At 31.4% G+C, this 144,179-nt stretch overlaps 2 protein-coding genes and 1 long non-coding RNA gene across 3 annotated transcripts in view; 1 reads left to right on the top strand and 2 right to left on the bottom strand.

Moving 5' to 3' along the window:
* Window positions 1–63,143: 63,143 nt before the first annotated feature.
* LOC134696533 (uncharacterized) lies at window positions 63,144–107,672 on the bottom strand. The gene is made up of 4 exons (XM_063558374.1): window positions 106,991–107,672; window positions 68,346–68,517; window positions 65,436–65,495; window positions 63,144–63,670 (listed from the first exon to the last, which is right to left on the bottom strand). Exons 1-4 carry the CDS (start codon window positions 107,234–107,236, stop codon window positions 63,237–63,239), a joined length of 912 nt encoding a protein of 303 aa, XP_063414444.1. The 5' UTR covers window positions 107,237–107,672; the 3' UTR covers window positions 63,144–63,236.
* Window positions 107,673–125,155: 17,483 nt separating this feature from the next.
* Window positions 125,156–126,761, bottom strand: LOC134697082 (uncharacterized). Its single transcript, XR_010103066.1, has 3 exons — window positions 126,648–126,761; window positions 125,804–125,866; window positions 125,156–125,197 (listed from the first exon to the last, which is right to left on the bottom strand). It is a non-coding gene; the product is annotated as an uncharacterized LOC134697082 (long non-coding RNA).
* Window positions 126,762–142,907: 16,146 nt separating this feature from the next.
* Window positions 142,908–144,179, top strand: part of LOC134697982 (uncharacterized) — a 21,314-nt gene continuing 20,042 nt past the window's right edge. Inside the window, exon 1 of the mRNA XM_063560268.1 lies at window positions 142,908–143,143. Coding sequence (XP_063416338.1) covers window positions 143,039–143,143 — 105 coding nt within the window. The 5' untranslated portion in view covers window positions 142,908–143,038. The remainder of the gene's footprint in view (window positions 143,144–144,179) is intronic.

Here is a 144,179-nt window from a genome sequence, read left to right as displayed (position 1 = left end):
GACCTGCAGTTATCTTTTGCATTATATTTCCCTTCTTTGGCATACCATCTCATTTTATCGATGTCCTCATCGTAGTAAAACATGTTTAAAGACATTGTATGTTCATATATATAAAGACTAATTAAATGTGTTGGCAAAATGAAAGAAATGTTGATCTGTATTGTATAAATATGCTGAGCTTGCAAGTGAACTGAACTGAACAATGAAGTGAACTAGTACATGTAGTAATCAGGTGAAGACCAAATGTTGTCCAGGTGATTGTACACGATCGTCATTTATAGTGTTTTTTTTTTACATGGATTGACTACTCTTGGTTTTTCTAATCATATCTAATCCCAATTCAAACATATAATTCCTGCTTAAATCATCATTATGAAATATTAAACCACAAATATTTTTGACAATAATGTCTTTAATGAAATGTTTTGCTGTCGATAGCTTTAAAAGTATTAATTGTCGGAACACGTATCAGACATGGCTTATTAGTCTTTCTAAATACTATCAGACAGGCAATAGCACAATCTTGGCATCCATTTTAATTAACTCTATTTATTGTCACTCATCACCATGATCACTAAGATTTGCAATGAAGAAAAAGATGAAATTGAAATTATGTATGGCAAACATGCCGTGACAATACTGCTTATGAAGAGGACAGGAGAGGGATCTGAAATCACTACAAACATGTTCCTTAGTTTTTGCTGTAGACTTGCTAGTTTTGGTGTATTTTATAGCCAGGAGTAGATTACCTTAGCCCTTTTTGGCACACCTTATCGGAAATTTCTGTACTCAATGCTCTTCAACTTTGCAATTGTTTTGACTTTTTTTTATCTGTGTGTCACTGATGATTCTTTGGTAGACGCAACGTGCATCTGGCGTATCAAATAAAATCCTGGTACCTTTGATAAATAATTATACATGTTATAGCGTATAACAAATGGCAAGGGAACCAAAAAAAAACATGATAACGAACAACTAAAAAGCTGTTGTCGGTGTAAAATTGACGATACCATCACAGTAAAAACGACATAAACAACGCTTATTCAACAAAGGTACTTTCGATGTGTTATGTTTAGTCTTATTCCATTTTTAAATCACATGTTTTATGTTTAGTCTGATTTCATTAGTAATTTCATCTTTTTATGTTTAGTTTTACTCAATTTGTAAATGCAATGATTACCTTGACATTAATAGATGCTTAAACATGTGTAAACCAGTAATATTATGTCTTAAATATGTTTATAAGTTTGCTTGTCATGTTTGGGATTTTTGTCAGATTTTCGAAATCCTCTGGTTTTATCCATTTGAACGAATTAAAAAAATTGCCCATGAACCCCACTTTTCTTTTTATAAATCTTTTCCATGTATAATTATTAGCCATTTGTTAATGTCTTATTAAATTTTATTTATATTTTAATAGTTATTGAGAACTTTAACTTTCAATGATAAAGCTATGAAAATTCAAGAGAGAACATTTTTTCGCCAAAATTCCGATGGCTAATATTTCGAAGATGAGCACATTGACCTCTACATTTGTTTTGATTTTGTGATTTCTTAATCAATATATACTTGTTTTATGGAAAGTTATTTATTTTGAAACTGAGCAGCAAACATTCTTAATAGTTATCAAAGGTACCAGGATTATAATTTAGTACGCCAGACGCGCGTTTCGTCTACATAAGACTCATCAGTGACGCTCATATCAAAATAGTTATAACCCGAACAAATACAAAGTTGAAGAGCATTGACAATCGAAAATTCCAAATAAGTTGTGCCAAATACGGCTAAGGTATTAAGTATGTATTCTTTTTCAACCATGGCGTTTATTTTGGACCTCCGGTATCTTTAGCCAAATAGGAGAAATTGTTTTTTTAGTGTTCGTCACTTTTTTTTCTTGGTATACTTGGATATATATTTAAACATTAAGTTATGTGTGAATTTTAACAAATACACTCGATGTTTTATCTGGGTTCATACACATACGTCTATCGATTCGATCGGGGAGGAAATATAGAGTCAAATAAGAACTACTCGAACAGTGTAAGGTGATTAAATAGGTACTATATATATATATATACATGTCAGAGAAAAAAAAAACAATTTGATCAATGCAGAGTAAAACCCTAAATTCAGTAAAATCCGATTTCACTCAGAAAAAAAACCCTGTTAAAACAATAACATATTCGTGCAGGATCTATTAATGGATACGCTAAATGAATCCGTTTTCAATGTTTCATTCATCTTTACGTCATTTGTGTTTACAATATAACAACATTTATGATAAAAAAGATAAAGCATAGGGATATTTTAGTTGACAATATCAATCAGTAAAGATAAACTGAACTCTTCCTTTTCTATTATAGCTGATGACGTTATTCTTGGTAATCTTTGTCGATTTATTGCCTGACGTGTAACTTTAATTTTTGCATTGTCATTATCACATCAATTTATAAGGTTTGTTTTCATTTTGAAGAGATACATATATAGATATTGTATTTAAATTTCAGGCCTAAATGTCGCTTTTTGAGTATGAAATGACAGTATCTTGTAGACACAAGCTTACGGAGAATTATTAAAGGAAAGTTTGTAGCAGCTTAAGTTATGACATTAGTTCTGTTGTTTTTAAGTAAACCTCCTAATAGTTTGGTTCACATCGGATAACATAGACATTTTTAACGGTAATATATCAGAGAAATCGCAAGAATGTTTTACATGTATGGTCTGCAGAAGAGAAAAAAGAGACATACTTTAAAAGTCTATTATCCGCTTTAAGTTGCCCTGACATAACAACATATAAAACTATTCAAACGAGAAAAAAACATTTCGATTTGCAAAAATAAATTTAAAAACGAAATAACGACACCTGCCGAAAACAACTGAATTGCAGGTCATGTCTCCGGTAAGCCAAAACATAAAATAAGATTGTAAGGTTAAACATGATCTCGTTTCCCTTTGTCATCAAGCTTGCATTGGTAAGCAATGAAGTAGTACAACACAACAGTATTCAATAAAGTGAGGACAAATGTTCAGATCTCGTACTTAGTGATTAGAAAAATTGTAAAGACGTTTTCGTCCAATGACATTATCATGTAGGCTTCAAATTTTATTAATGTTTTTATTTTAAAGTTACGAAATGTAATTATTTCGTGTAATCAACGGGATGGGTGGTGTAATAGTACCTCATGCATAAGAATTTGTCATTAAGGCTTTTTTAATGTTTTTTTTTCTAAAGGCTCGGGGCAATGAACACAGCAATATTTAAAATGACCTTAAGAATACAAAAGAGTGGCAGAAAAACAGTCTGGAGGTAAGCAATAAAAACATGAGTTATCTCCAAATTACCCAATGTTTTACAATACAATGTTCATATGTAAGATGAACGTATTATAGCAACACGAACAGTTCAGTTTATTATTTATATAGTAATAACCTTTACAGAGTAAATTCATGTATTGCAATACAAATCACAAATTTTTACAAGTAATAATAAAATTGATTTCATATGAAATATTCAATTATGAAATTGACAATGCTTCATGTGCCCTCTTATTAAATGAAATCAATACTAAATAAATAGTATTAGCACGTGGGTGTCTCGTGCTAATCGCTTTGAAAACGAGAACGCAAAAGTAATTGCTTCTACGTTTGTTTTGCAGACCATTATGTAAAATTATTAGGATTGTGATTTACAAAAGTTATATTGCATCAGCATTTGTTGTATAAATCTGCTGTTAAGAATGATGCATTACACACGAAATACTAGCAAAGTAACGGGAAGGGAATGGATTATTCGTGTTATATGAAACGTATAAAAAGGAAATTTCTTGCTAATTATCGTCGTGTTATGTAGATGAAAATTCCTACATACACATGTATAATTCCTTTGATAACATTGTTTGTGATTGATGATTCAAAATAGGTTTATAGTCGCATCAACGATCGCCTCGCCAATTGTATGTACGGAGGTCCCGTCCCTTTTTGTAAAGGATTTAGTTAATGGAGTTGATAAGCTAAGAGCTTGGTCGATAAATTATATAAAAATCAAATTAAAATATGTTTTTTTTTCCAGCAACAGTCTAGACATAATATGATTTAACGATATAGAAATATCGCAAACGATTTTTATCAATAACACAATTCATACCCAACAATCATATATAATATAAGTTCATAACCTCGATGACCTTGATTAAACCTAACAAAGTCACGTGTTTTTTTATTGGTTTTGCGATTTAATTGATAATTTTTTCGAAGGCGGTAAATAACAACATGTTGACACGATTGGCAAAATATTAAAATGACTACCGTTTTATAGTTCGATCTTTAGTTCATTAACTTTCATCGTCAATTTGATGTCACACGTATGCGTCCTATTGAATATTCTGCATACATAGTATTTCTTTGATATCATAGTATTATATGTTAATGTGTTAAAAAATATGTTTTGTTTTACATTATTTTGAACATGTGACACATTCACCAGTATTTTACCGATTTGTATCGTGAACTGATAACTGTAAAAATTATGCCTTTTAACCCATTAACGAAGGTATTCTTATATATTTATTTTTTAAGCCATTCTTTCTCTCTTCGTTACACATTTTGCTAATAATTCTCGATTATTTATATTTTTAGCACACAATTATTAAGGTGTCATTCTATCTTTTATTCTTTTATCCATATTTCTAAACTTTTGGCGCGTTTTTTTTTTTACAGGAAACCCAATGCAGACCCCATAACTAGTCCACAATTATTTTCAACTCGCTTAACAGGTATTTGAGTGTTGTTTTATTAGTGTTTTCACAGGTGCAATGTTGAAGAGCTTGATTGTTTGACAAAAGAATAATCCTCACCGATTAAAATGTTTCCTTTGCGTACAGAGAGAGAGAGAGAGAGAGAGAGAGAGAGAGAGAGAGAGAGAGAGAGAGAGAGAGAGAGAGAGAGAGAGAGAGAGACATGCATTAATGAAAAGTCTTAAACACATACAGTTAGTGAGAATGATTATTACTATATACTGTACCTGTGTTTCGAGTATTCAGGACTACACTATCGTCGTCAGACCAATTGTACTTACGATCTAATTTTAACCTTTGTTAGAGAGACAGTCTGATAGTAATATTGGATGAAGATTCTATCTAATCGCTTTCTATAAGTGCTTTTTTGACGATAATATTGCATCAATGAAGATATTTCTTATGAGTGGGATCGCGTCACTTGTATTCTTATTATGAAGGCCAAAGATTTCTTGAATACATATCAATCATAACACAAATGTCAGACCGCCATCTAAAAATGCTTATAAGTGACTAAGCGGTATGGGCTTTGCTCATTGTTAAAGGCCGTACAATTAACTATAGTTGTTAATGACTGTGTCATTTTGGTCTCTTGTTGACAGTTGTCTCTTTGGCAAACATACCACATCTTCTTTCTTTATATTATATCATGTATAAGACTTTCTATAAAAAGAAATAATCTTACATTTCTCAGTACATATGTTATATAAGCACTTTCCAATTATTTTTATTTCGTCTAAGAAAAAAACTTATATTTGAAGAAGGCTTTATGTAAAGTGCAAATGCACATTTTGTATACGGATCGATCAATACAAATTAACAGTTTAATTTCTTCTGTACACGAGTAATTTACTTCGGTGTTAATCCTAAAATGCAAATTGTCAATTTGTGTATTAAACAAGAAATAAAAACACTAACAAATGACAAACACCTCCGGAGATACACACACAGTCAGGATTCTAATTAGATGATAAAGAAAATACCGTTCATGTATACTGAATGAAACCCATTTATTCTTAATCAGCTCGATTCGAGGAAAGACCAACTCGTGATGGCGTCCTTAAAATTTACGAAGGGATGATTTCAACTACACCATTTGGAACTCTTGGTTTAATAGCTTCCTTGTGAGCAGCAACCCTCTATCAAGAAAATCATGATAGGAAATGCAAACACGGGAATATCGTATCAATTGGGAGATATATACCCCGTATGCAGGTGCTGCTGGAATGTTGCTACTTAGAAATGGAAAGTTCACAATTGGAAAGCTGAAATCATCTCTTTTGGCGTAAAGTTTTGTTTTTCAACCGACCCTCATTGTCAATTTCTAGATGTAAGTCAAGATATGAGGCCGACTTTACTGTATCTGTAGTATCCTTTATCTCTAGTTCGATGGGATATATGCGGTCCACATAGTCACCAAATTTTGAATTATTTAGTGAAAGAACATCTGAAATATCCTGATGTATTACTTTATCTCAAAAAATGATATCACTCCTCAATTTACTTTTCGTTTGATCCAATATTGCCGTTGTCTTTGTTACTTGGAATATCTTATAGTAAACGTACTACAGGTATAACATCTGTTGGAAGACACCAAGTTCAAATGTATCGTAATTCTTAGCAAAACCAAATGTAGACAACAACAAGTCCAACAGCAACAAACGAATACCAGAATTCTTACTCAAACTTATCTTATTAGTGACCGATAGCAGAATTGAGTGGGTAGGTAAATTTTTCATGAATACTACTTACTCAAAAGTATTACATTGATCTTTCTTAAATAGCGGTATGTTGTTGATATTTCATCTTCACCATATTTGTTGGGTTTCTAGCAGATGCTGTTTGTTGTATTGGGGCGGCTATAATTTGATTGAGTTTAATTTTTAGTTTCGTGAAGTACTTTGCAATTAAGTCTCTTCAGCAAAATTTAATCTTGCCTAATTGAAAAGGCTAATAATAGATTATTGAATTTTATTAACAACACGCAACCGTTGAGATGTAAATTCCAATCAAAATTAATCTTAATAATTAAATGTAACAACAAACATCGAACTATCCATTTTCAATGTACGCTTGATAATTGCTGCTTTGTTAAAACATCCATCAAACTGTTCAAACAACGTGCACCTGATTTCTTGCTAGTTTTAACAATGCACAATTTTATTAACACGTGTTTGTTAGCTGCAAAAATGATTTTTAGGCATGCAAGCTTTGATTTATTGGAAATGACACATTTTCAGCATCAAAGACTTCACGTGAAGTGACTTTTACTGAAACACGGAATGTCTGTATAATCAATGAATCATTGCGCATTATGCTTTTTTTTTATTGTCATATCAATTTCAATCAGAAAACATAGAACGTCAAATCTTCTTCGGATTTAAAATGTCACAGGTGAAAAATGGTACCGGTTATTACTATAAGCTTAAAATGAGCATTGATGTTGTATCTATATAGTTATGTGGGTTCTTTGTAAACAGTGAACTCTTTAAGAATTACGAAAAATAAATCTTGATAAGCGATATTACTCCTCCGGTTACGTTGTGTTTACTCTTTGATGTTCTTCCATTTTAACCAGAGAACTTTTTGAGGTTGAACAAACATAAATCTTCGGTAACAATACAATTTTGACGGTAACGTTTCATCTGTCCTTATGATGCCAATTATAGTAACCAGAGAATTCTTAAATGTATAAATAAAATTCAAGGACAAACGAGATTGTTACATATCACTCGGCCCTTGAGTTTCGTCAATTATAGTGACGTCATGTCTTTGTAACCAGAAGAATATTGTATCAATCAAATCTCGAAAACGGTATTACATCCTCTGCAATGGTTCAGTTATACTTGTATATATGGTGTCATGGTAACTGAATAACTCTTATAGTAAAAGTTTTATAAAATGTCTTGACAAATAATTTTATTCTGCAAATTAATTTTCGTGATCTGTTTAATAAGAACACCTCTAGACAAATGTAAGTGATATGTCCTGGACTATGCATACACAATACAAAAGTGCATTGCCCGTTTGAACTGTTTTTATTGCACGTCAAAATATAAACATTTGGAATTCAAACAATAAACAGTCTTAAAATGTACATAGTTAGTACATGTATGGGTTCTCCCGTAATCTTTGATCGTTAGGAATCCTGTTTATTTGTGAAATGTTCACTCTGAAATGAAAACGAAAAGGATGTAATGTTACTGTAATTATAACGAGAACATAACTGTTGATTGATTCAGAAAATTATAAAACTAACCTTCCATGGGGATATAAATCAGAAAATTGTATTTATAAAGAACAAAACAGCATGTTTCCATTCGTATTACAATGAATACACAGGGAAAAAGAACAGTTGTATTATTATTTATCTTAATGTCTTTTAAGAATTGGTATAGATATGCTCGTTTCTTCGAGAAGCTCACTTAATTAAAATAACTTAAATAATTGAATGAATATAGAATAATATGTGGTATGATTGCCAAACTTTATATTATTAGTAGCATGGTGGATAAGTGACATCAAATGATATATATGGGGTCAGTAAATACCATATGGAGTGAGAGCGAATTGGGTCATTATCACACCTTGTAACGAATCTATCTTACCGATTATATTCACATGTGGTACAAAATGTATTCAGACTAGCGGTCTATCAAAGTGACTAAGTCTGCAATACTAAATATTATGAACTTACTTCCATTTGTCTATACAAAAACAAATGCCAATACATCTGATTACTGAAAACACCAGAAATATACACTACAGTGACTATAAATTACTAAAACAATACATTTCTGTATAGTCATTCCCCGGTTTGGAGCCTCTAATTCAATGGAAGTCAGTAGTTGCTGTATATTATAATTTTGTTCACGATATTGTTTTGTACATTTCAGGCCGTAAGGTTTATATGTTGTCTTAATTGTTAATTGTTTTCAATTCTCGTGCTTTTGTAGCTGTCTATCTTTGATTATTTTTTTCATTGTTAAAGACAAATTATGACCTATAGTTGTTAACGTATATGTTTTTTTTTATGTCAGCGGCAGGGCTTTGTCCCCTTTGTAATTCTTTCTCCTTTCTTATTTGTTAAACTATTTACTAATAAAATTTCAAGGTGTAATTCTGTAATAAAGCGTGCGTACTAGTAACAAACGATATAGCCCGACAAAAATAAAGGCTGCATAAAGAAGAAAAAAAAAGTTTAAAAGTAAAACGGTCTACGATGAGATAAAGGATTGTACTTCTCAGTGTCATACCGACGGTAATCAAATGCGAATTTATAATATAATGGTCTCATTACATTTAATTCTTAATCAAATAGTTTCTATCTTTGTTATGAAACTTAAATGACATTGTAAATTGAATTGTGCTTTCTTGTCTATGTGAATGGCGTGAAATACCTTTTGATTAATAGCCGTCAGGGGAGTGTTCATTCTTATGAATATTCATTGTCTCGGGAGATAACAATTATCCAATTGAAAGCCTTTCTTTCAAATTTCAAATTTGCTGTAAAATTCGTTCATGTGATTATATTAAATATGTACATATCTTAGACCCACAGATTCAAAACATGATTATATAAATTCCACAGGGGAGTTGGGTAGTAATTCTACGACGCATAGATATTTAATTTTATTTAACTTAATTTCACAAAGCCAGATTATGATTGGCTTATATGAGGTAGATACTTTACGCTATCCCATGGTAAAGACTCTGTTACCCTTCATGGAAACGCTTGATCAAGGGTGCGGTTTTGTTATGTACAAATAGTTTGTTACTTTGAATATGAAAATATAACGAACACAGAACTTTTAGTTTAATAAATTAAATAAAATATACCTTAGAGGGTGATACAACAGATTGTTACCGTTCCAAAAGACATTGTCAACCTTGGTTCACGGGTTACAAATCTGCCCTATCACTCTCTCCTATATGTGTTATTTCTGTAATAATATATATGAATACTAATTATATAAAAAAAACACACCAAAGAATAAACTATAATTTGCTAAGTTTGCTGATTTTTATATGACTTATAATTATTACAGAAACTAAGGTTTAAACTCCCTATGGTACAGTTGACCTTAGATAGATTTGCCCTTTTTCGTGAAGCTGTTCAACTGGTTCGGTTCTTGTACATCTCTTAACAATATTCAGTTTTTAACGTTCGTGATGAATATCATAGAATTTATAACGGGTTGTCTTCTGATTTGTTTAATAATTTATGGTCTAACTTGGCCTCTGCATCTTTGAACCGGAAAACATCATTGTGCCTGCTTGAAATTAAAAAAAATTCCGTCTTTGTTCTTATAAAAATTAACCAGCCCGTTAAAAAAAGTACTAGTAAATAAGTTTTACCATTTAGCACATGTATCGTTGCAGTCACAAAGAGATTAACCCTATTAGAGTTTTCGTCACTTTGATGAAGTAGAATGTATGTCCAACAAAGGCACAAAAGACAGCGTGTAACGTCATCTAAAACCAAAAAGACTAACGAAAAAATATTGTTGTCAATAAACGGTAGTCAATGAGAAACGTGGTATTATAATAATTGATTTAATAATTTAAAAAATAACACGGCCTGACGCTACAAAAATAAGTGATTTTTTTTAACAGCTTAAACACAATTCTGACATAAATACCAACTAAAAAATTACAAACTGATTATAATAACAAAAACCTATAAACCTACTAAAACCCCGGATGTAATTCGCTTGTTGACATACACAAGACATGGAACAGACACAAAAACATGCAGCGGAATTAAATTAGTTTTAACCAATCTTTTAATAACACGGCCGTTTACTTCATTATTTTGTCATGGTGAGTAGTATTTATATTAATTGCAATCTGTCCCCAATTCCTGTTACTATGCTTTTGACCAAAAAATTTGAAAGACAGCTTTGATTGGGGAAGAAAAGGTATTAACAAGTCGCCAGCAAAATTATATGCGGAAACAAACAGATTTTTTATCTTTTTTTTATCTACATGTGTCTAGTTGTTAACCCATCACATCAACAAGAGAAGATGTAAGGTTTGCATTTAATTCTCTTTCGAACTGTTATCAGAGGAAAACAGCCGACTTTACTTTAACTTATTATACTTAAATGAAGATTACCATATGATGTGTTATAAAGTCTAACTAAAATTGTTTTGACATAAACAAAAAGAAAAAAAAGACAAAGATAAAAGATCCATAGATTGGTGGTCTTGGGCTTTTGTTTGCTTTTTGGTCGGATTGTTGTATGTAAATAGATATAGGAAGATGTGGTATGAGTGCCAATGAGTCAACTCTCAACCCAAGTAACTATTCATAAAAGTAAACCATTATAGATCAAGGAACGGCCTTCAAGACGGAGCCTTTGTTCACACCGAACAGCAAGCTACAAAGGGCCCAACACATTACTAGTAAGTGTAAAACCATTCAACATGTTCAAACGGGATTCCCTGTGTTCATTCTGTTTTTTTTTATATGATCCTTATGTAATGTTACGTCAAAACGTGATAAAACTCCGAATACTCTGCTTTGGGTACACCATCGACCAAACGTAAAATACATAAAACGTTTACTAAGTATTTCATATTAAGGAAACAATTTGTAATGCTAGATGTATTAGAAGTGTAGGCAGACTATTATACTTTTCTAAGAGTGTTTGTTGATGATTTATATTGAACTCTATGTGTCTTTTGGATTAACTAATGTGTCTGGATTCTGTCTCCTATAATGGTTATCCTCCTTTATGTAATATGTTTATAACCATCAATAATGGTTAATATGAACTGACTAGGTTCTAGACATATTACAGACATATGAAACTAGTTTCTTGTAACTATTAAGTTATCAACGTGATTGAACATATGCATACATGTGTACTAAATTAAGTCCTGTGTGACGTTTTTGTCGACAAATGATATTTCATTAAGTGATTATTGTTGATCGCAAGCTAATTGATTTTCGAGTAAGTAGCTTCAGTTTACCGTATATATATTTTTTTCCTATGCTTTCCCAATTGTTAATTACATTTTCCATTTACATTTTTACTTTCTCGCACTTGTGCTATATGGTAGCCGAATTACAAACGAGTAGTCTTGTAGTTAAGATCACTGCATATGGGAAAATGTCGGCGAATTCAAGAATTAGAAGAAAATTATTCCATAGCAGTTCATTTTTGAAGATGTTGATAATAAAAAGATTTTTTTTAATCAGAAAGCTTAAATAACACGTGTTTTATTGTAAAACTGGCCCAGGAAATTTTATTTTAGGTCGAATAAGACAAAAGTTTTATATTTACCTGTGTGTGTTATTTTTTAAGGCTATTTTGTCCAATGTTATAGTCGTCTTTCTGATATTGTTTTACATCTCCCTCCTTTTGTTTTATTAATATTTTGTCTATTGTGTGGCATAGATCAAATGTTCGTTCAGTGTATTTTTACATCTTCATGTTTTTTCTTGTTGCAAATATGCTATTTTGATTGAGTTCAGCTATTTCAATTAATATAGTACAGTGTGTCTTTCTATATTGTAATATATCACCGCTACTTCAGATTGAGGTGAAAGTTTACCTCTGTCAAAACGTTTAAACCCGAAGCATACCTTAAGGCAGGAACCTGTTGTTAAATGGTTGTCATTTGTTAGTATGGTTCGTAAATGGTTCTCGTTCCCTTTATAACCTGCTGTTCGGCGTGAGCCAAGGCTCCGAGTTGCCGGTCGTACTTTGACCTATATTGGTTTACTTCTTTGGTAATCTTAGAAAAAGGGTTGTTTAACTGAAACTCATATAAACTCACACATCTTCTTATATCTTTATACATATTTATACAAATTTTTGAGGAAGGAAGAGCAGACACATTTATCAAAGAGGGACGAAAGATACCAGATCAAGTGTTACATAAAAGTTAAATTGATGAAGTATCCATGCAAGATCTATTGATGGCTTGCTGAATTAATCTGTTTTCTACGTTTCTTTGATTTTTACGTCATTTATTTTACATTAATACAGAATTTGTGATGAAAAGAATAAAGCATTGTTTCTCAAGATATATTTTATGTGACAATATTTAACAGCTAGTAACGCCAACTAAATAAATATTTCTTTTTTGATTATTAAACTGATGACGCTATTCTTGGCAATCTCGTGGATCTATTGTCTGATATATTACTTTTCCTTATGCATTGCCATTATGATACCAATTTATGAGAAAAGATTATAATTTTAAAGAAACATTTTATTCCATATTCACGCCTGAATGTCGCTTGAGAAAGAAAAACAACACCATGTAGGCACAAGACTGACGGATTTAAATTTATTAAAGTCAGTACCCGTCGTCATGTTCGTATTATGACCTTAGTTCTGTTGTTTTAAACTGATATTTGTGTTAAAATCGGATATTTTTTTTTAAAGGTAATATACAAGGGATATTGCAAACGGACTTTGGTATGTTTTGTTTTCATTGTATCTACTTCGTTTGAACTTTGATGGATTGTTGTCTCATTGGCAATCATACCACATCTCTTTTATTTTTTTAATTTACATGACATTTGTATAGTATTCAGAGAAGAACAAAACACATACCCTATAGTCAGCTATTTTCCCCGACATCCTTAAGCTTGCAGTGGTCAGTAGTATATTAACACAACATAATAACAACTAATAAACGTTGATATAAACAGTCGCATCTCTAAATCTTGTATATCTTACAATGCAATGTGTACCGTTTCGTAAAAATCCTGGGTTTTTTAAGGGGTTTATGAACAATGACATTACCATACATGCTCTAACTTTAATGCTTTAATTTTATAGTTTTGAAAATGAAACTATCTCGTCGGGGTAGGTGGTGTGGTAGTATCTTTATGTATACAACTTTGTCATTAATGGTTATTGCTTTTTTCAAGTTTTTTTTGCAAAGGTTCTGGGTAATAAAAACAACAATATAGGAAATGGCATTACACAAATGTCTACTTTCCATTTAATACAACAAAAGACTGGGAGAAATACAGCTTGGGGGAAGCAATAAACACATTTTTTTATCTTAAATTAACCACTAACTTAGAACCAAATATACGTATGTAACTTTTCAATACATGCATGACAGATGGATATATATTAGCAACACGAAACGCTAAGTTTTTACAGTTATAACCTTTACATACTAATTGCATGTATTGCAATAAAAATCGCATTTAATTAAAAATAATAATAAAAACGATTTCATAGTTAACATTATCAGCACGAGGGTGTCTCGCTTAATTTGCCTTGAAATAAAAACACAAATTAACTGCGGAAACGTTCATTTGCAGACCATTATATAAAACAACAGTAATTGTGATGTATATAACATATATAGTGAATCAGCAATCGGTGTATTACGCTGCTTTTAAGATGGCTACATAACACTCGAAGGCCTACCAATGTAAAAATCGTCAAATGATTGCTGGATTCATCATCTGGATGCCAATATTTTTTGTTCATCATCCTGATAATGCAGTCATCAAAATCCTCGATTTCCGAATCGTTTTTACCGTTAAATGTTTTCAGAGTCCCCAGTGAGTTCAAAGTCAACGGAAAGGGAATGGATTATTCGTATTTCTTGCCAATTGTCGTCTTTTTCGTTTATGAAAATTCCTACAAATAATTCCTTTTATAGTATTGTTTTAGCGTTTATCAACGAATATATGGCAACTGACGGCATAATAATGTAATTAAAATAAAATGAGAGCACTGTTACCATACCTCCTTTGTTGTTTTCTTTACAAATATGTTGACGCTCTTTCGCTGTTAATTTATCATATATAAGTTGTCAGTCTCATTTTCGCCTCGCCAATTTTATGTACGCAAGTTCCATCTTATTTTGTACAGTTGGTAAGCTAGGAGCTTGGTCGATAAATAATGTTAAAATCAAATTAAAATATGGTTTTATCTAGCAATGTTAATTAACAGTTGAGACGTATTAGGATTTAAAGCTGTACAAATATCGCAAATGATTTTACCAATAGCAAAATGCATACCTAAGATTCATATATAATATAAGTTCATAACCTCGATGATATAAGTGACACCTTAAGAAGCTGCGTGTTTTGTTTATTGGTTTTGCGTTTTAATTGATTTTTCGAAGGCAATACATAATAACATGTTGACACGATTGACAAAATAGTATACAGTTTGATTGTTTGATCTTTAGTTCATTTACTTTCATCGTCTATTTGATGTCACACGTATGTTTTCTATTGAATATTCTGCACACCTGGCATTCCTTGTATTTGATAGTAATAAATGTTAATGTATTAAATTATACATTTTATACGATATTTTTGAACATGTGACACGTAAACCAGTATTATACCGTTTGTATCGTGAACTGAAATTCGCAAAATATATGCCCTTTATCCCATTTACCCCTTTATCTATTTTTTAGCCATTCGTTCCTTCTTCGTTTAAAATTTTGTCAATTATTATCTACCATTTATTTTGTAGCACCTCATTATTACAAATGAATTATTATATCCATTTTGTTTATATCCATTTTTTTTTTATCTAACGGCGCTTTTTTATCTTTATTATAAACCTACTCCAGACCTCATAAGCAGTCCTAAATCATCGCTTTGATTTCCCACTCTTTTTAGCCGTTAATGAAGTTGTATTTAAAGTTGTGTTTTTTTTATTAATGCAAGGCCTAAAAATCAGGATGTGAACATGATTGTTTCACAGTACAATAGACCTGACGATTCCAATTATTTGTTTGTCTCATGTGCGTAAATTTCGTATATTTCAAGTTACGTGATGTGTGCGTATTTCAATCATCTTTCGCTTTCATTGGAGTCATTCATTCAAACAAATGCATGTACTAAAAAATATGAGAGAGAGAGAGAGAGATTACTACTTATTACTTGATACATTAGTGGGCAAAGCCGTATACTTTTTACTTGTATACTGTACTTTTATTTCGACTATTAATGAATATCGTCGTCAGAACAAATGTACTAACGATATAATTTTCAAAGAGACAGTCTGATAGGAAAAATTGATGAAGATTCTATCAAGTGGTAGGGATTGCAAAAATTGTATTCTTATTATGAAGGGTATAAAGGTGAAAGATTTCTTAGATAATTATCATTAAGAACAGAAATGTCAGACTGCTATCTCAAGATGCTTAAAAGACTTTCTATATTTCTCAGTATATAGGTTTTATTTGCGCTTTTTTTTCGACTAAGAAAAAGCTATATTTGAAGTTGAGATCGCTCTATATATGTATATTAAGGTTAATTAGACATATTGTACGCGGATTATTCAGGATCAATACAAATTAACAGTTTTCCTCTTTACCTATATTAAGTCACTTCGATGTAAACCTTTTAATGTAAATATTTTTTTCAACTTGAATGAAACAATGAAGAATAAAATTCCGACAAACAAACACACACAATTTGAATCCTATAGTATTTCAAAATAATGACATAAGCACTGAATGGATAAAATCGAAAATAGACATGGGGAATGAGTAAATGAGACAACCACCCGACCAAAGAGAAAAAAACAGTAAAAGGTCACCAATAAACACAGCGAGAAAATCCCGAACTCAGAGGCTTGATTCAGCTGGCCCCTAAGCAAAACTGTGTACTAGTTCAAGGATAATGGATATCAGATTGAACTCTAAATATATAAATGAACTTAAAAATCAAAAACGTTACAAGACTATAACAAAGGCCAGAGGCTTCTGAATAGGCACAGACGAAAAAATACTGCGGGGTAAAACTTGTTTTGTGAGATCTCATCTCTCCGAATATACATTTAGTAAATGTAGAAAAAAAACAAACACAGCAATACGCACAGTGAAACTAAGCTTACCAGAAGTCCGATTCCGATGTCAGAATAGGTACCAAAAGACTTAACAAAATGACAATGATACATACATTAAAAAAAAATACTAGTAGTTGCTGACATGTCAGCTCCAGGTTTCAATAACAATGATTAAAAGATTATGTCGTCAAAATATATATAATATCAGGCACACTCCCTACCGTTAAGGGTTTAGTATCATACCATGATAAAACATGTAGGAAAAACACTATTTTGGTAATTTGTAAAGAATATTACCATAAAAGATTAGATGTGAAATTCCTGAACATATAAGATGTCTGTATGTTGATTTATTTTTACGAATGATGAACGCCCATGTACCGTTGATAAGATTTAATAAATGTTTTGACTAGTTTGTGTTATCGAAAACCGTGTTGTAATAATTTTTAATGAAACATAGCTATTTTAAATCAGTTCGACTTTATTCATGTTGAATCAATTCACGGGGGACAACAATCGCTGTGGCGGCACAAAAAAATGCTAAGAAAATAAGTGCTTATTGCTAATCAAAACATCTTATGTGATCTTTACTTACATGTCTCAGCACATGCGGTGCAATTCTTTAATAAAAGACTAATGTCTCTTGTAATAGCAAATACAACATTAAATTCAAACTTTGCATTTCAAAATTTGCATTTTACTATTAAACTTTATACTTTATATTTCAACTTGCTGCCATTCTCGTCTTTTAAGTACATCTTGTCAAAATGACTCCAGATCTAAAATTAAAATCAATTTTGCTTCCAGAGATATAATTGCTTTTGAGTTACGAAAAACAATGACGTCAATTCAACAAATTTCAAAAATTATCTTTGCATGACCTTACAATAAAATACCAGTTACCCAATTTATTTTGATTAAGACTTATTTAAAAACATTAAACATCCAAATTTTGTAAAAACATATATCATACTATAAAGCAACATAGCATTTCTACTTCTACATGTCTAGCATGAAGTCGTTGAACTAAAACATACGCAACATTATCTATTTATTCATAGCAAAAACATCGAACTTATATTTCTGACTGTAAGAAAAATATAACATCGGCAAAATAAAATCACTGCTTTAACTTATCAAAGGAGATGTGAAGGATACAAGAGATACAAGAGACTCATAAGTCGACTTTTACTGACTGGAGTTTCCCACAACCTGATAACTTCCAACATGCTGAAGAACAGGAGGATTGTATGGAGCTTAAACAGGGATATAATTATGAATGGAACGATTCACAATGCAGTTTACAAATAGGCTATATATGTGAAAGTGAAAAGGTAAATATTCAAGACCCAGCTCACAAGTGATTAATTAATTCATTATTGGTGTTTGTTAACTGTCCCGTCACATATTATGTAAGCATATTGAGGGTGAGAACAATTTAACATTCAACCAAAAAGGTACACTGGCAATGACGTGGCAAAAAAAAAGAAAACTACGAAAAGAAAAACAATAGTATACAAAACTCAACATTAAAAACTTCAGTAACACGGAACCCATTAAAAAATTTATCTCGAACGAAACAACATAGCAATTGCATAACGGCCAACCATCCGCCTATGTTTCGTTTATTTTAATATATCCGATGTCTTTGTTACTGTAAATATCTTACAGTACGAGTACTATACAAACTGTTAAAAAACAAATACGGTTCAAACGTATCGTGATTCTAAGCAAAGTCAAATTAAGATACTACCTAGCCAAACAGCAACAAAAGTCATAATAAAACTTAATTCATTGGTGATCAATAGCAGAATTGAGTTGTCGTCAAATATTATAATGATTACTGCTTCCTCGGAGTTCAGTGTTTTTGTGCTTTTACTTTTTTCTTGAAAGTGTTACATTGATTGCGACATATATATGTTAGACTCAGATCGACGTCCAGTCTTTTATCGACGTCCGTTCCTCAAATCGACGTCCAAATTTGACGTCACATTCTCAAAGCGACGTCCAATTGTTTGATTCTCCAATCGACGTCCAATGTGCCGTCATGTATTTCCAAAACGACGTCCGATTGCTTTAAGTCTTCTCTAAACGATGTCCAATATCAATTAATAATAAAATAATAAATTGCTGCACTTATACTTATACATGTACGTGGATATTGATAAATAGCATGTGATTATTCGTTAATCAGAACATAACGACAAAGAAAACCAAACGACAAATATATAGGGCAACACTCAGTCTTCAACATTGGACAAAATAAAGAAGTGATGCCATCTGTTTTGAGAGTACTGGGGTATTATAAATTGAACTCTGTGAGATATTTTTCAACACATTCATAAGTTTTACACCTGGAGTGAAACATATACAAAATGAATTGGCATTATGTTTTATGTTGTGCTGTTACACCGTTGTTCCAGGTAAGGGATAAGCGCTCAAAAACATTTTAAACCCAGCCAACTATTTTATGTGCCTGAAGTCGAGTGGTTATCATTGGTTTATGTCTGGCATATTTGTTTTTCAGAATTCTTTTGTCATAAGTTAGTTTTTAGTTCCAATTGTTTTACATGTTAAATGTTGTGGCCTTTATTTGCCGTCTTTATCATTGTTGAAAGACGTACGGTTACTTATAGATATAGGAAGATGTGGTATGAGTGCCAATGAGACAACTCTCCATCCAAGTCACAGTTTATAAAATCTAAACCTTTATAGGTCAAAATACGGTCTTAAACACGGAGCCTTGGCTTACACAGAATTGCAAGCTATAAAGATAAAGGGCTATATAATAGCTATACATACACTTCATTTGCTCTCTGGAGTACAGTTGTTCGATCAGCAATCACACCACATCTCATTGTTTTTTATATGCTTTTAAATTACATAAACATCACAACATGTAAACATCGATAAAACACTTAAAACAATATTTATTAATATATTTTATTTGTCACATATACTATGTTTAGTTTATATTGACCTAAAACTGTCTTTACGACTCTCTCGGACAATCCAAGTTTCAGTTCTGTTATAACCTTTTTTTGGCAGTTTTGTTTATTTGTTTAATATGTATTTCCGTATAATACGGCATGTTGACACAAAATGTCTCGGTGTTTGGATCTTTCAATAGGTTTATTAAATCGGACGTCGATTAGAGAAGCTAAAAATTGGACGTTGGTTAGAGGAGACAAACATTGGACGTCGATTAGAGGGGGATACCATTGGCCGTCGATTTGGAATCTTATTTTATTGTGACGTCAGCTTTGGACGTCGATTGAAGAACGGACGTCGATCAGAGACCGGACGATGATCTGAGTCTTACATATATATTATGCATTATCAATTGTATTGATACTTCATGTAAACCATACTTGTTGGGTTTCTAGCAGACGCTGAATATACAATTGAGGCGGCTACATTTATTTGAGAGTATTTGGTTATTTCTTGAAGTACTTTGCAATTAAGTCTCCTGGAAAAATTCAATTATGCCTAATTGAAAAGGCTGATACTAGATTATTGAAGTTCATAAACAACACGCAACTGTTGAAATGCACATTTCAGTCAACGTCAAGCTTTATAATTAATTGTTACAACAAACATCGAACTATTCATTTTCAATTTACGCTTCATAAATGTTGTATTATTAAAAGATCTGCCAAACTGTTGAAGCAGTGTGTGCATGATTCTTCTCTAGTGTTAACAATGCACAATTTTATTAACATTTGTTTGTAAGCTGCAAAAATTGTTTTGTGCATGCAAGCTTTGATTTTTTGAAAATGACATTTTTTCAGCATCAAAGACTTCACGTGAAGTGACCTTTACTGAAACATATAATATCTTGTCAATCAATGAATCATTGCGCATTATGTTTTTTTTTATTGTCATATCAATTGCAATCAGAAAATAGAGATGATCAAATCTCCTTCGGATTTAAAATGTCACAGGTAAAAAATGGAATCGGTTATTACTATAAGCTTATCTATAGTAACGTAGGTTCATTGTAAATAGAGAACTCTTTAAGAAGTACGAAAAATATATCTTGGTACGACATATTACTCCGTCCGTAACGTTGATTTTACTCTTTGATGTTTTTTAATTTTAACCAGAAAACTCTTTGAGGTTTTACAAAAATAAATCTTCGCAAACAATACAATTCTGACGGTAACGTTTCATCTGTCCTTATAATGCCAATTATAGTAACCAGAGAATTCTTAGAAGTATAAAAAAATTAAATGACAAACGATATTGTCACATATTACTCCATCATTGAGTTTCTTCAATCCTAGTGATGTCATGTCTTTGTAACCAGAAGAATATTGTATCAATCAAATCTTGAAAACGATATTACTTCCTCTGCAATGGTTCAGTTATACTTGTATATATGGAGTTTTGGTAACTGAATAACTCTTTTAGTAAAAGTTTTATAAAATGTCTTGACAAACAATTTCATTCTGCACATTGATGTTTGTGACCTGTATAATAAGAACACCTCTAGACAAATATAATTGATATGTCCCAGACTATACATACATAATACAAAAGTGCCTTGCCCCCGTTTGCACAGTACTGTTTTCATTGCACGACCAAATATAAAAATGTCTGAAGCATTTGGAATTCAAACAGTAAACAATCTAAAAATGTACAATGTTGTCTCATGGGCAATCATACCACATTTTTTTTTTTACATTTGTGTGTTTTATGAATTCATTTCAATCTTTCATCATTTTCTACGTGATGAAACCTTTCATATGTTTCCTCAATACCGTGTTAATTATATAAACGGACGTACCATCTTTTTTGTTTTGAACTGGAAGTATCTCTTACTGACCAAATATGTTTAAGGACACCTTATATTAAACATATAGAGTTAACATATTTTTCTAATAATATCCTTATAATTCTATATAAAGTTAGAAAATAACAGATATAGACAGCAAACCAGTTATACAAAAATCAGAATATATATAGGCACAACATCTTAAATATATTAGATGCCACCGCACAAGCATCGATAGCTGTCAAAAGATGATAAATTGAAAGTAATTTGAACTCTCATCTTCAAATTGTCCAAAATATCTACATGTAGTTGTTTTCTCGCCGAAGGAACGAACCCTCGGCTGACTTTTTAAAATCCAACGTCCTATTTTTTTTACTTTGAGATGAAAAAAACAATCAAGAACAATCTATTCCTTAACAGCTTTTGATTAAATTACACAAAACAAGCACATGTGTAATAGAAATATTTAATAACATTTGTTTTTGAATTGTTAGATATAAATTCTTATTTTATGCAAATAATGTTGTCATATTTAAGTTTTTATTTTTGTTATTTCATACTAGTTTCATACATGAAGGTGAAAGAAGTAAACATTAAACTGTTATAATGAAAAGAACAATATGTTCGTATGTTGCAGTTCCGTGGTTCTGTTGTTCCGTTGTTTTGCTCTTATGGTTGATATTTTCAATCTGTTTTTATTTGCACTTAAGTTGTTAATGCATATTGAACAGCGGTAAACTATATAAACATTTTGAGCATTATCATTATAGACAAGATTAAGCGACTGAGCGATCGAGTTTTAAAATCAAAGCATTAAATGACATGTATTTTTTTACAGCTCATTACATTGTATAAATAAAATCAGAAGATGTCAACGACAACCACTTAATAAAAGACTATGAACAGGCACATACAGGACGTACACATGTTTGTTGAAAACGCATTAACTCATCGGATCGACACAAAGCAGAAAACCAGCTTGGGAAAAATATCAGTTAATTGTATGGTCTATGGTGATACATATTAGCTCTAGAGCGATGCTTTAAGAACTAAAACACGAAATAAAGCTCATTAATTGTGCTTCATATTTAATGTAGGTATTTTCCCGACGAACAGATATTGAAGGCATTATTGAAGTGATGATTATAAAATGGTACCTGTTATGTTTTTTCGTACATGTACATATATGAACATGTTGCTTGCACGATATCTTGTAAAACAAACTATATGGTACGAACTAAAATCTTTTGATCACGAAAACAACAAAAATACACACTTATTTTCAATCGAATTATCTTGCTAGTACTATAACACAGCTATCCTAGGTTTGGAAGGGGGTACCTTTACCACTCATCCCATTTCTAAATTTGTCAGTGTTATGTCTTGAGCCTGTAGTTCAGTGGTTGTAGGTAGTTGCTGTATATTATTTTGTTTTTTTCCTTCATTGTTTTTACATATCCGGCTGTTATGTTTTTCTTGTCGATTGAATTGTTTTACTTCGGGACTTTTATAGCTGTCTTTGTGTAATGTATCTTTTTCATTGTTGAAGGCTGTACAATGACCTATTATTTGATAACTTCTATGTTATTTTGTGTCCGGCAGAGATTTGTCTCCTTGGCAATCCTAGCCTCTTCTTTTTAATATCATAGCTATCAATCAATCGAAATCCACGATACTTATGCAAGATCAATTGATGAATAAAGCGTACTTGCACGTAACAGAATGTATTGACTGACAAGATAAAGCAAAAAAAGCAAGTAAAACGTTCTTTGAGAAGATAAAAAGATTTAATCTCTCAGTGTTATATCGACGATAATCAAGTTCGAATTTATCATATAATGGTTTCAGTTCATTTAATTCTAAATAAAATAGTTTCTATCTCTGTAATGAAATCTGCATGACATTGTCAATGGGATCTTGCTTTCTTGTCTATATGAATGACGAATAACACCTTTTGATTAACAGTTGACAAGGGAGTCTTCATTCTCATGAATCTTAATTGTCTTAAGAGATAACGTTTCAAATTTTCTATAAAATTCTTTTATACGATTATTTTGATATGTACATGTCTTATACCAGTAGCTTCAAAACACAATTATATACATTTAACGCACGGGAGTTGAATAGTTACTTTATAACATATAGACAATTCATTTAATTATGAATAATGTCAAAATACCACATTTTGATTGGCTAATATGAGGCAGATAATTGACGCTATCCCATGGTAGAAAATATACTGCCCTTCACGGAGACGCTTTATCGAGTGGTGCTTTATTACTACACATTGTTGTTATGTACGAGACTTTATGGTTTATTACTTTGAATTTAAAAAAAAATAGACAGTAAAACAGAATATTCACTACACAATCTTAAACAAAATATACCTGAGAGGGAGATAAGCAGATTCTTATTCTTCGAAAAGACATTGTCAACCTCGGTTTCGCCACAGTTGACAATGTTAGTCGTGATTAAAGTCTGCTCAAACGTCATGTGAATGCTTACAGAAATTACTAAGTTTTCAACTCCCTAATGCACAGCTACCATTGATAGATTTGGCCCTGTATTCATTTAACTTTTCAACTATTTTGCATTTATACATACTTGACCTTCATACATTCAATTTACAGCGTCCCTGAAGAAGGTAAATAGAGAAAAGCGCTTCAGACACATGACATTTATAATGTTTTATTTTTTTATTTTCAAAATATTTTATATTTATTGTGCCTGATTGACATTTGTTAAGCGTCTTTACATTTATTTCTACCAAAAACTGCCAAAAGAAATGTGTTGATCGTACATTTAATACATCTATCGAAGCAGTCATAAGCAAGGATAATACGAAATTATCCCTATTGAAATATTCGTCGCTTTGCTGAAGTAGATTGTATGCCCAACAAACACACAAAAGACAGCAAGTAACGTCCTCTAAAACCAAAAAGACTAACGAATGAATATTCTAATCAACATACTGTAGTCAACAAGAAGCGTGGTGTCTAATATAATAATTGATTTAAAATTCATAAAATAAGACAGTTAGACTGTCCGACTCTATAAAATTACCGGGCTATTTACAGCAGATACCAAACACGTTCTGACATAAATACCAACTAAAATATTACAAATACATTAGAACCAACATATAAACTATAAGATAAGTTTTACTGTATATTCTCCCTGGATATCAGTTATAATTGTATGTAACAGGGATACTTGATGGAATGCTGTACATTAAGTAATTTGTTAAAACAGCAAAGAGTGCAATAAAGAATTTATGAATGTTAAAAAAAAACAAAAAAAAAAAACATATAAACTTAATAAAACCTCTGATGTTATTCGGTTACTGACATTATAAAGACATTGAACAGACACATAAACATGCAACGGGATAAAATTAGTGTTAATCAATCGTTTAATACTTGTTACGGATATTTACTTCATTATTTTGTTCTAGTATGTTATCCGTAGATTGATTTCAATTTGTCCACAAATACTTTCACTATGATTTTGACAAAATATTTTGGAAAACAGCTATGATTCGCGAAGAAAAATACATATAATTCCCTAGCGCATTTTTTCGCGCACACAATTTTGTTTTCTTTCTCAGGAAAATGTTTTGCTACTTTATTTACATTTGTCCAGAAGCAAAGCCATAAACTCATCAGAAAAAATATCCTTACGCAATATTACGCCAAACCGTGACAAAACACCGAATAATCTGCTCCGGGTACATTCTCGTCGAGGTCGAGGTCAAATACATATGCTGTTTACAAACTATTTCATTTAAAAGAAAATACATGTAAGACAGGATCTAATACAAGTGTATGAAGACTGTGTATTCTTAGAACTTACAGTGTTTGCTGATGGTTTATACTAACCTCTAGGTGTCTATTGGATTGAATAATGTGTCTGCCTGCTGTCGACTTTAACAGTTATCTTCATCTGTGTAATATGTTTATATTCATCAACAATAGGTTATATACACTAACGAGGTTATAGATTTGTTAAAGACATATAAAACGAGTTATAATTAAGGTGAAAATCGTGATTGAACTAATGCATGCATATACGTCCTGATCATCGTTTTTATTTTACATTTATTTCAAATTTTACCGCACCGTTTTATTTTTTGATCGGAAGGTTATTCAAATGCGAGTATATTTCCGCAGTTTACCGACTTGGGCCTTTGATAAACAATCAACACAGATCCCGTGGAGCACGCAAAAAATAAATTATTTGATACATTTTTTTATATAATTTTCCATGCGTTTCAAATTGTTAATTAAAGTTTACCTTAACATGTTTTCTTCTCTCAAAATTGCGCTTTGTGGTAGACTTGTTAATTTCAAACGAGTAACCTTGTTGTTTAGATCACTGCTTTTTTGAAAAGTACTATGCAAGGAAAATCGCAAATTAAAGGACTATGGTATAGGTTTTTCTCATTTGATCTGCTTCATCTGAATTTTGTTGGATAGTTTTCCCATTGTCATTCATACAATGTATAATATCTCTTCATTTTTAGATTTATATGTATGATATTCAGGGAAGAGTGAAATACACACCCTATATTCAGTTACAAATTGACCCGGCATGACAAAATATGTAACTATTTAAACAAGAAAACAAACACGTGTTGCAAAAGGTTAAGTTAATCTCAGTAATGACATAATCGAATTTGGTACTGCATATGTTAGATTCGTCTATAAAAGGTCCATATAATCCAAAGTGTTTCGAGCCAAATTATGTACTCACTTATTCTAGTGAAATATTACACATATAAAGACTCAGACTATACGTCTCTTCTCTTGGTAAGACCATTGTTCTTGGAAGACAACACAGGAAATTTTATGAAGCAGTCACATTATATTTATAAATGCTATGTCTATAAAACTTTTGACCGCTGGAAATACTAAGGATATGTTTTACTATAGGAATATGTTACACTAACTGCTGTTGCAAAATCAGCAGAAAATTCTCACCACCAATGGTTTCAAACTTTACTTTATTTGGCATTTCATATCCTGTAAATAGTTTGATTTGAGCAAGGATTAGATTTTTTTTTAACAAAACGTGTGTCTGGCGTACAATATTATATGCAAGATATCTCTAATGAGCATTATGAGAACACAAAATATAATACAAATTTATATATTTCTGTATACATGGTATATGAGTAACCAAAAGTTGAAAACATATCAAAGTCTTTAGCAAGTGCAAATAGTAAATATAGCTAAATTGGGGTTTTGGTCAAATGCATGATTTATATTGTGATTTTTACACAAAAAATAAGTAAATAGTGTTTTTGTTTAGAATTAGGATAGCTTGTTGTATAACATAACACAAGTAGAGGAGGAATTAAGGTAAAAAAAAACGTGTTATCAAAATGTCACCAGGTTTAACTAAATACGGTCAGCTTTTGAGTTGTTCTTTATTAAACTTAGAATTGCTTATTGATTATTGTCAGATTAGGTGAATGTCTTTTAAACAGGAGTCACAGGAGCAGGACCGGGTCAAAGTTTATGGTTTCTCTGTTATGCATACATTACTCACTATTCTATACATGCATAATCCACACTATGTCACAAAAGGGAATACGACACAATCGGTAAAATTAAAATTTGAAAACAATTTTAACCATTAAAGAGGTACACAATTATGAAGTATGCCAGATATATCTATCAATCGCCGGTACGCACAATTGCCATCTACATTTGGATAATATCTGACAGATTGAATAAATGCTTGTTTTGCTGACTCTTTGTCTTCCATTAACTGAAATGTTATACCCAAAATATTGTAGGAAACGCCATACATAATGTCCTTTGATATCAAATAGTTTTCTTCTATAGTCGTTTGTAAATGCAGAATTGATTCCTGACATTTTATACGATTGTTAAGATGATAATGACAAAGAAAGCAGAGAAAATGAGCATATACTACTGATGGAATACGGAATTTTGACAATACTACGTCAATTTCTAACTAATCTGGTTTTGACATGCAATTTGGATAAAGCATCACAAAATCTACAAGTAGCATTTTCCAAAGATGAACAAAATTCATTTTCTTATACATATGGGTATCTAAAAAGATATGATCGAAATATGAAATCTTCATATGTGGATACATTTTTTCCGGTGAACACTTTAACAAAGAATACCGTATAATTTCCAGGCAACTTTGAATTGCTTTGTTTTATAGAATAACGAAGCTAACTGGAGTCATCCAGATACAGAATCGTGATATAAACCATGAAGCAATGTACTTACACAAGTTTTGTACTGTTTGTTAATCGATTTGTTGTCGTATATATCCTTTATTTTTAATGTCTCTGATGACATCCTTGACATATAGTACAGATACAAGTTTTTGATTTTTGAACTGTTTCTGGGCAATATCATGTGTATTCCGTTTCCCCACAAATCTTCTGAAGCATTAAAATGACAAGCTATACGCTGCACGATTGAAGTTAGTAATTTTTCTGTACTAAAACTATGCACATAATTTTTTTTCTGTTGGAGAAGTTGAAAGTGAAATGCTAAGTGGGTATTTGGTATGGGATATGGAAATACAATTTCCAACCATGACTGTAAATAACATGCAGCCTATTTAAGAGTACTTCTCGTACATTTCCTTTCATCTTATCTTCAAACAAATTATATTCAGAAATGAAATAATAGGGACAAACTGAGTATTCAACACAATAAATAAGTCTCCTGAAATATCTCATAAAGCACGATATCAAATTTTCTGGTCTCCAGTTTATTCTTTGATAGTTTCAGAGTTGGTACATATCAAAACGTTGAAACCTGCTTCAATTTTTAGCATCTGTTCTAAGTCAGGAACCTGATAGTCAGTGGTTGTCGACGTTTGTTTATAAAGATTAAACCGTTGGTTTTCCTGTTTGAACTGTTTTACACTTGTTAATTTTGGGGGCGTTTATAGCTTGCTGTTTGGTATGAGACAAGGCTCCGTGTCGAAGACCGTACTGTCATCTATAATGATTAACTTACAAATTATGAGTTGTCTCATTGGCACTCATACCCCACATCTTTGTTTATATTTACATCCCATTATAAGGAAAAAAGTCCGACATAAAGTCTGTTGATTGCACTGTTGAAGAAAAAAATCAGATTCAATTAAGAAAACATAAACAATTTGATAATACTGCTAATCATTCATTACTTGTATATGTAGCTATATGTAGATTAGGGATGTGAAAATAATCTTCTTTCTTTCTAATTATGTCTATCATTCGATGTCTGCTTGTTGTCAGTTGATGTTACTTATAGAAGCAAATCCTAAATGGTATCATTTTTAAAGACGTCATTGTTAAGAATATAGCGATTTATCAGTGATATATTGAAAAATCAGATGTATTAGCATTGATAGTTTCTAAATTTACTTTTAGTATAATGGAGTGGAAAATATAAGTATTTTCTGTGTGGCTTTAATTTGAAATGCTCAGTCATTATGTTGATGTTTTACATTTCACTCTATTCGTGAGCATGGTGCATTGCAAGATTTCTGAAGTCAAATAGGAACAAATATATAAACACGGACAAAAATTACATGTTTTAGCAAGTATTCATCTTTTTTTTCTTTAATGTAAAAACCATGGTAATAAATGAAACTATTTAATTTCAGTTAAAGAAACAAAACCGTATTGTGAACTCTTTCAGTTTTACGGACTATGATTTTTTTTTTTAAATGTGGCCTATACCAAGTAGAAACAAAACCGTATTGACACAGCAATAAAATTCACGACAGGAACACGACAGGAACTCTCGAAGGAACTTCGTTAGATCTAAATTTACAATTACCCTTTTGATGGTTTTTGTATGTCTTTTTGTCACTTTTCGTTCTCGACGCTCGACATGAACTTTGTTGTCCTTAACATTATTGTTAAATAAGCAACTGGGTATTCTCACTTTCAAAAAATCTTTATCTAAACAATTGAAAGTATTGAAAGTACTATTTGAGTTATGCATCATAGTCTTAATCTCTTTTTATCTAAAGAACACGAATGTCAAGCACTGGAGAGGATAACTACTCGGAGACAGGTTACTTGAAATGACTTTAAATTAACCCTACAGGTTGCTTGACATGACTTTAAATTAACACTACAGGTTATTTGAAATAATTTAGAATTATCACTGCAGGTTGCTTGAAATGACTTAAAATTAACACTACAGGTTACTTGAAATGACTTAAAATTAACACTGAGCTACCACCTTATTCATTGTTACAGTAGCATATGTTATTTTCGTTTATACGGATATGCTATATGTGGTGATGACAAAGATAATGAAAAAGAAAAGAAGCTGGTATAATGTTTTAATTGAACATCAATGTTTAGAATTTCATACATAAGTAAAGATCAAAAATAGATATTTAACTTTACAAGCTTGATCTATAAATTATCACAACAATGCGTATGCATATGGCATTTATATATATTTATATGAGAACAAAAACGTTACAATCTGACAAAAAAAAAGGTTAACAGCGACAGGAAACACAGTCTGTTTAACTTCAGAGTTGTTCCCCTTAGTTAACTGTTCTATATTGGTAGCTAGATCGGTAACTTGAACCTTTCTGCCTTCAATATTTTCAAATGACACTTTTCGGTTACCTTGTTCAGACGTGAAAGGTTAATCAAGCCAAATATGTAGCTTCAGTCATGCTGGTTGACCTAATTTTTTTCATAAATATATTTTGAACAATAATACCCCGGGTTACCCCTTTTCCACATCATTAGAGCATTTTACACATGTAAAACAGCAACAAAATAAAAAGGCCAAACACAACGCAATACCAATTATTGTATGGCATACAATCAAATGATAATATGTGAAATTAAAAACAGTTTTATCGCACCAATTTTTAGGTTCGTGAAGAGGGGAACGGAAGTTTGGTATCCAAATATCGAAAAACCAACAGTTTCCGAAAACAAACCAAATCGACAAGAATATTGTTAAGCCAACATTTGCCATCCTGCTAATCGTAGCCAATTCATTGTCGTCGTGGTAATCCTCATCATCTTCGTCATTCAATAGACGAATCTGACTACACATCATAAGTGTTAGTTTTATTGTTCCAAAACATCCACCAACGAGTAAATAAATTGGTAGCTTTCTTTCCTTTGGACAGTCCTCCAGATATTTTACTCCTACAAGAAGATACGATTGCAATCTTTAATAATGTATTATCTTACCTCCTATACATTTCTAGTAATATGATTGATTTATAGTAACCATGTGGAGACCGTGTATATTTCATATTAGGTTAAAAGACGGGCATATTTCAATACACGGTTAAAGGTGGTGATACGTACCATTATAACAACTATATGTTGAGGAAAAATCTAGAAAGGTTCAGCAACTCTATTTACCCATAATTTGGTTTTAGTATTCGAATCAACTCATATTCTTAATTTCATGCAGTTTCTGATAATTTTGACAGTTAGACATGTATTTGTATGTGTTAATATGCCAAAGAACTGAATGAGATAGTCTCTGCACCTACCGGAAACGAAAAATAAAAATATAACAAAAAACTATCAATATCTTGCAATTGGCGCGTCTTTGTAACTTTGCCTCATGCATTAACATCACCTTTTGAAAGGCTGACATGTAATCATACGTAGAAATTTGTAAGTTGTATGATAAAAAAACAGGATGCAAAAAATATACTTTAACATAAAAGATTTATAGGAAGACATCTTCTTCATAAAGAGAACAAGTCAAAAACCAGAAGATTAAATCAGAACAAGAAAACATGAAAGAGAACATTGAGGCACTTTTTTGGATTTTTTTTAAAATGACAGCGATGGGCAATAAGAACTCTTTTAAAATTTATAGAATAACAAGCCTATAAAACATACGCAGTACTTATACAATGTAAAAATCTGCTTGGAATGAAATACCAAAAAAAATCTGTTTTTGTCTGTAAATAACTCAATCATACATGTACACTGACGAATCATTACAAACACACATATTGCTCTACCCGCTGGCATGGATGCCCTTAGCCCGATTTCCCACCACTATCATGAGTTGAGAACTGGTTTGGCTTTCCAAAGGGTTAAGTTTAAATGCCACTTTGCTAACATCAACTTAATTTGATATATAGTTCACTTGGCGTTCAAATTGAAGTCAGACCTATGCATAATATTTGAATCACCAAACATGCTAAGGGTCATTTGTCAAGCCGAAAAATCGATTTCGTTATTAGAATTCGACAGTTTTATTGTAATGCTTCCAGAATAGCGCGACTGATCAACTAATGAAAGAGTGATTGTCGACCTTAACAAAAAAATACCATATTGAAAACGCGCTTATTAGAAGAACCTTTACCTATGAAAACGCGACTGGTCATCAAAGAAAGGGTGATTTTCGACCCCTACAAAAATTTATCACACTGGAAACGCGCTTATTAGAAGAACCTTTACCTATGAAAATACATTTTATGCGGACAAACTGTGAACACACCATACAGGTTGAACAATTCTCACGTAACTAGATCAAACTTTACTAATGAACGGAAATTCACCATAAAATAAGTGAAGGAAATACCTGTCAAGCGGTTAAATGTGTGTCTAGTCATCTTCCGAGATTTAACATTATTGTGTTGTGATAATTTTTATCACGATTATTAAACAATAGTTTATTTAATAATAGTCTATATCTTATATTTATGTTTAATAATCATGCAGTACCATATGCTCTCAATGATTAAGTTTTTATATACAGGATTATTATCGAACAGATTGTGTTTTCACGAGTATACTGAACATTAGCATGTATAGCATGGTTGAACATCAGACTAATATCTGCGATGATATATTTTGTGTTAGCCAAGTTCTTATTTATTCATCTTTGACAGTCCTAGATTTGTGTCTTGTGCTGTTGTAGAGAATGCCAATGCAAACATGATTATAGATTACAAATTAGACAAAAATATTATGTTTGATTAAATAATAAAACTTTATACCAATAATCATCATAGCGATCGGCATGGACATCAAAACTCCTGTCAACACCGTCACTGGCCCTGCAAATATATGTTGCATATCATTTAATTTCACCTTCATTTGTGTTCGTGTTTGTATGGGGGTCACATGTAATAGTTGCTTTTCCTGTAATGTAACAGTATCTAAATTGCACCTAGTACAAATTTGTACAAAAAAGCAACGGAAGTTTTGAAGGTATATTGTATAAAAGCCATTTACACGTTCATCAACATTGCTTAATATGCATTGTTATTTTGATGGAGAGTTGGATCATTGGCACTCATATCACATCTTCCTATACCTTTATACAATTAAACGCGAAATGAATGGAATTAGTGATCTTTTATCTATATAAACGTCGAACTTTCATAAAAAGTTAAATTAAAAAAAAAAATAGCAAGTGAAATATGGTAAAACATTAATTTCTTACAAAAATGAATAGAACGCATGTATGAGCTATTGTCAAATTATTCTACAAGTGTGGAAAAGTAGTAGCTGAACACATATAGGTACAATTTAGGTACTCTCACGTTAAATAACTGTTTTGTCAGTTTGTTTTTCTATTTGTCAGTCGAATTTTGTTCTGTGGTATAACTTTTTATGAAAACAAAATAAAGCTCTTTGATTATTCGTCACATGCATTAAGGACTTAGAACATCGGGAATTATATGTTCTTGTTGATTCTAATATTTTTCTAAGGTAGTGTAGAGTTTTATTTCTAAAGCACGATAACTGTCATGTTTGCTTGATCGACTTATTGATGGTGTTTAACTACACTTTCGGCAATATAACTGTTAAGATCATAGCAGCCAGTTTTTTATTGATAAATCAGTCGGAAAGAACAAACGACGTTCGGTAGGTCATTGGAAACCCTGGTCAATTATCATTGGATTCGAACGCACCTGTGTTTATCTGCAACATCCGGAGTTCAAACTCACAACTTCAGGGTGGTCAGAGGGATGGTTAATTGGATAATTATGTGTACCAATTGGCCAATGATGTTAGTTTTAAATGAAGTCAGTGCGGTTATAATGTTCCATGTGCATCATTTGTGCTATGTATTGATTGTGTGTTGTCAAAAAGTAAGGCCAATGTAAATATAACTTATAGATATAAAGAAAGTATGATGTTGCCTACATGTGATCTATACTGTGTAAATAAAAAAATGAAACTGTATAACAATAATTGAAATATAATTACACCGTAGAGATCTTAAATTATTGATAAATGGTTCAGACATTTGAAAATATTCCAATCACAACATGAAGAAAAATAAGATATCATTATGTGTCAGTCTTTATTTAGGACTAAATACTAGTCATTATTTGCAAACTGTATTAGATTTTGCAGATACAAACAGCCAGCAGCGTAATATCTTTGTTGTGCTCGTCATAAGAAAATGTGAACTTAAAATCTATTTAGTTTATCTGATGTGCCACTAGGATATTATTAATAATATAATTTTATCATATAAATCAGATCCTCGTGAGTATACATGAAGTATTTGACACTGGACGTTTAATAGACAATCAGACATTGTTATTTATTAAATGAAGAACACATTATCATTTATCTATCTTTATCAGCTGGTACCAAATGGCATCGTTTTATTTACAGAATATATAAATACTCTCGTATACAATGTTGTAGTTATATAAAAAATATAAACGAACATACAACAAGACAATACAACTGTTATATAAAGATATAAAGAAAATGCATATTTCTTCGAAAACCTTAAAGTGTTTTTGATTTTTTTGTTTGTTGAATTTCCTTGAATCAAGCAAATTAGCAGAACGAAATTGATGAATAAAAGACACAAGAATTGGCGTCATGTTGTAGGCGGTCACTGTAAGAAAGTCAATAAAACCCATCTACGTAGCAACATATTGTTGATGATGAACTTTCAAATACTAAATTTTATTATAACACATCAACAATTATTGCGATTAATTTTGAAACAGCAAGCAACCTTTTTCATGTTTAAGTCCGAACAATTTTGATGTCATAAATGTAATTTTGAATGCTATCTTCTTTTCAAAGTTTTGATTGTCATAATAAGAAGGAGTTTAAACTTTACAAAATTGATGCCTCTCCCCTATTTATTAATAGATTAATCGATTAGTGTTCAAATCCTAATTTAGCTATATTGAATATTTTGTAGCATAAGTCTTTATTGGCGAAGGAAGCTGGAGAGAAAAAAAAACCTTTGGCAGGCCAACTGATATTTGTACTGAACCCATACACATTTGTGTTTAGGGGCCAGTTGCAGCACTCCTCTGGGTGCGGGTTTTCTCGATTTATTGAAGACCCATTGGTTGCTCTCTGCTGTTTTATGATCTTTATTCGGGTGTTGTCTCTTTAACACTTTCCCCATTTCAATATCAACCACATTTACTACTAGTAGGATTCGAACTCACAAAATCTGTGTTGACAGACTAGTGATACATTAGTTGGATTATGTGATAAAGGCCCTGTCTCCCTTTTTGGAATCTGTTCTGATACCTGTATTTTCTATTGATACGCTTTGAATTGTGAACAAATCAACAATGACTGAATGCAGAGCAGCAAAACGTAATGTCTTTTTTCATGTAAAAATAATAGTTTTGATTTAACATTGTTAAGGAAATCACGTTGAAAAAGGTGTTAGTGAAGTTTTCGAAATGATATTTTTTTTTCTTTTGGTTTTTCCTGTTTTCCGTGAACCTTTTTATATTTCAATTTCACTTTGCACGAAAATTACATTTATGAATGAATCTTGTTTTTGTAGTAAGGTATTCTGCATTTCGAAAACATCTAAAGATACATTTTCAATATGAAACAGGTCTGATATCAAATTAAACCTATACGTTATGAATGATAACAAACCTGTCATCGATAGTTATCACATTGAATGTGCTAATTATTATGTATACTGTGTATACTTACATGTACCACACACTATTGTGATACCTTTGTTTTGTTAACTATTATGTATATTGTGTATACTTACATGTACCACACACAATTAAAAAGGCACGTTGTATAAAATCACATGTTCCGTCTGCCTTCACCATGGCCTCACACAAATTGCTCATCAGGTTAAAAGAAAAATCAGGTTCTGACGTGTCCTTCCATAAAACAACACTACCATAGTTGGAAGGTTTTTCGCTCACTATACTATGCTGAAATAAAAAAAACAGTTTCTTTCAGCAAATGTAACTAAGGATTGATCACAGATAAACACTGATACAAATGTAAAACCATTTCGTTAAATTATGATATAGTTAAGATAAACAGTTAAGATATACATAAAGTAAACATAAGAAAAATAGTTATTATGATTTATGCTAAAATAATAATTATTATCAGTGCTAAGTTATGGCATATCCTAATATTAAGTTTACATAATTTAATTAAGAATACATGTTATAAATACAGGCAAAACAGAAGTAACACATGTTCAAAACTCGAAAATCAATTTTGAATTTACAAACCAAGGGAGAAAAAAAGCAAAAAGTGATCGCGTGCACTCTCGAGTCTGTCGACCGAGTAATATATTTGTCACTAGAAGTAATACAAACATTCAATCAGTGTGAAATGTTTTTTCAGTGGACGTTATCCAATCAATGATTCAGTGTAAAATATTTGTCACTAAAGTTTGAAACATCAGTCCATCAATCAACGCAATCATGTCAGCAGAGGTGGAATGACCTTCCTTCACAACTTCATATGATTATATAAGCAATTCAAATACAATGCACTGTATAATTACACGGTTTCAATTGACACAATACGTTTTCCGTCAGTAAATCCTAGCTCACATTTCCGTATACTACCTTTGTTTGTCATCATATACGATTTCAACAAATTGTTCAATTTGCTTGTGTTGGTTTGAACATGTTCATGTAGTGACCTGTAAAGGCAGATTTCAACGGAGACAAGTTCGTTTATTTCGACCGTTTCTAGGGGGTCCAAAGTATACGTTGGAGTAACTAGTTCCAGACCTGCCTGCTGATGGAATTGGATACATTTTACCTGTATTTTTCTTTAGTATCTATTAGTCATGTCGTCTTGAAATATTTCTAATCTCTTTAGACATGAGTATTATCTTTATCTGACTAATAATGATTTTTAAGCATCCCTTTGTTTTGTTTTTTACTTCGATTAAGATAAGTATTCAATTTCAAGGTAAATAGTCTCGAGATGTTTCCTTGAACTATTTATTTCGTTTGTTTACTCGGATACAAATGTCCGATATAATGATATGAAGTAATGAACAAAACTGTTACTGATGTAAAATCAATCACTATGAATGCTTCCATAAGAGTCTTAGTAAAAGCTTAAATCTGAAAATTTACGCTACATTGATTCTAAATCCCTCGAATTAGCAAACCAGTTTAAAAAGAACATATGTTATTAACAATTTAGCAAAAGAAATTGATTACATTCTTTTATTGATGAAGGTCGTTCGATGACATTCAGTTATCTTTTGCATTTTATTATCTTTCTTTGGCATACCATATCATTGTAGTAGTAAAACATTTTTCAAGACAATGTATGTGCATATATATATATATAAAGATGAATGTATTATTCGTACGCCAAATAAAAAAAAAGTTTAAGCTGCTTTGTGTATATTTCCGAAGTTGCCAGTGAACTGAACAGTGAAGTGAATTAGTAATCAGCTAAAGACCAAATGTTGTCCAGTTGATTGTACTAAATCGTCATTTATAGTGGCTTTTTCTACATGAATTGACTACTCTTGTTTTTTTTAATCAAACATAAACCCAATTCAAACGTATAATTCCTACTTAAATCATCATTATGAAATATTAAACCACAAATATTTCGACAATAATTTCTATAATGAAATGTTTTGCTATCGACAGCTTTGAAATTATTTATATTCTGAACACGGATCAGACTCTGCTGATTAGTCTTTCTGAATACTGTCGGTTAAAGAAAACTTTGAAATTGAAATTATGTGCAGCAAACACGCCGTGATAATACTGTTCATGAAGAGGACAGGAGGGGGATCTTAAACATTAAAAATATATTTCTTAGGTTGTGCTGTAGTTTTGCTCATTTAAGTATATTTCATACCCAGGAATAGATTACCTTGGCCGTATTTGGCACAACTTTTTGGAATTTTGGGTCCTCAATGCTCTTCAACTTTGTACTTGTTTGGCTTTTTAAATTTTCTTATCTGAGCGTCACTGATGAGTCTTAAGTAGGAGCAACACGCGTCTGGCGTATTACATGATTATCCTGGTACCTTTGATAACTATTTACACCACTGGGTCGATGCAACTGCTGTTGGACGTTTCGTCCCTGATGGTATCATCAGCCCAGTAGTAAGCACCTCGTCGTTGACATGCATATCAATTAATGGTCATTTTTATAAATTTCATGCTTTAAAACTTTTAATTTTTCGAAAAACTAAGGATTTTCATATCCAAGGAAAAGATTACCTTAACCGTATTTGGCACAACATTTTGATATTTTGGGTCCTTAATGCTCTTTGTACTTGTTTGGCTTTTTATCTTTTTTTTTTATCTGAACGTCACTGATGAGTCTTAGGTAGCCGAAACGCGCGTCTGGCGTATTAAATTATACACTTGGTACATGTGATAAATTATTATACATGTTATACCGTGTATCAAAATTGCAAGGGAACACAAAAACACAAGACAATAACGACCAACTAAAAAGTATTTGTCGAAGTTCAATTGACAATACCATCATGGTAAAAACGACATAAACAAAGCTTATTCTACAAAGGTATTTCCGATGTTCAATGTTTAGTCTTATTCCATTTGTTAATCCAATGTTTTGTGTTTAATGTTTAGTCTTATTCCATTGTTATTTCATTTTTTGTGTTTAGTTTTACTCCATTTGTGAGTGTAATGATTACCTCGACATCAATAAATGCTTTAACATGTATAAATCCGTAATAACGTCTAAGTATGTATTATTTTGTAGCCATGGCGTTTATTTTGGACCTTTGAGTCTGAATGTCCCTCTGGTATCTTTAACCCCTCTTTTAAACAAGAGAAATTGTTTTTTAAGTGTTCCTGATCTTGATTTCCTGGCACACATGTTAAAAATTTATTTAAATCATAAGCAATGTGTGACTTTTTAAGAAAACATTCGATGTTTTACCTGGGTTTTTACACATACGTCTCTCTATTCGATCAGGGAGGAAATACATAATCAAATTAGATATTTTCGAACATTGTTCTAGGTACTATATATATATATAGTATATATAAATGTGATAAAAAACTAATGACCAAAGAAAGGTAGAAATATAAATTCAGTAAAATCCGATTTCATTCTTTAAAAAAAATCACTTTTAACAATAATATATTCGTGCAGAATCCATTTATGAATATGCTAAATGAATCCGTTTTAAATGTTTCTTTCAACGTTACGTCATTTTTGGTTTTACATTATTACAATATTTATAATGAAAAGGATAAAGCATAGTGATATTTTAGCTGACAATATCAATCAGTAAAGATATCTAATTAAATTCTTCCTTTTCTATTATAGCGAATGACGTTATTCTTGGTAATCTTTGTTGATTGATTGTCTGACGTTATACTTTAATTTTTGAATTGTCATTATTACATCAATTTATGAGTACAGCTTTTTTTTAATTTTGTATTCAATATTCACGCCTAAATGTCGCTTTTGGAGTACGAAATAACAATATCATGTAGACACAAGGCTTACGGAGTATAATTAATGGAAAGTCGGTAGCAGTTTACGTTATGCCATTAGTTCTGTTGTTTTCAAGTAAACCGCCTGATATTTTGGTTCACATCAGATAACATAGCCATTTTTAACAGTCATATGTCAGAGAAATAGGAAACATGTTTAATATGTATGGTCTTCAGAAGAGAACAAAAACACATACTCTAAAAATAGTTTATTATCCGCTATAAATTGCCCTGACACTACAACATCTAAAACTATTAAATCGATAAAAAACAATTCGTTTTGCAAAAATAATATAACAAAACGAAATAATTATAATGGCAACAGCTTCTAACAACAACTGAATTGCAGGCTCGTGACTTCGGTAAGCCCAAACAATAAAATTGGAAGGTTAAAACATCTCTCTTTTTCTATCATTAAGCTTGCATTGGTAAATAGATAAGCATTACAACACGTCAATATTCCATAAAGTAAGGACACATGGTCACATCTCGTAAATTGTCATATTTTAAAATGCATTGCAGACTTTTTCGTAAAAAGCATTGTTAAAAGTAATTAGAAAAAAAATATATAGACGTGTCTGTGCAATAACAATACCATGTATGCTTCAAATTTAATTGTTTTATTTCATAGTAACTAAATGTAATCATATCGTGTAATCAACAAAGTGGGTGTTGTGGTAGTACCTACATGCATACACATTTGTCATAAATGTTGTTTAAGGGTTTTTTCAAATGCTCGGGGCAATGAACACATTTATATTTGAAATGACATTTATAGAACATGAAATCCCGATAAATTGGAAATGACCTTTACAATACAAAAAATAGACAGAAAAATAGCTTAATGATAAGCAGTAAAAACATGCGTTATCTTAAATTAACCAATATGTTACAATACAATTTTCATAGGTAAGATGAACAAATTAAAGTAACGACAAAAGTTCAGTTTATTATTTATATGGTAATAACCTTTACAGAGTAATTGCATGTAATGCAATAAAAATCGCATTTAATTACAAATAATAATAAAAATGTTTTTATATCAAATATTTAATTGTGAAATTGACAATACTTCATGCACTTGATAATTGGATGATATCGATACTACATAAATATTATTAGCAAGTAGGTGTCTTACGCTAATCGCTTTGACAAAGATAATGCAATATGAACTGCTTCAACGTTCGCTTTGCAGATCCTTTTGAAAAACAATAGTTAAATATTATAATCATTCGTTGTATTACGCTGCAATTAAGATGGCTACATAACACATGAAGGCCTAGAAATGTAAATATCGTCACATAATAACTGGATTCATAATCTGTATGCCAATTAAGAAAATCCCGACTCGATTTTATAGTAAAATCCATTGTTCAGCGGCCTGAGTGAGTCGGAGAGTTAATTGATCACGGGAAGGGAATGAATTAAACATGTCAGACGTGTTATACGTGTTCAACCCACTATTTTTTTTCTTAAAATGTCCTGTGCCAAGTCAGGAAAATGGCCATTGTTATATTGTAGATTCTGTTTGTGTTTTACTTTAATGTTGTGATTCTGTTATGTCGTAGTTATCCCCCTTATATTTGATGCGTTTCTCTCAGTTTTAGTTTGTAACCCGGATTTGTTCTTTTATCTCAATCGATTTATGAATTTCGAACAGCGGTATTCTACCTGCCTTTATTTATATGAATAATATTGACATGCAATTTCTTGCCAATGATTGCCTTTGTCGTTTATGAAAATTCCTACAAAAAATTCCTTGTATGGTATTGGTTTTAATTGATAATTTGAACTTAGTTTAAAGCGTGCATAAATGATCATTTGGCTATGGCGATATTAGAATATAATATACATGTAGATAAAATAAGGGACTGCTGTCATAGCTTCTTTAATTTGTTGTTGCTCTTTCCTTCTTAACTTATCCTAAATAAATTGTCAGTCTCTACCAATTTCGCATCAGTCTCTACCAATTTCGCATCAGTCTCTACCTATTTCGCATGTACGCAAGTCCAGTCCCGTCTTGTAAAGATTTAAGGTAACGGAGTAGATAAGCTAGGAGCTTGGTCGATAAAGTATATAAAAATCAAATTAAAATATGGTTTTGTCAAGCAACAGTCTAGACATAATATGATTTAACGATATAAAAATATCGCAAATGATCTTACCAATAGCAAAATTCATACCCAACATTCATATATAAAATAAGTTTTGCGATTATATTGATTATTATTATCGAAGGCAAAACATAATAACATATTGAAACGATTGATACAATAGTATAGTGACTACAGTTTTAATGTTCGATCTTTAGTTCATCAATTTTCATCGTCTATTTGACGTATGCTTTCTATTTAATATTCCGTACACATGGCATCCCTTTTCGTAAGAAGAAAAAAGTAAAAAATGTTACTGTATATAAACATTATACGTGCTTTTATGATATTTTAAACAAGTGACACGTCCACCTTTGATATACCGATTTGTATCGTGAACTGATAATCGTAAAATATATGCCATTTGACCCCTTCACGAGGGTTTTCTTTATTAACTTTTTAACAATTTATTTCTCCCATCGTTAGCAATTCAGCCGATTGTTCTCGATTGTTTATATTTTTAACACCCCATTATTACAATGGTATCATTCTATCCATTTTTCTATTCTAATGGCGCTTTTTTATTTAGACTGTCAACCCAATCTAGACCCCCTATTCAGTTCTTCATAACGCTTTTATTTTCCACCTCTGAGCAAGTTCTGAAGTGCTTGCATTTCAAGTTTTGTTTTTATAGATGCAATGCCAGATCAATCGAGATGAGGAACCTGATTGTTTGACAAAGGAATAATCGTTGCCGATTCCGTTTTCTCCTTCGCGTATATCTAAAAATTTGAAAACAAGGCAGATTTTTGAGAGAGAGAGAGAGAGAGAGAGAGAGAGAGAGAGAGAGAGAGAGAGAGAGAGGGAGAGAGAGAGAGAGAGAGAAAGAGAGAGAGAGAGAGAGAGAGAGAGAGAGAGAGGGAGAGAGAGAGAGAGAGTAAGAGAGAGAGAGAGAGAAAGAGAGAGATGCGTCATAAAATGTCTCAAACACAGATGTTAGTGGCAATGATTATTATTTGTTACTTGCTACATCAGTGGGAAAATTCGTATTCATTTAGCTTGTAATCTGTACTTCTATTGTGGCTAATGCTGACTTTCTTCGTCAGTTCAATTATACTTACGATCTAATTTAAACATTTTTAAAGAGACAGTATGAAAGTAATATCGGATGAAGATTCTGTTGAATTGGTATCCTATAAGTGATTTATTGACGAAGACGTTGCATCCGTTACTTATGGGTAGGAACGCAACAATTGTATTATAACGGTCAAAGATTTCTCAGATAAATATCATCATGAACAGAAATGTCAAACCGCTATCTCAAAATGCTCATAAGACTTTCTATAAAAATAAATATGCTTACATTTCTCAGTATGTAGGTTTTATTAACTCTTTCCAATTATTTTGACTTTGACTTAGAATACGGTTATTACTATCAGCTTAAAATGAGCAGTGTCGTGTCATCAACACTTGTAATGTGGTTTCCTTGTAAATAAAGAATTCTTGAAGTATACCGAAAATAAAATCTTGTTATGCGACATAACACAGCCGGTAACTTTGGTTTTTCTCATTGATTCTGTTTCATTGTAATCAGAGAACTCTTGAAATTTAACGAAAACAATATCTTGAAAAACGATATTACTCCGCAGGTAACGTTATGTCTACCTCTTGATTCCGTTGCATTGTAACCACAGAACTCTTTGGAGTTCAACTAAAATAAAATATTGGCAAACGATATGACTCTGATGGTAACGATTCGTCAGTCCTTTTGAAGCCGATTCCATGTAACCATCTCGTATACATTCAACCTTGAAACGACATTAATTCCTCCGTAACGTTTCATTTATCCTTGTATATCCGGAGTCTTCGTAAATTGATAACTCTCAGAGCAACATGTTCTATGAAACAATTGTGATGCACAATATTATTCTACGAATCTGTGATGTTTGTGACCTGAATACTACAAAAAAAATAGCTCTAAAGAGGCCCGCTACGAGCTAAACAAGACATAAAGCTAATTAATTGTACTTGATATTGCATGATAGGCAATACTGAATCTCTTTTACCAAAAGATAAGATATTGAAGATATTGAAGTGATAACTAATGAATAATAAGAAAATGGTATCTATTATATTTTTGCTAATACAGATTACATGTTGCTACTTCTATAATATGTTGTAATTGATAAATAAACTTATATGGTACGAACCAAATTCATCTGATAAATACACTAACCCTTTTCAATTGCATTTCTCTAGTTTGTGCTTACTTTTACACAACTGTTCTAGGTTTAGGAGAGGAGGTAAGAATTGGCTAGATAAAACCCACAACATTCTGAATGTGTCAGTCCCAAGTATGGAGCCTGTAAATCGGAGTTGCTGTATATTATATATATTGTTCGTTAATTGTTTTGAACGTATCAGGCTGTAATGTTTTCCTTGTCGATTTAATTGTTTTACTTTTTTTCAATATGGACCTTTTATAGCTGTATATGTATACTGTATTTTTGTCATTGTAGAAGCCGTACAGTGACCTATTGTTTGGTAACTTCTATGTCATTTTGACTCCGGCAGAGATTTGTCTCGTTGCTAATCGTATCTCCTTTTTTTAATTTTAAAGCTATCGACCAATCAAAATTCAAGATATGTATACACGATGTTAACTTGCTGGTATCAGATTGCATTACCTGACAAAAATGATGTTTAAGAAAGGTATTAATTCAAAACGTTAAACGTTCTACGATTCGATGAGATATACAGATTTTAACTATCAATGTCATATCGACGGCAATCAAGTGCGAATTTATAATATAATGGTCTCATTTCAAGTCTTAATCAAATAGTTTCTATCTTTGAAATGAAATTTACATGATATTGTCAATTAGATTTCGCTTTTTTGTCCCTATGAATGGTGTAAGCAACCTTTAGATTAAAAGTCTGAAAAAGAATTTACGATCATAGGAATCTTTGTCGTCTCAGGGGATAAACTTTATTTTATCGAAGGCATTTATTTCAAATTTCAAATTTCCTGTAAAATTCTTTTATATGATTATTTTGATATGTACATGTCATAGACCCTCAGCTTTACAATACAATTATATACATTCAATACGGGAGTTATATAGTTACTTTGCGATACGAAGACAATTTATTAAATACATTTCATGTAAAAATACCAGATTTTTATTAGCTATAATGCAATGTAGATCATTTACGCTATTCCATGATAAATACTATATTACACTTCACTGAGGCGCTCATTTATGTGTTGTCTAATGGTATACCAATTTTGTTCACGGTTTTTAGAATACCAGAAAAACTATTTTACTACATATTGATTTCCGGCGTTATTTAAATTCTTACAGAAACAAAGTTTTCAACTCTCTAAAGCACAGTTACCATTAATAGATTTGAAACTTTTCCATGTCGTTTTTAACTGTCTTTAGCGTTCCATGTGAAGGTAAATCTAGAAAGGCGCTTCGGATTCATAAAATTTATAACGTGTTGTTTTCATTTTCAAATATTGTATGTTCTAATTGTTCTAATCATTTAAAGGACATCGTTATTCTTCCTGCTTGAGATTTTGCGAACGTCTTTTTTTCTATGAACGTAAACCAACCCCGCTAAAAGAAATATATCAATTTTATCATTTAACACATCTGTCGAAGCAGTCATAAGGAGATTAGCCCTATATATTTGTACCTTTGCTGAGGGAGATTGTAGACGCACAAAGGACATCGGGTAACTTCACCTTCAACCAAACAAACAGACTAACGAAAATATAATTATTGGAATCAACCGTAATGTCAGCATACATTATTTAACAGTTAACGTGTATCTATTACTATATCCAATTTAATGTTTTATAAAATAAGGCTGCTCGACATAACAAAATAGAGTGACTATTTTAAACAGATGCCAAACAAGTTCTGAAATAAATACCAACTAAAAAAATACAAACATTAGAAATATCTATAAACATAATAGAAACCCTGATGTAATTCGTTATTGGCATTTACAAGACGTGGAGCAGACACATAAAACATGCAGCGGATTAAATTAGTGTTAATCAATCTTTAATAAAACGGACATTTACTTCTTTATTCAGTCTACAATAACTTTCACTATGCTTTCGACCAAATATGTGGGAAGCCAATTTCGATTCGTGAATACAAATATATACAAGTTGCAAGCACTATTATTCGCGGGGACAAATTGTGTTTCTTGAGGAAAATGTTGTGTTACTTTATTTACATTTGTCTAGTTGCAAAGTCATTAAATCAATGGGAGAAGATGTAAGGTTTCCATTTAATTCTTCTTTAAAACTGTAATCAGAGACATTGTTATAAAGAACGCCATCTGAAGTTCTTTATAATTCCAAGTAAATTGATTTGACATTAAAAAAAAAAAAAAGTAAAGTGACAACAAAAGAACATTGATGGTCTTGTGCTGTTTTCTGCTGTTTTCTGCTCTTTGGTGGGTTTGTAGTTACATAACCCATGTCCATTCTTAATTTTCTAAATGTGATCTTTATTTAATATATATTGTTGGTCGCAGATTTATGGATTTTCGAGTATTTTGTCGAAGTTTACAGGCTGGTACCATTAATTAACAGTGAAAACAGAGCACGAGGAACACATGAAAAATACGCAAATTGATACAGTCGTGATAGTTTTTCAACGCTTTTCTATTTTCCCCTTTACTTCCCTTTAATGAATTGTTGTACTTATTTTTTCCTGTTATAAACATTGATAGAATGTTAAAAATAGAGCAAACACTGGAAGGTATTAATTTGAATCATAAGTAATGAATGTTTTTTTCGCGGGTAAAGTTCATGTTTTACCAGTGGGTTAATGTTTAACCAGGGGGTTTACACACACATAACACACAATTCTTAGTACTAAATGTAGTTTGAGCGTTAGTCGGCCGAGGTGTCGCCAGTGGAGCAGGAATAGCTTAATGTGTTTTCAACTGTAATTGGTCTTTTTGTCATTTTTTCCCATGGTGTACTGTTTATAAACAAAAACAAAGGACATAAATGTCATCATACAGCTCTGCCCCGGGAGGAAGTATATAATCAGATCTACTCTTAACAGCTATAGGTTGATTTTGTAGGCCCTTGATATAGTTATGTATGTTACTTTTCTTTTTGCATTGTCGTTACAATACCAATTCTTGGGTATAGATTATAATTTTAAAGAAACATTTTATTCAATATTCACGCCTAAATATCGCATTTAAAGCAAAAATAGCAGTACCCTGTAGACACAAAGCTAACTGATGCAAATTAATAAAAAAGTTAGTGGCCGTTCGTCATGTTCGTATTATGACATAGGTTCTATTGTTTTCAAGTAAACCGGCAGATATTTTGGTTCAAATTGGTCAATTTAGACATTTAGAAAGGTAACATACAGGGAAATTGCAAATGGACATCGGTACTGGTTTTTCTCATTGTATCTGCTTCTTTGAATTTTGGTGGATACATGTAGTTGTCGTATTGGCATGTATACAACATCTCCTTATTTTCATATTTGGATGTATGGTTTTCAGAATAAAACACACACCTTGTATTCAGCTACAAATTGCCCGACATGACTTAATGTGAAACAAAAAACAAAACGTGTTTTGCCAGAAAAAAGAAGAATTAATATGGGATGTGCTCCGAAATCACATAATCACAATGTTTTGCTAATATATAAACACAATCCTTAATTATTTGGTTTATACAAAATCATCAAATTATAAAAAGTACAGTACTAGACTATCAAATGGTCATGAAATATTTGGTCTGGTAATCACCATAAAAACGGCCAAGGAATCATATAATCAAACACTCATGATGAGGCTCATTATGGCTCGTGCATACATATAGCGTTTCAGAACAACATAAGAAAATTTGATAAACTAAGTAGAAATAATCAAATCTTGTATAGTTTTGTGATATCTAACAATGCATGGTGCACTGTTTCGTTAAAAAAGCCTAGTTAAAATCAATTAGATGTTTTATATAGAAATTTACGTGCAATGACAATACCATATATTCTCCAAATTTAATGCTTTTATTTTATACATGTAGTTTGGAAAATGTAACTATACCGAATGATGAACGGGGTGAGTGGTGTAGTACAATGTAGTGTCTATATGTATACGAATTTGTCATTTATTGTTTCTTTTTTTCAAGTTTTTTTTTAAAAGGTTCGGGCAACACACACAGGAATATAGGAAATGACTTTTTAAAGACCATGAATTCCTATAAAATTGGGAATGACATTGAAAGAACATTAATTCCTATAAAATATATTGGAAATGACTTTAAAGAACATAAAATACCGTAAAATACCACACACGATTGGCAGAAACACGTTGAAGGTACACGTTAAAACGTGCCTTATCTCAAGTTAACCAATATCTTCCAATACAATTGTTACTTAATAAAATATCATCGTTTTATAGCAGTACGAAAATTTAGTTTATTATTGATGTAGTAATAACCCTTACAAAATAATTACATGTATTGCGATAACAATCGTATTAATTACTAATAAAAATACAAATGATTTCACATCAAATATTTAATTATGAAATTAACAATACTTCATGTACTTGATAATTGGATGATATCAATAAAAAATAGATATTATTAGCACGTGGGTGTCGCGCGCTAATCGCTTTGAAAGAGAGAACGCAACATAGACTGCTTAAACGTTTGCTTTGCAGACCATTATGTAAAAGAATAATGATTGTGATTTACAAAAGTTACATAACATCAGCATTTGTTGTATAACTCTGCTGTTAAGATTGCTACATAACCCACAAAGGAGTAGCAAAGTAAACATCGTCTAAAATTTACTGGATTCGTTATCTATATACCTTGATTTTTGTTGGACATCATCCAGAGAGTGCTAATCGAAATCCAGGATTACAGAATCGTTTTTAATTGATATTTTTTCGAAGGCTATAAATAATAACATGTTAACATGATTGACAAAAAGTATAATTCGAACAGTTTTATTGTCCGATATTTAGTCCATTGATTTTTGTATCATCTATTTGATGTCACACGTATGCTCTCTATTGAATATTCCGTAGACATGACATTCCTTTTTTTTGGAATTTATAAATGTAAATGTGTAAAATTATAGAACGTTTTTGAACATGTGACACGTCACCCATTAATATACCGAATTGTATCCTGCACTGATAATCGTCAGAGATAGCCCATTTACCTCCTTTCAAGAAGGTATTTTTTTAAAACCATTCTTTCTTTCTTCGTTAAAACAAATTGCCGATTACTCTCGATATTAATATGTTTAGCACCCCATTATTTTAACAGTAATGAAACAAATGCAGACTTACCAGAGAGAGAGAGAGAGAGAGAGAGAGAGAGAGAGAGAGAGAGAGAGAGAGAGAGAAAGAAAGAAAGAGAGAAAGAGAGAGAGAGAGAGAGAGAGAGAGAGCCATGCATTATGAAAAGTCTAAAACACATAATGCTAGTGGGAATGATTATTACTTATTACTTGATATATTAGTGGACAAGGCCATATTCTGTTATCTTGTATGCTGAACTTTTATTTCGATTATTCAGGACTATTTTCGTCAGAACAATTGTACTTACCATCTTATTTAAACTGTTTTAAAGAGACAGCTGTCTGGTGGGAATATCGGATTAAGATTCTGCTGATTTGATATTCTATAAGTGCTTTTTTGACAATAATACTGCATCCTTAAACATTATTTCATATGAGTAGGATCGCAAAATTGAAGTCTTATTATAAAGGGTATAAAGGTCAAAGATTTTTCAGATAAATATCATTAAGAACAGAAATGTCAGACCGATATATAAAAATGCTTATAAGACTTTCTATAACAAGAAATAAGCCTATATTTCTCAGTTCTATTAGCGCTTTTCAATTATTTTTAGTTCGACTTAGAAAAAACCTTTATTTGAAGAATGATCTATGTAAAGTGCAAATACAAGTCTTGTATACACATTAAAAGTTTATTTTTTTCTTAACCCGAGTAATTTACTTCGGTGTTAACCCTTTAATCCAAATTGTGTATGACACAAGAAATATAAACATTAACAAATGACAAGCACCCCCGGTGATACACACACAGTCCAGATTCTACAGTATTTCAAAAAGCTGTATTAGATGATAAAGAAAATACCGTTCATATATACTGAATGAAACCCAGTTATTTTTAATCAGCTCGATTCTAGGAAAGATGTTAACCTATTCACGGGGAATAAGACTGCTGTGCCGGCAAAAAAATCCCACATACTACGTGGTTACTGCTAATCAAAACGTATGACATTTATTCACATGTTTGTGCTCATTCGTTATAATTATTCGAGAGACAGATGTCTCTGGTGATCACAAACAAAACATTAAATTCAAATTTTGCAACTTAATATTTGCATTTTTCAATAAAATTTTACAATTAATTTATATTTTCAACTTTATAACATGCTCGTCTCCTATGTATATTCAGTTAAATTGAATCCAGATACTAAAAGTTCAAATAAATTTTGCTTTCAGAGATATCCTCGCAATTAAGTTACGAAAAACAATGACTACAATTTTATCAATGATCTTTGCATGACTTGTTTTACAACAAAATACCAATTACTCAATTTGTTTTAATTCAAATCAAGTATTTAAAAACATTAAACATCCAAATTGTATTCAAATATATATCATACCACAATGCAAACTGATTGCATTTCTACTCAATCCGTGTCTTACATAAAATCTTTGCAAGTAATACTAAACAACATAATTTTATTTCATTTTAAAAATATATTGCACATATCGGTTTCACTATTTTCCATCAATGTCAAATCATACAGTTGCACAAATATCAACAGAGAACACAACTGATTTACTTTGTCAACCTTTTTTTTTTAAAAAAAACTGCTTTTTCCTATCAAAGGCAAGGCGAAAGTTACCAAATGGATATTCGAACTTATTGTTGAAAACTAACTTACAATGCCATGGCATTAATTCAACACAACGTAGAAAACTATAAAGTTCAGTAACACGGACCCCATCAAAAAAATATTTTGAAACAGATATTCCATAACGGTCAACCAACTCGTAGTGTTTCAAAGGATGATATCAACATAAGTATCAAGTAGAACTTTTCTATTATTGAATTCGTCTTTTCATTGTAACGAGAAAAATCCTGGTGTATAACTTTATCTTAACAAATGATACAAATCTGCAGTTTACGTTTCGTTTGTTCCTATATAGCCGTTGTCTTTGTTACTGGTAACATCTTATAGTAAATGTACTACAGGTATTACATCTGTTGGAAGACACATAGGTTCAAATGTATCGTAATTCTAAGCAAAATCAAATCTAGACAACAACAGGTTCAACAGCAACAACCGAAAACAAGAAGTCTTCCTCAAACTTATCTTATTAGTGATCGTTAGCAGAAATGAGTGTGTAGTCAACTTTTTCATGAATACTGCGTGCTCAAAAGTGTTACGATGATCTTTCTTAAATAGCGTTATGTTGTTGATATTTCATCTAAACCATATTTGTTGGGTTTCTAGCATACGCTGTTTGTTGTATTGGGGCGGCTTAATTTAATTGAGAGTAATTTTTAGTTTCGTGAAGTACTTTGCAATTTCGTCTCTTTAACAAAATGTAATCTTGCCTAATCTAAAAGGCTAATAATAGATTACTGAATTGTGTTTACAATATGCAACCGTTGAAATGCACATTCCAGTCAACATCAATCTTAATAATTAATTGTTACAACGAACATCGAACTATCCATTTTCAATTTACGTTTGATAATTGCTGCTTTGTTAAAAGATCTATCAAACTGTTCAAACAGCGTGCACCTGTTTTCTCTCTAGGTTTAACATTGCGTAATTTCATTAACATTTGTTTGTTAGCTGCAAAAACCGTTTCGTGCATGCAAGCTTTGATTTATTGGAAATGACACTTTCCTTTCTCAGCATCAAAGACTTCACGTGAAGTGACCTTTAGTGAAACATATAATATCTTGTTAATTAATGAATCGTTGCGTATTATGTTTTTTTATTGTCATATCAATTTCAATCAGAAAACAAAGTAGTCAAATCTTCTTTGAATTTAAAATGTCACAGGTAAAACTTGATATCGGGTATTACTATTACAATAACCTTAAAATGAGCAGTGTCATTCCATCCATATAGGTATGTGGGTTCTTTGTAAATAGAGAACTCTTTAAGAACTACGAAACATAAATCTTGATAAGCGATATTACTCTATTTTAACCAGATAACTCTTTGAAGTTTAACAAAAATAAATTCTGACGGTAACGTTTCATCTGTCCTTATGGTGCCGATTATAGTAACCAGAGAATTCTTAAAAGTAAAAATAAAATTAAATGACAAACGATATTGTTACATATCACTCCACCATTGAGTTTCGTCATTTATACTAGTACATATGGAGACTTGGTAACTGAATAACTCTTAAAGTAAAAGTTTTATAAAATGTCTTGGCAAACAATTTTATTCTGCAAATTGATGTTCGTGATCTGTATAATAAGAACACCTCTAGACAAATGTAATTGATATGTCATGGACTATGCATACATAATACAAAAGTGCATTGCACAGTACTGTTTTCATTGCACGGCCAAATATAAAAATGTCTGAAGCATTTGGAATTCAAACAGTAAACAGTCTAAAAATGTAATTAGTTGGAACATATATTGGTTCTCCCGCAATCTTTGATCGTAGGAAATGCTGTTTATTTGTGAAATTTTCACGTTGAAAAGAAAACGAAAAGGATGTACTGTTACCGTAACTATTACGAAAACAAAGTTGTTGTTGATTAATTCAGAAAATTATAAAACTAAGCTTCCTAGGGGAGATAAATCAGATAATTGAATTCATAAAGAACAGAACAGCATGTTTCCATTCGTATTACAATAAATACACAGGAAAACAGAACTGTTGTATCATTATTTATCTTAACGCCTTTTAAGAATTTACTATTAATATATGTTAATGATAGATTAGAAAACAGGGTACACATATGCTCGTTTCGCCAAGAATCTCACGTAAATACATGTTACTTATATAATTGAATGAATATAGAATAAGATGGGTATGATTGCCATTGAGACACATATCCACCAACGTTCAACTGAAGTGAATATAAACTTGATATTATTAGTAACATGGTGGATACGTGACCTAACACGATATATATGGGGTCAGTAAATTACATATGGAGTGAGAGCGAATTTGGTCACGAGCACACCGTGTAACGAAACTATCTTACCGACTAAATTTACATGTGGTACAAAATGTATTTAGACTAGCGGCCTATCAAAGTGATTAAGTCTTCAATACTTAATATTAAGAACCTACTTCCATTTGTCTATACAAAAACAAATGCCAACAATAACAACTTGTTAGCTTTAAAGCTGTTTTATGAATTTATTTAAATCTTTATTAATTTTCTTCGTGTGTTGAAACCTTTCACATGTTTCCTCAATACCGTGTTAATCATATAAACGGACGTACCATTTTCTTTTTAAATGGAAGTACATTGTATCTCCTTATTAACCCCATATTACAACTAACCCTATATGGTGATTATTTCCACATTTTTGGTACAACGTGTATTAAACTTATAGAGTTACCACGTGTAACCATTCATATCCTTATAAATCTATATTAGGTTAGATAATAACAGATATTGACAGCAAACCAGTTATACCAAAAAACAGTACTATATAAGTACAACACCTTGAATATATAAGCGGTCAGAGAAAAGCATCGATAGCTGTCAAAAGATGATTAATTGAAAGCCCTTTGAACTCTAATCTAGAAATCGTCCAATTGTGTAGTTGTTTCCTCGCCAAAGGAACGAACCCTAGGCTGACTTTTCAAAAGTCAACCTCCTATCTGTTGACTTTTAAAGGAAAACAATTCAAGAACAAATTAATCCTTAATCAGCTTTTGATAAAATCACACAAAACAAGTACACGTGTAACAAAAATATTTTGTAACGTTTGTTTATGAATTGTTAGATATAAGTCATATTTAAATTTTTACTTTTTTTCATTTCATACAAGTTATGAAGGTGAAAGACGTAAACATTGAACTGTTATATATTAGAAAGGAAAAAAATCGTCGTATGTTGCAGTTTCGTGTTTCTATTGGTCCGTTGTTTTGCTCTTATGGCTGATATTTTCTCGCAGTTTTTGTTTGTGCACGGGATGTGTTTGTGCTTAAGCGGTTAATTACTATTGAAAAGCGGTATACTAAATAAACATTTTGAGCATAATCATTATGGGCAAGATCTAGTTTTAAAATCAAAGCATTAAATGACATGTACTTTAAGTGTTCTAGCTCAACATAAACAAAATCAGAAGATGTTGTATGATTGCCAATGACAACCACTTAATAACAGACTATGGACAGGCACATGTTTGCTGATAACGCCTTAACTCATCGGATCGACACAAAGCAGAAAACCATCTAAGAAAACAAAGACTTGACATGACTCAGTCTTGATATACATTCCTAACAACAAAAACACACAGAGTACATATCTGAAAGTCTCGTAGTTATTTACAGTTTGCACATAGTCGAAAACTACTACTAAACAAATCATACATCTAAGACTAAATTATCTCCTACATAAATCCCATCAAATACAACATTTTGTTAATTCTTCTTTTATATATTACCCAGTAAGTCGTACAGCTGTACTGCATCAATGTATGTGTCATTTTTTTCTCTTGTGGATAGTTGTCTCATTGGCAATCATACCACATCTTCTTTTTTATATTTATCAGTCTATGACCAATACAAAACCCCCTTACTCTTTTAACTTATTACATGAAATAATAAAATGTCCAGCCACAGTGTAAGGATCTTAATATTACAGTATTGCATTTTTTTACATGGTGATTAAGGTAATGCCAGCTAATTGTATGGGCTACGGTGATAAATAATAGCTCTAGAGCGGACCGATAAGAACTAAAATACGAAATAAAGCTGATTAATTGTGCTTTATATTGAATGATAGGCAATAATGTATCTGTTTTCCCAAAGAACAGATATTGAAGGCATTTTTGAAGTGATAAATGATGAATTATTATAAAATAGTACCTCTTATGTTTTTGTACCTGTACTTGTACATCTTGTATATGGACATGTTGCTTGCACGAAAACTTATATGGTACGAAACTAAAATCTTTTGATAACGAAAACACCAGAAATACACACTACTTTTCAATCAAATGATCTTACTAGTACTATGACACAACTGTACTAGGTTTGAAAGGGGGTGCTCCAATAAACTACCTTATACGACTCTGTATTTGTCAGTGTTATGTCTTGAGCCTGTTGTTCAGTGGTAGTAGGTAGTTGCTGTATATCATTTTGTTTTTTTCCTTCATTGTTTTGTACATATCAGGCTGTCATGTTTCCTTGTTGATGGAATTGTTTTACTTCGAGACTTTTATAGCTTTCTGTGTGTATGTTATCTTTTCATTGTTGAAGACCGTACAATGACCTATAATTTGGTACCTTCTATGTTATTTTGTGTCCGGCAGAGATTTGTCTCCTTGGGAATCCTATCTTCTTTTTTTAATTTCATAGCTATCGATCCATAAAAATTCACGATACTTATTCAAGATCAAATTATGAATAAAGCGTGCTTGCTCATAACAGAATGTATTGACTGACAAGAATAATGGTTGCATGATAAAGAAAAAAAGTATAAAGTAAAACGTTCTTTGGGGGGATAAAAGATTTTAGCTCGTAGTGTTATATTGACGGTATTCAAGTGCGAATGTATAATATAATGGTTTCATGTCATTTATTTCTAAATCAAATAGTTTCTATCTTTGTAATGAATTCTGCATGACATTGTCAATTGGATTTTCGTTTCTTGTCTATATGAATGACGAGATACACCTTTTGATTAACAGTCGACAAGGGAGTCTTCATTCTCATATATCTTTATTGTCCTAAGAGATAACATTTCAAATTTGCTGTAAAATTCTTTCATACAATTATTTGATATGTACATATCTTATACCAGCAGCTTCAACATACAATTATATACATTCAACGCGAGTTGGATAGTTACTTTATGACATATAGACAATTCACGTAATTATGAATAATGTGAAAATACAACATTTTGATTGGCTAATATGAGGCAGATAATTGACGCTATCCCATGGTAAATAATATACTGCCCTTCACGGAGACGCTTTATCGAGTGGTGCTTTATTACTACACAGTGTTGTTATGTACGAGACTTTATGGTTTATTACTTTGAATTTAAAAAAAAATAGACAGTAAAAACAGAATATTCACTATAAAATCTAAAACAAAATATACCTGAAAGGGAGATAAGCAGATTGGTATTCCTCTAAAAGACATTATCAACCTCGGTTTCGCCACGGTTGACAATGGTTTCTCGGGGTAAAAATCTGCTCTAACGTTATGTGAATGCTTACAGAAATTACAACTCCCTAATTCACAGCTACCATTGATAGATTTGGCCATATTTTCATGTAATTTTTTCCAACTATTTTGCATTTATACATCCTTGACCTTCAGATATTCAGTTTTCAGCGTCCCTGAAGAAGGTAAATAGAGAAAAGCGCTTAAGACACATGAAGTTTATAACGTGTTGTTTTCATTTTTTAAATATTTTATGTTCTAACTGGTTCCCTGATCTTTCAAAGGACACAATTATTTTGCCTCCTGATAGACATTTTTCAATCGTCTTTATTCTTATGAATATTTATTTTTATCCAAAATCGCCAAAAGAAATGTTTTGATCGTATATTTAATACATCTATCGAAGCAGTCATAAGCAAGGATAATACAAAATTATCCCTTTTGAAATATTCGTCGCTTTGCTGAAGTAGGTTTTATGCCCAACAAAAACACAAAAGACAGCAAGTAACGTCCCCTAAAACCAAACAGACTGACGAATGAATATTGTTATCAACATACGGTAGTCAACAAGAAACGTGGAATCTAATATAATAATCAATTTAAAATTTGTAAATAAAGACGGTCCGACTCTATAAAAATGACTGACTATTTATAACAGACACCAAACACGTTCTGACATAAATACCAACTAAGAAGAAAAATACATACAATTCCCTAGTGCAATTTTCGCGGAGACAATTATTTTTCTTTCTCAGTCAAAAATGATGTGCTACTTTATTTACATTTGTCCAGAAGCAAAGCCATAAACTAATCAGAAAAAATATCCTTACGTTATATTACGACAAACCGTGACAAAAACCCGAATAATCTGCTTCGGGTACATTCTCGTCGAGGTCGAGGTCAAATACATATGCCGCTTACAAACTATTTTATTTAAAAGAAAATAACATGTAAGACAGGATATAATACAAGTGAATGAAGACTGTGTATTCTTAGAACTTACAGTGTTTGCTGTTGGTTTATACTAACCTCTAGGTGTCTATTGGATTGAATAATGTGTCTGCCTGCTGTCGACTTTAATAGTTATCTCCATCTATGTAATATGTTTATATTCATCAACAACAGGTTATATACACCAACGAGGTTATAGATTTGTTAAAGACATATACAACGAGTAATAATTAAGGTAAAAATCGTGATTGAACTAATGCATGCATATACGTCCTGATCATCGTCTTTATTTGACATTTATTTCAAATTTTACCGCACCGTTTTATTTTTTGATCGGAAGGTTATTCAAATGCGAGTATATTTCCGCAGTTTACCGGATTGGGCCTTTGGTAAACAACCAACACAGAGCCCGTGGAGCACGCAAAAAATAAATTATTTGATACATTTTTTTATATTATTTTTCATGCGTTTCAAATTGTTAATTAAATTTTACCTTAACATGTTTTCTTTTCTCAAAATTGCGCTTTGTGATAGACTTGTTAATTTCAAACGAGTAACCTTTTTGTTTAGATCACTGCCTTTGCGAAAATATCGGGGAATACGAGAAACGAAGACAATTATTCAATAGCAGTATGAATGATGATTTTTATTATATAACTGATTTTCTCTTACAAGAAAGCTTACGTAAACTTCAAGTATATAAACCATATTCAACTTTTATTTTAATTTGAACTTTCATATAACTTTAAAATCCGGCCAATGCCAGTGATGAGGTATAAATGTTTTCTTTGCTTAATTCCATACCTGGATATCATGATAAAAACAATATAAAGACAAATATGTTCTCGTATTATAAACAAGAAATGTATTAATTTTCTAATAAAAGTAATTCCCTACTACAAAAACATTATATTTACTTGTGAACGTAATTTTATTTAACCCTAGTGTATCAATGGTTATAGTTGTCGTTCTATTATTGTTTTACAGCTGCCTCCTTTTTATTACTTTTTCATTTATATTATAGCATAGATCGAATTTTATCCTAAAGTGTATGTTTAGTTGTTTTGATTTATTGTATGATATACAACCTTCCTTTTTGCATTGTCATTATTATAACATTTGATGAGTATAGATTATAATTTTAAACATTTTTCTTCAATATTCACGCCTAAATGTCGATTTTTAAGAAATAACAGTACCCTGTAGACACAAGCCGACGGATGCAAATCTATACAAAGTCGGTATTTGTTTGTCAAGTTCGTATTATGAAATTAGTCCTGTTGTTTGCAAGTAAACCGGCAGATATTTTGGTTCAAATTGGAATTCTTAGACATTAGAAAAGTACTATGCAAGGAAAATCGCAAACTTAAGGACTATGGTATAGGTTTCTCTCATTTGATCTGCTTCATCTGAACTTTGTTGGATAGTTTTCCCATTGTCATTCATATAATATCTCTTCATTTTTATATTTACATGTATGATATTCAGGGAAGAGTGAAATACACACCCTATATTCAGTTACAAATTGACCCGGCATGACAAAATATGTAACTATTTAAACAAGAAAACAAACACGTTTTGCAAAAGGTTAAATTAATTGATTAAGGGGGTGTCTCAGTAATGACATAATCGAATTTGGTACTGCATATGTTAGATTCGTCTATAAAAGGTCCATTTAATCCAAAGTGTTTCGAGCCAAATTATGTACTCACTTATTCTAGTGAAATATTACACATATAAAGTCTCAGACTATACGTCTCTTCTCTTGGTAAGATCATTGTTCTTTGAAGCCAACACAGGAAATTTAATGAAGCAGTAACATTATATTTATAAATGCTATGTCTATAAAACTTTCAACCGCTGGAAATACTAAGGATATTTTTTACTATAGGAATATGTTACACTAACTGCTGATGCAAAATCAGCAGAAAATTCTCACCACCAATGGTTTCAAACTTTACTTTATTTGGCATTTTATATCCTGTAAATGGTTTGATTTGAGCGCAAGGATTAGATTCTTTGTAAACAAAACGTGTGTCTGGCGTACAATATTATATGCAAGATATCTCAAATGAGCATTATGAGAACACAAAATATAATACAAATTTATATATTTCTGTATACATGGTATATGAGTAAACAAAAGTTGAAAACATATCAAAGTCTTTAGCAAGTGCAAATAGTTAATATAGCTAAATTGGGGTTTTGGTCAAATGCATGATTTATATTGTGATTTTTTTTTAAATAAATAAGTAAATAGTCTTTTTGTTTAGAATTAGGATAGCTTGTTGTATAACATAACACAAGTAGAGGAATTAAGGTAAAAAAAAAACGTGTTATCAAAATGTCACCAGGTTTAACTAAATACGATCAGCTTTTTAGTTATTCTTTATTAAACTTAGAATTGCTGATTGATTATTGTCAGATTAGGTGAAGGTCTTAAACAGGAGTCACAGGAGCAGGACCGGGTCCAAGTCTTTGGTTTCTCTGTTATGCATACATTACTCACTATTCTATACATGCATAATCCACACTATGTCACAAAAGGGAATACGACACAATCGGTAAAATTAAAATTTGAAAACAATTTTAACCATTAAAGAGGTACACAATTATGAAGTATGACAGATATATCTATCAATCGCCGGTACGCACAATTGCCATCTACATTTGGATAATATCTGACAGATTGAATAAATGCTTGTTTTGCTGACTCTTTGTCTTCCATTAACTGAAATGTTATACCCAAAATATTGTAGGAAACGCCATCCATAATGTCCTTTGATATCAAATAGTTTTCTTCTATAGTCGTTTGTAAATGCAGAATTGATTCCTGACATTTTCTATGATCGGTAAGATGATAATGACAAAGAAAGCAGAGAAAATGAGCATATACAACTGATGGAATACGGAATTTTGACAATACTACGTCAATATCTAACTCATCTGGTGTTGACATGCAATTTGGATAAAGCATCACAAAATCTACAAGTAGCATTTTCCAAAGATGAACAACATTTATTTTCTTATATATATGGGTATCTAAAAAAATATGATCGAAATATGACATCTTCATATGTGGATACAGTTTTTCCGGTGAACACTTTAACAAAGAATACCGTATAATTTCCAGGCAACTTTGAATTGCTTTGTTTTATAGAATAACGAAGCTAACTGGAGCCATCCAGATACAGAATCGTGATATAAACCATGAAGCAATGTACTTACACAAGTTTTGTACTGATTATAAATCGATTTGTTGTCGTATATATCCTTTATTTGTAATGTCTCTGATGACATCCTTGACATATAGTACAGATACAAGTTTTTGATTTTTGAACTGTTTCTGGACAATATCATGTGTATTCCGTTTCCCCATAAATCTTCTGAAGCATTAAAATGACAAGCTATACGCTGCACGATTGACGTAACTTAGTAATTTTTCTGTACTAAAACTATGCACATAACTTTTTTTCTGTTGGATAAGTTGAAAGTGAAATGCTAAGTGCTAAATGCTACAGATGAAATACAATGCATTCCCAACCATGACTGTAAATAACATGCAGCTTATTTAAGAGTACTTCTCGAACATTTCCTTTCATCTTATCTTCAAACAAATTATATTCGGAAATGAAATAATGTGGACAAACTGAGTATTCAACACAATAAATAAGTCTCTTGAAATATCTCATAAAGCACGATATCAGATTTTCTGGTCTCCATATTGATGTCGGCAATTCCTCAGATAACCAAAAACAAAATAGATTTCATGAAGTATGAACATAACAAATCTTTACAATATAAGTCAATATCAATCTTGTCTTTTAAAAACATTTTCATTAGGGCATAACATAGAAATTGTGCATGTGTAAATGTATAGATAAGAAATTTTTCACCGACAGAAAACGAAAGTCGCCATTCTATATTTTCAGTTGTTGACCCTTTTGCCCCGATAGGTACAAACAGAACGCCATGTTTCATAACACTGTATCTGACATAAGATCCTGGCCATGAATTATTAGATCGTGTAAGCCATGGCTGTGCTGGTTTTACCCACGATTTACTATGTAAACAGTATGCAAGATCAAACCTTCCCTTTTCGTCGGAAAGACACGGACCACGTACAGATGAATACAAGTCGTCTATGAAGTTTTCTTTAAACAACACATTTGAAAAGTACTTATGACTTTTTATATTTTCACAGAGTTCTAATATACACTTGTCATTGCTATGCAAAAAACGTAACTGTACAAAACCTGGCTGTGTATTTTCAGTTTCCATCAAGAACTGAGCGGTATTTCGATTTATTTGAATGTTTGCTTCTTCAAAAACATCATATTCTTTGAGTGCATTACATCCAAATCACTACCTATCATCTCAAGTCCCTCACCAAAGCTCCCACTTGTAATTATTGTATCATTCTCACCGTTTGATAAATTATCACGGATTGTATTCATTAATCGGATTCTTTCGACGAAGTCTTCATTCCCAACGATGTGTTCACACAAATATCTGCAAAAATCTATTGATAGAATCAGTGTGTTCGATTCTATAAAATAGTCAATGTTATAAGATAAATCGAAATACTGGTTGTTCACTAGTTTGTCTTTTATTTGTATTGAGTTCAACCATTTAAGCTGATATTTTATAGTGTCTCTTTCTTTGTTATGATGTTACACTTTTGTTTCAGGGAAGGGTGAATGTTGGTACATTTCAAAACGTTGAAACTCGCTGCAATTGTTAGCATCTGTCCTAAGTCAGGAACTTGATAGTCAGTGGTTGTCGACGTTTGTTTATAAAGATTAAACCGTTGGTTTTCCTGTTTGAACTGTTTTACACTAGTTAATTTTGAGGGCGTTTATAGCTTGCTGTTTGGTGTGAGACAAGGCTCCGTGTCGAAGACCGTTCTGTCATCTATAATGATTAACTTACAAATTATGAGTTGTCTCATTGGCACTCATACCCCACATCTTTGTTTATATTTACATCCCATTATAAGGAAGAAAGTCCGACATAAAGTCTGTTGATTGCACTGTTGAAGAAAAAAATCAGATTCAATCAAGAAAACATAAACAATTTGATAATACTGCTAATCATTCATTACCTGTATATGTAGTAGATTAGGGATGTGAAAATAATCTTCTTTCTTTCTAATTATGTCTATAATTCGATGTCTGCTTGTTGTCAGTTGCTGTTACTTATAGAAGCAAATCCTGAATGGTATCATTTTCTAAGACGTCATTGTTAAGAATTTAGCAATTTATTAGTGATATATTGAGAAAAAAATCAGATGTATTAGCATATATAGTTTCTAAATTTACTTTTAGTATAATGGAGTGGAAAATATAAGTATTTTCTGTGTGGCTTTAATTTGAAATGCTCAGTCATTATGTTGATGTTTTACATTTCACTCTATTCGTGAGCATGATGCATTGCAAGATTTCTGAAGTCAAATAGGAACAAATATATAAACACGGACAAAAATTACATGTTTTAGCAAGTATTCATCTTTTTTTTCTCTAATGTAAAAACCATGGTAATAAATGAAACTATTTAATTTCAGTTAAAGAAACATAACCGTATTGTGAACTCTTTCAGTTTTACTGACTATGATTTTTTAAATGTGGCATATACCAAGTAGAAACAAAACCGTATTGACACAGCAATAAAATTCACGACACAGGCGCTCTCGAAGGAACTTCGTTAGATCTAAATTTACAATTACCCTTTTGATGGTTTTTATATGTCTTTTAGTCACTTTTCGTTCTCGACGCTCGACATGAACTTTGTTGTCCTTACCATTATTGTTAAATAAGCAACTGGGTATTCTCACTTTAAAAAATTCTTTATCTAAACAATTGAAAGTATTGAAAGTACTATTTGAGTTATGTATCATAGTCTTAATCTCTTTTTATCTAAAGAACACGAATTTCAAGCACTGGAGAGGATAACTACTCGGAGAGAGGTTACTTGAAATGACTTTAAATTAACCCTACAGGTTGCTTGAAATGACTTTAAATTAACACTACAGGTTACTTGAAATGATTAAGAATTAACACTACAGGTTACTTGAAATTATTAAGAATTATCACTACAGGTTGCTTGAAATGACTTAAAATTAACACTACAGGTTACTTGAAATGACTTAAAATTAACACTGAGCTACCACCTTATTCATTGTTACCGTAGCATATGTTATTTTCATTTATACGGATATGCTATATGTGGTGATGACAAAGATAATGAAAAAGAAAAGAAGCTGGTATAATGTTTTAATTGAACATCAATGTTTAGAATTTCATACATAAGTAAAGATCAAAAATAGATATTTAACTTTGCAAGCTTGATCTATAAATTATCACAACAATGCGTATGCATATGGCATTTAATATCATTATATGAGAACAGAAACAATCTGACAAAAAAAAGGTTAACAGTGACAGGAAACACAGTCTGTTTAACTTCAGAGTTGTTCCCCTTAGTTAACTGTTCTATATTGGTAGCTAGATCGGTAACTTGAACCTTTCTGCCTTCAATATTTTCAAAAGAAACTTTTCGGTTACCTTGTTCAGACGTGAAAGGTTAATCAAGCCAAACATGTAGTTTCAGTCATGCTGGTTGACCTAATTTTTTTCATAAATATATTTTGAACAATAATACCCCGGGTTACCCCTTTTCCACATCATTAGAGCATTTTACACATGTAAAACAGCAACAAAACAAAAAGGCCAAACACAACGCAATACCAATTATTGTATGGCATACAATCAAATGATAATATGTGAAATTAAAAACAGTTTTATCGCACCAATTTTTAGGTTCATGAAGAGGGGAACGGAAGTTTGGTATCCAAATATCGAAAAACCAACAGTTTCCGAAAACAAACCAAATCGACAAGAATATTGTTAAGCCAACATTTGCCATCCTGCTAATCGTAGCCAATTCATTGTCGTCGTGGTAATCCTCATCATCTTCGTCATTCAATAGACGAATCTGACTACACATCATAAGTGTTAGTTTTATTGTTCCAAAGCATCCACCAACGAGTAAATAAATTGGTAGCTTTCTTTCCTTTGGACAGTCCTCCAGATATTTTACTCCTACAAGAACATACGATTGCAATCTTTAATAATGTATTATCTTACCTCCTATACATTTCTAGTAATATGATTGATTTAAAGTAACCATGTGGAGACCGTGTATATTTCATATTAGGTTAAAAGACGGGCATCTTTCAATATACGGTTAATGGTGGTGTTACGTACCATTATAAAAACTATATGTTGAGGAAAAATCTAGAAAGGTTCAGCAAATCCATTTACCCATAATTTGGTTTTAGTTTTCGTATCAACTCATATTCTTAATTTCATGCAGTTTCTGATAATTTTGACAGTTAGACATGTAATTGTATGTGTTAATATGCCAAAGAACTGAATGATATAGTCTCTGCGCCTACCGGAAACGAAAAATAAAAATAAAACAAAACACTATCAATATCTTGCAATTGGCGCGTTTTTGTAACTTTGCCTCATGCATTAACATAACCTTTTGAAAGGCTGACATGTAATCATACGTAGAAATTTGTAAGTTGTATGATACAAAAAAGGATGCAAAAAATATACTTTAACATAAAAGATTTATAGGAAGACATCTTCTTCATAAAGAGAACAAGTCAAAAACCAAAAGATTAAATCAGAACAAGAAAACATGAAAGAGAACATTGAGGCACTTTTTTTAATTTTTAAAAAATGACAGCAATGGGCAATAAGAACTCTTGTAAAATCTATAGAATAACAAGCCTATAAAACATACGCAGTACTTATACAATGTAAACATCTGCTTGGAATGAAATACCAAAAAATTCTGTTTTTGTCTGTAAATTACCCAATCATACATGTACACTGACGAATCATTACAAACACACATATTGCTCTACCCGCTGGCATAGATGCCCTTAGCCAGATTTCCCACCACTATCATGAGTTGATAACTGGTTTGGCTTTCCAAAGGATTAAGTTTAAATGCCACTTTGCTAACATCAACTTAATTTGATATATAGTTCACTTGGCGTTCAAATTGAAGTCAGACCTATTCATAATATTTGAATCACCAAACGTGCTAAGGGTCATTTGTCAAACCAAAAAAAAAACAGTTTTATTGTAATGCTTCGAGAATAGCGCGACTGATCAACTAATGAAAGAGTGATTGTCGACCTTAACAAAAAAGTACCATATTAAAAACGCTTAAGAAAAGCGCGACTGGTCAATCAAAGAAGAGTGATTTTCGACCCCTACAAAAATTTATCACACTGGAAACGCGCTTATTAAAAAAACCTTACGTATGAAAATACATTATATGCGGACAAACTGTGAACACACCATACAGGTGGAACAATTCTCACGTAACTAGATCAAACTTTACTAATGAACGGAAATTCACCATAAAATAAGTGAAGGAAATACCTGTCAAGAGGTTAAATGTATGTCTAGTCATCTTCCGAGATTTAATATTATCGTGTTTTCTTATTATTTATCCCGATTTTTAAACAATTGTCTGTATTTAATATTTATGTTCTTTAATCATGCAGTACCATATGCTCTAAATGATATATTTTTTGTTTTCAATATTAAATGTTGCTAAGATTGTGTTTGCGTAAGATGTATCGAAAATTATATATGAGATTATTTGAAAAAGAGACTAGTGTCTGCGCTGATATCTTTCATGTTAGCCAAACTCGTATTTATTCATCTTTGACAGTCCTAGATTTTTGTCGTGTGCTGTTGTAGAGAATGCCAATGCAAACATGATTATAGATTACAAATTAGACAAAAATATTATGTTTGATTAAATAATAAAACTTTATACCAATAATCATCATAGCGATCGGCATGGACATCAAAACTCCTGTCAACACCGTCACTGGCCCTGCAAATATATGTTGCATATCATTTAATTTCACCTTCATTTGTGTTCGTGTTTGTATGGGGATCACATGTAATAGTTGCTTTTCCTGTAATGTAACAGTATCTAAATTGCACCTAGTACAAATTTGTACAAAAAAGCAACGGAAGTTTTGAAGGTATATTGTATAAAAGCCATTTACACGTTCATCAACATTGCTTAATATGCATTGTTATTTCGATGGAGAGTTGGATCATTGACACTCGTATCACATCTTCCTATACCTTTATACAATTAAACGCGAAATGAATGGAATTATCAAGTGATCTTTTATCTATATAAACGTCGAACTTTCATAAAAAGTTAAATTAAAAAAAAATAGCAAGTGAAATATGGTACAATTTAGGTACTCTCACGTTAAATAACTGTTTTGTCAGTTTGTTTTTCTATTTGTCAGTCGAATTTTGTTCTGTGGTATAACTTTTTATGAAAACAAAATGAAGCTCTTTGATTATTCGTCACATGCATTAAGGACTTAGAACATCGGGAATTATATGTTCTTGTTGATTCTAATATTTTTCTAAGGTAGTGTAGAGTTTTATTTCTAAAGCACGATAACTGTCATGTTTGCTTGATCGACTTATTGATGGTGTTTAACTACACTTTCGGCAATATAACTGTTAAGATCATAGCAGCCAGTTTTTTATTGATAAATCAGTCGGAAAGAACAAACGACGTTCGGAAGTTCATTGGAAACCCTGGTCAATTATCATTGGATTCGAACGCACCTGTGTTTATCTGCAACATCCGGAGTTCAAACTCACAACTCCAGGGTGGTCAGACGGATGGTTAATTGGATAATTATGTGTACCAATTGGCCAATGATGTTAGTTTTAAATGAAGTCAGTGCGGTTATAATGTTCCATTTGCATCATTTGTGCTATGTATTGATTGTGTTGTCAAAAAGTAAGGCCAATGTAAATATAACTTATAGATATAAAGATAGTATGATGTTGCCTACATGTGATCTATATTGTGTAAATAAAAAAAATGAAACTGTATTACAATAATTGAAATATAATTACACCGTAGAGATCTTTAATTATTGATAAATGTTCCAGACATTTGAAAATGTCGCAATCACAACATGATGAAAAATATGATATCATTATGTGTCAGTCTTTAGTTAGGACTAAATACTAGTCATTATTTGCAAACTGTCATTAGATTTTGCATATAAAAACAGCCAGCAGCGAAATAACTTTGTTGTGCTCGTCATAAGAAAATGTGAACTTAAAATCGATTTAGTTTATCTGATGTGCCACTAGGATATTATTAATAATATAATTTTATCATATAAATCAGATCCTCGTGAGTATACATGAAGTATTTGACACTGGACGTTTAATAGACAATCAGACATTGTTATTTAGTAAATGAAGAACACATTATCATTTATCTATCTTTATCAGCTGGTACCAAATGCCATCGTTTTATTTACAGAATATATAAATACTCTCGTATACAATGTTGTAGTTATATAAAAAATATAAACGAACAAACAACAAGACAATACAACTGTTATATAAAGATATAAAGAAAATGCATATTTCTTCGAAGACCTAAAAGTGTTTTTGATTTTTTTGTTTGTTGAATTTCCTTGAATCAAGCAAATTAGCAGAACGAAATTGATGAATAAAAGACACAAGAATTGGCGTCATGTTGTAGGCGGTCACTGTAAGAAAGTCAATAAAACCCATCTACGTAGCAACATATTGTTGATGATGAACTTTCAAATACTAAATTTTATTATAACACATCAACAATTATTGCGATTAATTTTGAAACAGCAAGCAACCTTTGTCATGTTTAAGTCCGAACAATTTTGATGTCATAAATGTAATTTTGAATGCTATCTTCTTTTCAAAGTTTTGATTGTCATAATAAGAAGGAGTTTAAACTTTAAAATTGATGCCTCTCCCCTATTTATTAATAGATTAATCGATTAGTGTTCAAATCCTAATTTAGCTATATTGAATATTTTGTAGCATAAGTCTTTATTGGTGAAGGAAGCTGGAGAGAAACAAAATCTTTGGCAGGCCAACTGATATTTGTACTGAACCCATACACATTTGTGTTTATGGGCTAGTTGCAGCACTCCTCTGGGTGCGGGTTTTCTCGATTTATTGAAGACCCATTGGTTGCTCTCTGCTGTTTCATGATCTTTATTCGGGTGTTGTCTCTTTAACACTTTCCCCATTTCAATCTCAACCACATTTACTACTAGTAGGATTCGAACTCACAAAATTTGTGTTGACAGACTAGTGATACATTAGTTGGATTATGTAATAAAGGCCCTGTCTCCCTTTTTGGAATCTGTTCTGATACCTGTATTTTCTATTGATACGCTTTGAATTGTGAACAATGCAACAATGACTGAATGCAGAGCAGCAAAACGTAATGTCTTTTTTCATGTAAAAATAATAATTTGGATTTAACATTGTTAAGGAAATCATGTTGAAAAAGGTGTTAGTGAAGTTTTCGAAATGATATTGTTTTTCTTTTAGTTTTTCCTGTTTTCCGTGAACCTTTTTATATTTCAATTTCACTTTGCACGAAAATTACATTTATGAATGAATCTTGTTTTTGTACTAAGGTATTCTGCATTTCGAAAACATCTGAAGATACATTTTCAATATGAAACAGGTCTGATATCAAATTAAACCTATACGTTATGAATGATAACAAACCTGTCATCGATAGTTATCACATTGAATGTGCTAATTATTATGTATACTGTGTATACTTACATGTACCACACACTATTGTGATACCTTTGTTTTGTTAACTATTATGTATATTGTGTATACTTACATGTACCACACACAATTAAAAAGGCACGTTGTATAAAATCACATGTTCCGTCTGCCTCCACCATGGCCTCACACAAATTGCTCATCAGGTTAAAAGAAAAATCAGGTTCTGACGTGTCCTTCCATAAAACAACACTACCATAGTTGGAAGGTTTTTCGCTCACTATACTATGCTGAAATAAAAAAACCAGTTTCTTTCAGCAAAAGTAACTAAGGATTGAACACAGATAAACACTGATACAAATGTAAAACCATTTCGTTAAATTATGATATAGTTAAGATAAACAGTTAAGATATACATAAAGTAAACATAAGAAAAATAGTTATTATGATTTATGCTAAAATAATAATTATTATCAGTGCTACGTTATGGCATATCCTAATATTAAGTTTACATAATTTAATCAAGAATACATGTTATAAATACAGGCAAAACAGAAGTAACACATGTTCAAAACTCGAAAATCAATTTTGAATTTACAAACCAAGGAAGAAAAAAAGCAAAAAGTGATCGCGTGCACTCTCGAGTCTGTCGACCGAGTAATATATTTGTCACTAGAAGTAAAACAAACATTCAATCAGTGTGAAATGTTTTTTTCAGTGGACGTTATCCAATCAATGATTCAGTGTAAAATATTTGTCACTAAAGTTTGAAACATCAGTCCATCAATCAACGCAATCATGTCAGCAGAGGTGGAATGACCTTCCTTAACAACTTCATATGATTATATAAGCAATTCAAATAGAATGCACTGTATAATTACACGGTTTCAATCGACACAATACGTTTTCCGTCAGTAAATCCTAGCTCACATTTCCGTATACTACCTTTGTTTGTCATCATATACGATTTCAACAAATTGTTCAATTTGCTTGTGTTGGTTTGAACATGTTCATGTAGTGACCTGTATAGGCAGATTTCAACGGAGACAAGTTCGTTTATTTCGACCGTTTCTAGGGGGTCCAAAGTATACGTTGGAGTACCGTATAGCGGGTTATTTTCGAGGGTGTAAAATTTCGCGATTTTCATTGAACAAGGTATACGAAATATTTTGGCGGTTATTATTTTGGCGGATTGAAAACTTTTATTAATACCTTTGTATGCACACCTTTAATTTCGCGGAATTTATTTTGGCGATTTAGTTCTGTCCGCGAAAATAAGCGAAAATTTGCACCCCGCGAAAATAACCCGCTATACGGTAACTAGTTCCAGACCTGCCTGCTGACGGAATTGGATACATTTTACCTGTATTTTTCCTTAGTATCTATTAGTCATGTCGTCTTGAAATATTTCTAATCTCTTAAGACATGAGTATTATCTTTATCTGACCAATGCTTTTAAGCATCCCTTTGTTTTGTTTCTTACTTCGATTAAGATAAGTATTCAATTTCAAGGTAAATAGTCTCGAGATGTTTCCTTGAACTATTTATTTCGTTTGTTTTCTCGGATACAAATGGCCGATATAATGATATGAAGTAATGAACAAAATTGTTACTGATGTAAAATCAATCACTATGAATGCTTCCATAAGAGTCTTAGTAAAAACTTAAATCTGAAAAAATACGCTACATTGATTCTAAATCCCCCGAATTAGCAAACCAATTTAAAAAAAAACATATGTTATTAACAATTTAGCAAAAGAAATTGATTACATTCTTTTATTGATGAAGGTCGTTCGATGACATTCAGTTATCTTTTGCATTTTATTATCTTTCTTTGGCATACCATATCATTGTAGTAGTAAAACATGTTTAAAGACAATGTATGTGAATATATATATAAAGATGAATGTATTATTTGTACGCCAAATAAAAAAAAAGGTTAAGCTGCATTGTATATAGATTCCGAGCTTGCTAGTGAACTGAACAGTGAAGTGAATTAGTAATCAGCTAACGACCAAATGTTGTCAAGTTGATTGTACTAAATCGTCATTAATAGTGGCTTTTTCTACATGAATTAACTACTTTTTTTTAATCAAATATAATCCCAATTCAAACGTATAATTCCTACTTAAATCATCATTATGAAATATTAAACCACAAATATTTCGACAATAATGTCTATAATGAAATGTTTTGCTATAGACAGCTTTGAAATTATTCATATTCGGAACACGGATCAGACTCTGCTGATTAGTCTGTATAAATCCTGTCAGACAGACAATAACGAAATCTTGGCATCCATTTTAATTAACTCTATATACTGTCACTCAATACTAAGATTTACAGTGGTAGTCATTGTAGGTTAAAGAAAACTTTGAAATTGAAATTATGTGCAGCAAACACGCCGTGATAATACTGTTCATGAAGAGGACAGGAGGGGGATCTTAAACATTAAAAATATATTTCTTAGGTTGTGCTGTAGTTTTGCTCATTTTAGTATATTTCATACCCAGGAATAGATTACCTTAGCCGTATTTGGCACAACTTTTTGGAATTTTGGGTCCTCAATGCTCTTCAACTTTGTACTTGTTTGGCTTTTTAACTTTTCTTATCTGAGCGTCACTGGTGAGTCTTAGGTAGGAGCAACACGCGTCTGGCGTATTAAATGATTATCCTGGTACCTTTGATAACTATTTACACCACTGGGTCGATGCAACTGCTGTTGGACGTTTCGTCCCTGATGGTATCATCAGCCCAGTAGTAAGCACCTCGTCGTTGACATGCATATCAATTAATGGTCATTTTTATAAATTTCATGCTTTAAAACTTTTAATTTTTCGAAAAACTAAGGATTTTCATATCCAAGGAAAAGATTACCTTAACCGTATTTGGCACAACATTTTGATATTTTGGGTCCTCAATGCTCTTTGTACTTGTTTGGCTTTTTATCTTTTTTTTATCTGAACGTCACTGATGAGTCTTAGGTAGCCGAAACGCGCGTCTGGCGTATTAAATTATACACTTGGTACATGTGATAAATTATTATACATGTTATACAGTGTATCAAAATTGCAAGGGAACACAAAAACACAAGACAATAACGACCAACTAAAAAGTATTTGTCGAAGTTCAATTGACGATACCATCATGGTAAAAACGACATAAACAAAGCTTATTCAACAAAGGTATTTCCGATGTTCAATGTTTAGTCTTATTCCATTTGTTAATCCAATGTTTTGTGTTTTATGTTTAGTCTTATTCCATTGTTATTTCATTTTTTGTGTTTAGTTTTACTCCATTTGTGAGTGTAATGATTACCTTGACATCAATAAATGCTTTAACATGTATAAATTCGTAATAACGTCTAATTATGTATTATTTTGTAGCCATGGCGTTTATTTTGGACCTTTGAGTATGAATGTCCCTCTGGTATCTTTAACCCCTCTTTTCAACAAGAGAAATTGTTTTTTAAGTGTTCCTGATCTTGATTTCCTGGCACACTTGTTAAAACTTTATTTAAATCATAAGTAATGTGTGACTTTTTAAGAAAACATTCGATGTTTTACCTGGGTTTTTACACATACGTCTCTCTATTCGATCAGGGAGGAAATACATAATCAAATTAGATATTTTCGAACATGGTTCTAGGTACTATATATATATATATAGAATATATAAATGTGATAAAAAAATAATGACCAAAGAAGGGTAGAAATATAAATTGAGTAAAATCCGATTTCATTCTTTAAAAAAAATCACTTTAAACAATAATATATTCGTGCAGAATCCATTTATGAATATGTTAAATGAATCCGTTTTAAATGTTTCTTTCAACTTTACGTCATTTTTGGTTTTTATATTATTAAAATATTTATGATGAAAAAGATAAAGCATAGTGATATTTTAGCTGACAATATTAATCAGTAAAGATATCTAATTAAATTCTTCCTTTTCTATTATAGCGAATGACGTTATTCTTGGTAATCTTTGTTGATTGATTGTCTGACGTTATACTTTAATTTTTGAATTGTCATTATTACATCAATTTATGAGTACAGCTTTTTTTTAATTTTGTATTCAATATTCACGCCTAAATGTCGCTTTTGGAGTACGAAATAACAATATCATGTAGACACAAGGCTTACGGAGTATAATTAATGGAAAGTCGGTAGCAGTTTACGTTATGCCATTAGTTCTGTTGTTTTCAAGTAAACCGCCTGATATTTTGGTTCAAATCAGATAACATAGCCATTTTTAACAGTCATATGTCAGAGAAATCGGAAACATGTTTTACATGTATGGTCTTCAGAAGAGAACAAAAACACATACTCTAAAAATAGTCTATTATCCGCTATAAATTGCCCTGACACTACAACATCTAAAACTATTAAATCGATAAAAACCAATTCGTTTTGCAAAAATAATATAACAAAACGAAATAATTATAATGGCAATAGCTTCTAACAACAACTGAATTGCAGGCTCGTGACTTCGGTAAGCCCAAACAATAAAATTGAAAGGTTAAAACATCTCTCTTTTTTCTATCATTAAGCTTGCATTGGTAAATAGAGAAGCATTACAACACGTCAATATTCCATAAAGTAAGGACACATGGTCACATCTCGTAAATTGTCATATTTTAAAATGCATTGCAGACTTTTTCGTAAAAAGCATTGTTAAAAGTAATTAGAAAAAAATATATAGACGTGTCCGTGCAATAACAATACCATGTATGCTTCAAATTTAATTGTTTTATTTTATAGTAACGAAATGTATTAATATCGTGTAATCAACGAAGTGGGTGTTGTGGTAGTACCTACATGCATACACATTTGTCATAAATGTTGTTTAAGGGTTTTTTCAAATGCTCGGGGCAATGAACACATTTATATTTGAAATGACATTTATAGAACATGAAATCCCGATAAATTGGAAATGACCTTAACAATACAAAAAATAGACAGAAAAATAGCTAAATGATAAGCAGTAAAACATGCGTTATCTTAAATTAACCAATATGTTACAATACAATTTTCATAGGTAAGATGAACAAATTAAGGTAACGACAAAAGTTCAATTTATTATGTATATGGTAATAACCTTTACAGAGTAATTGCATGTAATGCAATAAAAATCGCATTTAATTACAAATAATAATAAAAGTGTTTTTATATCAAATATTTAATTGTGAACTTGACAATACTTCATGCACTTGATAATTGGATGATATCGATACTAAATAAATATTATTAGCATGTAGGTGTCTTACGCTAATCGCTTTGACAAAGAGAACGCAATATGGACTGCTTCAACGTTCGCTTTGCAGATCCTTTTGAAAAACAATAGTTAAATAGCATAATCATTCGTTGTATAACGATGCAATTAAGATGGCTACATAACACATGAAGGCCTAGAAATGTAAATATCGTCACATAATAACTGGATTCATAATCTGTATGCTAATTATGAAAATCCCGACTAGATTTTATAGTAAAATCCATTGTTCAACGGCCTGAGTGAGTTGGAGAGTTAATTGATCACGGGAAGGGAATGAATTAAACATGTTATACGTGTTATACGTGTTCAACCCACCATTTTTTTTCTTAAAATGTCCTGTACCAAGTCAGGAAAATGGTCATTGTTATATTGTAGATTCTGTTTGTGTTTTACTTTAATGTTGTAATTCTGTTGTGTCTTAGTTATCCCCCTTATATTTGATGCGTTTCCCTCAGTTTTAGTTTGTAACCCGGATATGTTCTTTTCTCAATCGATTTATGAATTTCGAACAGCGGTATTCTACTGTTGCCTTAAATTATATGAATAATATTGACATGAAATTTCTTGCCAATGATTGCCTTTGTCGTTGATGAAAATTCCTAAAAATAATTCCTTGTATGGTTTTGGTTTTCATTGATAATTTGAACTTAGTTTAAAGCGTGCATAAACGATCATATGGCTATAGCGATATTAGAATATAATAAAGATAAAATAAGGGACTGCTGTCATAGCTTTTTTAATTTGTTGATGCTATTTCCTTCTTAACCTATCATAAATAAATTGTCAGTCTCTACCAATTTCGCATGTACGCAAGTCCAGTCCCTTCTTGTAAAGATTTAAGGTAACGGAGTAGATAAGCTATGAGCTTGGCCGATAAAGTATATAAAAATCAAATTAAAATATGGTTTTGTCAAACAACAGTCTAGACATAATATGATTTAACGATATAGAAATATCGCAAATGATCTTACCAATAGCAAAATTCATACCAAACATTCATATATAAAATAAGTTCAGAACCTCGATGATATTAATTACACCTGACAAAATTGCGTGTTTTGTATATTAGTTTTGCGATTAAATTGATAATTTTTTCGAAGGCAAAACATAGTACATGTAACATGTTGACACGATTGATAAAATAGTGACTACAGTTTTAATGTTCGATCTTTAGTTCATTAATTTTCATCGTCTATTTGATGTCACACGTATACTTTCTATTTAATATTCCGTACACATGGCATCACTTTTCGAAAGAAGAAAAAAGTAAAAAATGTTACTGTATATAAACATTATACGTCTTTTTATGATATTTTAAACAAGTGACACGTCCACCTTTGATATACCGATTTGTATCGTGAACTGATAATCGTAAAATATATGCCATTTGACCCCCTCACGAGGGTTTTCTTTATTAACTTTTTTACAATTTATTTCTCCCATCGTTAGCAAATATCTTTAACACCCCATTATTACAATGGTATCATTATATCCTTTATTTTCTTTACCCATTTTTCTATTTTTACTAATGGCGTGTTTTTATTTTGACTGTCAACCCATTCCAGATCCCCTAACCAGTTCTTCATAACGCTTTTATTTTCCACCTCTGAGCGAGTTCTGAAGTGCTTGCATTTCAAGTTTTGTTTTTATAGATGCAATGCCAGTTCAATCGAGATGAGGAACCTGACTGTTTGACAAAGGAATAATCATTGCCGATTCCGATTTTTCCTTCGCGTATATCTAAAAATTTGAAAACAAGGGCAGATTTTTGAGAGAGAGAGAGAGAGAGAGAGAGAGAGAGAGAGAGAGAGAGAGAGAGAGATGCGTCATAAAATGTCTCAAACACAGATGTTAGTGGGAATGATTATTATTTGTTATTTGCTACATAAGTGGGGAAATTCGTATTCATTTAGCTTGTAATCTGTAAATTGAACTACAATAAAATATTGGCAAACGAAATGACTCTGATGTTAACGTTTCGTCAGTCCTTTTGAAGCCGATCCATGTAACCATACAATGCTTAGAAGTATGAAAAGAATTAAATTAAAAACGATATATTATTATTAAGAGGAATCTTGTATAAATGCAACCTTGAAAACGACATTAATTCCTCCGTATCCTTGTATAGACGGAGTCTTCGTAAATTGATAACTCTTATAGTAACACGTTCTAAAAAAAAATGTGTGATGCACAATAATATTCTGCGAATCTTTGATGTTTTTGACCTGTATACTACTAAATAATAGCCCTAAAGAAATTAGCTACGACCTAAAAAAAAAAGCTAATTAAGTGTGCTTGATATTGAATGATAGGCATTACTGAATATATTTTACCAAAAGGGGAGATATTGAAGATATTGAATTGATAACGGATAAATAATAAAAAATGGTATTTATTATTTTTTTGCTAATACAAATTACATGCTGCTACTACTATATGTTGTAATTAATAAATAAACTTATATGGTACGAACCAAAATCATATGATAAATACACTAGCCCTTTTAAATTGAATTCTCTAGTTTGTTCTTACTTTTACATAACTTTTTTAGGTTTGGGGGAAGATGGTAGGGATAGGCTCCAGCAAACTAGATAAACCCACAACATTACTGAATGTTTCAGTCCCAAGTATGGAGCCTGTTAATCGGAGTTACTGTATATTAAATATATTTTTCGTTAATTGTTTTAAACATATCAGGCTGAAATGTTTCATTGTTTTTTGGTCGATTGAATTGTTTTAGTTTTGTTCAATATGGGCCTTGTATAGCTGTATATGTATCCTGCATATTTGTCGATGTAGAAGGCCGTACAATGACCTATTGTTTGGTAACTTCTATGTTATTTTGACTCCGGCATAGATTTGTCTCGTTGGCAATCGTATTTCCTTTAATCATTTTTATAGCTATCAACCAATCAAAATCCAAGATAGGTATACACGATGTAAACTTTCTGGTATCAGACTGCATTGCATGACAAAAGTAATGGTTTAGAATTGTATAAATTTAAAAAGTTACACGTTCTACGATTCGATGAGATATACAGAATTTAACTCTCAGTGTCATATTACCGACGGCAATCAAGTGCGATTTTATAATATAATGGTATCATTTCAAGTCTTGATCATGAAGTATCAATCTATCTATCAAATTGTGTCTATCTTTGTAATGAAATTTGCATGATATTGTCCATTGGATTTCGCTAATTGTCCCTATGAATGATGTTTGCAACCTTTTCATTAAAATTCGGCAAACAAAATTTCATTCTTAGGAATCTTCGTCGTCTCAGGAAATAAACTGTATCTAATCGAAAGCATTATTTTCAAATTTCAAATTTCCTGTAAAATTCTTTTATATGATTATTGTGATATGTAACTGTCATAGACCCGCAGCTTTACAATACAATTATATAAATTCAATACGGGAGTTGTATAGTTACTTTACGACACGAAGACAATTTATTTAGTACACTTCATGTACACATGCCTGATTTTTATAAGCTATAATACGAGGTAGATACTTAACGCTATCCCATGATAAATACTATATTACACTTCACGGAGACTCTCAGTATGGTGTTGTTTATGTTATGATATACCATTTTTATTCATTTTATATAGAATACCAGAAAAACTATTTTACTATATATTGATTTCTAGCGTTATTTACATTTTGTTGCATTTATTTACAGAAAGTTTTCGTCTCTCTAAAGCAGATACCATTGATTTATTTGGCACTGTTTCGTGTAGTTTTTCAACTGTTTTTAGCGTTCATTGGGACAATCTAGAAAACAAAGTTATAACGTGTTGTTTTCATTTTCAAAATATTGTATATTCTAACTGGGGTCCTTGAGAGGACAACGTTATTCTTCCTGCTTGACATATTCTGAATGTTTTTTTCCTATGAACTTTATCCAACCCCACTGTAAGAAATATATCAATCTTCTTCTTTGTATATCGTTTGACACATCCATCGAAGCAGTCACAAGGAGTTTAAGCCTATTTTGATATTTGTACCTTTGCTTAGGTAGATTGTAGACGCACGAAGGACCTCGGGTAACAACACCTACAACCAAACAAACAGACTAACTATATCTAATTTAATGATTTATAAAAGCAAAAAGGCTCGTATTTACAAAATGGAGTGACTATTTTTAACAGATACCAAACAAGTTCTGATATAAATACCAACTAAAATATTACAAACAAATTAGAAATATCTATAAAATCCCTGATGTAATTCGGTTACAGGCATTAAAGAGACATGCAGCAGACACATCAAACACGCAGCGGAATTTAATTAGTGTTAATCAATCTTTAATAAAACGCACATTTACTTCCTTATTTAGTCTACAATTACTTTTACTATGTTTTTGACCAACTATGATTGGTAAATAAAAATATATACAAGTTGCAAGCACTACAATTCACGGTGACACATTTTGTTTCTTCAGGATAATGTTGTGTTACTTTATTTACATTTGTCTAGTTGCAAAGCCATTAAGAGAATGGGAGAAGATGTAAGGTTTCCATTTAATTCTTATTCAGAACTGTTATCAGAGACATTGATATAAAGAATGCCATCTGAAGTTTTATAAAATCCTTAGTAAATTCATTTGACATAAGCAAAATAGTTCTGACAAGAAAAAAGAAAAGAAAAGTAAAGTAAAGAGACAACAACAAAACAAACATTAATGGTCTTGTGCTGTTTTCTGCTTATTGGTGGGTTTGTAATTTGTTTAACACATTACCCGTGTCCATCCTCGTTTTTTTCAAATGTGATCTTTATTTAATATTTATTACGTCAAGCCGTGACAAAACCCTGAATAATTTGCTTCATGTACATTATCGACCAAAGGTCAAATACATAAATATTTAGAAAGTAATTTATTTTAAAAAAAAATACATGTAAGACAAGATGTATTACAAGTGTACACAGACTGTGTCTTCTTTGATTTTTTTGTGTTTCTTGATATGTTTTTTTTTTGTTGGATTAACTTGGATGTGTCTGGCTGCTGTCTATTATGGTTATCCTTATTTACGTGAATTGACAATGTTATAGACTTGATAAAGACATACGAAACGAGTTTCTTATAATTAGTAAGATATCTAAACTATTGAACCACTGCATGCATACCTACCAAATTAAAGTCCTGTTCGAAGATTTTGTTTTACATTTGTTACGAATCTAAAACGTATCATCGACAAATAATATATCATTGAATAATAATTGTTGGTCGCAGGCTTATTGATTTTCGAGTATTTTGTCGAAGTGTACCGGCTGATGACATTAATAAACAGTGAAAACAGAGCACGAGCGAACACGTGATTGATGCAGTCCTTATATTTTTGAAACGCGTTCCCAATTGTTAATTGAATTTTCACTTTACTTTGCTTTAATGATTTGTTGCACTTATGTTTTCCTGTTATAAACATTGATATAATGTAAAAAAAAAAAGAAGAGAAAAGAACAAGCAGTGGAAGGTAATCATTTGAATGATAAGTAATGCATGATTTTTCGCAGGTAAAAGTTATGTTTTACCAGGGGGTTTACACACACGTAGCACACAATCCTTAGTACTGAATGTAGTTTGACCGTTAGTAGGGTCGAGATGTCGCCAGTGGAGCAAAAATTGATCAATGTTTTTTTAACTGTTCTTGGTCTTTTTGTAATTTTTGTCCATGGTAATCGCAAACGGTACTGTTTTTTTCTTCATTGGTTCTGCTTCAATTGAACTTTGGTAGATAGTTGTGTCATTGGCTTGCATACCACATCTCCTTATTTTCATATTTGCATGTATGGTTTTCAGAATAAAACACATATCCTGTATTCAGCTACAAATTACCCCGACATGACAAAATGTGAAACACAAAAACGAAAGTCGTTTTGCCGAGAAAAAAAAAATTAATGTTGGGGATGTTCCGAAATCACAAAATCACACTGTTTTGCTAATAGATTCACACAATCCTTAATTATTTGATTTATACAAAATCATCAAATTATCAAAAGTACAGTTCTAGATTATCAAATGATCATGAAATATTTGGTCTGGTTATCACTTTAAAAACGGCCAAGGAATCACATAAGCAAACACTCGTGATGGGGCTCATTATGGCTTGTGCATAGATATAGCGTTTTAGAACAACATAAGAAAAAATGATACACTACATTGTAAGTAGAAACAATCGAATTCCGTATAGTCTTGTGATATCTAACTATACATTGTGCACTGTTTCTTAAAAAAAAGCCTAGTTAAAATCAATTGGATGTTTTATGTAGAAATTTACGTGCAATGACAATTCCATATATTCTCCAAATTTAATGCTTTTCTTATATAGTTTGGAAGATGTAACTATATCGAGTGATCAACAGGGTGGGTGGTGTGGTAGTGTCTTTATGTATTCGCATTTGTCATTTATTGTTTCTGTTTTTGCAAGGTTTTTTAAAAGGTTTGGGGCAATACATACAGCAATATTGTAAAATGACTTTTCAAAGAACAAGAGTTCCTATCAAATTGGGTATCTATACTATTAAACAAGAAGACATTATTATGTGTGTCGCTTCTCTTCCTCCCACAATAAATCAATCATCATGCCTCTGTGTCCTGATATATAGAGACTCTTTTTTTTTACAAAAATTCAGCCTAAAATACTTAACATACTTTCAACCAAGCTCAAAATGTCCGCAATTTCGCTTTTAATTGTAAGTCAAACAGGTTTTAAACTTGCACTAATATTTCATAAGAGTACTCGAGGACAGGACGATAATTATTGTTGAAAGAGACTCTCCAAATATTATAGCAGTGATCGGTTAGAAGAAGAAATTCATAGTTAATAGCAAATACATTTTATTTATAGTAAACGTATGTTCATATAGTATACAGAAACGCGAAAATAAAGGAATTTAAAAGAAAAAAATAACGGACTTTGGAAAAAAGGGAGAGGACTTTAACTGTTTCCAAGTATCTATGAATTTTGATACCTTTTTTAAATTCTCCAGATATGAAATCTGTTACTGAAATTCCCCAGACACAAAATCTCACAAGCTCTAATGCCCACGATTTCGCGGGTGTGTTCTAGTGACACTAAAAGAACATTTATTTCTATAAAATTGGAAATGACTTTTAAAGAACATAAAATACCGTAAAATACCACACAAGATTGGCAGAAACAGGTTGAAGGTTAACATTAAAGGTGTAATACCACCATTGATTTTCCCCTATTAGTCTTTGTTAAATTTGCACTTTTAAAAAAAATCTGTAGAATGTATCTTTGTTTCAAATAAAGAAATACTTGGCATGAGTAAAGTTTTATCCTGTCCAGCTCTATAGGAAAAAAATTCACATAACATTTCATTGCATATAAGAAAATAACCATCACTGGAAGATAACAAATCAAATGTCTCCCCTTATTTTATCTGTGTACAAGGTTTAGTCACCATGTGACCTCAAGATTACAAAATATTCTATAGAAATCCCAAATAAAAAAATAATGGTGCTTTGAAATACCCAAGACATATGTTTATGACACAGAAATCTTTTACTGCAATAAACTGTAGGATTAATTACCTACAACTGTCAAATTCAAGGGAATATTTTTTTTTCGACCTATTTTCGTATACAACCGAATGTGACGTACCATGATTTGGTGGTATTACACCTAAAAACATGCTTTATCTCAAATTAACCAATATCTTCCAATACAATGTATATTTGTTATTCAATAAAACATGAACGTATTATAGCAGTACGAAAAGTAAGGTTTATCATTTAAGTAGTAATAACCTTTACAAAACAACTAGCATGTCTTGCAATAAAAATCGTATCAATTACAAATAAAAATACATATGATTTCACATCAAATATTTAATTGTGAAAAATTTCTGGAGAGTGCTAATCGAAATCCGGGATTACAGACTCGTTTTGATCGTGAAATATGTTCAGAGGCCCCAGTGAGTTGGTGAGTCAGTTAATCACGGGAAGGAAATGTATTATTGGTGTTATATGAAAAGTATTAAAAGGAAATGTCTATAATGTATAATTCCTTTTATAGCGTTGTTTTTTTTTATTAATAATTTTAACTTAGTTTATAGTATGAATCAACGATTTCCGCGTCGCCAATTGTATGTACGCATGTCCCGTCCCTTTTTGTAAAGGATTGGGGCAATATATATATAATTGAGTTGGTAAGCTAGGAGTTTGGTCGATAAATTCTATAAAATCAAATTAAAATATGTTTTTTTCTTCAGCAAACGTCCAGACATTATATGATTTAATGCTATAAATATATATCGCAAATAATTTTACCAATAGCAAAATGCATACCCAACAATCATCTATAATATAAGTTCATAACCTCGATTATATTGATTAAAGCTGACAAAGTCACGTGTTTTGTTTATTGGTTTTGCGATTTAATTAATAAATTGATAAAAAACAACATGTTGTCACGATTGACAAACTAGTAAATTGACTACAGTTTTAGTGTTCGATCCTTTGTTTATTAACTTTCATCGTCTACTTGATGTCACACGTATGCTTCGTATTGAATATTCCGCAGACATAGTATTTCTTTTATTTAATATTATAGTAATCAATGTAAATGTATTAAATTATATGTTTTATTTTTTTATTTTTTGAGAGAGAGAGAGAGAGAGAGAGAGAGAGAGAGAGAGAGAGAGAGAGAGAGAGAGAGAGAGAGAGAGAGGAGAGCCATGCATTCATGAAAAGTCTTAAACACATACAGTTAGTGAGAATTATTATTACTTATTACTTGATACCACAGTGGGCGACACCGTATTCTCTTTACTTGTATACTGTACTTGTATTTCGAGTATTCAGGACTACATTATCTTCGTTTGAACGATTGGACTTACGATCTAGTTTTAACATTTGTTAAAGATACAGGCTGATAGTTATATCGAATGAAGATTCCATCTAATTGATATTTGATAAAAGCTTTTTTGACGATGATATTGCATCCATAGAAAATTTTTCTTATGAGTAGGATCGCAATAATGGTATTCTTATTATAAAGGGTATAAAGGTCAAAGATTTCTCAGATAAATTTCATTAAGAACAGAAATGTCACACCGATATCACATCACATCTTGTATACGGATCGATCAGTACAAATCAACTTCTTCTTTACCCGAGTAATTACTTCAGTGTTAACCCTTTTATGTAGATGATCATATTGTGTATGAAACAGGAAGTAAAAACACTAACAAATGACACCCCCGCGGATACACACACAGTCCAGATTCTACAGTATTTCAAAATACTGTATCAGATGATAAAGACAATACCGTTCATATATACTGAATGGAACCAGTTATTCTTAATCAGCTCGATTCTTGAAAAGATGTGAACTTATTCATGGGGACTACGACCACTGTGTTTGGCAAAACAAATCCTAACTACTATGTGGTTACTGCTTATCAAAACATATTATCATTCACATGTTTGTGCTCATGCGTTATAATTATCAAAGAGACAGGAATCTTTTGTGATCACAAACACAACATCAAATTCATATTTTGCAACTTTAAATTTGAATTTTACAATAAAATTTTACAATTAATTTATATGTTCAACTTTATAACATTATCGTCTCTTAAGTACATTCAGTAAAATTGAATTTAGATAATAAAAATTCAAATAAATTTAGCTTTCAGAGATATCCTTGCAATTGAGTTTTGCCAAACACAGCGGTCGTAGTCCCCATGAATAAGTTCACATCTTTCCTAGAATCGAGCTGATTAAGAATAACTGGTTCCATTCAGTAAAAACAATATCTACAATTTTATCTGTGATCTTTGCATGGCTTGTCCTACAACACAATACCAGTTACTCATTTTTTTTAATTCAAATCAAGTATTTAAACATATTAAACATCCAAATTTTATACAAACATATATCATACTACAATCCAAAATGATAGCATTACTACTCAATCCGTGCCTAACATAACATCTTTGCAAGTAAAACTAAACAACACAATTGTATTTATTTTTTACAAATGCATTGCACACATCGTGTTGACTTTTTTCCATTAATGTGAAATCATACATTTACACAAACATCAAGAAAGAACACTACTGCTTCACTCTGTCAACCTTTTCTTTAAAAAGAACTGCTTTACCCTATCAAATGTCATGGCCAAAAAAAATTAAAAAAAATCAATACATTCAACACAATATAGAAAACTACAGAGTTTAGTAACACGGACCCTGTCAAAACAATATATTGAAACAGATATTCCCTAACGGTCAATCACCTCGTTATACCGTCCGCAGCGGTTTCAAAGGATGATTTAAACTTAAGTATCAAGTACAGTATTTCCTGTTATTGGATTCGTCTTTTCATTGTAACTAGAAAAATTATGGTGTATAACTTTATCTTAACTTATGATATTACTCTGCAGTTTACGTTTCGTTTATTGCAATATAGCCGTTGTCTTCGTCAACAAGTTCAACAGCAACAAACGAAAACCAGAAGTCTTCCTTAAACTTATCTTATTGGTGATCGCTAGCAGTATTAATTGGGTAGTCAATTTTTTTATGAATACTGCATGTACTGCTTGCTCAAAAGAGTTACATTAATCTTTCCTAAATAGCGTTATGTTATTGATATTTCATATATACACCATATTTGTTGGGTTTCTAGCAGAAATTGTTTGTTGTATTTGAGCGGCTACATTTTAATTGAGAGCAATTTTTAGTTTCGTGAAGTACTTTGCAATTAAGTCTCTTCAGCAAAAGTTAATCTTGCCTAATTGAAAAGGCTAATAATAGATTATTGAATTTTATTAACAACACGCAACCGTTGAAATGCACATTCCAGTCAACATCAATCTGAATAATTAATTGTTACAACAAACATCGAACTATCCATTTTCAATATACGCTTCATAACTAATGCTTTGTTAAAAGATCTACCAAACTGTTCAAACAGCGTGCACTTGATTTCTACCTAGTTTTAACAATGCACAATTTTATCAACATTTGTTTGTTAGCTGCAAATTTGTTTTTGTGCGTGCAAGCTTTGATTTATTGGAAATGACACTTCTTCAGCATCAAAGACTTCACGTGAAGTGACCTTTACTGAAAGATATAATATCTTGTCAATCAATGAATCATTGCGCCTTATTTTTTTATTGTCATATCAATTTCAATCAGAAATCATAAAATGTCAAATTTTCTTCAGATTTAAAATGTCACAGGTATAAATTGATATCGGGTATTACTATAAGCTTAAAATGAGCAGTGACGTTTCATCTATATAGTTATGTGGGTTCTTTGTTAATAGAGAACTCTTTAAAAATTACGTAAAATAAATCTTGATAAGCGATATTACTCCGCCTGTAACGTTGTGTTTACTCTTTGATGTTTTTCCATTTTAACCAGAGAAATCATTGAGGTTTAACAAAAAAACAAAAATAATCTTCGCAAACAATACAATTCTGACGGTAACGTTTCATATGTCCTAATGATGCCGTTTATATGTAACCAGATAATTCTTAGAAGTATAAATAACGATATTGTTACATATCACTCCGACTTCGAGTTTGGTCAAACCTAGTGACGTCATGTCTTTTTAACCAAAAGAATAGTGTATCAATCAAATCTTGAAAACTATATTACATCCTCTGAAATGGTTTATTTGAACATGTATATATGGAGTCTTGGTAACTGAATAACTCTTATAGTAAAAGTTTTATAAAGTGCCTTGACAAACAATTTTATTCTGAAAATTGAAGTTCGTGATCTGTATAATAAGAACACCTCTAGACAAATGTAAGTGATATGTCCGGGACTATGCATACATAATACAAAAGTGCATTGCCCGTTTACACAGAACTGTTTCATTGTACGACAAAATATAAGCATTTGGAATCCAAACAGTAAACAGACTAAAAATGTAAATAGTTAGTACATGTATGGGTTCTCCCGAAATCTTTGATCGTAAGGAATGCTGTTTATTTGTGAAATTTTCAATTTGAATTGAAAACGAAAAGGATGTTATGTTGATTGATTCAGAAAATTTTAAAATTTATCTTCATAGGGGAGATAAATCAGATAATTGAATTTATATTATAACAGAACAGTATTTTACCATTCGTATTACAATGAATACACAGGAAAAAAGAACCGTTGTATCATTATTTATCTTAATGCCTTTTAAGAATTTACTATTAATATCTGTTTATGATAGATTAGAAAACAGGGTACACATATGCTCGTTTCGTCGAGAATCTTACTTAAATAACTTAGATAATAGAATGAATATAGAATAAGATGTGGTATGATTGCCAACTAGTGTCAACTGAAGTGAATATGAACTTGATATAATTAGTAACATGGTGGATAAGTGTCTTAACACGATATATATGGGGTCGACACAAAGCAGAAAACCATCTAACAAAAACAAAGACTAGACATGACTCAGTCTTGATGTCCATTCCTAACAACAAAAACACACAGAGTACATATCTGAGAGTCTAGTAGTTATTTACAACTAGTACATAGTCGAAAACTACTACTAAAAAAATCATGCATCTACATGTCAGACTAAAATATCTCCTACATAAATCCCATCAAAGACAATATTTTGTTAACTCTTTTTTTATGTATTACTCAATAAGTCGTACAGCTGTACTTCATCAGTCTATGACCATTACACAACCCCCATATTCTTTTAGCTTTCAAGATGAAACAATAAATTGTCCAGCCTCAGTGCAAGGATCTACATATTACAGTATTGCATTTTTTACAAGATGATTAAGGTAATGGGAAAATGTCAGCTAATTAATTGTATGGTATACTTTGATCAATAATAGCTCTAGAGAGGCCCGTTAAGAACTTAAACAAGAAATAAAGCTGATTAATTATCCTTGATATTGAATGATAGGTTATAATGAATCTGTTTTTCCAGAAGAACATACATGGAAGATATTATTGGAATGATAAATGATGAATTATTCTAAAATGGTACCTTTTATGTTTTTGTACATGTACATGTTTATTAACATGTTGCTTGCACGAAATCTTGTAAAAAAACAATTTGGTATGAATTTAAATAACTTTGATAACGAAACACCAGAACTACACACTACTTTTCAATCGAATTATCGTAATACTAGTACTATGAACCTACTGTTCTAGCTTTGAAAGGGTGCTCCAGTAAAAACATTTACGACTCATCCCATTCTGTATTTGTCAGTGATATGTCTTCAGCATGTATTTAAGTGGTTGTAGGTAGTTGCTGTACATCATTTTGTTTTATTTTCCTTTATTGTTTTGTACATATACGGCTGTTTTGTTTTCCTTGTCGATTGAATTGTTTTACCTCGGGACTTTTATAGCTGTCTTTGTGTAATCTGTTGTTTTCATTGTTGAAGGCCGTACAATGACCTATTATTTAGTAACTTCTATGTTATTTTGTGTCCGGCAGAGATTTGTCTTCTTGGTAATCCTATCTTCTTTTGTTTAATTTAATGGCTGTCGATCAATAAAAATTCACTATACTTATGCAAGATCAAATTATTAATAAAGCGTGCTTGCTCGTAACAGAATGTATTGACTGACAAGAATTATGGTTGCATGATCAAGAAAAAAAAGTATAAAAGCAAAAGGTTCTTTGATGAGATAAAAAGATGTTAGCTCTCAGTGTTATATCGACGGTAATGAAGTGCAAATATATAATATAATGGTTTTCATTTCATGTAGATTTTACATAGAAAAATAAAATCGTATAATATAAGCAACATGAGGATGTTAAATTTGATGTATGCCTTTTTGTGCTTCTTCGTTACATTTGTTTTTTTTTAAAGTGATTAAGATGATAACACAATGTTGACTGTTGTACCCCTATTTTTGACATTTTTCCTTATTGTGTCTTTTTGTTTTGTTCACACATCGTTGACAATGTAATGGAATTTGATGCGATTGTCATACAAGTGAGAAGTTTAACTAGCTATAAAACCAGGTTCAATCCACCATTTTCTACATAAGAAAATGCCTGTACCAAGTCAGGAATATGACAGTTGTTATCCATTCGTTTGATGTGTTTGAACTATTGATTTTGCCATTTGATTTAGGACTTTCCTTTTTTGAATTTTCCTCGGAGTTCAGTATTTTTGTGTTTTTACTTTTTAATTCTAAATCAAATAGTTTCTATCTTTGTAATGAAATCTGGATGACATTTTCAATTGGATTTTGGTTTCTCGTCTATATGAATGACGAGAGACACCTTTTGAAAAACAGTCGACAAGGGAGTCTTCATTCTCATATATCTTTATTGTCTTAAGAGATAACATTTCAAATTTGCTGTAAAATTCTTTCATACGATTATTTTGATGTTCATATATAATACCAGCAACTTCAAAATACAATTATATACATTCAACAAACGGGAGTTGGATAGTTACTTTATGACATATAGACCATTTATTTAATTATGATTCATGTCAAAATGCCACATTTCGATTGGCTCATATGAGGCAGATAATTGACGCTATCCCATGGTAAATAATATACTGCCCTTCACGGAGACGCTTTATCAAGTGGCGTCGTATTACTTTTTATGGTTTATTACTTTGAATTTAAAAAAAACAACAGTAAAACAGAATATTCACTATAAAATCTAAAACAAAATATACCTGAGAGGGAGATAAGCAGATTGTTATTCCTCGAAAAGACATTGTCAACCTCGGTTTCGCCACGGTTGGCAATGGTTTCTCGGGGTAACAGTCTGCTCTAACGTTATGTGAATGCTAACAGAAATTACTAAGTTTTCAATTCCCAACTTCACAGCTACATGTACCATTGATATATTTGGCCCGGTTTTCATGTAACGTTTTAACTGTTTTGCATCGTTGACCTTGAGATATTTGGTTTTTATGCGTTCCTGGTGAAGATATTTCTAGAAAGCTCTTCGGACGAATGCAATTTATAATGTGTTGTTTCATTCTAAAAATATAGTATGTTCTAACTGGGTCACTGCATCTTTCAAAGAACATCGTCATTGTGCCTGATTTTGAAAAATCCGTCTTTATTCTTATGAACTTTTTCCAACCCCGCTAAAAGAAATACATAAATTTATACATTTAACACATCTATCGAACCAGTCATCAGGAGATTAAATCTTAAAGAATATTTGTCCCTTTGCAAACGTAGATTGTATGCCCAACAGACGCACAAATGACATCGAGTAACATCACCTTAAACCAAACAGACTAACGAAAAGATAAAGATTGGAATCAACCGTAATGTCAGCAACCAATATTTAACAATAATTTAATTTTGGATGTGACGCGTCTTCTGGCTGACGTCGTTTTGTTTATCATATCATAGACACAATTGTGTTATGTGACCATAACGTCATCAACGTTTTTCATGATTTACGACGGTTTGAAATGAAATTTAGAATTAAATTATAAGAAATAACCGTAATATTGTGTCAGTTTATTCGAAATAACATAACAAATGTGGTGCACACTGTTAAATATAAAAAAATGAAGATGTGGTATGATTGCCTATGGGACAGCAGTCCACAAGAGACCAAAATGACACAGACATTAGCAACTGTAGGTCACCGTACGGCCTTCAACAATGAGCAAAGCCCGTACCGCATAGTCAGCTATAAAAGGCCTCGATAAGACAATGTAAAACAATGCAAACAAGAAAACTAACGGCCTTATTTAAATAAAAAAATGAACGAAAAACAAATATGTAACACATAAACAAACGACAACCACTGAATTACAAGCTCCTGACTTGGGACAGGCACATACATAAATAATGTGGCGGGGTTAAACATGTTAGCGGGATCCCAACCCTCCCCTAACCTAGGACTGTGGTATAACATTACAACATAAGAACGAACTATAAAAATCAGTTGAAAAAGTTTTAACTCATCTGATTGACAAAAATACAAGTGCCTTATTAAGTGTGCACCACATTTTTGATGTTATTTCTTCATAGACAGAAAAGATATTACAGTCATTCCTTAAATAAGGTGTATATATTACTATATTTAATTAAATGTTTGTTATACAATTTAAAAACGCGGCCCGACTCTACAAAGTTAAATTACTACTTTTAATAGATATCAAACAAGTTCTGACATAAATACCAACTAAAAAACTACAAACACACTAAAAAACACTACAAAGATAATAAACCCCGGATGTAATTCGGTTACTGACATGAAAAACACAAGGAACAGACACATAAACATGCAGCGGAATTAAATAACTGTTAGTAAATCGTTTTATAACACGGATATTTACCTCATTATTTTGTCAAATTGAGTAGTCCGTAGATTGATTGCAATCTGTACAAAATTACTTTTACTATGCTTTCGACCAAATATTTGGGAAGCCAGCTATGATTCGTGAAAAAAAATACATAGTCGCTAGCACACTCATTCGCGGGGACAGATTGTTTTTCCTGAAAATTTAGTGTTACTTCATTTACATTTATCTAGTTGTAAAGCCATCAACTTGAGAAGATGTAAGGTTTCAATTTAATTTTCCTTCAGAACTGTTATCAGATAGCAACAGCCGACATTACTTTAACCTACGACATTTTAATCAAGACTGTCATTTTGAAGGTCTATATAGTCTGACTAAATTGATTTGACATAAGAAAAATTTATTTGATATAAACAAAAAGAAATGAACATAGACAAAATACCCATATTTTGATGGCCTACGGTTTTTTTTCTGCTCTTTGGTCTTATTGTTGCCTGTTAAACATATTTCCCGACCCAATTCATATGTTTTCGGGTACGCTGTTGTTCAAAAGTTAAAAACATAAAACAATTAGATAGTCTTTAAAAAATATATTTAAGACTAGATATTTTGCAAGTTTACTCCGACTGTGTATTGTAAGAATTTTCAGTGTTTGTAAATGGTTTATATTGACCTCTGTGTGTCTATTGGATTAAATAATGTGTCTGACTGCTATCTCCTACATGTATAATTGTTATCCTCATTTATGTAATATCTTTATATCCATCAATAATGGTTAATATGCATTGTCGAGGTTATAGACTTGATAAAGCCATATGAAAAGAGTTTCTTATAGTTATAAAGTGATCAAATTTATTGAACCAGTGTATGCATATATAATAGAATAAAGTCCTCTTCGACCATGTCGACATTTTTGTTTTATATTTATTACGAATCAAAAACGTATCAATACATATTATATCATGCAGTAACAATCTTTGATCGCAGACTTATTGTCACTTCCCTCCCCCCATGGTTTTTGGTTTATAAATAAGAACATATGATATGAATGCCATGAGACAGCTCTCCATATGTTCAGGGAGGAAATACAGAAACAGATATGTTCTCACAAATTTATGTTGATTTTCTGTGTTTTTGAAATAGTAATATATTTTACTTTGAACGATAAACTATTCGTGCAGAATCAATTGATGGCTTTAATAAATCAATTCCCATAAAATAACACATAAGATTGGCAGAAAAATAGCTTGAAGGTAAGCAGTAAAAACATGCTGTATCTCAAATAAACCAATATCTTTTAACACAATGTACATATGTAACCTTGCAATACATGCATGACAGATGAACATATAATAGCAACACGAAACATTCAGTTTGTGTAGTAATAACCCTTACAGCATAATTACACGTATTGCAATAAAAATCGCATTTAATTACAAAAAATAATAAAAATGATTTCATATCAAATATTTAATTGCAAAATTGACTAGGCTTCAATTCAAGTACATGATAATTGGATGATATCGATAAAAAAATAAACATTATTAGCACGTGGGTGTTTTGCTCCATTTGCCTTGAAATAGAAAACACGATATTAACTGCGTCAACGTTCATTTGCAGACCATTATGTAAAACAACAATGATGGTGATTTACAAAACTTATATAGCATCAGCATTCGGTGTATAACGCTGCTATAAAGACGGCAACATAAAACTCGAACGCCAATCAATGTAAATCGTCAAATATATGCTGGATTCATTATCTGGGTGCCAATATTTTTTGTTCATCATCCTGATAATGCGCTTATCAAAATCCTTGATTTTAGAATCGTTTTTACCGTTAAATGTGTTCAGAGGCCCAAGTGAGTTTCAAAGTCAACGGAAAGGGAATGGAATATTTGTGTTATATAAATAATATAAAAATGAAATTTCTTGTCAATTATCGCCTTTTTCGTTGATGAAAATTCCTACAAATAATTCCTCTTATAGTACTGCTTTTAGTGTTCATCAACGAACATATGGCACCTGACGGCTTTTTAATGTATTTTAAATAAAATGAGAGCCCTGCCATCATAGCTACTTTGTTATTTTCATTAAACATTTGTTGACGCTCTTTCGTTGTTAATTTATCCTAAATAAATTGTCAGTCTTATTTTCGCCTCTCCAATTTCATGTGAGCAAGTCCCGTATCTTTTTGTAAAGGATTCGGTTAATACAGTTGATTAGCTACATGTAGGAAGTTGGTCGATAAATAATGTAAAATTCATATTAAAATATGATTTTGTCTAGCAACAGTTGAGAAATAATATGATTTAAAGCTATACGTATTTCGCAAATGATTTTACCGATAGCAAAATTCATACTCAAAATACATATATAATATAAGTTCATAACCTCGATGATGTTAATTACACCTGAAGAAGTTGCGTGTTTTGTTTATAGGTTTTGCGTTTTAATTGATATTTTTTTCGAAGTCAATACATAATAACATGTTGACACGATTGATATTGTAGTATAATGTAATGACTACAGTTTGATTGTTCGATCTTTAGTACTATTAGTAATATTGCGCAGACATAGCATTTCGTTAATGTAAAAGTAAATAATGTTAATGTATTAAATTATATGGTTTTTTTTTACATTCGTTTGAACATGTGACACGTCAACCAGTATTATACCGATTTGTATCGTGAACTGATAATCGCAAAACATGTGCCCTTCATGCCATTAACTCCTTTTTTCAGTCATTCGTTCTTTTTTCTTTTAAAATTTTGTCGTTTATTCTCTACTATTTATTTTTTATCACCCCATTATAATAAATGACTTATTATATCCATGTTTGTGGTTTCCCGTTTTTTCTTTCTTATGATGCGTTCTTATCTTAAAGTTTACTTTTAACCTAATCCAAACTTCATAACCAAATCCAAATTATCGCTTTGATTGTTCACTCTGTTTAGCCGTCAATGGAGTTGTACTTATATTTGTTTTTTTTATTAAGGCAAAGCCTAATTAATCCGGATGTAGGACATGATTGTTTCACAGTACAATAGAACTGACGATTCCAATTACTTGTTTGTCTCATTCAAGTATATTTCGTATTCTTATAGAAGCGTGCTGTATGCGTATTTCAACATTTTTCGCTGTCATTGGAGTCATTCATACAAACTAATGCATGTACTTAAGAATGAGTGAGAGAGAGAGAGATAACTACTTATTACTTGATACATTAGTGAACAAAGCCGTATACTTTGTACTTAAGATCCTTTATTTATTTTATAGCCATTGGTTCTTTATTCGTTTAAAATTTGGTCGTTTATTCTCTACTATTTATTTTTTTAGCACCCCATTTTTAGAAATGAATTGTTATATACATTTTTTTTGCCCATGTTTATATCTAATGGCGCGTTTTTTGTCTTTACTATAAATCTTATGAGATCTCATAACCATTCCCCAATTATCGCTTTGATTTTCCTCGCTTTTTAGCTGTTAATGGAGTATTTAATCTCTTTTAAACCGTTAATGGAGTATTTAAAATTATATTTTATTAATGGAAGGCTTATTTATCAGGATGTACAATGTAGGAAATGATTGTCTCATTAGCGTATATTTCATATATTTCTAGTAGCGTGCTGTAAGCGTATTTGAAACATTTTTCGCTGTCATTGGAGTCATTCATACCAATAAATTTATGTACTAAAAATGAGTGAAAGAGATAGAGCGAGAGAGAGAGAAAGAGACAGATAACTACTTATTACTTGATATATTAGTGGGCAAAGCCGTATACGTTTTACTTGTATACTGTAATTTCATTTCGACTATTTTAAAATGATTATCTTCGTCGGAACAAATTAACTTACAATCTAATTTAAACATTTAAGAGAGACAGTCTTATAGAAATATCGGATGAAGATTCTATCAAATGGATATTTTATAACTGTTTTTTGACGTTGACATTGCAACCATATAAAACCTTTCTTATACGTGGAATTGCAACAATTGTACTCTTATTATAAAGGGTATAAAGATGAAAGATTTCTTATATAAATATCATTACGAACAGAAATGTCAGGCCGCTATCTCAGGATGCTTAAAAGACTTTTTATAAACAGAAATAAACTTACATTTCTCAATATATAGGTTTTATAAGCGCTTTCCAATTATTTTATTTCAACTGAGAAAAAGCTACATTTGAACTTGAGATCGCTCTATATTAAGCATGTTAAGTGTAATTAGACATCTAGTACGTGGATTATTCATGATCAGTACAAGTACAATAGTTGTCTTCTTTAACTATATTAGCCACGTCGGTGTTAAACTTTTAGTGTAAATGTTTTTTGTTAATTTAAATAAAACAAGACATAATAACAAGTAAAATCCGACAAACAAACAGACACAATTTGGATTCTACAGTATTTCAAAATATTGACTTTGATGATATAAAGTAAACCTTGATACGTATGTACTGAATGGATAAAAGAGAAAATAGAAATGGGGAATGTGTCAATGAGACAACAACCCTACCAAAGAGCAAAACACAGCAAAAGGTCACCAATCAATACATCGAGAAAATCTAGCATCAATAGGCGTGTTTCAGGTGGCCTCTTAACAAAAATGTCTATTAGTTCAATGATAATTGACGTCATACTTAACTCCAAAAAATATGAATGAACTAAAATTAAAAACTTTACAAGTCTAAAAAAAGAAGGTCAGAGGCTTCTGAACCAGTAACCATACGTCGGGGTAAACCATGATTTGTGATAGCTCATCTCTCCGCCTATATATTTACAAAATGTAGAAAAAACAAACACACCAATACGCACAGTAAAACGAATCTTACCAGTAGTCCGAGTCCGATGTCAGAACAGATACCAAAAGACTAAAAAAAAACAAAATGACAATGACGCATAGATTAAAAAAGGACTACTAGTAGTTGCTGACATGCCTGCTCCAGGTCTCAATTAAACTGATTGAAAGATTATATCTTATATAAATATCATTACGAACAGAAAACAAAACAAGAAATTTAGAACATGCATTTTACCAGTTTTTAGATTTGGAAAACTTTATAAAAATGTTATTGCAATGCGAAGAAAAATTTCTGTGTCGAACAGAAAAACCATAACCCCCTTCCCGCATATAGTTAATTATATAATCAAAGTCAATTAATAAAGGGATTCGGTATATAGAATACCAAGCACAATCTCTACCGTTAAGGGTTTTGTATCATACCATGATAGCATATATGAGAAGAACATGATTTTCGTGCTTTTTAAAGAATATTACCATACAAGATTGAATGTGAAATACCTAAACATAAAATTTTAATCCAGATTTTCCCCATACTTTATAGTGTAAAATTTTTAACAAAATAATTTGATCGCTAGCTTTGGAAAACTTCATAAAAATGTTATTGCAATGCACGAAGAAAAATTTCTTTGTCGAACAGAAAAACCCCTAACCCCCTTCCCGCATATAGTTAAATGGTTGCTCCCTAATAAGACTACTTACAAGTGTTTTTTACGTAACAAACCAATTAATATATCGAGTTTAGACAAATAATTCGGTAGAGGAAAACTACATAAATGATTATTAAAAATATTAATTTCATTCTTCTTTAAATATACCTGGTAAAATGCTCTAAATGTTCTAAATATCTTGTTTTGTTTACAGCGAACCACACAAGTTTTACATTGACTATCGAATGCATGTAGACAAAACATGATTTAAACTACATGTAAACATCTAGTTTTATCAATGGGAACGTAATTGTGTTTCGTTTACTTGTGAATTACACTAACACAACACCGAGTTTAGTTTAATGAGAACACGGACTTAATCGACTCGATTCTATGCATGTTGTTAAGTAATCCACGGGACACAACAACCCCTGTGGCGGCACAAACAAAAATCTTAAAAACTGAGAGGTTATTGCTAAACAAAACATCTTGTGTGTGTTTTATTTGCATGTCTGTTCACCTGCGTTATAATTCTTCATGTAGAGACAAGTGTCTCTTGTGAGAACAATTAAACATCAAAATTTGCATTTTACTATAAAACTTTATATTTTAACTCGACGCTTTTCTCGTAATTTAAGTACATCTAGTCAAAATGACTCCGGATCTTATCTTCAAATTAATTTTGCTTCCAGTGATATAATTGATCTTGAGTTACGAAAAACCATGACTACGATTTAACAAATTTTAAAAATGATTTTTGCAGGATTTTAAAATTTTAATATTTCAAAATATCAGTTATAAAATTTATTTTGATTTAGATATGTCGTACAGACATATATCATACTGACAATGATCATGATGACATGGCAAATAAAAAAAACCAAACAAACAATAGTATACAAAACACAATAAAAAATCTTCAGTAACACGGACTCCATCAACATTTTTTTTTTAAACAACGGACATTGCATAACGGTCAAATTCATGTAAACCATACTTGTTGATTTTCTCGCAGACGCTATATATAGAATTGATGCGGCTACATTTTAATTGAGATTAATCGGTAGTTTCATAAAGTACTTTGCAATTAAGTCTCCACAGCAAATTTCAATCTTGCATAATTGAAAGCTGATGCTAGATTATTGTAGTTCATAAACAACACGTAACCGTTGAAATGCACATTGCAGTCAACGCCAATCTTAATAATTAATTGTTATAACAGACATCGCTTCATACTTACGCTTCATAATTGTTTCATTCTTGAAAGATCTATCAAACTGTACAAGCAGCGGGCGCATGATTTCTCTGTAGTTTTAACAATGTACAATTTCCTGAATATTAGTTTGCGAGCTCCAAAAATCGTTGTGTGCGTGCAAGCTTTGATTTATTGGAAATAACACTTTTTCAGCATCAAAGACTTCACGTGAAGTGACCTTTACTGAAACATATACTATCTTGTCAATCAATGAATCATTGCGCATTATGTTTTTATTGTCATATCAATTTCACAATCAGAAAACATATAAGATCAAATCTTCTTTCGAATCAAAATATCACAGGTAACAATTACTATCGGTTATAACTTTGAGCTTTAAATTAACAGCGCCGTTTCAGGTGGCACGGTAGTATTTGCGATCCAGAATTAAGGTTGCTCTTTTGTGTACCCTACCTAAGTTAATGTATCTGAACAGTGGAATTGGACAAAAAATGCAGTATCAACTGATCATACTTTCCCAAACTGAGGGATGAAGCAGGTGTAGAAAAATATGAAATAATTTAACAAACCGATGAAAATGAGTTGTTTGATAATTTTTTTCAAATTGTGTATTCACTGCAAGATAAAAGACCTAAAAGCACTAGTGGCCTTAGGTTTTTAAAATCAGCAAAAAAAGCAAACGGTCATGATACACATTCAAATTCATTTCTGAATGGTAAAATGAAAGTATTTCAGTTTACTGTGAATGCAGAATTTTTTGCAATGTTAGAAAGTGGTGAAAATTCTAAAAAAAAAAAGGCTATCAATATCCCTTTTGGCCCAGGAAATACTACCGTGCCATGTTCATCAATCCTTGAAATGTGGTTTTCTTTATAGATAAAGTACGCTTGAAGTTTCACGAAACAAAATCTTGTTATGCGACATCATCTACTCCTTGATTCAATTTCATTGTAACTTGAGAACTCTTGAAGTTGCACGAAGAGAAAAGCTTATTGTGGATATTATTCCGCCGGTTACGTTGTATTTACCCATTGATTTTGATCCAATGTAACTGGAGGACTTTTGAAGTTTCACGAAAAAAAAACACTTGATAATTGATTTTACAGCGCCGGTAACGGTGTATCCATCTCTTGATTCTGTTCCATAGTAACCAGAGAAAACTTTGAAGTAAAACAAAAATAGAATCTTATTATCCGGTATTACTCCAACTTGAACGATGACTCTACCTCTTGATTCTATTTCATTCTAACTAGAGAAGATGAACGAAAAATATTTTGGAAAACGATATGACTCTGATGGTTAAAATTTCATCTTTCCTTGTTATGTGACGTCGATTCTATTAAACAGAGAATTCTTTGAAGTATAAATAAAATTAAATGGCAGACGATATTATATTACTCCGCCTTTATGTTTCTTCTAATATCCTTGTGACGCCATGCCTTTGTTAATACAGGAATCTTGCATAATTAAGTATAGATAACATTATTTATTTCTCTGTAACGTTTTACGTAACATTGTATAGCCGGAGTCTTGATACCTGGATACGTCTTACAGTAAAAGTTCTATAAAACTTCTCGACAAAAAATGTTATTCCGCGTTTCTTTGATATTCGTGACCTGTACAATAATAAAACCTCTATACAAATTCAATTGAAACGAAGATCTTATACGAGTCCTTGATTATGCATACCGTATACAAAAATGCATTGCCCGTTTTCGTTGTATTGTGTGTCATGCTGGATCATATGAAAATTGCAGAAGCCTTATGGAATTTAAAATGTAAAATATCTTCAAGCTTACTTAAGTTCGAAAGGGTTCACCCACAATTTTTGATCGAAAAAAAAACAGAAACGATTGATCTGTATCTTAATGAGATAGCAAATTATGACACAAGAAAACAATTCATTTGTAAAATTTACCTCCTTCATATGAAGTAAAAAGTATTAATCTACTTATAACAAAACCATAGTTGCTGTCGATTATTTCAGAAAATTATCAACTTGACTTTTTCGTGGAGATAATTCAGATAATAACATTCATAAAGGAAAGTACAGCATTTTTTCCATTTTGAACAGGGTTTTCTTTTAATTCCATTCAAACGTTTATTATTTTTTACATAGTCATTTTGAAGCCTGAACTAGCGAGGAATCAAATTTCAAGGGCAATACAATTACATGTTAATCTGTCATCTCCATTGTTTGTAAAAGCGTTTATACACTCAATTAAAAAATCATCAATTGATGTGGTATGATTGCCAATGAGACAACTCATATTTGAAGGTACTCGTAATCACCAGAGGGATACAAAGCAGAATATCTTGCAAAAACACATCCTGTACATAACAGGCAATGTTTAAACCCCTAACATCAAAAAGAGACAAAGTTCAAATGTGAGAGTACTGTAATTAGTGTTTAACAGTTTAGCCGAAAACAGCCAATAAAAAAAAATGCATCAAAAACTAAAATATCCCATCAAAGACATTATTTGTTGTCCTCTTCTTTTATAAATGACCCAATAAGTCCTACAGTTGTATTTCTTCGATAATGACCATTACACAACCCCCATACTCTATTAACTTACAAGATGAAACAATAAAATGTCCAGCCTCAGTTCAAGAATCTACATATTACAGTATTGCATTTGTTTACAAGGTGATTAAGGTAATGGGAAAATGTCAGCTAATTGTGTGGTCTACGATGATAAATAATAGCTCTAGAGCGGACCGATCAGAACTTAAACACAAAAATTAATAAGCTGATTAATTGTGCTTGATATTTAATGATTCTGTTTTTTAAAGGAGTAGATATTGAAGATATTATTGGAGTGATAAATGATGAATTATTAAAAAATGGTACCTTTTCTATTTTTGCTAATTTTATACACATATGTCAACCTCTTGCTAGCACGAAATCTTGTAATTAACCTATATGGTACGAAGCAAAATCAACTGATGACTGAAAATACCAGAAAGGTACACTAGTCCTTTTTTAATTACATTATCTAGATTTTAATATTACACAACTGTCCGAGGTTGAAAAAAAGGGAGGATGTGACTCCAACAAACTAATTAAAATCCGTCACATTTCTGTTTATGTCAGTCCCAAGTGTGGAAATTGTAATTCTGTGGTTTGTGGGAGCTAATGTATGTTATACATGTAATTGTTTTTCATTGTAATGTACGTATCAGGCCGTTATGTTTTCTTTGCTGTTTGAATTATTTTACTTTTTTCAATTCTTGGGCTTTTTATAGCTGTCTATATGTATTGTTGTTTTTTAATGGTGGATGACCTATAGTTAGTAATATCTAAGTATGTTTTTCTGGTAGAAATTTGTCTCCTTGGCAATCATATCGCCTCGCCGTTTCTTCTTTTTCATAGATTTGCCCTATCAAAATGGAAGAGACTTATATAACATATAACTATGTAATAACTCGTGCTTCCTAGTAACAGACTGCATTGCCTGACCAGAATTGTGGCTGATGAAAGACAGATTTTAACTCTCAGTGTCATATCGACGGTAATCAAGTGCGAATTTATATTATAATGGTCTCATTGCATTTGATTCTTAATCAAAAAGTATTTTTCTGTCTTTGAAATGAAATTACATGGCATCGTAAATTGGATTTTGCTTCCTTGTCTATATGAATGACATTAGTCAACTTTTAATTAACAGTCGACAAGGGAGTTTTTCTTATGAATATCTATTGTCTCAGGAGATAAAAGTTATCCTATTGAATGCATCTCTTTCAAATTTTGACATTCAATGTAAAATTCATTTATATGATTATTTTGATATACATATCTTAGAATCGAAATATGAAAATACAATTAATTTAATTCAACACGGGAGTTTGATAGTTACTAAACATTTGTTTTTGTATTATACTTGTCATAATGCCAGATTTTGATTGGCTAATACTAGGTAGATAATTTACGCTATCCCATGGTAACTTCTCTATTACCCTTCATGGATACGCTTCATCAAGGGTGCACTTTATCAAATACAACATTACATTTAAATGGTTGTTATGTACGAGACGTTATAGTTTATTGTTTTGAATTTTAACATATAATAGACAGTAAAAACAGAACATTCAGTATAAAATGAAAAAAAACAAATATATACCTGAGAGGGTGATAAAGCAGATTGTTATTCTTCGAAAAGACAGTGTCAACCTCTGTTTCGCCTCGGTTGACAATGGTTTCTCAGCGTAACAATCTGCTTTTAACTTATTGAAATTCTTTACGAAAATTAATAAATTGTTAACTCCCTAATGCACAGTTTCCATTGATAAATTTGACCCTGTTTTCAAATAACTTTTCAACTGTTTTGCATTTGTAAATCTTTAACCTTCAAATATTCGGTTTTTAGCGTTCCTTGTGAAGATAAATCTAGAAAAGTGCCTCAGACGCCTTAATTTGTAATGTGTTGTTTTCATTTTCAAAATATTGTATGTTTTAACTGGGTCCTGGCATCTTTCAAAGGGCAACGTTATTGTGACTGCTTGAAATTTTTTCGAACATCCGTCTTTATTCTTATGAAGATTATCCAACCTTGCTAAAAAATATATGTATATTGATTGCATCATTTAGCACATCTATTTTAACAGTCACACGGCGATTATCCCTATTCGATTATTCGTACCTTTGATGAAGTAGATTGTATACCCAACAAACGCACAAAAACAGCAAGTAACGTCACCTTAAACCAAACAGACTGACGGATAACTCTTGTTTTCAACATACTGTAGTCAACAAGAAACGTGGTATCTAATATGATCATTAATTTGATAATCTATAAAATAAGACGAACCGACTCTACAAAATTAAATGACTATTTTTAACAGATTCCAAATAAGTTCTGACATAAATACCAACTACAATATTACAAACACATAAGAAAAGCCTATAAACGTATTAGAACCCCGGATGTAATCCGGTAACTGGCATTAAAAAGACATGGAACAGACGCAAAAACATGCTGCAGAATTAAATAAGTGTGAATCAACCTTTAATAAAAAGGACATTCACCTCATTATCTTGTTTTAGTGAGAAGTAGGTAGATCGATTGCACTCTGTAAACAATTATTTTCAACACAGATTTTGGAAGACAGCTATCATTCGCGAAGAAAAATACATACCAGTTGCAAGCACAATCATTCGAGGAGACAGATTGTTTTCATGAAAATGTTGTGTTAATTCATTTAGATTTGTCCAGTTGTAAAGCCATCACCTCAACTAACGAAGTAAGGTTTCCATACAGTTCTCTTCCGAACTGTTATCAGATGTCAACAGTCGACATTACCTTAACCTTCGACATTGTAATGAAAAATGTCATTTACAGTTCTATATAGTATGACTGAAATTGGTTTGAAATATACATAAATAGATTTGACATAAACAAAAATAGATTTGACACAAACAAAAATAGATTTGACATTAACGAAAAGAATAGAACAAAGACAAAAGACACATTGTGATCTTGGACTGTTTTCTGCTCTATGGTCCGAGTGTTGTCATTTTGACACATTTCCAGTTTCCATTCTCATTTTTTGAATGTGATCCTTACGTAATATTACGTCACACCGTGACAAAGCCCCGAATAATCTGATTTTGGTACATTCTCGACCAAAAGTCAAATACAAATGACGTTTACAAAGTATGTTATTTAAAATCAAAGTACATTTAAGACAAGAGCAATACAAGTGTCCATAGACTGTGTATTCTAAGAGTGTATAGTGTTTGTTGATGGTTTATATTGAACTCTAGGAGTCTATTGGATTAAATAATGTGTCTGGCTGCTGTCTCCTATAATGGTTATCCTTATCTATGTAATATGTTTATAACCATCAATAATGGTTAATATGCTCTGACGAGGTTATAGACTAGTTAAAGTGATATGAAACGAGTTTCTGGTAATTATAAAGTTATCAAAATTACTGAACCAATGCTTGCATATTTACTAAAATACTTCCTGGTTTGACGCAATTGATTACGAATCTCAAACGTATCATTGACAAATGATATATTATTCAGTAATGATTGTTGATCGCAACGTGATTGATTTTCAAGTAAGTTGCCGAAATGTACCTTACAGTGAAATTGACGAACAACGAACTCTCTGTTCGTTGTTCGTCGTTTACGTGGAGCACGTAAAAATAAAAGATGATCTGATAGATTGTAATCTTAATTTTCTTAAAGTTCAAACGAGTAGTCTCGCGGTTGAGATCACTTCGACGAATTAGATAAATGGAGAAAATTATTAAATAGCAGTACATGTATGAAGAATATGATGATATAAAGGAATTTCTTTTACAAGAAAGCTAACGTACATGTGTTTTGTTGTAAAACTTAACCGGGCAATTCTAAGCATATACAACATAATCAACTTTTTGTAATTTGAAGTTTCTTGTGATTTTAAGATCACGACCGTCAGTGCCAGTGACGTGGTTAAAAGTGGCCATACTTGTTTATCTTGATATGATACCTCCAAAAAAGATAATTTACAATTTTAAATATAAATATGTAACTCATTCATGCAAGCGGTACGTCTCTCATTGAAAAAAGCTTGAACTGTAAGGTATAGAGAGGGGGCGATTGCATATGTACAGAAGTAATCATTGTAATAGGTGCAATACAATTACTTCCTTTTTTTTGGAGGGGTGTCTTTCCACGTATTCATATTTTTAGAGTTTCATGAACATTAGTGGCATTCCAACAGTACCAACACTTCTTTACTGACAAAAGCACCACATTTGAAACAAACAAAAACAAACATTTTAGTGAAATGCAACCCCCTCATTGATCGTTTAAGTAACCGACTTAGTAATTTAGTATCAGAAATGACATCAAACAACCCCGAAAAATTCGCCTTTGCCTCATAGGAGTCAAACTGATCAAATACTTTTCCTAGCCAATCAACTTTTTTGCTATCAGGAATTCTTGCAAAAAGAAAAAAAACTGGTTCTCCTTCTAATCATACTTGAAATATTTCAGATGGACAGTAGGAGACCTTGAAATAAATAGAACTACAATAAAATACTGATTTTTGTATTCTAGTGGTAACAAAATTTTGATACGTGTTAAATCACGTGAAATACATTGACTTTTTTATGTGATTGATTCGGTGTTTCCCCTCACCCCCCCCCCCCCCCTCCCCTACAAAAAAATATACAAAAACACGACATTGTCTATAAAGCGCTCTTTTGCAACTATATTCAGAGATTTCCGATTTTAATTTTAAATTTCAATTTTATATATCAAATTTCTCTTCGTCATGTTCGTGTACGATTTTTCTTTATCATATCGATATTCAACAGAAATTTTGTTAAATATCTTTAAGACAAGAAACAAGAATGCATCTTTCCTTCCATATCATATTAGCTAAAGCTATCAGAGTGTTGCACACTGTCAAGCATTCTCTGTAATATGCTTATAGCAGGTATTTCATTACTGAATTAATCCTATTATCTAAGTAAACATCGATGAAATCCTCTTAAGTTAAGAGCAACACGTGACTTATTGTTTATCGATATTTGAACTATTCAATTAGAGATTAATGTAGTAATGTTTTTAGATTCTATTGTTTATTATAATCAATCTTTTTAGAAAAGGCTATTGTTGTCTGTTATTACTATTCTTTCCTGAATGCGTCTTTCTATTGTCTATCATGATAAATCTGGAAGGTCTTTTCTATTGTTTATTATAATTATAAAATCTTGCAGGACTGGGTATTTTTATAGTTTATTATAATAATAATGTTTGCCTAGATTCACCTTTTTGTTGTTTATAATGAGACATGTAAATGAGCCTTTCTATAATTGTTTATTGCAATAAATATTGTCTAAACTGGTCTTTATATTGTTAGTTATAATAAATCTTGCTAGAATGAACTTCCTGTAGTTTACTATAATTAGACTTGCCTTAATCACAGACCTTTCTGCTATTTATTATGATCAAGCTTGCCTAAATGATATGCCTATCTATTGTGTATTATAACAATTGTTGCCTTAATGAACATGAGTAATTCTGTTGAAATCTGTCGGACTAGTTTTGGAATAGATAAATGCAGTATGCCTCGCAAACTTCACGTTGAAAGTCCCTGCAAAAGCTGTTTAATTAGACCCTGGGAGGTGTGCAAAATGATTTGTCATTTATCATTAAATCCGTTTTTATCAGAACCAATCGAAGTTTTAACGTTCCAAGGGAAGACAAAATGAACAATCAGTACTCATAAGGCGAAGAGAATACAAACAAAACTATGACAAAAACAACGAAAAGAAACACAAGAGTAAGCAACAAAACACAACAAAATAGCAACGCAAATCTACCAAAAAATCGAATCGATCTGCGGTAATTTTTAGTGTTTGAAATGGTAAGCAAGTCAGTTGATGTAGAAAACTCCAAATTACGAACGGCAATAATGTTACAACAAATTCATTACCGATCTTTATCAATGAGTCAATTAATTAACAAATTAAATTATATGCAATATTCAATACTGGTATTTAATGGTGAAAATTAAATCAAGAATGAATTGATGTTCTTTTAACTTGTATCGCTATTTTTACTGTTTGTTGATTTTGCAAGATAAGCATTTTTAGTTTATTCAGCAATGACACCCATCACTGAAATTTAAAATAATTATTTTTCAGCATGTTAGAAATATTTCCAAAACGCAACTGAATTTAAGATCAGTTTTAAGTATGTTAGAAGCAATTCCTCATACCTCTGAATTCAAATTCAGTTTTCAATATGTTAGCATTTCAAAATAGCCACTGAATGTAAGCTCAGTTTCCACTATATAAGAAGCAATTTCTCATACAACAGATTTTAAAATCAGCAACTCCACACACCATAGTACCAATCAAAAACATAACGTTAATAGGTTTGTAAAAGCCATACGAATGTAAAATAAATACTTTACTAATCAGATTTTTTTGGGATAACAAAGTAATCTATATTTCATTTTCTTGTTTAATCAGATATGAAATGAAATTCTAGTTTGACAAAGGTTAACTATGTTGTATAATGACAAAAATACATAAACAATGTCAGCAGTATTAACTTTGGTTTTTGTTAACAAATACAGAAACAATGTCAGCAGTATAACTTTGGTTTTTGTTAACAAATACATAAACAATGTCAGCAGTATTAACCTTTAGTTTTTGTTAACTGATCTGTATATATTTTGTATCGTGCTGAGGGAACGAGACAACTATATTAAAACTGTGAACGTGATAAATAAATAAATAGATAAAATAAATAAATAAAACATTATAAAATAGAAAATCTTTTGAAGATCAAATAAAGATAAGATTTTCAAGGGACGCATAAACTTTTTCCGAAATAAAAACATAATAATTTGCTCTATCAGAATGTTCAGCAAGAATGTATGCAATTAATTGCCATCATGAGAAATGCTTTTGTCATAATGAGTAAGCACACGGACTCCTTATTATACGAGTAATTTATACCAAAACTAGAAAGCAGAAATGTTTGAGAGAACAAGAATTATCTTAACATTTTACGTGAAAATACTTCAAAAGGAATGGAAATTACAGCTTAATACGTCAACGTGACTATGTACTGTAAAAGATCCCGGTAGTATGATATTGTTCTATTATATGTCTTTAATATATATTTCTATTATGAGTTAGAAAATACGTTGAACCACAATCGTCAAAAGTATTCGATCGCGTAGTGGAATGAAATATTTGTGGATTCTTATAAATTCTATATAACTTTTGGACTATTTTAAATCTCGGTCTATTTCTTAAAAAATAATTCTTACATACTTTTGATTTTTTAAACCTGTATGCTAACATTGCCCATGTGAATTTTAAAATTGTTTGTATAAACATTGAACGACAAAAATATATGATGTATAAAATTTTCTGACGTCAGACACGCGAATCAATGAATGTGTTTGTACATAGATGTTTTTGTTTTCTGTAAAATTGTTCCTTTTTAAAACAGCTACACGATGATTACTGCTTAAACTATTTTGACTGTTTTATGCATTGTGTCTGTTTAGTTACCGCATCATTGTAACTATAACGGAATTTGATGAGACTGTCATCAAAGTGAAAGGTTTAGCGCTATAGAATTAGGTTTAATCCACCATTTTCTACATTTGAAAATGCCTGTACCGAGTTAGAAATATGACAGTTCTGGTCCATTCGTTTTATATGTGTTTTGTCATTTGATTTTGCCATGTGATTATGACTTTCCGGTTAGATTTTTCTCTAAGTTCAGTATTTTTATGATATTACTTTTTTTTTAAACGTCTTAAGCAATTAATAGCCTATCCCGGTGCAAACAAAAAGTTATATCAAATTACAAAAACAAATAGCTGTTTATGCCAACGAAATAGTATGTTTTTATTATTTGTTATTCGTTCCATCTTATTATGTACTGAATGCTCTATTTATTTTTTTTCAAATCTACTTTTACTTTCAATGAAATGTCGAAAAGCATATTGAAGAAATAAAGCAAAGAAGATACGTTTTACGAACACTACATTGAAGAGGGTAGAAGGATGAGCTAAAACACTATTTCCTTACCTGTCGCGAGTTAGCACCGGATGCAGTCATTCTCTCTGAATCAAAACTAAAGTTGACACTTTTAGACGGCGACGGTTGAGGTGTAAGGTATGTTCTAACATTTTGATTGATTCCAAGATGGGATGACGGTGATGGCGCTGTTGGCTGGAGAACAGTCGGTGCTGACCCTCTCCGTGTCGACCCCTTACTGCTTGACCTTCGCCGGTTTTTACGTACAACGGTGCCTGTCCTGACCAACATTGACATGTCATAAAATAAACCAACACATATTCCCTGTATTAAACGAGTCCTTCATGTACTAGTCTAAATTAAAACGTGTGTCATTAAACTGAGACAGAAATTCTTACGGTAAAATTAAGTACTAATTAGTAAAGAAATTGCAGCTGTTATTTGTCCATCAAATTTCACTTGCGACTAAAAACAGCATCTTTTGTGACTGTAGTGATTATTTAAAATCTATGTTTAGGTTTTACCAATTATTAATCAATACGAAAATGAATAGCTTACTTTCCGTTTGAATTCTTCTGCATTTCCTTTTTGGTAACAAATTAAGGGCTGCTAAATCCTCTGCTGTTTTGCTGTCATCTTCCTAATTCGTCGTCAAGTTATTTGCCATCGGGTGTTAATATCTCTGATCATCAAAACAACAGAGTAACATATTACTACGTCTTTTATTAAATTAATTTCCGACAGTAATATACAAATCTTTGAAGATATAGTGTGATTAAAGTAACATATCAAAAAGTATGTCCGGTCCTACTAATGACGATGCCGCCTACGACGTGTCAATGATGTTTCTGTTATTGAACGTGCTGATTATGGATATACATACTAGGTGCTTGCAATTAATTCTAATCAAAATGTACCTTCAATGCAGAAGATCGAGATATGTAAGATGCAATCGATTTCATATTTTACCTGATTCCGACACACTCCATGTACTAACAGGTGGGTGCTACAAAATTATTCAAGATAACAAATTCATTTAACGCCACATTGAATTTAATGTCATGCTCATTAAAGAAAATGACTTCTTAGAAATAATCAGTGTTGCAGAAAGACGACATGCATCTTCCGTAACTTTATTGGAAATTAATTAGTTTCTTAAGGTTGTATGAAATTGATTTTTCTTGATGATGTAGATTGCGACTAATTAAATGAGAAATAAAATAAGAATAATAATTGTTCTTCGATTGGATGATCAAATTTGCTTATTTATGCAATTTTTCAGGAAAAATTAGTCTGCTCTTCTAATTAGAATGAAAAGACTTCGACATATAACTTTTGATGTTGTTTATAAGTGATGCAAGCTTTGACAAAATATAGAGAGCTGTCCAGGTCTTATATTACCGTTTGTTAAGGTGGTATGGGAGTCTAAAATAAAAATGATAGAATTTGTTCATACTTTGGCAAAACGTAATATCTATTGATATATGTTCAAAAATATGACAACAATGACCGCTCTGAAGTACGTCCATTATTCATAGTTCATTATTCAAAATTCAATAATGAATAATGAAATAGTTCACTTTTCACTATTCAATGTTTAAAAATGAATAATAAATAATGAAATAGTTTATGTTTCATTATCTAACTTGAAGCGGTGAATAGTGAAATAAAAATATGAAACATTGACTGTGACACTATAGCTATATCCCGTATTTCTAAATTCGTCTTTTTTGTGTTATCTAACAAATATTCAAATAAATATAAGAAAAAATAAGTAAAAACACTCTTTAAATTTTAATTTGATATATTTATCTAGTTCCTAGTTTCGGAGGATAAACTAGTGGGTTTTCCTAACTATTTTTAACAGAAATTCCTTGATTTAATGTATGGACGACCTGAATACCAAAACATATTTTTTACAAAATACTCTACGTGGTCTTTCTTTTTTTAATTTTCACTGGACCTTTGCTATTCTTCATCCTTTAATAAATTATAGATAAAACAAGTCGATTGTGCCGCAATGATTATAAGAGGAGTTACGGAGGACCTAAATGCCCGGCAAAATACGCGTGAAATTAAGAAATAGCCAATTTTGAATAATGAAATAGATATGTTGAATAATGGAATGGAATGCTACAACCCTTTAGCCCCTGATTATAGATAAACCTTATACCTCATTCGAAAGCTTATTTTTATTCAAAATTGGCTATTTCTTAATTTTCACGCGTATTTTGGTATTTAATTCCTCCGTTATCCCTCTAATGGTCATTGCGGCACATATCGTTTATACTCAGTTTATTCTTCTATCAATAAGCTTTAATTTGGTATTACTTTTGCCTTGATTAGGGACTGAAGGGATTGCAGCGGTCCATTCCATTATTCAAAATAAGCTATTTCTTAATGTTCAAGCGTATTTCGATATTTGAATCCTTCGTTACTCCTCTAATATTTCTTGCGGAACATATTGACTATTTACATTTGTTCCTCTCGTAATAAGCTTTCGAATGAGGTATAAAGTTTATCTATAATTAGGGGCTAAAGGGTTGCAGCATTCCATTCCATTATACAAATTATCTATTTCATTATTCAAAATTGGCTATTTCTTAATTTTCGCGCGTATATTGGCATTTAGGTCCCCCGTTACCCCTCTAATGGTTATTGCGTCACAATCGACTTGTTTTATGTATAATTAATTAAAGGATGAAGAATAGCAAAGGTTCAGTGAAAATTAAAAAAAGAAAGACCACGTAGAGTATTTCAATTTTCAAAAAAATATGTGTTGGTATTCCGGTCGTCCATACATTGAACCAAGGCATTTCTGTTAAAAATAGTTAGTAAAACCCACTAGTTTATCCTCCAAAACTAGGAACTAGATAAATATATCAATTTAAATTTGAAAGAGTGTTTTTATTTATTTTTTCTGATAACACCAAAAAGACGAATTTAGAAATACGGGATATAGCTATAGTGTCACAGTCAATTTTTTTGAATTTTATTTCACTATTCACCGCCTCAAGTTGAATAATGAAACATAAACTATTTCATTATTTATTTTTAAACTTTGAATAGTGAATAATGAACTATTCCATTATTCATTATTGAATTTTGAATAATGAACTATGAATAATGAACGTACTTCAGCGCAGTATACAAATTATAGGTCACCGCGCATTTTCTCAAGCTACAGGTTATGACAAAATGACACATTGTGTATGGATTACACAGAAAAAAACACCATTTTATGATTAAAAACTAAACAAAATGATTGAATTGTAATATAAAATAGGAAAGATAGCTTTCAGACAATGCTTTGAGAATATCGAAAGAAAATATAGGATCACCGTACGTTTTTTTCCGGCTAAAATACAAAATAGGAAAATTCCACGTAGATTCCTTCAGAAAATGCACTGTTTTAGAGTTACTTCCCTATAATTGCCAATTTAAAAACATTTAAAAACAACCAAAAATAATCTACACTTATAAAAATATTAATATTTGTAAGTGATATTCTCATAAATTGATTCTTTTAAATGAAAATTTTCATTAAAAATCTGCATTTCTGCATCCAATTTTGCTAACTTGATAGAAAATCTGGACCTTATATTAGGTTCTCTTTTTTTACACAATCCAAGATGGCGGAAGACACCCATACCACATTAAATCTGTAATAACCACAGATATTTTTCTTTTTATGTAACAAACATTATGTCCTCCGGTAAATATGTATGGCATTACAGTTTGCGACTTGACTTACCCGGCTACATCCACTCTGTGTTTTTTTAGATGTATTCTTATTTGTATCCATCTGATGAACTTAGACTTTTTCTTGTGATTTGTATTGTTAATTCTTATGTTGTACTGTTACATAACTCTCCCAGGTTAGATGATTGGGTTGGGATCCAGTTAACATGTTTTAGTTAACCCTGCAACAATATGTGTGTATGTGCCTGTCTCAACTCAATTCAGTAGTTGTCGTTTGTTGCTGTGTTACATATTTGTTTTTCGTTATTTTATTTTTTTACATTGATTAGGCTGTTAGTTCTCTAGTTTGTTTTGCATTTGTGATTAAGAAGTATTTTAGGGAAACAAATGGTCGAATTTGAACGTTAAAGGATGTATTCTTCTGACGTTTCAGTCTCGTTGACATTTCATTTTGGAATTATTCCAAAACATGTGATACAAGTAGAAAATATTTATGATTTTTAACAATAGTATAATCAAACATAACTCTGTGAAAAAAAATGTGTATTTACAATGAACAGTTTCTGAGTAATCCTGTTTTCAAAATTTACGACCAATCAAGTCAGTCTTTTTAACCAAAATTTTGTGAAAATGTGTGAGGGGTACAAAAAATAATTTTACAAGATCATGTACATCCCATATCATTTTTGTTGTGTCAAATTTTTCTTAGATTTGTATTTTTGAACCATTTATAACAAAAAAGTTGAAACAATTTGCAATTTGTATTAAAACTAAGAAAAATCACAAATTTTCAAAATTGACAGCTTGGTAAATTTGAGACAAAAAGCATCAAAATAATATGATAAAACTTTCTTCAAAAGTTTAATTGCAGAACTGTGATTATTTTAATGATAATGGTTCAAAAATAGGTAAACATTGATGAAAAATTGCAAAATCATCAAAATTGAGTATTGTCAAAGGACCGTAGCAAATAAAAAAGTGCGGCATCATGTGATTTTCTCTTATCCAGTTATCTTTTTACAGTCGTATAAAATAAAAAATTAAGTTAAGAAAAAATGTTTAATTCTAGAAATGTTTGGCTCCTCAGAGGTGTACATTGTACATCTGAAATGTTGTTTAAAGGTGGTGGGAGCTTTGACAAAGTAAAGGGAATTATTCAGGGCTTTTCTTTATTAAATATATGTAACAAATAACGACATATGTTTTCTTTTTTGTAACAAACAATATGTCCTCTCGAAATTATTTATGACATCACAGTTTGCGACTGGACTTACAAGGTTACATCCACCCTGTGTTTTGTTTTTAGATGTATTTCTATTTGTATCAATCTGATACTTTACTTTCCGTTTTTTAGACATTTTTCTCTCTTTAAATACTTCAAAATTTGAGAAAATGTTGAACGCATCTAATAGTATCCCATCGATCTTGAGATAAAGGATACAACGAATACAATTAAATCTACCTCATATCTTAATTACATCTCAAAAATTGACAATAAAGGACGGTCATGACGGTTGAAAACAAAACTTCACGACAAAAAAAGATGATTTCAGCTTCCCAATTCTGAATTTTCAATTTATATTTAGCAATATTACAACAGTACCTACACACGGAGTATATATCTTCTAGTTGATACGATACTTCAAAGCTTGTATTGACTACAATGAATTCTTTGATGGAGGGTTGCAGCTAAAAAGAAGATCTTAAACAAAGAGTTTTAAGTGGTGAAGTGCCATCTGGAACGACTTTTATTTTACCTATGGAAAATCTGTTTCATAGCTGACATCGGATATGTTCCTAATGTCGTTACTACAATCCCGTTACCTTTTCCCCGAATGTGACATTCGAATTGGACTTATTCTCAGGTTAGTACTAACATTTACAACACAACGGGCCCTACATAATGAGCAGGGTTTGTTTACAATCTCGGTGCACCTGAAATCACCTGGGTGAACAAAATGTAAAATAATATAAAGGCCTTCTTTTAATTACAATTTGATTTTATGTGTTTAGTATAATTAGCATCATGGAAAACATATGTATGCCAGACGGCTATCAACAAAATGAAAACAAAGTGAAAACAAAGTGAAAACAATAATTTATGAATTCCGTGAATCCAATGCGGGTTTCTAGATAACCTGTATTCGAAACACACAAAGCCAAATATTTGTATTCGAATGATGTTTAACAACCGACACAGTTGATGTGCTATATAACAACCAAGTATCTTTCGATATGAAGAATTGAGTGGAACCATTTTCATGTTGGTTCTTATGTTGTACTAGTACAGTTCTGTTCTAGGTTTAGGAAGGGTTTTGCCTAAAAAATCCAATTTAACCACACCACATTCTGTTAGTGCCTGTCCACGGTCAGGAACTTATAATTGATTTTATTTTCTATCTATGAGTTCGACTCTCCCTCTGATTTCTTTCGTCCCTCTTCATCAATTACTTTCGTTTGTTGCTGTAAATCATATTTTTCATTTTGAGGCCTTTTACAACTGATTATGCAGTAATGATTTTGTTCATTGTTGAAGGCTTATTTTGAATTATAGTTGTAAACGTTTGTGTCATTTGGTCTCTGGTGAAGAGCGCTCGCATTGGCAATCATACCACATCTTCTTATTTTTATATAATAACAAATTAAAATAGCCAAGTACTCCCAATGTCAACTTGGCCTGGGGAGCTGACATCTTAGTTTCTTGAAATTGTTTTGATTTATAAACGGATTACTTAAGAAATGATTGTTATACATCTTATAAATCATTTCAGTAATGAGCTGAAGATACATTCGATGACCGATAGTCGATATCACTGAATGCTGAAGACATCAAATGTACTGCAACTATGCCCAAGGTTTAGCAAATGCGTGGTATTGAGTTGTCTCACATATCGCATCTTCTTAATATGTTTATATGAATACGGTGGGTATTTTAAACTTATTTGTGCACGGCCAATTGTCTCCAAACCTGTCACAGAGAATAAAAAGTTAAAAAAATAAATAAAAATAAATGACAAAAGACACAAAATACCAATCCTCGAGTTCTCACAACAAATAAGGCTAATTAAAAGTCCAATTGTATCTTATGATTTATTGTACTCAGAACTGGTGCACGTAAGCCTCTGCAGAAGTATTGCCAGCGTGAAGTATGAGAAGTCTTAAACTATTGAAATATAACTACATTTTTGTGATGTAAATACTGATAAAGACAACATTCATGGTCTTTATGCTGCGGCATGAATGGAATTACATTGGTAATAATTAAGAATTGGTTTATTCAAGGGCATAATAAGTTTACATGGATCGCATCTAAAGTTACGAACTTAATAAACAACATTATCGTAAAATTTGGAAAGTGATATCCAGATAGAAAATTTCTTGAGGCATGGCACTTTTTTTATTTAAAGAAACAGATTTCAATAATGGCTTTGAATGACTTGCGGTGATGAAGTCGCATGGCTTAATAATTAATTAATTTTAAATAATTAAGTTCATTCAAATCCAAATAATCACTACAGACATTAGCATGGCAACAAGTTTGGGAATTTTACACATCGCTAGAACGGGCATGGTAGCATCATTGTTCTCAATATGTGATGAAAATCTTCTTGTTCTGACATGTTTGAGACAACCATATAACAGTGAAGGCTTGAAAACTTTTAGAAATTGATTTTACGTTTGATTTAATTACGGATCAAACTTCATGCGGTTTCGACATGTCTTGATTTAAATCTTAATTAGGGGGTATTGATCCGTCAATATAACTAATTGCTATTAAAGTAACGGCTAAAGTTAATGCAACAACTATTTCGTGACGCAAGTAAACAACAAAAATCATGTTCAACGTACTTGTAGCGAATTCGTAGAACAAAGAGAATACTAGACATATAAATTTATATATATACTTTAAATAAAAATGTACTACGAAGTACCTTATTTAGATTTGGAAACGAATAACACAAATCCTAGTTATATAAATTGACGCGAAAAATAAACAAGGAGAAGAAAACATAAAAACAACTTACGTGCCCACAAACTTGTCTTGCTTAATTTTAAATTTGCACAACGAACTCGATTTTAACAATGATAAACCTAGGTTTTGCAGAAAAATAAGCGGCTGTTGAAACTGTAACAGCGACATGGGTCGGGTGACATAATTTTCGGATCACAAGAATTATAGACTAAGCTACCTGAAAAAATGTAAGAACTGTTCGCTAACTTATTGTTTTATCTTTACCTCCGATCGTATCCCTTCAAATCACATATTATTGGCCTGTTTATAGAAAAAGTTGATATGTTAATGCAGTTGTCCCAAGGCAGATTCTTAGACTGTGTTTAGCAGTTTTTCAAATATGCCTTCTAATTCCCCGAAGACTTAGTTTGATACTTATGTTCTTCTAAGAGAAACGGTCATCGAAATATGTTATATTGAAAAAAGACACAAAGGAAAAACAAACAAAAAATCAAAAGAATCAGAAAAAGATAAACAATCAGGCGAATAGAGAAAAAAGAAAAAAACAACAATAAAAAAATATGTGTGGAAATTTGAACAAAGCAAAACAAAGACCGAAACGACACATAACTTCACGTCCTGCGAAATTGATAAATATTTTATTGGAATCGGCACATTACGTTGAATCGAACATCACGCAGAAGAAACCCGGAAATTATGTCGATACTACTTCCATGTTGTCAACTAATTCCAAACCGGTTTCCGTCATTAAGTAAGATATATTGCTATCTTCTATAGACAAACTCTAATAAGCTTTCTATGGAGTAATAGAGGTTGATTAGTGGAATAAGACGTATTAAGCTTTTCAATCGTGGCATCCTTTATTCAGAATCCTTAACAAATTGGTCAATATACTTTTGTTATTGGATTGAATGACATTCCATAATACAATGTATGAATTTAGATTAATGTGGCTTATTGGATGTCTATAAAATATATTAACGTTCAGATGCATGTTTGAAAGATTTGTTTTTATGTAATATTTTTGATTTTGAAATGCAGATTGAAAGGAGTCTTTGAAATTTATAGTGATGATTAAATTTACAACACGAATGATTCTGTGACTACTTATTATGTCTCGTGGAAATCGCACAATAGAAGTTGAAAGAAAGCAAGAAAAAACATTCCGTTACATTATAAAATATAATTATCAACGGAACAGTGTTCATTGTTTCACATTGTCATTTCGGGGCCTTTTATAGCTGACTATTCGGTATGGGCTTTGCTCATTGTTGAAGGACGTACGGTGACCTATAGTTGGCAATTTCTGTGTCATTTTGGTCTCTTGTGAAGAGTTGTCTCATTGGGAATCATATCACATCTTCTTTTTTATATTTCTTTATGTACATTCAGTAAAGGTTTCTTTGACAGGAGTATCAGATTGTCAAAAGTATTGTTTGTCAGTTCAAATCCAAGTCGTAGCAAGGTTGATCTGTTTTCGATAATGATTGATTAAGATTGACAGTTTTCCCACCAAAGGTCAATGGGGTCTCCATGTACTGTGGCTTCTGTCGTGTCTTTTGTTGTCGCGCTTACCGAAAGTAAAAATGAAATTTGTGTACTTACTAACAACTTGTCAATTTATATAGTATTGATGCAACTGTCGACCAAAACTTTTCGGAATTATTTGCCTTCAATTCTTTCTGACCTTATTTGGTCTTTTAACTTTATTATTGGTGCGTCACAGATGACTTTTTTAGAAGAAAGGCGGGTTTGCCGTACCAAATTAGAAGCGTCGTATCATTGTTTGTTTATTATCCAATTGAAACTGATCATCCGGATATCGCCATGGGAGCAGAAGTTTCGTTAAACGCCAAAAACCATTCATATGTGTTTGTCGTGATTTATTTTATCACTGTCGTGAACATACAAATAATAATATATCCGCCGAGGTTGAGGAAGTTACGTATAGATTATCGGGTTTTCTACACATTGATATCGTAAAATATTAGCCGCGAACCACAATGTGAACCTTTTGGCGAGTGAGCACAGTGAACGGGCTAAAAAGTTTCACATTGTGTCGAGCGGCTGATATTTTACGATATCTATATAAAGTTATGAAGAAAACCCGATTATCTGTTTATCGTTCTATTACTGGTCTTTTCCCTCTCCCTCAGACAGTTTTACGCTTGACAAAAGCAGCTCTCTCATGTTTACGTCGCTGATAACTTCTCATCTCACATTGTGACGAGGCTGAAAATGCCTGGTCTCGTTTTGAATCCTTGAAACGAGAATTATGGAGCGACAGTGCAGGGTGATATAGGCGTACGGAAGGACGATAAAACTTGCTTACAATGTACTGGTATGCTCCAATGAAGGTACATGAACAATTTGATATATCTGATTTTGACACGAAGTTGTTTTTGTTTTATAATTCAATTGTCTTTTGTCGATTTGTTTTGCAGGTTGGCTCATACTAAATGTATCTTCTAAATGAACAAACAGCTGCGCCACGAGCGCATGAACGCCCATCGTCTTGAGTGTAAATGTTATGCAATAATCATTAATAGTTTCTGAGATACGGCGCGACATGTGAAAACCCCCTTTTTGTACAAAAAAAACAAATAACTCTAAAATGATTTTTTTAATCATCACCAAAATGTAAACAGAGCTTTAGATAAACATATCTAAGAAGTGTGTACAGTTTTAAGCAATAATCATTAATGATTTTGAGATATGGTGCGACATTTGTAAAATCCGTCCTTTTTTTTTTACAAAAAACTCAATCACTCTAAAATAAAATTTTGAATCATCAGCAAAAAGTATACAGATCTTTAGATTAGTATAACTAACAAGTGTGTAAAGTTTTAAGCAATATGCATAAATCGTTTTTGAGATTCGACACAACATACGAACCCCCCTTATGTTTGCAACAAATATCCAATACCTTTTAAATAAAATTTTGTATAATCACCAAAAGCATATTTTTATTCTAAATTATTTCCCAAAATTGATCGCCCTGAAGATCATAAAAAACATTTTATTAAAATAAAGTATGTCAATAAAGGTTTTGATGTTGTAAATATTGCCGGTATATTTAACGCCCATTCTATTAAAGAACAAATTCCTGGATATTTTGACAATACTAAGCTACCTCTTATTTGTTACATTTACAAGAAATCTACCCGGAAATTTGTGTTTAATTATAGTCAATTGTGTAAAGATGTTAATATCAGTGAAAAGACACCTACTTCATGTAATTGTAGTTATTCCGAATATATTTATGGACCCATTTCCCATTTTACAAGCAGAGCCAAATACAAAGAAAGTCCCAACTATGTATTGGCTTCCGAAGCTACACAAAACACCTTACAAATATAGATTTATGTCGTCTTCAAGCCATTGTTCCACTACTTAATTGTCTATTCTTACCAGCACACTTGGTACAATTAAAAACCTGATAATAAATTATTCAAATAAGGCCTTCGAAAACAGTGGAATTATTTACTTTTGGAGTGTCAAGAACTCGTTGGAAGTACTTGATAAATTGTATGCTTATATTGGTGATTTTGAATCTGTTCAAAGTTTTGATTTTTCTAACCTGTATACCACATTGTCTCACATTTTCATTAAGAAAAAATTCACACAACTTATTAAATGGACATTTAAAAAGTCAGAATGTGAATATATATGTTCAAACTCTTTAGGTAGTTTTTTAGTAGCAATAAACAAAAAAACTATGTCAATTGGACATGCTTTAATACTATATATGCCCTTGAATTTTTACTAGATAACATTTTTGTTCGCTTTGAAGATTCCGTATATCGTCAGGTTATCGGAATTCCAATGGGGACTAACTGTGCACCACTTATTGGGGACCTGTTTTTGTATTGCTATGAGTTACAATTTATGACAAAAATAAGCAAAGACCCATCGAAACAACATCTGATACACAAATTTAATAATACTTTTAGATATTTGGATGATATGTTGGCTCTCAATAGTGACGACTTCAGTATGTATATTAAAGACATTTATCCTGTTGAACTAACTTTAAATAAAGCTAATACTAACAATAACCACTGCCCTTTCCTCGATCTTGATATCTATATCACTAACGGAAAGCTGAATACTAAAATTTATGATAAAAGAGATGATTTTTCATTTCCTATCGTTAATTATCCATTTTAGATGGTGACGTTCCCTTGTCACCATCTTACGGTGTTTATATATCTCAACTTGTACGCTTCGCTCGTGTATGAAACAATGTTTTAGATTTTAATGAGAGAAATTTATGTATTACTGAAAAATTATTACACCAGGGTTTTCGATATCACAAACTAGTCAAAACATTTACTAAATTTTATCATCGGTATAAGGACATCATTCGTAAATATAACTCAACATGCAAACTTCTTAAACGTTCAGGTATTTAACATCCATTTTTTTATGGAAATATTCTTTATAAAGCACAAAGGTGTCAGTATTCACCTCAGAAACTAACAAAACCTTTGAATAGACTTATTAAGAAGGGATATAGTTACGATACTGTTGTCAGGTCATTAAAGATCGCATATTTTGGCGTTAATATTGATTCACTTATAGGGTCTTTGCGTCGGAACTTAACACATTTATTTAAAAACCAGTTGTTGGCATGACACGGGTTCTGTTCTTCTCATATATGTTATGATGGTATGGTATGATACTAAACCCCTAACGGGAAGGATTGTGCCTGATGTTCATATGATGAAATCGTAATCTTTCAGTCAGTTTAATTGAAGTCTGGAGCTGGCATGTCAGTTAACTGCTAGTAGTCTGTTGTTATTTATGTATTATTATCATTTTGTTTATTTTCTTTGGTTACATCTTCTGACATCAGACTTGGACTTCTCTTGAACTGAATTTTAATGTGCGTATTGTTATGCGTTTACTTTTCTACATTGGCTAGAGGTATAGGAGGAGGGTTGAGATCTCACAAACATGTTTAACCCCGCCGCATTTTTGCGCCTGTCCCAAGTCAGGAGCCTCTGGCCTTTGTTAGTCTTGTATTATTTTAATTTTCTTAAAAGTTTCTTTTGTACAATTTGGAAATTAGTATGGCGTTCATTATCACTGAACTGGGATATATTTGTTTAGGGGCCAGCTGAAGGACGCCTCCGGATGCGGGAATTTCTCGCTACATTGAAGACCTGTTGGTGACCTTCTGCTGTTGTTTTTTTTTCTAAGGTCGGGTTGTTGTCTCTTTGACACATTCCCCATTTCCATTCTCAATTTTAGATCTTTAGATTAATGTTACTACATGTAAGAAGTGTGTAAATTTTTAAGCAATAATCATAAATTGTTTTTGTGATACAGCGCGACATGTGAAAAAATCACACCCTGCTTAATTTAGTAATAAAGCCCATTAATTCAAAAAGTTTGAATATTATTTTCACCAAAAGTATACAGATCGTTTGTTCATCATAAAAAACAACGATGTTAAGTTTCATGAAATTTGGATAAGCGGTTCTCAAGTTACGGTGCGACATTAAGACGACAGACAGACAGACAGACAGACAGACAGACAGACAGACAGACATTTGTATACCATAATACGTCCTGTCAAAATTTTGACGAGCGTATACAAAGGCTACTCCAAAGCCGTGATCGTTCATAGGCCAAAAAAAGCAAGGTGTCACATTTTGAAATCCATGCATCCAATGGTTAACCATTCTTAAAGGTCAACAACTGCATAAAGTGTGGAAATATAGTTCATAGATTATAGATACACAGACCCCTGTGACAATTCGAACCCAAATACGTACAACAAATTCAGCATACGCTGGAAACATAGTAACTTTTACAATAACATCTGCTAAAACTGACGAGGTCTAAACTATCCCCACAGCTATCAGATTCATTTTTAAAAAAAGCAAGCTTTGATGCAGAAATTATAATCATTATATTTATCACCCATAAAGTAGGAGCGTGGTAACCACAACCACACTAGACGGTATACGTATAGTATTGGATGTTGATATTGGAATGCCTGTGTAAAACCTGTCGGTATTTTCAGCACTCAATCCTCCTCAACTTTAAACTTTATGTAGCCTTTTAATTTTTTTTTCGAAAGTCACTGATGAGTCGATTGCTGACGGAACGCTTGTCATGCGTACAGAACTATATTATCATTGGTGAGTTTAATTTTTATAGATGTTTGTACATTTTCCAAAAAAAATTGCTTATTGTTTGTAAATAGGGGAATATACCACTAGAATTACATGATAGCTCATATCATGTGTAAATTTTGACCCGCAATCACTGACAATTACAAAATAATATTTCATATTTTTGCTATATAAATACGAAATCGAAAGCGAACAACCTAAATTATTATATTAGTATAAAGCTCACCCCGTATAACCCCGATACAAATGAATCCGGACGTTGACGCGTTCGAAGCGATAATCAGGACAACTTTTGGGATGACAACAATTTCGAGTGCCTCTTTAGAACTTATGCGAGTATATATAAATATGTCAATGTGCATGATAGTTTATTTATTCAATTATACAGTTGTTGTAAGTTTTATATATTGCATAGAACGTTTGATAAAACTGCTCGATGCAAAACGCACAGACATGGTGCAATTTCATACGTTTTATGAGATAAACAATGCTGAATATCTTTTCGTACATACACATTTGCGTATTAATACCTTAGGCAATAATAAATAACTATACGTTGCATTACTGCGTGCCTTCAAATGGTCCGTAGAACTTATAATAAACGCAATATCATACTAAATAAGTTTTCTTTTACTGTATTGTTCGTTCCACCAAATGTGTCGCGTTCGTTGTGCGTTTTTAAATAATCATTGTACAGTTCGTTGACAAAAACCGTCAGAAATCACTTTCTTGTCAAGGTATTCGAGATGGTTTCGACGACTCTTTTTCTGTATTTTATTGTAAATTTGTATCTGTTAACTTAGTCAAATTAGGTTGAACTTAAAAATATCAGTCATACAAAGCTAAAATTCAATGTTTAACCAACTTACATCAGATAGGAATGTTTCTATTGAAAATTGGGATTTTCAACGTTATTACAGATGAAATGAACAGTTAATAAAACAGTATATTCCAGAGAAAGTATAGTTCAGTCAATAAAACTTTAATGACTTACTTATTCACAATTTAAGGCTCTTTCAAATACCGATGTTTGTCCAAATTCGCTGTGACGAAAGCAGGCATAGGATCTCGTTGAACTTAGTTTGCTGAATGACTTACATGGCATTCCAATTGCTTTATTTTAGTTTTTTTTACATCTATTTTATATATTGATAACTTAAAAATTATGTATTAAAAAAGAAAAAAAATATGACAGATCTGTATAAACAATGTACTACAGGCTCCTGACGTTGGACCGACACACAAAAATAATGCGGCCGCATTAAACAAGCGAGCCTCTAACCCTCTCCTTTACACGAGTCACTCGCGTAACAGGACAACATGATAAAGAAAAACATGGACAGTTGCCATTAGCTCAACTCAAAATGTCGGTACAAGGCACAAAAACCATATATATTAAATATCGACAAAGGGGTAATTAAATAACTGATAGTTATTTCAAAGCGAATTACAACTAGGAGGTAAATCATGTATCGAAAGTATTAGTCAGTATATATCCAACGGTTTTAGGTAAAAACGTAATAAAATGCATGACCTTGTGCAATGCCAAATAATTATAAGTAAACAGTATCAAGAGAATGTACGATCTGATGAGTTCTTATAAGTATGCGTATACTGATTAATGTTAAGTGATGTTTTAATTTAACAGGTACAGCAAAACTTTCTACATTGTAGCCACATTTTTATTATTTTCTTATTTTATGATAGAATTTGGTAAAAAGTGGTGTTCTCTCTTCACGAGAAATTGGATCTAATATTCCCATTCGGATTGGACGCGACTGCGTATTTTTACATCCCACACAACTAAACGGGTGGCCAACTTCGGTCAGGTTTTACTGTGGGTCGGAAAAGAATACAACTCGTCTAAATATATATATATATAGTTAAGGGGTTGAAAGCATAGCATGTTATAGAATCAAGCGACTCATTTAATTGATGAGAGTATTTATCAGTCAGTCTGCAGGTTAAAAGGGAAATAACCCAATCTTTGTAAAAGACGACTTTACAAATAATACGATACACACTTAAGGTGGCACGATGGATTTTCTGGCCCATAAGGGATAATGATAGCTTTTTTGGAATTTTCGCCACTTTCTAACACTGCAAAGATTTTACACTCACAGTTAACTGAAGTACTTTCATTTTATTATTCAGAAATGAATTTGAATGTGTACCATTACCGTTTATCTTTTTTTGCTATTTTTAAAACCATTAGGCCACTAGTGCTTTTATGTCTTTTATCATGCAGTGAATACACAATTGAAATTATTTTCAAAAATTCATTTTCATCTGTTTGCAAAATTATTTCAAATTTTCCTTCACCCGATTAATCCCTCAGTTTAGAAAGTGTGTTCAGTTGATACTGTATTTTTTTGTCAAATCACACTGTTCAGATGCATTGACTTAACCTAAATTCTGGAATGCAAATACTACCGTGCCACCTTAGATAAAGGACTACTGTCAGTTACTACAAAATGTATAATCACTAAAATTTGCAGGGATTATGTATAATCACTAGAAAAAATGTCAGGGATTAAACATAATATCTGAAATGATAAATAAGTTTTATTCTATAGAGTATAAATAAAAGTTTAATAATTCGTTATAAAAAAATCACATTGAAACATCATTATAAACATAAATTGTGTAATGTTTAGTTTACATGTAACAAATCTGCTCAAGACCTCAATTAAACCGATTATATAAAAAAATCGAGTACGTCACAGTAGGGTTTTAGTAACATTCCTTCGTTAAATATACGAGTATTATAACCCGTATCATACATTTCCAAAGGTATGACAGCTAAATGTAACATAGAATATTTAATTAATTGATAATACAAAATGTATGACAACATAAATCATAATGTTCATTATTTGTTGAACATGCACCAGAAGAATCAAATCTATTAGGAAATAAACTTTTATTATTGACACGAAAATGTCGTTCGGTGTAAAGTATTTCAAGATTCCAAGTGATCATGTATCTTGTTAATGCTTGAATTCCTAAAGAAACTTATCAATCTTGGCACATCAGCTACGACAATTGCAAGTATTACAGACGTTAGAATGGCTACCCCAAAAAGTCCAATAGATTGGGACGAAGTTCGGGGATCCTCTGCTGATATCAATCTTCTTTTTGTTGATGATAATTGTTGTTTATCAATATATAAGTTCTTCTTTATTTCCTTTATCATTTCGAGTATTTCTGTTGAGTTTTTAAAACTTTTGCAGTCATTCAGTGTGCATGTACATTCTAGTGTTGTCGTCGTCACTATTCAAAATAAAATGTATATTGTTTTCAATAAATTATATTATACTTTTTCTATATTTTTTTTCAAAATTATAGTAGCATACCTTGTAAAGTACATTCGTTGATATTTATATGATTGTTAATTTTCATTTTAGGATTATAAGCACTCACTTTAGTGTAAACATATTTTATTTGTATAAGTACAAATTGGATAAGACACAAGTCAAACAGACTTATGAAGTCTTCTCCACTTGGCCCTGAAGAGAGAAAAAAACGCTTAATAAAAACAATGTACCCGTTGAAAATGAAAATGAGTTTGAATTTTCGCTAATTCCAAGGTCGTCTTTTTCACCTAATCTTCTTGTTATGTCGTTAATCTGCATTAAATTATAGTATGCATTGGTGTACTACACGTCTATCTTCGTTCGATGTCACATTGCAATGAATATTAATTATAAAAAAATATGTCCTTAAAATTAATACTCATTTGTTATGATACTAACTCCAAAACAAGATTTCATACATACTCTCGTTCTTGAGTTATAAATTGACAATTTTAAAATATTTATCTTTAGGGAAAACATTAACCAATCAAAATCCTCTTTATCTAATGGATACAAAACAACAATAGTTACCTAAATATTAACAAAGCTTGGGTTTTGAATTTTGAAAGAAGAAAATGCTGTAACCGTCCAAAGTAGAAAACAATAACTGTTAACATCGGAACGACGGACAGAAGAACGAAATACTTTAAATTTATAAGTCCCGTAAACAGGCGTATATATAGATGATTCCGATGTTTAGTACAATGCATATCAGTAGAAGTTATAATTATTATCTATCAATAATTGAAAAACGTTTTATATGATTATATGTATCATATACCATAAAAGATACAATGTAGTGCACGCATGACTTTGATTTTTGTATGCCTCTTTTTTTATTCAATATTCATTTGATGTTCCTATTTGTGCATTTTGAAACGTATTGAAATTGAGATTAATTTTATTTTAAATCTCTCGGTTTCGGTTTCATTAATGTTTGGATACACAATAGTTTGCAAAATGTCAATGAAAGATGTAGTGTGATTGATATGTCTTTATATATCGCAGAGCTACATTACTTATTCTTATTTATACTTACTTGGTACTAGTTCAGTGGTAGTCTCAGTAGAATTATCAAAACCTGTTTTGTAAATATAATTAACACAATTATAGTTGCTTTTGGTTAATGTAAATTGCATACATGATATACATGTTCAAGATTATATTTAAAGATTCCCATGTTGGTATGTTTCAACCCCCTCTCTTTAACAATGTTTAAGAAGGATATGTTTGTATATGGTTTATGTTGGTGTCTATGGCTCTCAAGGAAATACAAAAAAGTTTTGATTTTACTGTGATACCGTAACAAAAATTTGCTAATGCTTAAAATCAGTGGAAATATACATATTTTCCTAATAAGACACGTTTTGACGTCGTAAAAAGTAACCTTTTACGTAAGCGACGTTATAAACTCCACTGTTACTGTATCATATGCCCTAAGCCTTAACATATCGTTTGCCTTTTTCATATTTGACCATTGGTCACTGTTTTTTTTAAATTTCTAAATCGTTCATTTTACTTGCATGTAGTTAAAAAATGTCCAATGATTGTTCGCAAAAAATACAAAATATAAAAACAGCAGACGAATCAATTTAACTGTTCAATATTATAAATCATTACAAAACCATACGTGTACAAAGCAATCGATTTTAACGAGTTTCAATTATAGCTTATATAAGTAACATACATTTAAAGTTTCTGTCGTTGAGTAAGGGGTAAATGCCTCCAATTTCTATCATTTCAAAGAAAACTAAAAAAAAATGATATATATACATACACATTGAAATTATACATTACTTGATATTAAGAAAAAAAACTGCACTAAATACACTGACGTTATTTCGATTCTTACAGGAAAAATACAGAATTTTTCGAAAATACCTAAACAGGTTTTGCTGTTCTCGATTTTATTGCCTCCCCTTGAAGTCTGAAGATAAAAAAATTATACTTAATAAGAGAAAAACCTTAAAGCAGGGTAAATACATTTTGTTTGATAAAAGATATATGATAAAAGTTTATGTAAGCTGCTAAAATGTTTATATTTTATTTGAATAACAGTGAAAATAATGAGAAAATAACAGTACATTTGTGCGCACGTGTCAAACACATTATATGCTAATTAGGACACGAGGTGATAAGGTCGTCATACTAAATTAATAATGTAGCATGATTATTTATCACAATGTTTATATACATGATGATGAGAACACTGCAAGCAGTATTTGTTTGTGTCTATCATTCAGTAGTAATAATAGCATGCCAAGCACGCAGTAGATAATTATATAGTATTCTTTCAAACAGCAGTAATTTGAAAACATCCAACCTGTTAGGTCTTTCAAAAATAAGTTATTATAATAGCTTGCTAGCATTGTTATTCTATTCCTTAACATAAAATTAAAAAAAAAAAAAGTCGAAAATAATAAGAATTTCACGCTGGGTAGCATGATTATTTTTGAATGTTTTAAACTTTTATGCAAGGTTAATGTTCCAGTAAACATACATGTATAATAGTTTCCAACTAAGATACAAACCTCTTTTCCATGAAGTAAGATATAACTTTGTTGTTTGCGTCACATTCAATATCAACAACTCATGTTTGTTTTCGAATTCTCCTGAGACCAGATCGAAATACAAAAAGCAATTGATATCCGTCCAACTGAACAACGCTGCAATACAATTCATAGCTCTTGTGCAGAGGGCTGTACAGCTTTCCCAGTCCTCTGTGCCGTGCGTTTGTATCATTTCAACATCTTGATCGGAGTAAGATTGAACAGTAACGTTTTCAATAACTACTGGTTCAACGAATTCATCTAAGAAAAGTACAAAACAATATGTATAACTATCCCTTTAACCCTTTAACGAAAATGTTTGAGGAGTCAGATAAATTTAGAAAAAGGTCAAAATTTTAGCTTCGAGAGTATCATTTTTTTCGTGCAACACTTATAGTGTGCATGGTTATCCTGCCTCATAATACAGTTATATTTACATTGTGACAGTATAAATTACCCATATATTCTATCGACATACTAGGGAAAAAAACCTACTTGTTTGTTTTATTAATTTATACTTTTACAACCATAATAGGAAATCACGTATTAACATTGGAGGTTATGTTTACCGCGCTTTTTGGAATGTATCTTTCTTTTTATTTGTAATTATGGGAAATATTCCTGAATTGTTTTACTCATTTTCACTTATTCAATGTTTTCTTGCTCTGGTCTATATGATTTAAAAATAACAGTAGTTAATATTTGATGTCTCTCTATAGACTATTTTCGAGTTTGTCCGTCACCTAAGAAAACTCGTCAATTATGCGCGCCTGTGTGACGTAATTTACCAGATAGAGGAGATCTTTTGTTATTCCTGCACTATAAACGTTTATCAAGCGTCTTAGTGATCGTCATTGTGCAGAATAAACTAGAAATAATATTTGTTATGTTTGTACATAATTTCTTAATGACAGCTGTGCTGAAAGACAATTATGAAAATTCAATTTGCCATATAATCCGTGCAATATAGCTTTATAATTTTCCAACCACTCGCTCAACATTAGAACGGAAGTAACGACGACCCTAAACGCACGAATGATGTTCACTAAAACCAAAGTTTTTGACGGAAATGCATCGAACTCGAAAGTTGTCTATTGGAAGGGCATCGTATATAAACTACTGGAATGCTATTCGAGGGGCACTCACTGTTATTGTAAAGTTGTATGGATAATAGCCAGAACCCATTCAGTAAGTCAAAATAAGATGAAATGTTCAGATATTTTATATTAAACCACAAATTCAGCAATCAATATTGTATAGTTTAAGCTGGGATACATTCAAACCGGAAGTGAACGCATGTTTATACATTGCGAATGGCCACATCTTTATGTAAGAACTTAACTTTTATAGGTAGAGTTTAGTTTAAACATATTTTATTTGTTTAAGTACAAATTGGATAAGACAAAAGTCAAACAGACTTATGAAGTTTTCTCCATTTAACATTTATAGCAATATAATACAAAAATATATATGCATGTATAGAATGGTATATCTATGTATCACCATCATTGATGGCGATCCGATGGATACATCTGTTGTAGGGTTGTCACTGACTCAGACGTACTTATGAATATAATTATTTTCTGTTACTGTATCTTACATTAATTTGTAGGATCCTTTACTATAGATAATTTAGCTGATCTGTAACAATAACATCTTCATGCCTTATATATCATGTACTGTAGTACGCCGCTAGATTAAAACTGACGTGGAAAGGTAACACATGGCCAGCGAAAGCTCTTTTTTTGAGAGCCCAGGTGGTCGTGTGGTCTAGCGGGACGGCTGCAGTGCAGGCGATTTGGTGTCACGATATCACAGTAGCATGGGTTCGAATCCCGGCGAGGGAAGAACCAAAAGTTTGCGAAAGCAAATTTACAGATCTAACATTGTTGGGTTGATGTTTAGACGAGTTGTATATACATTATGTACACAGCCATGTATCACCATCATTGATGGCGATCCGATGGATACAGCTGTTGTAGGGTTGTCACTGACTCAGACGTACTTATGAATATAATTATTTTCTGTGACTGTATCTTACATTAATTTGTAGGATCCTTTACTATAGATAATTTAGCTGATCTGTAACAATAACATCTTCATGCCTTATATATCATGTACTGTAGTACGCCGCTAGATTAAAACTGACGTGGAAAGGTAACATATGGCCACCGAAAGCTCTTTTTTTGAGAGCCCAGGTGGTCGTGTGGTCTAGCGGGACGGCTGCAGTGCAGGCGATTTGGTGTCACGATATCACAGTAGCATGGGTTCGAATCCCGGCGAGGGAAGAACCAAAAATTTGCGAAAGCAAATTTACAGATCTAACATTGTTGGGTTGATGTTTAGACGAGTTATATATATATATATATATTATATATATTTAGATTGCCCAACAATGTAATTTTAACACACTATTAAGTATGTAAATATAAGAATGTTTAAAATATTTACAAGATGATGAAAATAAACGCAATATTTCGCTAGACCAACTAGCTTTATCAAGCGTGCATCTATCCAGGTGAAATCGGATGTAGATGATAAGAAACTTTTGCAGCTCAATGTCTATGTTGCACTTAGCTGCCATGAAAAGAAGAAAATTTTGCAGCTCAATGTCTATAGTGAACTTGGATTTAGCTGCCTTAAAAATAAGAAAATTTTGCAGCTCCATGTATATGTTGATCTTGGGTTTAGCTGCCTTGAAAATACATAATTGGTAGTTGAAGTTAGCAACGTCCATTGGCCAATATTACGGGATAAAAAGGACGATGCTTAGTTTTAAATTATTCTTTCTCTTTCTTGTATCTTTTTCGTTAAGACCATCAGGTTCTAAAGTGTGGAGTTGGTGGATCCAAAAGTGTTCTCTTCTCCTTCTCGCCGTGGTGTCCCATTCAGTGTTGACTTCTATAATTTGGAATGTTACATTTTCAAAAGGATGTATCGTTGAACGAAGATGTCTTGTGAGAGGACAGTTTTTGTTGGTTTTGTACGATGAACGATGGTTATTGAGCCGAATATTAAATTTGTCCATTGTTTCGCCCACATACTGAATGCCACAAGTGTCACATGTAAATATATAAATTGAGTTCTCCGTTTTACAGTTGGAATTAGAGTAGATGGTATAATTTTGTTTAGTAACGGAGCTGATGAAAGAACTGCTTGTATTGGCAGCTTTACAACACAATGAATTGTTTGTGTTGTAAAGCTGCCAATACAAGCAGTTCTTTCAAAAGTTTCTTATCATCTACATCCGATTTCACCTGGATAGATGCACGCTTGATAAAGCTAGTTGGTCTAGCGAAATATTGCGTTTAATTTCATCATCTTGTAAATATTTTAAACATTCTTATATTTACATACTTAATAGTGTGTTAAAATAACATTGTTAGGCAATCTATAATTTATTTGTGTAATTGAATGAATCTCTGTACTGATTAATCCACACTCCCATAGATTTGTATGGCATGTGCTGCTATTTATAGGCACTTATATATATATATATATATATATATATATTTTGTGTTTCTGTTTTTTTCTGTATTAATTATTATTATTTTCTTTTTTCTTCAATTTTCCGTCTTTTAATTTATATAAATTAAAAGACGGAAAATTTCTGTATTAATTATTAATTAATACAAAAAAAAAACAGAAACACAAAAAAATAAAATACAAATTTAAAAAAACGAAAAATAAAAAGGACAAAAAAAGGGGGAAGAATTTTACTTAGAGGATGATGTGTGTGCGATCATGGTTTGATATCTAGACAATTTGAAATCTTTCCGAACTTTTAATAAACTCGAAGATATTTTTGAAATGGTTTGGTTTTGCTCTTAAGAAAGAAGACAACTACCCTAGGTTAGTAGTTCTATGTTAATTTTACAATCATTTGGAAGCCACCGTAGACTTTCAAACATTTTATTTCGTATGTCGGAATAAAATATACATTTAAAAAAGAAATGATAGGAATCTTCACGATTAACACCACAGCGGCAAGAAGGGTCAGAAATAATATTGACCCTATAGAGATCATAGTTTAAGGATGATGCAAAACATCGAAGTTGGGTGAGAATTATATTCAATTTTCGATTTCCAAATTTATATTGCTTCGGTACAAATATATTACTCTGAGGATAACGGTTTTTTAGTTCAGTTTTATCTTTATTAATTGATTCCAAATCACGAGTTGAATCATCAAGATTCTTCCAAAGACGTATGGTTGATGGAATAAAAGAATCATAAGTTAATGCTAGTCTGCAGAATGTATATGATGTCATTTCCATTGCGTAGAGGATAGACCGTCATACTTTGTATTGTTTTGGGAATTAAATTAAACAAATATTCTGGAACATTAGTATTTTGAATATTATAAAACATTTGGATTTGTCTTCTCTCTTTTCTTTCAGCTAATGTTTCCCATCATAAATAACCCTTGAGCTTGTGAATATAGGTAACCCCGTAACTATCCTGGCAGCTTGGAGCTGTAATTGCTCCAGTTTATTGACATAACCTACCCAAATATTATCCCAAACCTCACTTGCATACTCAAATAAAGGTCTTATAAAAACTAAAAAGAGTTTTTTAAATGTTTCCTGCTCAGTTTATATTTCAACTTCCTTAGCATATTTATATGTTTAGCCGTGCTTAAGATAATATTATCAACGTGGGCATTCCATTTAGCATCATAGGTAGAGGTCTACGATGATCATATTACTATACTGCAGACAATATTTGAACTTCAATTCATATTTGTTTAGTTTTGATATATTGTTGAGTATTTATATGATGTCAATGACCGAACGGGAATTAAAATAATACTTACTAACAGATATACATAAATACGGATGCAGGGCCATGCAATCTTCATATCCGAACAACGCTGTTTTTACAGATATGTTCAGGAAAACACACTCTCTTTTTCCGGGCACTTTTGGCAGATTTATGTGATTTAGATCAATAAGTTCACACGTGTCTGAATTATATAGCTGTCCATCATTTTCTAATTTGATTGCACCAATCCAAATGATGGAATCATTTAAACTGAAAAATAGATATTATAAGTTGTAGATTTTTGATTGACACTGACAAGACAAAAAAATCCATAACAAAACTGAAGAAAGCAGATAATAAACTATTTATCATTTCATATTATTTTGACGATTGTTTCTATTATTGATCTATGCTGATTAAGGGGCCTCCCGAAAACAAGCTTTTTTTTAACTACATCCCTGACCCTTATCAACGACCTTATAATCAACTTTTAATAAAGTTTATGAAAATAATGGTATTAATTATTCCTAGAGTATTTCTTAGAAGTTTTAGATAAAACACATGGTTTTGATGGTACTTTAATTATGGTGACTAATATGAATTTTCGTTACTCACAACACTACATCTAAGCTCAATGTTATCAAGAAAACATTTTCGTATTTGATAAAATGATCTTTGCAATATCTTTTTTTTTAAATCTTATTATAAATTTAGTTGATAGAACTCGCTTATTAATTAGTCTTTTTCTGTAACAGTAGGCTCGATACACTTACTGAAAATTTTAGGATATAGTCGAAGCTTTTTTAAAAATGTTCTCCAATGTATATGACTGCTTTACGCTTCGGTGATAAAGTGTATCCAAAGGTAGTATGTATTCCTATTTGCACCAATTTTACCCCTTTAATAACAGATTAATTCCCTTATTGCTACAAAATTCGTCATTCTTGCATTTGGTTGATATATTCAACAATAGTTACCGTTAATTTGATAGTATTTCTCCGTTGAATTATTCAGGGTTCTCCTATCGTTAATGTTCAATTTTTTAACGGTAATCTTTGTTTTGTTCGTCAAGCGGTGTGTATATAACCCAACGTGTTTGTTATGCCCGTATGCGAATTAATGTCATAGATTTTACTGAACGTAATCAATGCATCACTGGTGAATTATGTTCTGTTCAAAAGGGATGTATAAATACACATCCACTTTCATTCTCTATAATGAGGTTAACTATCCCACAATCAGCCTGTGGATACTTTTGTTTTGTCATTGCACTAGTCATGTCTTTTTTGACTGTTCATGACGTTTTTTTGTTATTATTCTAATTGTGTATGGCCTTTGATTTTCTTTCAATAATTACGAGTACTCTCAATTCCTAATTGGGTGTTAATTTGACCTGTTTATATAATTTGTAGTGATTTTTTTTGTTATTCCATGTTTACTTATTTAGGGTGGTTATACCTTGTCTCTCTTTTTAATTACTATAAATACAAGAGTTGTTTAGAGTTAAGAATGACTATAGATTTTCAATTCTGTTCTCGTACTTTTTGGCGGCAAAGTCTTTTGTTCAAGTTATGGTTAACTTTTTGAAATCATTTAACAACTCGCAGTGGTATACTACGATACTGTTATATCTGTATTTATCAACCCCTTATTTGTTTTATTTAATTTTTACATTTGGTCATATTATCAATTTATTCGTTAAGTGTATGATAGATAGCCTGTGTTAATATGTCTTTTCATGGAGTTAAGCTATTTCAATTGATATTTTACAATGTTGTATATTGTTTCTTTCTATGTTGTAATGCTAAACCATTGTTTTAGGTAATTGAGAATGTAGGTACCTATAAAAAACGCTTCAACACGATACATCTTTTTTGATTCTGGTCTCAGTCAGGAAACTGATGTTCAGTAATTGTAGTTTGTTGTTGTGGTTCATAAATGTTTCTCGTTTTTTATATAAATTAGACCACCGGATTTCACGTTTGAATTGTTTTACACGTCTAGTCATTTCTTGTGACCTTTATAACTTGCTATTCAGTGTGAGACGAAGGTTCGTGTTGATTAGTGTACTTTGACCTATATTTTTCTGTCTTTTACAAATTGTGATTTGGATAGAGAATTGTCTCATTGAGACTCATACCACATCTGATATATCCAATAAAACCTAGCTTATGCCTAAAGTTTACAAATATCAAAAAGTAGTTGTTGCTATTATAACAATTATGAAACGGAGACTATATATATGACGTAAATTCCAGCAAGTAAATGTAACTATACGGCCTTTAACATGGAGCAAAACTCATTCTGCGTAGTAAACAATAAAAGACCAAAAACAAAAGAAATTGATGTACACAACAGCAAACGACGAATATATGGGATACACAGTAACAATCGTTCACCATTCAATTGGCAATTCGTGAAGATGATTTGATTTAAATATGAGGAAAGTACAATCGCATCTCTTGTTTTTTTGTTATTCCAGTTGGCCGTGATAGTTTATATACTATATATTTTCAATGTATGTTGCTGTAGCAGTTAGTGCTTCACGAAATAGTACCAACAAATTATCTAAACGTTAATTTGAAAAATAAATGTATAGCTTTTTCTACTTTAATTGATGTCTTCCTTCGCCAACTATTCGGCGTTCTTTATCCAGAATAATTTGCAAGAATTATTACAAAAATGCCGTACGTTGGCCTTTTTAAGTTGCCTACAACAAGTCTTAGGGAAATTCTTAAATTTATTTGAGTATTTTCTTTTCATTTTTGTCTCATTGGCAATTTTAATTATTATAACCTCGTTTTTCGAAATCATTTGTTTGCGTCAAATATTTAAGTATGTTATGAAATTATTAGTTAAATGAATCATAAAACCTACTTATCTGATGCTTGTGTATTTTCAGCAAACGTTTTCAAAAGAGAACCCCTCGAGATCAAACCTCGACCAATCTCGCAATTATTCGCCTCTTTTGCTGAATACCATGTGACTTTCTCTTTCACAGCGTAAATTGTAACATTATTCTCCCAGCCTTTACCAGCTGTCATAAAGATGAAAATAAACATCAACTTTGGTTAATGATCAATGTATATGTATTACCAAAGTCCATATAAACTATATAAGGTATACATTTGAATTACATTAACACCAATATTACATATGATACATACATAGTTTTTGGTGGGGTTTGTGTTGTTTATTCTTTAGTTTTTTTGTCTTTTTCATTTTTAGCCATGGCGTTGTCAGTCTATTTTCGATATATGAGTTTGACTGTCTTTCTGATATCTTGTGTCCCTCTTTTATAGCTCGTTTCTATGTACTAGTATGTTGCATTGTCGTTTGTTTTTGTTGCATTTGAGTGTTCTGTTGTTTCGTTGTTTTGCACTTGTGGTTTTGTACGAATTACTTACTCTCTATCAAAAAATTTGAACTTAATTGTACTGCTCAAATTATTGGGCGTCATAATTGACAATTAAAAACTTTGTATTTGTATTTGTATCTATAGGTTTATGATTTTTGAACAGTGGTATACTACTGTTGCCTTATTTCCCGCTGTTTTAACCAAATCTTCAACATAAGAAATGTAGTGCATTATATTGTTTTACAGTTGATAAAAAAGTGAAAACCCGATTGTAAAACTACTATAAGTAAAATATATTATACCATAAACTGTGGATACTGCGGAAATTCTTTCTGGGACAAAACATACTAAAAAGTAATAGAAAACAATATATGAATGTCATTTCATGACTAGTGACTACTATTTGGAAGACTAATTACCAAGAATATTTTTTTAAATTGAGGTTGGACTGAATTTACCATTGCTGTCTTTTGCCTCTATCAGAGTTTACTATTGTCGTTTTTTACGCATACTGACGAGTGTTTCAGTTTTATTCACGATTTTACTCCGGTCGTGTTACGATTGCTTAATGAATTGTTAGGGACTTTTACAAAGCATTTATTTTTCGTAAAAAGGTCTGATTTTGATAAATAATAAATAAAAGCACCTCATAAAAAGCTCGTTTAATTTCCATGCATGAACATGTAAGTTGCTCGATGTTAACAACTTGTAAACCATCGTAGAATTATAGTTTAAAGGCACCTCATTAATTCAAAGCAACAACTATTAAACCGTATCTAGCTCGTGAAAACTATTAAATGGGACGTAAAAGTTGTGCATCCGTGAAATTGTGTAATTCGTAAGGAATCATAATACACCCCGAGTATGGTTATTTGTTGAATTGAGAACGGAAATGGGGAACGTGTCAAAGGGACAACAACTCGACTATAGGGCAGTTAAGAGCCGAAGGCCACCAATGGGTCTTCAATGCAGCGAGAAACTCACGCACCTTGAGGAATCCTTCAACTTGCCTCTACATAAATGGGTATACTAGTTCATTGATAATGGACGTCATAGTAAACTCCATAGTATGAACAAGAAATTTGAATAAAAAATCATACAAGACTAACAAAGGCCAGAGGCTCTTTTTTGCTTGAATACGTAGTTAAATAAACAAATGTTATATATTAGGACATTCAAAACTCAGATAATCTTATTGTAAATGATTTTTCAAACTTACAAATCAGAGAAAAGAATCCGATAGATTGAATGTTCATATCTTAATCATTGAGTGAATCCTTTAATACTGGTGTTTACTTCTCTACATCTCCAAACAACTCTTTGTGCTCTAGACAACGTAGCCGTATTATTAATAAATGTACATGCGTATAAAATGTTACTTTTTGAAAAGTGAACAATAGGATTTAAAAATTGATTTGAATTAACATCCAACACCATTAAAATGACAATATATATGTATCGTATTGATCTAGTCTTTTTAGTTGAATTAAACTATCATGACAATAGACGCATTAGATTCGTTGAAATAAAATAGTTTAAAGTTAGCAAATACTAAATGCATTCGATACATTAAATCATCTCTGCGGATGATTATCATGTTTGTTTAAATTGCTTAAATATTTAAACTATAGAAAAAAAATCAAATAGTAATTAAAAAAAGGGATATATGACAAAACTGTTAGAGGCACAATTTTGATCATTTGCTTTGAAATGTATTTTTTATCAAAAATTGGTACATCATATCCTTCCTCTTGAAAAAGAAAACAAAAATAATCATGAGATTACAATACTCAAAGATTTACATTTTGATTCAATACAAAGATAATTATCTATTGTTGAAGATTGTATGTTGACCTCTTGGTGTTTTTTCTGTAATTTGAGAATTTTTTGTTGCTATTTACATAATATATTGTGTATCTATACTATTAAACGAGAAGACCTCATTTTGTGTGTCGCTTCTCTTCCTCCCACAATAAATTAATCATCATGCCTTTGTGTCCTATAGGTTCCATGCATCGTCGCTTTTGTCATCCATTCTTATGACTATTCAGTTTGGGGTATTTTGGGAGAAAAACGAAAAGTAAGGTGTCCGAATATTGTTTCCGTTATCAAACCGACTGTTAAGTCAGACATTTTTAACATTGAGAACCAATCGTATGATAGATAACACAAATAATAAATAAATAAGCCAATCAGAGCGATGTCCATATCGTGGTTTTTAGATCGTAAGAACCACTACTATTGTACCTCGGTTTTTACTTGCACATAATTTTCATATTTTCATTAGTACTAGGACGGAGACAGGACAATTATTTTCCCGTTTAACTGCATGCATACTATGATAATATACTACTATAAAATATAGCAGTGATGGCCATGAAGAAGAAACTTTGAATTGATAGTTAATAGAAAATTAAATACACTTTGATATTTATAATATAGATACGTATGTTTAAAGTATACACACACACGAACATAATAGAATATAACGGGAAACAAAATAATAACGGAGTTTGAATAAAAAAGAGAGGGCTTAAAAATATTGTCCTGCCTGCATGTACCTATATGACTTTTGATATCATTTCTTAAATTCTCAAGACATACAATCTTTTACAAAGATTCATCCTAAAATAGTTAATATACTTTGAACCAAGCTTAAAATGCCCGCGATTTAGCTTTTTGGCAAACAGGACTTCCGGTTTTAAACTTGCACATAAATTTCATAAGAGCACTCGGGGGACAGGACAATAATTATTGCGTTGATAGAGACTCTCCAATTAATATAGCAGTGATCGTATAGGAAACCAAGTGGTAGTTAATAGCAAACACACTTTACTTATAGTAAACGTATGTTCATAGAATACAGAAACGCAAAAATAATGGAATTTTACAGAGAGAAAAAATAACGGACTTTGGAAACAAGGTCGAGGGCTTGAACTGTTTCCAAGTACCTATGAATTTTGATACCATTGCTGAAATTCTCCAGATATGAAATCTTTTGCTGAAATTCTACGGTCATAAAATCTCACAAGCTCTAAATGCCCGCGATTTCGCGTGTGTGTTCTAGTCAAGCATAAAAGTACAGACGATACTCTACACTCAAAATGCGCACCCTCACAATGCAATATAATGCCGACAACAGTATCGAATACACACATATAATGAGAACTATTTATACATATATATATATATATTTGTGTTATATTATTAGAAGCACACAATTTCAAGTAGTCTTCTTAGAATATAAACATTGCCTTCAAATGCATGTTTATAATACAAATCATCTACGGCATAAGAAGGAATTGATGTTAGGAAAAACAGTTATAATTTCTTTGATTTTTCTACAATTGATCAAATTAAAAATAAAGTTTTGAACCAGTTATCATAAAGTAAAAACACTAATTTAGTTTAACAAATAAGAATGTCATTCATTTAAACTGCTACCGGTTTATTGTCGCTTCTAATGATTTATTTGCAATGCACTTTACATTAAAATGAAATATATTTATTAAATGATCGTGAATGTGCTCTTTGTCTATAAAGCTCAAATTTTAATTGATATTTTTTGTTTAAGAATCAATCATGATAAACATTTATCTGTTTGCTTAGATAATTTAAAAACAAAGATGTTGTATAATTGCCATTGAGACAACTCTGCACAAGATACCAAGTAATACAGAAATAAACAGCTATAGGTCACCGTTCAGCCTTCAAAAAGTAGGAATCCCATATCAAATAGTTTGCTAAAAAAAGCCGCGAAATTGCAAATGTAAAACAATTTAAACATTTTCACAGAGAGATGTAGACTATGATCAAATATCGGCTCAACACTTCTCAACAGCAAGACAGTTTCCATCACATAACAAAATATGAAAAAAGCCCATCTTTTGACTGAGCAAAAGCAACAGACTCAACCATCATCTATAAAAAGTCAGAAAAATATTTGACTGAGCACAAGCAACAGACACAACCATCATCTATAAAAAGTCAGAAAAATTGTTCCATCGCCAAGGTATCCTTGTGCAGAGCAGGATACTGCACACCTCTTACATCATGCAAGATCCATCAGGCACTGAGAGATAAGATATGGCATTCAACAGTATTACTCTAAGAGAAGCAATATAAACCAGTGGATACTCTACATAAGACACCCATATTGCTGAGATGACTGGTATTCAAATGTAACGGCGAACAATAAGAATAAAAACCTAATCAATAGTAATACCAACAGAAAAGTATGTTTACACCGTTCTCAGTAAACTGTTCTGAATGTTGATATTACATGTTTTTTAAAAGATATTGTTTCGAGTAATCGTATATAGCTTGCGACTACAAACGTTTTGCAAATATCTAATTGTTAATAAAGTTCCTTTCATGTATTCAAAATCTCGGAGGGGTTGAACAGAGCTTCTATCTGGTTTGTTTGTGTCAATGTTACATTTTCAATCCTTAAATAATTATGTCTGATTGAAGACTAAAGAAATGTGAGGTACCGTACCAAAGTCTAGCATCGATTAAACAAAAGAACAGTTACGTCCTAAACAAAACAGATACATGTATAAACAATACATACATGCACTTAATGAAATCTTGTTTTGTGTAATTTACATTTCACTTTTATTATGGCACTGCATTTTGAAGGGTTAGAGTCTTTTTGATTCAAATTGAAAAATGGAAAAGGAAAAGTGTGTATAGAGATTAAACCATTCAATAATTGTACACTGGTTAATTAACCATTGTGTCAAATAGTTTAAATAGTAGACAAACAGAAATATCATTATTAACTACATTGTAGTACAACATACTGTTAGCAAATGTTTAACTTGGACCTGTTATTATACTATTTTTTTGCACATTCAGTTTAATTCAAAATAATACGGTTAATGTTAAAGTTTAAATTTCAATACCCAAGGACTATGTGTTATCATTCAGCAATGTAATCGTATTTTTGGTATTTTTCATTCAATTATAATTAATGAGATCTTGGTACAAATATTTAAAAACATAAAAATGAATAAATCACATTAGGATTTTTGATAGCAAGCATTCATACTATACAAATTATTGACAATACAATGAATATGCTATTTTTTAAATATTAAGTTTTCTTTTTTAATAAATTTGATATTCAAATAATATGATGCATGGATTATCTTTATATAAATCGAATATAAAGAAAGTGACTCCCAGTTATCGTTTTATCAAAATATTGTATATGTAATCTATTTAACTTGATATTTATTCAGGTTATAATAGAGCAGTGAATTTGATTATGACATGCCTTTGTTCTATATCTGAACATTCACGCACCTTTAAGAGAAATTAGACAATTCGTGCAAGATTAATAGAAATATGCATTATAAAATTTTTGCAAAAGTTAATCATATTTCAATAAATAGTACGTGGTGGTCATATATTTTGTTTGAACAATTGCATATACAAAGTTGATTATGAGTATTGCCTAGAAATTAAAGGTAATGCCACGCATTGTTCGAAAATAGCAGCAATTTCTGCAGCTGGAAGTGGATGAAATGTTAATATTAAGTACTAGTATTCTAATGTATGGACATTAAACATTGAATTAATTGACTGATGCATGAATAAACAGCGCTCTTACAGTTATTCTCTTCGTTAATTGTAATAGTTTTTTTGACAAATTAAATAATTTAAATTTATATCAAAAGATTTATACACACTCGTAAAGTTTGTATGTCCCTATATAACATTTTAGTACAAGACGCTTTTAATTAAAAAAAAAAAAAACATATGTCGTCAAATCGTAATCTGTTTGTAGTACCAGTGCGAGTTTATGTTCAAATTCAAAGCTTCATTATGTTAGGGACAACTGATATGCCTGGCGGAAAACAGTTCAAAGATGCCAAAGGGATATTTTTTCAGCTGAATTCAGTAAGCTATTTTCACCATCACTTAATATAAAAAAAGGTCGTGTAAAGGAATATTATCAGATTCTATATCAGTTTTATGTTGTTTACACATGAAGTTAAAGAGAGGCAACACATATCATGCCATATAGTAAAAATCAGAAGCTGAAAAAAGAAGACAACGAACGCCATAACAAAAACAAAAAACGACCAAATGACTGAAAATAGTTCACAGCATCGAAAACTATAGACTAAAAACAACGAAAATGATCACAGAAGTCAAGTACTATCCTGCTTCAAAAGAGACATCCGTCTTGATACTTCTATACAATGCGTTATAAGTTTTATCAAATGATTTGGTAATCAAACACTAGTAGATAATTTATTTAATCTTGTCTTACTCTAAATTTAATATGAGAAACTCGACGTTTCACATGAAAGGTAAGATTTTATTTTCCATATAAATTGATCTAAAAAAAGCAAAATAGATATTGTCTTGCATTGCTGATGTACGGTTTATATTGTGAAAGAGAAATTTATAAATGAACATAATCACTGTAATACTGACAACGTTTCCGAAATCGCGGCAAACAATCAAAGGATTGATTAAACTGGTTTGTAGTGGTTGGGGTTGATTAGTAATATAAGAAAAAGAAAAATTACAGAGGAATTTCAATATGGAAAGTCCGTTACCAAATAGCATAATCAAAAACCTCAAACATATCAATCGAATGAATAACAAATGTTATATTCCTGTCTTGGTACAGACATTTCCTTATCCAATTCAAGCTGGTTTCCTAGCTAGCTAAACCTCTCAACTGCACGACCGCCGCACGAAATTTTATTATATTGACAACGATATGAGAACAAAACGAACAGACATGATAGTAGGTAAACATGTCAATAGTAGTGATACAGTAGTCAACATTGTGCTATAATCTGAGTTCATTTAAAAATAACTGTGCTATGAGTATATGTACTGCTAGTTCATCCAAACAAGATAAAAAAACCTTTGAAAAAAATCTCGAAAAATCTAATCAAAAGATACACATGAAATACACAGTCCCAAGTACTAAGTACTGCGGATAAAATTATGGTAAATATCTCGGAGCCTTTATTTATTTCTGTTTGAAATTGTTTCCTTTGTAAGTAATATAACTGTTGATTTTAGTTTTTAGTTTAAATCAAAGGTACAAGGAATATAATTTAATACGCCAGTTGCGCGATTCGTCTACATAAGACTGATCAGTGACCCTTAGATTAAAAAAAGATATATATTCAAACAATAACAAAGTTGAAGAGCATAAAGGACCCGAAATTCAAAAAAATTGTACCGAATACTGCTAAGGTAATCAATTACTGGGATAAAATTTCTTAGTTTTCGAAAAATTTAAAGTTTTGTCAACAGGAAATTTATTAAAATGACCAAATAATTGATATTCATGTCGATACCGAAGTGCTGACTACTGGGCTGGTGATACCCTCGTGGACGAACTGTCCACCAGCCGTGGCATCGTCCCTAGTTATCAAAGGTACCAGGATTATAATTGAATACGCCAGACGCGTGTTTCGTCTACATAAGACTCATCAGTGACGCTCAGATCAAAAAAGTTATAAAGCCAATTAATTATAAAATTGAAGAGCATTAAATTATACAAAGTCTTGATCAGTTTAGTTTTTGAGAAGGCAAGAGTTTTTTTTTTATAAGAATCGTTCCAAACGGAGTTCCAAATATTTGAAATTACAATTCCTCATTGTAATCACGCAGAGTGGTATTGAAACTGGTATTAGAGTAGTATTAAAATGAAAATGTATTTTGGATCATACAGCTTTACTACTTCTTCACATCATAATTTTCGTCCGCCGTTATTATTTTCAAATAATAGGCTAAGCTTTATCAACATCTTTTTTTAAACAACAAAGCCAGGGATAAACACATGTTACAACAAGCATTCGTAGCGTATCTAAATATAAAATTGTGTTGATTGTAATCAATATAAAAAGAAAACTAACAACATGAACAAGTTGTGTTTCCTTCAGGTTCGTCGCAAATAACGAATAAACTGGACATATATATATATAACAATGCATTTTGTTGACAAATAATGTTTCTGTTGTTTGATTGATACAAAACGCCCATTGCTTATATAATATGACACTGTGACTCGACAAATTAGTATTACGTAATAATCGTACAAAATTACGGAAGTTTTATTCTTAAAATAAGATGATTCTATTAATGACTTTCAAATGAAATCTAGCCTTGCAGAACATATTGTTATATAATTTATCTGTTTAAATGTCGGCACGCACATTAACATGTCAATACATTTAACTACTGTGTTTAAAGGATACTGAAAGCACAAATTATGAGACTGATTATACAGATTTTTGTGATAGTTTTACAAATCATAAATGTCGATGGAGCTCATTTTCAGGGAGGAATGATAACATGGAAGTACAAAGACAATCAGGTAATACATTGTACATAAATTTTGTCAATTTCAAAATAATATTTTCAACCGTTAACAAAATATTCGCGCCAAATCGTTTATTAACAGCATCGCAATAATATTTAAAAAGTTTTAATGTTTATTGTATTTGGTGTTTAAAGACTGCGTTCGAGACAAAAGTATATGAAACATAATATTTTATTACGACGATTCTCAAAGTAGTGCTACATCTATTGAATATTTCACTCTTTATGACAACGAACCACGAATGTTTGAGATACAGTGATAGGGGAATTTATGACATTCCTAACGTAACATCGTACATTTCACGACGTCAAACATCGAATTGTTTAGAACAAAATGCATTTTCGACTGATTTAAATCAATTTCTTGAATGCTATTAAAACGATATTTGGCTTAATTTTGTATGAAGAATATTTCTACCAATTCTTATGAACTTATAAATCAGGAAATTTTGATACTCAAGCATTATTTTCAAACAATTGTTACACGAATAGCGTACATGTGCGTATATTAAGAAGATGTTTCAAATATTGGTACAAAATCTGTTTCTATTTATCTTTTCAAACAAAAAAGGATAGAAGTATAAAAAAAACACGAAACTTTGAGTAAATATTTAAATGTTGATCTGGTTTATCTCTATAAGTAGCACACTGAAGTATAATCTAGATATATGTTTTTATATAGAAACTAACGTTGAAGTTTATTGGTCGTACATGTAGCTAACAAAGGTATTTGTTATTTCTTCTATAGAAATGAAGATAAAAGAATATGTCAAATGAAACGGAATAATATGACGAATTATAGATGACTAATTTACAAATTTCAGATTAAAACGGTATCTTTCAAATTTTCAATATAAAAGTGACTCGTTTTAAACAGACAGCAATTTAATTTTAATGACGCACTAGATATATTCCAGTATTACAAATGTGCTAAAAATAGAAGTAATTTAAGACTACAATTCATATGTAAAATGTATTATATATTATATATAATACTTTTTCGCAGAATACAACCTTGCGCTGTTTCCTGG

This window comes from Mytilus trossulus, chromosome 14 (genome assembly GCF_036588685.1).
Source record: "Mytilus trossulus isolate FHL-02 chromosome 14, PNRI_Mtr1.1.1.hap1, whole genome shotgun sequence".
NCBI classification, from domain to species: domain Eukaryota; kingdom Metazoa; phylum Mollusca; class Bivalvia; order Mytilida; family Mytilidae; genus Mytilus; species Mytilus trossulus.
Note: the sequence above shows the minus strand (reverse complement) of the source record. Positions and strands in the feature narration are given on the sequence as shown.

Bases quoted from the DNA above. Each gene is read 5' to 3' on its own strand.
- LOC134696533 (XM_063558374.1), bottom strand. From the start codon at position 107,236: ATGTCAATGTTGGTCAGGACAGGCACCGTTGTACGTAAAAACCGGCGA. The intron at 65,496-68,345 runs GTAAGTATACAC...ATATATTTGCAG, and splicing joins TTTAATTGTGTGTGGTACAT to GGCCAGTGACGGTGTTGACA. The intron at 63,671-65,435 runs GTATAAAGTTTT...ATGTTCTTGTAG, and splicing joins GATCGCTATGATGATTATTG to GAGTAAAATATCTGGAGGAC.